General features: G+C 39.6%; 2 protein-coding genes across 2 annotated transcripts; one reads left to right on the forward strand and one right to left on the reverse strand.

The window, feature by feature from the left end:
- The first annotated feature begins 6869 nt into the window (after positions 1-6869).
- On the forward strand, positions 6870-90100 carry SNX25 (sorting nexin 25). The gene is made up of 19 exons (XM_066548332.1): positions 6870-7113; positions 18588-18672; positions 26617-26833; positions 39033-39205; positions 40052-40238; positions 45973-46043; positions 56270-56460; positions 63574-63705; positions 65551-65826; positions 70014-70172; positions 74263-74394; positions 79278-79418; positions 79978-80091; positions 80633-80797; positions 83873-83990; positions 85208-85274; positions 86429-86610; positions 88202-88302; positions 89082-90100. The coding sequence occupies exons 1-19, from the start codon at positions 7042-7044 to the stop codon at positions 89154-89156; spliced, it is 2658 nt and encodes an 885-aa protein (XP_066404429.1). The 5' UTR covers positions 6870-7041; the 3' UTR covers positions 89157-90100.
- A 1096-nt stretch (positions 90101-91196) lies between these two features.
- Positions 91197-102106, reverse strand: LRP2BP (LRP2 binding protein). Its single transcript, XM_066548336.1, has 8 exons — positions 101845-102106; positions 101408-101520; positions 99398-99511; positions 97699-97841; positions 97516-97621; positions 96842-97065; positions 93068-93233; positions 91197-91319 (listed from the first exon to the last, which is right to left on the reverse strand). Exons 1-8 carry the CDS (start codon positions 102104-102106, stop codon positions 91254-91256), a joined length of 1194 nt encoding a protein of 397 aa, XP_066404433.1. The 3' UTR covers positions 91197-91253.
- Positions 102107-102499: the final 393 nt, after the last annotated feature.

Genomic DNA, 102499 nt, shown 5'->3' on the forward strand with positions numbered 1-102499 from the left:
CCAGGGACCGTGGGTCCACCACCTCCCTGAGCAGCCTATTCCAGTGTCTGATCACCCTTTGTGTGAAGAAATTCCTCCTTATGTCCAACCTAAGTGTCCCCTGGCGCAGTTTAAGACTGTGTCCTTCAATCCTGTCACTGGCTGCCTGGGAGAAGAGGCCGATCCCCACCTGGGTACAGCCTCCTTTCAGGTAGTTCTAGAGAGACATAAGGTCTCTCCGGAATCTCCTCTTTTCCAGGCTAAACAACCCCAGCTCCCTCAGCTCTTCCTCCTAAGACCAGTGCTCCAGACCTTTCACCAGCTTCATTTCCCTTCTCTGAACTTGCTCCAGTGGTTCATGTCCTATCTGAATTGAGAGGTCCAGAACTGGACATAGGTAGTGGCCTTACCAGTGCCAAGCACAGGGGAAGAATTCCTTTCCTAGTCCTGGCGGCCAGGATGTCTGTATCAGACATTTCTGATACAGACATCAGTCCCCTCCTGCCCTTATTTGCTCTCTGAGAATGGGGCAGAGAGCTGGGACTCTTACTGAGGCCATGAGGCCCCAAGATGAGGTGACTGTGCCCCAAGTTGGGGTGATGGTCCCCAGGTTGCAGCAAAGTTGCTTCAGGCTGGGGTGATGGATCTGTGTGCTTCAGGTGATTGTGCCTCAAGCTGAGGCAGTGGGGTTCTGGGTTGAGACAATGGTATGCTGAGTGGAAGCAATGGGCCCCCAGGTGATGGTGCTCCTCATTTAAGTCATGGGACTTAAATGACTGAGATGCAGTGGGTCCCCGAGCTGAAGAAATAATGCCCTTAGTTGAGGTGACTGGCCCTAGATTTCGATCATGAGGTTCCAGGGTGACAGGTTGAGGTTATAGTGCCCCAGGTTAAGGCAATGAGGCTCCATGCTGAGGTGATACTTTTCCATGTTATGGTAACAGTACCCCATATCAAGTTGATGGTACCCCAGATTGTGGTGGTGCTGCCTTGGGTTGGGATTATGGCACTCCTGTTTGATTTTCTGGCAGCCCATAAGGACTGGAGGGGGACCCAGCTGAGGGAATGGTGCCCCAGGCAGAGGTGATTGTGAGCCACCTTAAAGTGATGGTGCCACATATTAAGGCAACAGGACCAATGGTTGATGTCATGGGCCCCTACATTATAGTGTCAGGGTTGCAGCACTGGACGATGTATCCTGAGGAAATAGAAAGGGGCAACTTATCTGGAGGACTTCTAGGGAAGCCTCATCCAAGTATTTGAGGTTAGATCTGGACCCTTCCCCAAGCTACCTTGAATTTCAGTATAAAGTGAAACTTCAGGCAGTTCCCTTACTTGTGGCACTGACTAGGTAAGTGGTGATTACCTACTGGTGATCTGCCCTGGAGAAGTGGTAGTTTCCTGTGTAAGGATGGGGAAGCTTACAGTTCTTTCAAAGAGATCAGCTGCAATATCATATCTTAATAATAGCAAAGTTACTTTTTAACAATGAAGGAAAGAATTATGTGAAAATAAAGACTTCCAGATTACTGATCCACATATTCAAAATGCAAAATTCAGCTTTACTTTGGCCCCATTATTCAGCAGGAAAGATATTTAATGACATGATCACATTTTTTGCTGAGCAAACTGATTTTTGAATTAAATCAGGGCTGTGCAGCCAAATCAACTATTGTGTCTATTGTCCTATTTCTTCTATATTTTATTTTCTTTTCACTTGGCACACACACATAGGCACATATGTATGGATATATGTGTGCATACACACACATTTTTATACATACATACAGCAAATGTGTCAGAACACTACAAGAAAAGAAAGAAATCTCTTGAACAATACAACTGAACACGTCTAAGTTAACCAGAGTCAAGTCCTACTTGTGCTACACAGTGTTTAATGGAGGTTCTGCAAATTACATTGACTAATGTTTATACTTGTCATGTGTTTCCCTCTTATTTTTCTGGCACCTCTCTCAGTTCTCTGTTGAAATGTTGAATAATGACAACTGCAACTAAAATCAATGGAAACCATACTTGGAAAACGTGCTACAAAATGCCGAGCCTTTGCTGACCTCGCCATGTGAGGTCTTAGGTTCCTTACATTGGACACTGAATGGGTGCTTTTGTCATTTTTCTCCTGTGTGTCAAGTTCCTGACTTGCAAATATGCAAAATACAACACCACTGTCTTAAAAGGTGTAGCAAAAATTAAAATCAGCTAATATTAGAGCAACTTACATATTTTGTACATTTAAGGTACTGAGAAGTATAACATCCAATATCCATTTCTCTTGCTCTAGGATTCTATGACTTCTTCTAACAGTGTTAGTTATGCAGATTTTTCTGGTTTATCATCAGGTTTACAAGTTCACAAGCAGTTCTGGGTTTTGTGCTCTGAACCTTAGAAATTTCTATAAACTTCTAGTATGACTGTAACTGCAATGCAGCACCACAGCAGTTACAAAAAAAATGTAATTAATTCAAAATTGTAAGTATGCTAAAAATATAAACTACATAAGCACTATCCAGACCTCTTTTTTTGCCTAAAATGTAACTTTTTTATTTGTTTTAATTGAGAAGTCATAACATGTTTTAGTCCTTTTATAGCCATGGGAGAGCTAGAAAGGCTGACAAGACAGAAATCAAATGTGAAAAAGCCTACAGGAAAAGTATTCATTTTAATCTTGCCTAAATGTTTGAAAGTGCAAATTCATTGAAGTTTGCAGTACTGTGAAGGTGGAAGTTGAACAATTGTCACTAAAGGCAGCTGCAAAACTGTTCAAATCAGTGAGGTTTTTTTCTAGGGTATGTTACAAAGATAAATGATACTTCTAGCTCAAAGGAAAATAGTGGAGATGCTGAATCCTCCCCAAAAACAAACATCATTTATCTTTTAAAAGAAGTAATTGTCTTATCTCTGTAGGAAAGATATTTGCTGTAATGCTTGGATAAGAAGAATTTGAAGAATTTGAATCTCTTTTCTCATAAACTAGTTCTATGACTGAGTAAATAGGTACAGAAAGAGCCTATAGTAATCCCCAGTTCAGAAAATTGACCTCATTGAAGTCCTTTTGTACAAAAAAGCAATTTTGAAAGTACAAAAGGGGAAGTTCAAATAACACTGAGGTAAACTTGAAAATTGCTATTAACTTCAGTAGAGCTAGAATATCATCTAAAATATTAGGAATTGTACCTCAGGTTGAAAAGTCATAGAAACTTAATAAGAGCTAAAAGAAAAAGAATCATATCTTCTTCTAGCTCTATGGATATACACTTGAGTTGATTTAGGATATGATGTGTAAATCCTAGCTAAAATAGGTGGGATTACTCATTCAGACAAAAAATGTCTTTGTGCATAAGCACTGCAGGACTAAATTGTTATTGCAGGTAGGTTTGTTTTTTTTTTATCTTCCTCTCCACTTCTGAGAATTAATACTGTAAGAAAATACTCTCTATTTACACAGGACTATCAACACTGCATGCTTTGCTTCAGGTTAATTTAAAAATTCAATTGCCTTAAGTAGCTTTGACAGTGGCCCGGGCAGTTTCCTGAATGCATTTGCAGTAGGTCTCTGTCTGGTTTCTTGTGTGGATCTTTATTAAGATCCCAGAGTAGATCTTGAACTCAGTCCAAAGTCCTGAATATTCTGAAATCTTTGATGGGTAAAGTGTGTGCTGGGAGATGGATATTTGTTTTCTATTTTCTACCTGATGAGAATAAAATACCTTTATAAGAAACCTTCTGGCATGTTGGGCCTTATCCAAAAGCTTTCAGACTCTGCAAAAATCTCTGCTGGTTTTAATGGTCTTATGTATTGAAAAAAAACCCTGGTCCCAAAGCCCTTCAATGCATCATCAGGATGTTTTACCACATAGTAATTCACATGGGAAAAGACTGCCATTGCAATAGTATTTTCACTATTATGATAAGATGTTTTTTACCTTTAATCACATTAGACATGTTACTTAAGTAATCAATTTTGGATACTCTGTGAATTGTCTGAACTAGCATTTAAAAGGATTTTGTGCAATTTAATATCCACTAAATAGAACAAAGGTAAGAGAATGATATATTTTATCTTACTAAGGACCAAGTTACAGTAAGAACTTTAGATCAGATTAAGGATCAGTGTCTTCTCTCTCTCCAACAGGGGCCCTAAAATCACTTTATAACCACTTTTTGTGATTTCAAGAGGAAATACACTGTTATGCAAACCTCTAATACACACAGGCAGGTATATATGGACATCAGCCCATCAGACAGTATGAGTTTGGTTAGAAACAGCTTAGAAAATATTGTGATGGAGTAAAACATTTGTTGTAACCCAGAATCCTGACTAGCTCCATGCTGTTCTGTGCCCATTTCCATTACAGTCCTGCACCATGAGCTGACATGCAATTCCCTATTACAAGTGCTGCTCCAGGGCTATAACAGACATTTGGACACCTGCACTATTCATGCTTAGTGTCCTGCCTTGCTTAGCATTGCAGAAGCTCAGGGAAATTTGCTGTCTGGTTTTATAAATGCTGCTTTATTGCACCGTAGAAGTTATAAGGAAATGTAAAAACTCACAAGATCAGAGCATTGATTGGCTAGTAGAGTTCATTTGACAGAAATAACTTTTTTAGAGAGCACGAATAAATAAATCACTACTACAACCTCTGCAACAATAACTGTGTTTAAAAAGTAAAATTCAGGGCCTTGGTTTTGTTTTTTTTTTTTACACCTCAACTGACAGAACAGTGGCAATATTACCAGCTGCTTACAAGTATACTTCTATCTCTAAACGCTTCTATAGAGTTTACAGCTATCAGTTCTTAAAATGAAGCCCATTAGTAAATGCTTGTAAATTCACTTTGGCATAGTGTGGCTTCTGTAAGGAAAGCATTGCCTTTTACTCCTACTCTTGTAAAATGTGGAATATGTAAAAATTCTCTTAAGAAGGGATGCTCTTTTATGTTTGATCTTTGTATACTTTCAAGACTAATCAAGAAGAAGGGAGATTTAATCCTTGAAACAGATAGCAGCTAAAAAGCAAGCTCGAAGTGATGTCCATGTGTTAGAAAAACAAATTACTTGTTGGTGGAATTGCATTATTAATGTTTAGGGCTTGATATGCTTCAGTGATCTCAGACCTAGCAGGAGGTTAACAAAGCTTGGGGAAAAGGATATACCACTGATAGTGGACACAAAGAATGAAGAATTTATGGAACACATGGACATTTGGCAGAACTCCCAAGGTAAGGAAGAAACCAATAAACCCAAATCAGCAATTGTGCTGAAATCAGTTCCAACTTGATAAAAGGTAATTCCTGAAAAGGGAGATGACAACCACCAACTCAAGGACCACCGACCCAAGAAATCCACCAAATCAAAAGAAGGCTGAGCATACAGACTGATAAGCATGGGAAACAAGAGAATCATTAGCCAATAGAGGATAAAATACTCATTAATAAGAGAACTATTGAACTTGTACACAATGAACACTAATTCCTTTCTTTGCTAAGATATATAAATACTAATAAGTTTTGATATTTGGTGTGCTTGATTTGTTGAATACCACTGAGCACCCAGACTTGCACAACTCTGAAATAAGTAGTCAATGTCTCTCTTGAGTGTGTAATTATTGCCTTGTTGCACACTGGGTAATGAAGCTGATTTTTGCAGACAACACTCTGAAGAGATCAAGGCCTGCCAATTCAGCTGTGCTCAGTAGTTGCTATGAGCTGACAAATTTGGTGGAGCTGTAGCTGTGCTGCACCTATAGCAAGATGAACATGTGTCCCAAGCACAGCTGAAATAGGGCAAGCCTTGTGCCCTTCCAGGAATTTGTTCTCAGATCTACCACAAACAGATATAAAACATACAACAGAGGGAGGGTACTGACTGGAGGGCTGGCATGCTTCTGTTGGGGTGGTGAGGCTGTGTTTCTTTAGCATCGCTGTTCAATCAACTTTTTATTTCTCAATCCAGTTATTTGTGACTTCCTTTGGCTGATCAGAGGGGTGCATACCGCCCACACTCCGGATCTCCGAGATGCCGCTCGCCAAGGCTTTTGTCCCAAGCTCTGGTTAGGGCCTCGATGACCCGGTCTGATCATGCCAGGTCCCTCTGGTCCCAGCCCCCGTCGCGGGGAGGCGTTCCGTGGCTTTCGGCGGAGCCAAGCGCCGCACTGCAGCCCGCGAGGGATCCCCCTCGCTTCGTCCGAGCCTACCCGTTTCCTGGCCAGTGCCCGGGGACGCCTCCAACCCCGCCACGGCGGAGTTCCCTGACTCGCAACACGGTACTAGACGGTCTGGCCGGGCCCTGCCGTGGGGCGGTGCGGCAGGCGCACATGTCCCGGGTCCGCCCGCTCGGCAGGCACCGCCCCCGCCTCCGCCCCCTGCCCGGCCGGACACCGAGCGGCGCGGCGGGGCCTCCACGGCTGCTGCCACGGCGCTCGGCTCCCGCCGCCCAGCGCGGGGCAGCGCTGCCGCCAGAAAGCGGCCCGGCCGCCGCGCACCCTCCTGCCGCTGGGCATGAGCTCCGGCTCCCCCGGCGGCCGCAGCGGTGCCAGTGGCGGCGGCGGGCGGCGAAGGAGGCGGCGGCGGCGGCGGAGGAGGAGAGGGGGGGCCCTGGGAGCGGCGACCTTCGCAGGGGGCTGCCGCGGCGGGAGATGCGCTTGCTCCCAGCGGCGCCAGGAGCAGCATGTTCCCCGGTGCCGACAGCGCTAGCAGCACGGCCGGGCAGCCCGAGGCGGTGGGGGCCGCCGCCCCCGGCCCGCTGGGCTCGCACGGCCCCGGTGGCGAGGCGCGCCGCCGCAGCGCCCCGGCGGCCGCCGCTGTGGTCGGCGGCGGCGAGGAGGAGGCGGCGGAAGACGAGGAGGACGAGGATCCCGGATCATCCCGCTTCGTGCTGGCGGCGGGACTGGGGCTTCTGGCTGTGTCCGTCGTCCACCTGGGGCAGGAGCGGGCCGAGGCGGGGGGCGGCGGGCCGCCGTCCCTGGCGCTGCTGCTGCTCCGCCTCGCCCTCTACGTGGGCTGCGCCGCCGCTGCCGCCGCGCTGGGCACCCTGATCGTCCTGATGTGCCGCGGCCGCCGCCGCCTGCCGCCGCCGGACTTCGCCGCCGTGGCTCCGGTCCGGCCGGTCGCGGGGGTGAGTAGCGGGAGGGGAGCAGGCGGAGCGGGCGGTGGCCGCGGCGCGCCCTCCCTGCCCGGCGGCGGGCGGGGGTGGCGCGGCCCTCGCTCCGCCGTGGAACGGCGCGCCATCCGAACCCCGTGTCCTGCTGTCCTACCGCGGGCGCAGGAGCCTGCCCATGCTCTGCCGCCCGACGGGGCTTTAAATGGCAAAAGTTGTATTGGACGGTAGCAGGCGCACTGGAAAAATCAACACTTTGCTCCGGGAGAGACCTCCGGATTGCGGGAATGCTCGCAAGGTGGTTCACTGTGTTCACTCCACAGTGGCTGTGTCTCAAATCCTTTTCTGCTCCTCCCATTGAAATGTCACTAGTAAAAGAGAGACTTGGTCGAAGAGGCAGCTTAGTGTTCCTTTAATGCGTTCTCTGAAGTCGGACAGCTTCAGATAGTGTTATCATAGTGCTATTTTGTACTCAAGCCGTTGCAGAGCTGTATGCAAAAGGGAAACAATTTCATTTTCTGCACGTATTCCAAAATGTACTAGCGCACAAGCTCTTTGTAGCTCACAGCTTAGTCTTTTTCGGGTTCTTCTGAATGGGACTGATAGCACGAGGTATTTGGAAACTTTTTTCCCATCCACAACCCTGTTCCCCATCATCCAGTGCTTGGGAGCTAATCCTAGATGAGCCTGCAAAAATACTGCTGAAAATTTAGAATCTGCCCACACTTCTGCTTTGCAATGGGTCACAGGGATGTGGTGTTGAATGTTACAGCTGGCAGCTCCAGCCTGGAGCCCTTGGCCCCTCACGGTGGCTCGTAGGTGTGTTAGCACTTGAGCTGCCGCAGCAATAAATAGACTGTACTGTGTAAGTGCTATTTCCCTTCAGTAATGTTAGGATACCTGAGGCGCTCTGAAAAGGAAAAGGGAGGGAATTTGTGTCACCTGGGTGTGCAGCCTGGCTGTTCTGGTAACCCAGTTTGTTACATTTGGTACGCGTACCCTTCTCGGCAGTAAGTAAGTAGCGCTGTCACGTGTGTCTGGGGCTGCAGCCCATGCAGCTGAGCTTGCAGAACACAGCGGGTGCTGGCAGGGCAAGAGCCTAATACAAATCACTGGCTGAAACAGTTGTCTTTCTGTCTTTTCAGTCAAATTGCTAACAACCTGTAGTAGTGGTTTATTCCTTCATTCTTTGACCTAGGGAGAGAAGGAGCCTGTGTTTGGGAGCAATGTGCTTTTCCCGTCTGCATTTAATGGAAGGCGGCAGAGTATTGTTGCCCGTAGGGATCATTTGGCTGGGGGTTGTTGAATTCCCTGAATAGTACAACTTGCAAAGGTGCATTTAGGATATATGTGTGTCTCTGTCTGATAGTCATTTTGTCTTATTGGTAGATTTTTTTTTAAACATCCTCTTTGCTTTGAACACTCAATATCATACTCCACTTTCTGAAGGAAGTGAAGAACAAATAATGTGTATGAGCGTTAAGGTGGGAAGTAAGAAGGTGTAACACACAAGTGGTAAGCAAAAGGTGGGTACAGCTAGGGATTGTTCAGCTGGATTTTGTCAGAGGAGTGCTAGGTAACAAATGTGTGTTGGGTGCATAAGCACCTTCGAGTAAAGGACTATATGCTTTTGTTTTTAGCAATATAGCTGTGTTACACCAAACAGAAAAAATATGTAAGTGGATCAATTGATTATCAAAACAAGAATTCCTGTTCCTTTGAGATTTACAAGAATTTTTCAGTTTCAGTGTCAATGCCATAGCTCCAGTGGCATTTATGTACTTCTATACTTATCTGAGCATCAGGTGAGTTAGCTTACTTTTACATAGTACCAAACATATCTATACATAAACTTAGCAATCGAAATCTCCCTGCTGACACAATGAGGAGCAACTTTCAGGTTTGTGAAACAGCCAATTTAATTTGGGAAGCCAACATTTGAAGGAAAAAAAAAATTAATTTCTTTTCAAAGGTCTCCTCCTTTGTGAAAAATGTAAGCCTACTGAAAAACATAAGCCTACAGAACAGCAGTGAAAGTAGAACTGTCCAGAGACAAATAGCCACTTCTGCTACTGTACCATCTGCACTTTCTCTTTGTGATGTGTTACTGTGCATTTCTCTTGAAGATGTTTTGTTCATCTGTTGGATTTGTATATATAAATAGTGCACACCTGCTGTTGTGTTATCTAATTTATAGTGTTTGCATTTATTGTAGCTCTATGGGATGTGTTTGTTGTTTCAGAAGGGAATTGAAATTTGGTATTTAAAATTCACTGGTAAGGCAGCAGTACCTGCTAGAATCCTTTTCCCAGGATTGTTTTGTTACCCTCTCCCTGACTCCATTCAATTTTTTCTTTCCTCCCTCTTTGCACTGTTCCCAAAAGTTTACTTACATGAAAGGGATGTTGAAAAAAGGAGTGAGTCATTTTACCCTTTCTATTTAGAAGATGTAATGCCAGGCATCTTAATTGGGTTTCTCATACCTTCAATTTATAGTTTTATTGATTTCTTTCTGGTACCAAGTGGCTTCAGGACGGAAAAGCTTCTTGAAGAGTTTTTCTGAACATGATTTTGTGTATGTGTAGCAGACTTTCTAATTGGAGCTTCAGCAAAATGTAGGTGAAGAAAATAAAATTGTCTGGATAGGCAGCCTGGAGAAATGTAGGCCATTCACTAAAACTTCCTAATTTAGTTTGTCTTTTAATTTTACATCCTTTTGCATTTACACTGCTTTTTTGTCATTCAGTTGTTACTCTCATACTTTTCATACAGCCTTATGATCCTTTTGTCTTTTCTGGGAGCCAGTAGTAGTATGACAGTAAAGCTATAATTTTTTTCAGCCTTGTTTTTTCTTTTCCTCAAGAAGAAGGAAGAACTACCTGTTGGCCTAATAATGGAAAAAATGTAAGGTAAAAACCTTATTTTGACTGGCATCTCACTCTTCATGTGTTGTATGTACAAAATTTAGACAATTCACTTTTCATTCTTTGTGTGATTTTTCACATTGGGGTTAACAAATGAGGAAATAGTAAGTATTCAGGAATAAGTGTTTACTCTAGTTGTAGTCAGACTCAGCTCTTGGAAAGCTAGTGGGAGTACTCTTGACCAACTTCAAAGGGGAGTTGAATGGAGTCCCTCATGCTGAGCTGAATAAAGGGAGTTTTTTGTACATTCTCAATTCAGCTACCACTTAGCATGTGAGAGTTCAGTGCTGTTGATTTTCATGGACCTGTTCGTGCAAGTGAGGAATATAAGTGAGGAAGTGCAGTGTTGCAGGTTTGGATTTCAGAAGAGCAAGTTACATATATTTTTCTTTCATTTTGCCTGAAGTTCCAACTAGAGAAGCAATCTTCTCGAACATAAAGCTGTGCTTTGTCCATTTTTTGTGTAACTCCTTTGCGACTTGAAAGGTCAAGTCTTCCTTCTGAAGTCAGGTATCTCAGAAAGAACACTTGAAATCTGCTGAGAATTGCAAAGCAAGCTGTGTGATTTATATCCCTATGATAAATTGTGCTTTCAATGTATTCTTTCTGTAGGTCTGTTCATAAAAACTATCTGGGCAGTCTCCTGGCTTCCACATAAAAATCTCTCTTTTGTTGGAAGAGAGGTGTACAGGCAACTCATAATAAGGTCTTACTTAATACTTTAAGTACTTGCAGGTACTGATAATATTGGTAAATAGTTTCTATTGATATTGAAATAATTGGAATTGAATGAGTCCTTGAAATTGTACATTATATTATTGTCAGGTATTTTTCAGCACTTTGCAGGAGCTGTTTTAGGACAAGATGATTTGTGGTGGTGGAGAACAGCAAAATGCAAGACTGCAGAAAGACATGATGACTCAATTGTACTTTAGTGAGAGTGTCTGTTTTGTCTGTTTTAAAGGGGATTTTCACTTCTCAAGTACCAGTGGACTTGTTCATAGCAAAGATGGCCCTGGGTAAGAACATATGTAACCCTTTAAAATTGGAGTTTGCTTCCAAAACTCCTTTTACCTTGTGTGGTTGTAGAGGGAGATGGCTTTGACTCATGTGAAGAACCATGTTAACCAAGTTAGTGGGAAGGGGAAGGAAAACTTTTCCCACGTTCATGTGAGTTGTTTCTCTGCCAAAAACCTGGCCGAGATGGGGTTTTCTTTTCAGCATAATGTTTTGACTCTGATTCAAAGCAAAAGCTTCAAGTAACAGAGAGCTTGGTTATCAACTTCTTTTAAATAATGCAAAAAACAATTATTAGTTTATTAGATTTAAGTACTGTATTTTAAATTCAGATTAAGTGAATGATACTCTGTATAAAAAAGGATCTACCTAGTCTTTCTGAGACACTAACAGAAGGATAGTGAATGTGCTTTTTTTCCCAGTGAAAAGGGTACATGGATTTTAATGTCCTGTCTTTAGTTTCCTACAATTAACAGTTGTCAATTACTTTAGTATTTCTTTAAAACTCATCTCCTGACATATTTGGTCACTATTGTTTACTACAGTTTAATAGCTCTCAATTTTGCGTGAGTAAAGTAACACTCTCCCTTTCTGGCCCTAAAGCCAAATCACACTACATGTGATCATATTTTATGTTCCTAAAGCCTTGTTCCATCCTTGAACGCGTATTTTTGTGAATTTGCCATTAGTGCAGGGGGCATGGGTAAAGCTTTTTTTCATTGGATCAGGTTGTCTTTGAAGTATCTGGATCCTGGAACATAGTACTGCTTTTTATTCAAGCTGTAGGAGGATGTATAGTGAAATGGAAATGGTCCCAATCTTTCAAATGTGATGGCAGCTTAACTGAGGTTGAGTATTTGTCATAGTAGCCAAGCTGAGTGCTCTGCCCTTTGTGAAGAACATAAGGGAAGCAGAGAGAAAGGACACAGTTTTATTTTCCTTCTCTGTTGGACTTTTGCCATGAGATGAAGCATGTGAAGGTAAGCTTGGAGGAGCCCCAGCACCTGTGGAAAGTGGAAGGGTTGCCATCTGTGGGCATAAATTTCAAGTGGGATGCAAAAGAATTCTTGAGGTAATAAATAGTTTGGAGGAATTGTGAGGGAGAGGAGAAGCTTCCTAAATCCTTCAAATTTTGATCTGTATGCCTTAGTAAGACTTTAAAAGCATTTATGGGTTTTTCTAAATCTAAAGCCAAGCATCTTCTATGGTCTGTCTCATTCTCTGACTGCATAGGGGATATTTAGAGCTCTGATATTGCAGGATTTTTGTAAAAACAACAGCCTCTGGTTGTGGCACTTTTGTCACACTTTAGACTGTTTTGGGCTTGCAAGCAGATATTCTGATCTAGTGCCAGTCTTTTAATTGATGGGCTGTTTCTGGATTGAAAGGAGAAGATATGTTTAGTGCGTTTTTAACAGAACTCAGAGTCTCATGCATTTATTCTTAGTTCTGTCTCATTTATAGGCAGGTCAATAATGAGCCTTTGTTGATATGGTTGAGTTTACTACTAGGAAAGTCATGAAATCAAAATAATAAAAATATATTTCAGCAATTTCTACCAATTCCATGAATATTTTAAAATGTTAAGGGAATGTTGCATGAATTGCAAGTGTTCTGCTATAGTTCAGCAGGGGCCTGTGGTTTGGGCATTTCTGGTACAGTTTATTTTTAGGGATCTGTGGAACATCTGTTATAATTTGGGATTTATAAGCCTTTTCAGAATTGGAACTTTGTTAGGACTGCATATGTTGTTTACCTGCAGGTGTAACTTTGGAGTGATAACTTTATTACAGGAGACTGACCTCAGGAAATTAAATGTTTTTCAGACTCTGATACTCATTTCTTTGTCCCATAACTCCTTAGCAGTGAGCAGACTTAGTTTTCCACACATTTTTCATCATCATGTATATTTAGAGATTTCTTGTCTTGTCATGCAAGAATTTTCTGATTCCTTTCATTGGATCTTTTTTGTCAGCTCTGCATTTTATTGTTCTTGACATTTAATTTTCTCAACTTTGTGTTGGATTGACATCTCATATTTTGCTGTGAATGGGCTGTTTTTACCTTTGTAGGGACTGCTTCTCACATGAACAGTGTTCTATGATTCAAAACATAACTAGGGAGCTAGCTCATTTCTCCTGATAACCAAGCTCTGCTGAGTCAATAAGGATGGATGGTGGGCTCCTAGAGATCTTGCTGTCCAAGTCTCTTGCAGGGAGATCCTAAGGGTGGCTATAAAACCTGTGTAATAAGGTCAAGAGTGAAGACATCCTGCGTTCAAGGTATGCTTTGACATTGAAAATAGTGTAGGCATGTATCAGAAACATTCTGAAAATCACATCAAGTTCTCTTGTATTGCCAAGTCTTGGTTTCTTGCTCTCTGCAAAGCACAGCAGCGGAAGTTACCTAAGGAAAGAGCCAGTTACATAGAACACTGTATCCTCTCCCAAGCTGTTACTTCAAGTGGCTAAAAAGATAAAGAAATCATGTAGTCATGAGGGGAACAGATTTGTGTTGTGTCTATGGGAGGTTTTTGTGACCAGTCATTCTATACCATTTTCCCCTATTAAATATGCACAGTGAAACAGAACAAGGTAATGGTAATAAAATGAATGATGATGGTTCATGTGGCATGCTGTGGTGCTCTTGAAAACAGAACACCCTGTAAAATGTGTGTATGGTAAAAAGTCATGTGCAGGGAGGGTATATCAATAGGCCTCTCAGGAGTTTCTCTCTGGTTGCTAAGCTGAGACTCTGCAACTCAAGCATGATTTTGTGCTGGCTTTTCTGGCTTGCCAGCAATTTAGTTTTCATACCATATGGCTCTTTTGGCCTTGAAGTATAGACCATAGGTTCTTGTCATTTCTTTTTACAGAGGAGGAGAGTGTGGAAATGTTCAGTAAATTGGGGCTATGCCTGTACCTTGAGAATTCATTTAAGGCTTTATTTTGATGGCAATATTAAAAATTCCAGCACAGGATAATGCTGTATTTCTTGCTGAGCAGTGATTTGAATGCTAGCTTACCTATTATTTCTTAGCTGTACTTATGGAATGAAAGTAGTACCCGAGAAATGTTTCATTTTCATATTCTTATTCTTATCTGTCTGATATTCTATGAAATCTCAAGTGAAGAAAGTTCTATCCTGATTACGAAGTTTTTACAGTGCTGCAGTTTTACCAGTTTTAAACAGCTAAGATTGAAGATCCCTATATGATAAACAGAGTTTACATATTCTAGGAGCTACTACATTAGTAGAAATAATGAGATGATATCATAAAATAATTACCAAGATAATGATGCTTAAGATAATAGGATTAACATGCTTTAAGTATGTTGACTTTTAAATTGGTAGTTATGGTATCTGTTAATGCTGACTGTGACACATATATATATGCCTTGTAATCTTAAATAGACTATAAGTAAAGATTAAAAAATATCAACTCTTTTGTACATAAATTTGTTTTTGCATCATTAGTTGAAATAATGTTGGGATAAGAACATCTATATGAAGTAATATGTGGATAAAAACACATCTATCCACGTCTGTTAAATATGAATTTATGAAGAGTTCAGTGAAGTATTGTTTGAGGCTGTGACTCTTTGTTATCAAGGTCCAGTCTGATGTTAATGTATGTTTTACAAAGATAAGAGGAAAGTTAATAGGGCAACAGTGGGAGGAAATAGTAACTATGAGTAACTGGTTGGTTTCTATATGCTGAATTAGATGCAGCCTTTCCCTTTTAGATCAGTGATTAAACTGTCTTATCCACAATGCCCGTTTATATTGTGGCATCTGTTGTGATCTCTGCTCTAGTTTTGTTGCAATTGAGTTAATGTAATAGGAATAATTGTAAATTTTTCTCTGCTTCTGGCTTCAATTCCATGGCAGAGTAAGGCTGCATGTGGTGTGCCTGTAGCAGGTGCCTGGCTTTCTGCTGCTATGTTTTAAAAATTGCATTTGATACAAAGTGTTGCAAATGAATTTCTTGATAGTGGAAAGTACTCCTGTGTTCTCTGTGCTTTGCCATTTGTTGAGTATTGTTGCTGAAATAATTTCTTAATTCTTTTTCATTTAACATTTATTGTTGTCTTCAGAGCTAATTTAAAATCACTTATATAGTTTAAACCAATAAATGACATTTACTTAATTTTTGAATCTGTAGGAGACTGAACCTAGGACAGAATTTCAGGTTCAATGTCAGCCTTTTTGTTTCTTGACCGATTCAGACTGTTTTTTTCTTCATCATAAATAGTTTTCAAAAGTATCAAACGATGAGTGTTGTTCAGAAGTCTACAGGAAATGCACACATCCTTTTTTTTCAGCCTCTAAGCAAAGTCAAAACTGAAGAAAACTTGAAGAGTTCCAGGAAACAGGCCTCCCTGTTTGTTAGCAACTTCATTCTTAGCATGTACATTCAAAATGTTCTCCACCCCTACCCCTTCAAGTCCTTTTGTTAAGTTTTATTTATGTTTCAGTCTGGTTTCTGTCATTACTTACCAATGAAATCTACAGACAGGAACCCAATTGTCTTGACACCAATTAAAAAAAGATACATCATTGAGGGCTATGATAGCGCAAGTCAGGACTTAGAGGAACATGCCAGGTTTTAATCTGCATAAAAGAGCATCTAAACTAGAGCTTTGACTGTGTTAAATCCATTTACAAATGTTTTTGGCTCAGTCAGGGTTATGCCAACTATTTCATGAAGCCTGGCACCATTTTTCTTTAGATGAATGACATGAAGAAAAATGTGAAAACATTCAAATCTAAGCTTTCTAGCTGAAACTGTTTTCTACATATGCCCTGCATCTGACTTGAGTCAGGGGTGGGAAGAAAGTCTTTCAGTGAAATATGCTGTATTTTTCATTCTCTCAGCTGTTAGAGCTGAGCTTGGACTGTGAATTTTCTGAAATCCTTCTGTTATCACAGATGTTGGTTATCAGCATTACCAGGTTGTTACTGTTATTTTTAAGGTGTTTACTGCCATATGTCATCTAACTTGGGAGTGCCTGCTTATTTAATTAATTCATCACTTTTATTGTCACAGAAACAGTACTTTTTGAAAGCAAATCTAAACTAACAAGGCTTAAGTCTTGGTTCTGCTAAATGCAAGTTCATAAAATGGGAAAAAAATGAGTTTGATCACTTGTTTTAGACAAGGCACCTTTAGATCTGATATATTATTAATAATGAAATTAAATTAACAGCTCTCTGAAGGGTCATCAAGGATCATGAATAGTTCAGGTTGGAAGGAATATCTGGGGGACATCTAGTTCACTCTCTTGCTGAGAGTGAGGAAGATTGAGAGATGGAGACCCCACAGCCTGTCAGCACTCCTATTCTGATACTTGAGCAGCCTCGTGATTAAAATAGTTTTGTCTTGTGATGGAAATTTCCTGTGTTGCAATGTTTCCTAATGTCCTGTGCATCTGCAAGAAGAGTCTGGCTCCCTTTTCTCTGTATCCTGTCATTCAGTAGTTGGAGACAGCAGTAAGGTCTCCCTGAAGTTGAGTTCTTAATCCTGAAGGAACCCAACTAGAATCATAAGTTAATAGTGGAACAAGCTACTTCTTGCAACTATAGATCCCCTGATCCCCTCTGAAGGTTGCTTTCCTTTTTTTTTTTTTAACTTGTGTTTAAACTAGTTTTGAAAGGAATAATTTGGTGAGCACTACATTTGAGCACTTACTGATGCTTTAGGCCATAAAAAATGCCTCCTGAAATGTATGTGATGCAACTGTTGATGCCTAAGTTAGCTTGAGGTCACTGATCTCCATGCAGGTAGGACTCAGTTCAGCAGAAGGATTGTAGGGTACCTAAGCTGGCATGAGTGTTAAGGAAAATGGAGTGTGTTGAGCATGGATCTTGAGTCAGGATTGTTGGCTCGTGTTTAGGAGTTCTTTCTTCACAGAAAGACCTGAGTGAGTTTATTTAATTGGGTTTTCCCTTCCCCTAAAGTACTTGGGGTATTTCACGTCTCTGTGAGTCTTCTCTTTTTAATTTTTTAAATAATGCAGCTTCCTGCTGCAGATAAAGCAGAAAAATCCTGAAATAATTTTGTGACTGGCATTAACACAGCTTTGAACAGTGTTGAGGAAGTGTGATTACATTAGCAGCTGGAGATGATGTATTGGAGCCTTACAAATAGTGTTAGGTGACCTTACAAAGAGAAAAAATACTTTTCCTTACTGTTTAGCTGGGTATGGCTGAAGCTTTTAGCAGTGGTCAGATCAAAAAGGGGCTTGGAAATCTAGAGTGGTTCACAAAATACTCTGTTCTCACTCCTCTTTAACTATAGTCTTAATAGTGAGGGGGGACTGCAGATGGAGGCAAATGTGCTGAAGTCTTGCTGCTCCTGCCATTGGTAGTGTTGTGGAGGAGGGAAGAAATCAGCGCAAAGACCACAGTCATGGTCTCAGAATTGTGACTGGAAGAACTCTAGGGAGTGTTGCTGCATTCATCCAAAAGGTGGAACAAATCAGCTGTGGGCAGGGGGGCACTCAAGGCATGGAAAGTACCTTTCCAAGTCACTTTGCTGTGTGATAGGTGTGAGTGAGCCTGAAAAGCTTCATTTTACTGTTAAAAGTAGTGCACAGACTCCTTTATCTAGATTCTATTAGATGAACTTTGTTAGACTCTCCATGCACGCATCTGAAGTAGACAAAAAACATTAAACCAAAATACAGATTATTAGCCTGCAAATTGGCTGAAATAACAGTATATTACCTTTAAGAACATTAAACTGTTTTTTCTTCACGTTTTTGCTGCTTTCCTATTCTCTGTGTGGTGAATGTTGGAGGGATGGGGATGTTTCTGAAGTGCTTTCCCCTTAGGAAGTAGAGTGAGCTCCAAGCAGATTGACAGTGGGAACAGTTTCTATTTCTGTTTTGAATTATACTCCTTTCTATATAAATACATCATGAGTCACTGTTCTTTATCTATACCCTGAAAAATGTTTCTCCATCCGCCCACCTGTTTGGACACTGTGGGAGTGAATACTCCAATAAAGACAAATATTTGTGTAGGACAGCAGCTTAAAATGCAGAGGGCCAGAAGTATCTTTGAAGAAAGAAGCCCAAAAAAATGTGAACCAAATAGGAGATATAAAGGAGATATAAAGGCTTCTCTTTTGTTTTAAAAGTAGTTTACAAGGATAAATGAAGTCCATTGTCACAGCAGGCTATAAAAATGTTCTATTTGCTGTGAAAATACAGAATAAAAGAGTTCTAGTTGTTTTGTTACGTGCATGTCCTATTCTCAGTGCACTGTCTTGCAAATGAATACAGCCCCTTTCTACCCAAAAAACTTCACTTAAGATAATTTTGCAAGTTGAACAATGTGTGATACACAAGTATTAATATGTACTTAATAAACAATGTATAATAACCTCATAGACAATTGACACTCCTCTCTTTTACCATATGAGGTGACAATATTTGCATAAAGACCAAATGATACATTACTATTGCCTAGAATTCCAGTTCTATTCCTTCTGTAACTTTTAGTTTATTTCTTCCTCTTATGATATATATTCTGTTTTAATTTCAGAGTAATTGGTCTGGAAGCTTTCATGATTCAATCCAATCAAGGAGAGTGGTTATTTCTCACAATATGGATAAAGCACTGAAAGAAGGTGAGTCTCAGGAGCGTTAGAGTCTGAATGTCTCTTGTCCTTTTAGCAAACCATAACTGCACAATATTCCAAGACTTTAGAATATGACCCTGGTTTCTTCCATGATATAAAATGTAATGGCAAGGTCTTAGTCTGCTGAAGAAATCCACTGTAGTAGGTAATGTGATGTTGCTTTTGCTATTCAGCTGGTATCTTGTCATTGTAGTGGCTGGTTTTTACAGAAATACATTGAAATATAGTCCTTAATACTTATGCACAAAGCAAAGGGGTAACACTTAAAATATTCTTGACTGGGTTTTCCTGAACTGAGAAATCTTGTAGGTTCTTGCATACAGTCTTCCCATTTAGTGCAATCCTTGCCATTAAAACTGAATCTAAAATCAATATTTGTATTTCTGACTGATAGAGTATATCAACCTTTTGTAAATATTTTATCTAATTTTGAAGACTTTTTCCTTTAGGATTTCTTTGCAGCACTTTTTCCTGTATTTTTCATAAATTAAGACTATCTTTGAAAATTATCATTGCTTTAAATGGGTTGGTTGTCTTATGACACCTTGTTATGTTTTTGAAGTTATTTTTGTGAATAGCTGTTAGCAGGGTATGTAGCAAAATTATAAAATTAGAGCACTACCTACCTATGTCATTGAGATGGATGCATGAGGCCATCCCTACTCAGGCTGAAAGAAAGTTACTAATACTTAAATGATTCATTTTTCAGAGTTAAATACCTTATGCTGTGACAGCTCATGCCTTTCTGCTATTTTTTTTTTTCAGAGTAGCTTTTACCCTCCATTCTCACGCTGAATTTTGGAAAGCAAACTTGTCAGATTTTGTTTTATTTCTTCCAGGCCTAAGTGATGAAGCCAACTTCTCTGTTTTGCAGTTTGACAAAGATGAGGCTGTACTTTTTGCTCTACCATACAAAGTGGTTTTGGTTTGAAAGGTGACTGAGTCATCTTCAGTTTAAGATACTGAATGCAATCATTTTGAAATACTGAATGCAATCCCAAAAGCAATAGTTTATTTTTTATTAGCACAAAATGATCAGTCTCTATGAAAATAGACAGGACTTCTTGCCTGTGACAGTTCTGAAATTTGTAGTTGTCTTGATGTGAATGGTGGGTTTTTTTTTCTTTTTTTGGTTTTTTTTTTCCCCCACAAGTTTGTGGTTAAATAAAACTTTATTACTAGTAATATAAAAAATACCATCTGTATTTGTGTTTCCAATCTTGCAGTGATTAGGATTAAAGCATTTATAAATGTCGTCCCAGGAATTTTTGACAACTTTTTGCTGTCTAGGTGTAATGTGCTACTCAAAAAAATGCTTTAGAAAGCCTTATTCATTTAGCTAGGAGACATTCAGTTGTAATGGGGTTTCAGTCTTGGGGACCAGTTTGGACTCTTAGTGCTTCTTGAGATTTTAGGATGTGGGTTTTTTTGTCTGGGCTTTTTCTTTTTCCCCTTAACAGATTTTACTTCTTTTTACATTACCTTTGAGACGCATGGATGATGTCATCTGATGTCAGAAATGCTGTTGCTGGATGTGAAGAGACAGCCCTTTGGTTAATTCTGATTTCTTCAGCTCTGTTTCATCATTGTGTAATTAAGTTGGCCTTGCCCCCCTCCAGAGCTGCCTGTTAGTCATGCCATGCTTTTGCTGGTGTTATAGCCAGGCTGTGTGGTCTTTTCTCTCTGAGTTTGGTGTGCTTCACCTGAGGGTCTGTGTCACTTCAAGCTGCCCCTTGCTTTACTGCGTTTTTCCTGATGTTCCCATCATGGTCTGTTAATGTAAAGATCTTTGGTTTAACTGAAGGAGTCATCCATGTTTCTGTTCCAACCATCAGTCTTATTTCAATAACTAGTAGATGTTTAGATAGTTTTCCTGTGATAGTCACTGGCTGATAATAGTTGTCTGTGTCTTATACAGCTTGTCTTGCTGTACTAAAATTGTTGGGAATCATCCTTTTACAGTGTGCCTCACACTAAACACCACCAAGAAGGAGCTCTGTATATGTTGGTTCACAGCTCTGCCCTAAATGCCTTTGTTATTTTCCATTAAGAGCAGAGCAGTGTATTAGAGTGCTGCTTCATTATGAATAATAGGATACTTGCCTTAGCTGTAGATTCAAGGTGGGGGGGGGGGAAAGCTGTGAATTAGCCCTGCCACAGTGTGTTGTGGCTTATGAAATCTAAGAGTTCAAAATCAGAACAAGTGCAAGGTTACAAAGATTTTCCTTCTTGAGCATGGCAGAAAGAAAAGGCCTTTAGTTGTCAAGCCTCCTTTTTAGCTGGTAGTACTTGAATAGCTTACATAGAAATATGTACTTTTCATGCTTTCTGTTGAGAGATTGATTTGATTTTTGTTTGACCTTCGTTTACCTTACAAAAAGAGAAGATAAGCCGCTTCTACAAATACTCTTTGGTGCTACCTGCTGCTTGTCTGGATTCCATGCACGCAGTGGTGTGGTAAGAGGTCTCCTGAGAGAGGCTGTGCTCAGTCCCTCTGATGCTGCTGTGCACAGTGTGTACTGCTTGGGTTGAGGCTGCAGCTGCCAGGAGAATGATCTGCTGGGGGGTAGCTGGCCTCCCAGGAACTGAATTTCATTTTCTGCTTTTATTGCTCCAAGTCCTGCGGTCTTTTTGTTGTTTTTCACAGTCAGTCTTTGTCTCTGCAGTTTTAGCAGTGCCAAGAAGAATGGTCTTCATATCACTTAGCTGCTTCACTGGGTCATTTTTGAGTAAGTAGAAAAGTACAGGCCATAGCTCAAATCCTGGCAGAGCTCTACTGCTGAAATTGTTCTGCTGTGAAAATTCACCTGCTTCTTAGATCTTAACATATTTCCTGCTGGAGAGCCATCTCTTCTTTTGGAGTGGGTTGTCTTCCTTCAACCCTGCCTTGAGGTGAACTTTTTGGAAATATTTTGGGTATTTAATTAGATTCTTTCTATGGATTAGATCTTGCCTATCTGTGTTGATCACTTAGGATCTAAATCTGTTGGGGATGTAAGGTTGTACTTCCCTTTATAGAAAGATTGGGAGAAACTATGTCTCATTTCCCAACTTAATATATGCATATTGACATTTAGAAAAAGAGCTCCTGCTGCTCTCTATTTGAAAAGCTGGTAGGTTTTTAAAATTTATTTATTTATTTTTTTTTTTTTTCAATAGAACTTTCAAAACAATTTTTTTTTTGGTTCACAATATCAGCAAACCAACTTGAATTTATGTTCTCTGTGCTATTGGGATTCAAACACTTGAAGCTAAGAACTCTTGGCAAAGGGTCCAGAAATTATTTGGACATAAATTTGTCTGATTTTATTTTACTAAGTTTCTTAGATATTTTTAACACATTTTTATGCATTGTTTATATATTTTCATATTTTTTTTCTGCAGATTAAACCAGTAAAGACACAAATGCCAGGAAAATTTTAATAAAAATGAACTAAAGATTGGGGAATTGGGACACCATCAGGGATTCCTTTTGCACATGACCAATCCATCCATGCACAATGATAGCATCTAGCCTACTAAACCTGTCAGTTTCATAGAATTTGAATATGGAAGTAAGCCAAGAAATGCTTGTGGTTTTCCAAACACAAACTTTAGAAGAGCACTGAAATCTTTAAACCACTATTACTAGTTCATAGTCACTGAAATGTTGGCATTTAGGCATCATTTTGTCAGCCTTTTACACCATGGTCTAAGTAAAGAATTAGCAGTTGTGAGAAACTTCAGTAAAGCTAATAAGCATAAAACCTCATCCTCTTGTATAGCTAAAACTTAATGAAATTTAAAATACAATAATTGAAAAATGGCTTTCATCTCTTTCAATTTTAATGCTTATGTCTTGGAAATTATAAAACTGAATATTCAGAGTATTTATTAGTAATTTTATTAGTAATTGTAAACCCACCTTTAATGTAGGGGTTTTAAATTTTCTTTCAGGTTTTTGTCATTGTTTTTTGTTGTTTGTTTTTGGTTTTTGTTTTTTTTTTGTCTGAATTGGCTTTTGGCCAAAGGGGAAAAGGTAGTGGCTGTAAGAAGTAAATAAGCATTTAGCATTTACTTCTCTAGAACAGTACTTTGACAGGTTTGGCTGTGGTATAGTCTATAATTTTTTCCTATTATTTTTTATTGAAAGAATTTTTCTAAAAGTATAGCTTATTATAACCCCATCATGCATATTAGATCTAGTGTTGTAGTAGCACAGAATTCTGGTAATGATTCTTGGCTTTTTGAAGGTGGTTTCTTCCTACAGGATCCTAACACAATTCACTTTACCCTTGTATTTCTCTTTTATGGGTTGTAATACTTATTGCTCTAGAATAACTCAAGGCAGTGTTGTAGCTGTACCTTTGTTTCATTTGTTCATACAGTCACAGGAGAGTTTTGGATTTAACTATAAATTAATGTAGTGGTTGTGGCTTCTCCAGGGTTTTCAGGAAAGGACTGTTACTTCTTGTTGAAACTTGGAAGTCTGTCTGCATTTGCATAGAATATTTATGCTCTGTTTTTTTAATATTGCTTTGAGAAAAAAGAGTAGGCATTTAATCCTTGTTATTCAGATTTTTGTTATTTTTAATAAAGTTGTATAATGAATCTTAGCAATATAAAAACTGTCTAGTGTGAAGCTCTGCAAATTACAGATTTGAAACCAGTCTGACCTGCAGACCCTGGTGGTGCCACTGAACCTCTCAATGCATGAATGTGGAAAAAGGGATAGCAGTTACTGTAGAACATGTGCAGGAATGAGGGAAGGGTCTAGAGGGGTGTCCTCACTGAACCTCCACATAAGCTTCTGGCTCTCTACTCCCAACACTGTTCCACTTTACAGTGTTTAAAAAGAGTAGTTGAGCAGACTTAACTTCAATTTCAATGGGAATGGCATTTAATCACATTGTAATAACTTGGGAATTGGCTCTTCTGAACTAATTTAGGAAACCCAGTAGAAATTTCTACAGTTTTGCACCAGACTCATTGTGGTCACTGCATTTGATTTGATCAGAAGAGATTTGTTTTATGATTGTAGCGGATGACTTAGCGGTAGCAAGGTTCTGTCCTGAATATGTTCTGCTTCTTTTTTTATTCCTTCCTTGTCGTCTGACTGTTGTTTTCAGTGCTTTAGAGAACATGTAGTATAAAAATAATGAGAATAGATGCATGAGCAGATTTCTTCTCTGAAGGGAGCAAGCTGCTCTCTAAATTTGTTATACTTGTTTTCTGTATTTCCTTAGAGTGCTGAAAAGGCACCAGCTGCATCATTGGGCATGAAATGAAAGCAGCAGCTGCACCCCAAGGCCAGGATGACACAAGGCAGTGTCTTACCCAGTCTTAAACTGGCTGCTGTGTCTGTGGCTGGTGTCCTGCTAAAATTTTATTTGTTTAAAAGCTGTCTCACTGTTCACTTGGACATACATGCTGGGCTCTAAAGAACCCTGAATTTTATAGAGAACAGCACTGTTGTGATGCAGGAAGGGTGACAAGGAAGCTACAGAAGTCATGTAAAGCATGAGAGTTGTAAAGCATGGGGGCAGAAAAATAGGGTTTAAAGCAGTGTAATCCTTTGAAGGTATTGAAGGTATGTAACTGGCAGAGTTAAACACAAATGAAATATTTCATAGTTGCATGGTTGGTTTTTGATGATGATTCATGTTCTTTTGTCTCTAGCTTGATATTGCCAATAGGTTTTGTGGCTCTTTTGTATTGAATATGACAGAATTCATGAGTGGATAAAAGGAACAAAAAGAATGTATTATGTAGTGTGCTGGAAACAGAGCTCATTTTGGAGTGGAGTTGCTTAAAAGTAATAAATTATTTTATTAATTTTATTGAATTATAACAATTATAAAATATAATAGAAATTATATAATATAAATTATATGTTATAGCTTATTTAAAAATTAATAAATTAATGATCATTAGGAATAGATTTTCTCTGAAAGACAATATGTCTGTAAGGGATCAGGATGCACATTCTGCCCTTGTGCTCTTGCTTTGTAGAGCTCTGTTGAATAGACTTCACCACTCCATACCATGGCTTGTCCTCTTGGGCAAAAGATGCTGAAGAAAGAGCTGCTTTGCACCCTTGCAAAGGATAGAGAGGGTGTCTGTAAGAAAATCTGGATAGTCACTACCTGCCAGTGATGCTGATGAAAAAATGCCACAGTGCAGTGTGCTGCAAGCATGCTTGAGAAATTACTGGTCTCTTATGGATTAAATGAAAAGGAAGAATCTGTGCTGTGGTCAGCTTTCCACAGCGTTTCGGACCTTGCAACAGAAGAGAGTAACTAAGCTATAACAAAAAAGGTGGCTGCAGAAGGACATGGGGACAGCTGTGGAAAAATAGATTCTTAAAGTGTATGTTGTCAGAAGACTTGAGATAAGCAATAGAACTTCAGATTTTAAAATGCTGTTTCCTCTGTTCTGTGGTGTCTTAACAGATTATTCCTCTGCTTGCTTATCAGAAGACAACTATTTTTATAACTGTTTTTATCACTCTGTAGTATTTGTGGGTAAGAGTTTTCAGTGAAATATTTAATCTATTTTAGAAAGGGATTTTGGAAGTTCCTATCCTGCTATTTGGCTCTGCATACTTTTTTCTCTCCTGGATTAGGAAAAAAAATCATCAAACCTGTTATATATTTGTTTACTGAACTGCGGAATTTTTTCTGAATTATTAATTAGAAAGTCTTGAAGTGACTTAGCATAAAGCTTTTAATATTTCAACATACTCATTGAAGTGATTCAGTTTCTTTATAAACTTGAGGAAGCTAGTTTGTGAAGCACTTGACTAGAAACCTTAATCAGTTTTAGCCATTTCTCTGGAAATGTTTTCATCAAGGTTGTGTTAGTTGAGGTTTGCTAGTTTGGCCTGAAAAGGCAGGTGAAAATATTTAAGCTGTTGCCTATTAATATGCTATTAGTTCACTGTTGCCAGTTCCAGGGAGATTTTCATAATTTATATAATTTACCAAACAAACAGCTTCTATCAAAGTGGAAGGTAAGAAATTCTGGAGTCTTTTGATTACTTTGCACTGTGGGTTTACACTGACAAAAGAGATGGGATTTTGATATGAAAGTTTGAATCCAGATTCTTTAGTAAATAAGTTGCTCAAATTACCAGGCACATGACTTTATTCCCTCCTTTTTATTATCTGGTAGACGCAAATTGACTCTTACAACCCCAACTTTTCCCCCATCTTGTTGCAACTGCTAAATAGTTCATGTGTTCTCCCTGAACAGCTCCTGCTCTCTTAGACTTCTAGGGACATTTGCTGGAGTGAAACATCAGTAAAACTGGTGACACACAAATGCCAAAAAGCAAAGTCAGAATGGTAGAAGACAGTGTTGCCATGGGATTTGCAATGACAGTAATATTGTTATTGCTTGTCGGTATGGTTTGGAATGCTTCGTCATTTTTAAGTTCATGTGGTCTCACTAATCCACTTGTTCTCCCTTAGCTCTCTGATCCTATAATGTACTTTCTGTGGTGGTGTTCTGTGTTGTATATATCTTTGGAAATCCAAAAACATTACCATCTCCCTGTTCTAGCCATGACTTTGGAATGGAGACTATTCAGTTCCTATGTAAAGAAAGCTGGCTTCAGTCTGCACCATTTTAGACACAGCCAAATTATATGATAGTTCATCTAACCAAAGGCACTGCTGAGAGACAGGTATTAGTCTGAGGTTTGTGTGTAGCTGGTAACCTGATTGTCTGAGTAAATCCACTTAAAGGCTTTGCTTTGCAAAGTGACCTGCAGTAACCTGTTAGGTGCAGATTGCTGTAACCTTGCCAGCCTGACTTTCTGCAGTAAGAGGTAGATGTGAAGCCTATTGCCCATCCAGTGTTTGAGATGGGTTAAGGGTTACATTTTTCCTATCTTGGTGTGCTTTGTCCTTTTGCAGTTTTTGCAATTTATTGTTTTGTTTCTCCTTTCAGTGTTTGACTACAGCTATAGAGATTACATCCTGTCCTGGTATGGGCAACTGAGCAGAGATGAGGGGCAGCTGTACCAGCTGCTCTCTGAAGACTTTTGGGAGATTGCCAAGCAGCTGCGACAGAGGCTGAGTCACATTGATGTAGTTAAAGTTGTCTGCAACGATGTAGTGAAAGCTTTACTCTCACACTTCTGTGACCTTAAAGGAGCCAATGCCAGGTAAAAACAAAACTGCAGTTCTTTGGAATTTTCTGCTTCTCTCTTCACTTACAGATGTGCTAAATCAAAGTAATGAAGACTGTATAAAACTGATAAAATAGTTCAAGCTTATTACCAGTTTTAGAGATCAAGCAGGCTTCAGGATGTCTGTAAGGAAACACTTGGACTCCTTTTTCTAAGAGTTTGGATTCACTACTCTTTTCAGTTTAATTCATGAATCCTTTGTTCACAGTAGGAGGTGGGCTGTGTGAGCAGTTCCTGCAAAGTACTGTGAACATGCAATGGGAAGAAGGGCCACTGTTAGTGCAGTCAACAGACGAGAAGATAGTTATTTGCACCTTTCCCAGAATGGCACCAGGAATAATTCCATTCAGTTTTCCATTTCTTCTAGCCCTGGGAGCCAAAGCTTCATGATTTCTGTAGGTGGCCTGTCCTGCAGTAACAAGATTTTGCTAGTGGAAAAATTGTTGGCTGTATTTTCTTTCTCTGCTTAAGTAATCTTGCTAATTTCATAAATTTCCTCTTTGGCAAGGATCTCTTTGTCCACTTGAAAAAGCCCTGAACACTAGAGTTCCACCCAAATTGTAATTGCAAATAGGAAATCTTAGCCTATGCAGCTCCCACATCTGAATGCACAATTTGTCTAATTGTGCATGGAACCTGGTTTTGTACCTGCACTTACCTGCATTTTGGTTATCCTAACTGGAATATGCTTTGGCCATTCAGATTTAGACTGTACATTTTATTCTGTGAAGTTGTTTTACTGTTAGATCCATGAATTTTTGACACCCCCTCAGACAAAAAGAACAATTGTGTTCTGTCAGTGATCAATCTATTACCACTGGCACTTCTTTCTCTTCTGTATTAGAAGACAGTTAATGTATTTGTGGTAGATCCTAGGTAATTTTATGTAAGCTAATGCACAGAAAAAGAAAAGACACCAAAGGTTGGTTACATTCAAGAAAACAAGAAATCAAGGGGTATGTACATTGCAGTAGATCTTGTAGTGGGTTCTAGGTACTACTTTCTTTCAGCTCTGCAATGAGGTAAAAATCTCTTAGATAAAACTCCTAAGTGTGCTCCTTGATTTTTTAAGTGTCATGCTTGCACTTGTCCTTGATCAGAATAAAGTGCTTGCTTTTGGGAAGAATTTGATTTGAACAGTTAAAGAATGAGGAAGTTGAATTTTTTTTGTTGTTTGCGTTTTGCTTTTTTAAAATCTAAATGTTTTTCTATTTGAAGCTGGGGATGTAGGACCTAGAATTGCAGAATTATTAAGTATTATTAATGCTGATTGTTGGTGAGGCTTCTTATCTGCTGAGAATTATGACCACTTCATCTGGTCTTTGTTGGATTGTTATTTCCACCATGTAGAACTAAAATTCTTTTGATTATTTTCCTGTTAACTTTTCACTTGGAAGTAGTAAATGCACTTTAACTCTGGATAAAACTGCATTAGTATGGGAATGAAAAAAAAGTCCTATCAAGATTTAGTGTAATAGCAGGTTAGAAAAAAGCCAAACAAACCAACCCAACAGCTCTAACTGAACAATTTATAGAGGCTGGAACTGGGCTTAGTGACTGTTTTTTGCAGACTGCAAGGCTGTGAATTCACAAGGAGAAAGTCTGGTTTTAATGTGCTTGACAGATTAGCAACATGATGCTGCATGATGCCAGTTGTAAAGCACTAGAATTTCCTCATGCTGCTCATCCAAACTTGTTCAGAAAGTCCAGGGAGCTGCATGGATATTGCACAGGGCTCACCATTTCTTAGCAGATGGAGAGACAGCTTAAACACTATGTACAGGCCAAGTCAGCAGAAAGGTGACATTGTGTTCATACACTACAGGTGGAATTTGTGCTGCTGAGTGATGTGAGCATGCATATAATAAACCTGAAAGCACAGCAATATTCGGATAGTGTTTTCTATTTGAGAATTTGTAGTTTTAACAAGAATTTGAATTTTGTACAAATTGCCTACTGCTGTGGAGTTTACTGTGCTAGAACCTGCTGACATTTTAAGCTATAGACTCAGAACTAAAAAGTATGCTACTTCAAGCTTGGAAGCCTTTAATTATTTTCTGTATTGTCCTGATTTTCAACTGGGATAGAGTTAATTTTCGTCCTAGTAGCTGATATGGTGCTGTATTATGGACTTAGGTTGAGAATAACGTTGATAACACTGGTGTTCTAGTTGTTCCTAAGCAGTGTTGTGCTATGTCAAGGACTTTAGCTTCTCATACTGCCCTGCCAGTGAGGAAGCTGAGGGGGTGGGTAACAGAAGAAGCTGGGCAGTGACATAGTCAGGACAGCAGACCCCAACTGGCCGAAGGGATGGATATTCCATACCATATAGTGTCATGTTGAGTATATAAATTAGGTGAAAAGCTGTCTGGGAGATATTGCTTGGGAACTGGCTGGGCATCAGCCAGCAGGTGTTGAGCATTTGCATTGTACATCACTTGGTTGATATATTCTAATTCTATTATTATTATCATCATTATTATTAATTTCCCTGCCTTTTCTGTTCTATTAAACTCTCTTAGTCTCAAGTCAGAGAATGGTTTGGATTGGAAGAGACGTTAAAGGTCATCTAGTTCCAAACCCCTGCTGTGGGAAGGGGCACCTTTCATTAGACCAGATTGCTCAATGCCCCATCCAACCTGGCCTTAAGCAGTTCCAGGGATGGGACATTGTCTCTGAAACCTGTTCCAGTGCCTCAGCACCCTCACTGGGAAGGATTTCTACCTAATATCTAATCTAAGCCTCCTCTCAGTTTGGAGCCATTGCCCCTTGTCCTGTCACTACAGGCTCTTGTAAGCGATCTCTCTTCACCTTTCTTTTTGGCTACCTTCAGGTACCTGAAGGCTGCAATTAGGTCACCCCAAAGTCAGGAATTTTACCTTTTTTTCCTATTCTCTCCCTCATCTCACTGTGGGAGGGTGAGGGAGTGAGTGAAAATCTGTGTGGTGTTCAACTGTCTACTGGGTTGAATCACAGTTGAATTGCCACAGTTCAAACACAAAAATTTGTCTTCCTAAGGTAGGGAACGCAGATCTTCTTGATCTGCTTTGCTTTCTGTTAATGTTTTGAAGACAGTAATAAATGTAAATTGGCATTCACATTTCCTTCTGTATCTCATAATGAATCCAGTTTTGGATGATAAATATAGTGGAACAGAGGCTGTAATTAGAGAGAGGTATCTTTCCTGTTGTGATACCTCTTGGTGTGCTCCATCATTTCTTGCCACTGAGTTTATACTGCAGCATGATGGCAAAGTGCATTTTGTCCATTGTGTGGCAGCTTATGAAGTTTTAAATACCTCTAATACTGTCTATGGAGGGGGTGCCACCTGAGCCACTTTGTCTTGGTTTTCCTATATAAGAGATAATCCACTAGCACAGCAGAATGGAGTCATCCATGCCCAGGAGGACAGATGTCTTGTTTTTTCAGAATGAAGTTCATGTGTTTTGTGACTAGGTGCATGTTGGACACAAAAATTCTTTACTTTTCTTCTTTCACTGATGAACTTCAATCTGTGATTAACCAGGATGTCTGAGGGGATGAAAATAGGCTGAGGCCCTTCAGAATGATGAAGGGTGCTACAGTCTTTTTTTTTGCTCCTGCTTTTCATCTGGCTTATCTTAAACCATCTCAAAAATTCACTTAGTTATAAACAGCTCAAGGTAAATAGCCAGCAGAGGCCAGAAATGAAGAAAAGTGCTGGCAGACCTTGTCTCCCTTCAAAGCATGGGTCAAGGCCAGTTTGGATGGGACTTTGGAGCAACTTGGTCTTGTGGAAGGTGTCCCTGTCCATGGCCTAGGGTTGGCCTAGATGAACTTTAAGCCTCTTCCAACCCAAACCATTTTATGACTCTTTGATAAGAGGAGAGGCCATTTCCATGGTGACTGGTTGGAGACAGGGCACTGGGAGAAAGGAACCTTGTAGTGTTAGGTCTGTTTCCATTTCTTTATTCTATTCCCTGGCTTTCCCTAACAGCAGCTGTCTTTCCTGTGTATGCCACATGCATCTTCATAGTGAAATAAGGGCAGAGACACTTCTAGCCATGGGCAGAACTGTCTGGAGTGACACAGAGCAATGCAAGCTGTAGGCAAGACAGTTCCCAAATTTTTTATCCTGTATGTGTCAGTGGGGTGTACTTTGAGGTTCAGTTGGGATTTCAAAGGAAACTGTCACTTTTCACTGAGGAAATTTGTGGCATTTTGAATAATTTAGATAGGAAACCATTTAATTTCTAGTATTGGCTTGGTGTATAGAAATGGAATATGATAGTTTCCTGTGTCCAGCATTAGCTAGCTTATGAGTTTGAGATATGGAGAAAAAGTCAGACCTGGATTTATTTTTAGAAGCCACTGCTCTTTTCCCATATGTGCAGGATCAGGAGCACATTTATAACAGGATTAGCCAAGTGCATCCTGCAAGGGTAAAGAGGTTAGTGTTCAGCCATTCATGTTTCATAGCACCTTTTATTCCTTCATTCCTCATATCTTGTTAAGAAGTCTTTCTTGGTTACTTTAACTAGAATATAAGTAAGCTGAATACTGGCAATACCATTTTATGCAATCAAGGATGGACTGTGAGCTCAGTAAGGTGGTGTATAATGATGGAAATGGTCATGTTGGTATGTGGGTGCAGTGTTGTCTGTGGTGGCAGTGTGTTTTTCAGGGGCTGAAATTATCTGCCCCCAGGAATTTAGTCTCCCTCTGGTAGCATGATATATTTGTTGAAAGCTAGAAGCAGCTATTCTTCTGGATGAAATGCTCAGTCAGTACCAGAAGGACTTAAGCAAGATGCAGAGAAGTAGTGTCTTTCTGTGAAGCTGTCCACGTGAAAGGGAGTTCCCTTGCCCTTTCTTTGGGCTGAGAATACCTGCTCTAAATAGTTACAGAACTATTAACATTTGATAAGTAAACCCCTATTTTTTGCTGGGTGCAGCATAGGTAAAATAAGATTTGCCTGCATTATATAAGTAGGTATCCTGGTTTAACCTCAGCCAGCAATAGTCCCACACAAGCCACTCACTCACTGCCTCACCAGCATGCTCAGAGAGATTTGGAAAAGTGCCGGAACTTATGGGTTAAAATTGAGAAAACTTGTGGGTTGAGATAAAGACAGTTTAATGGGTAAAACAAAAGCTGCACACAGAGCAAAACAAGTAATTCATTCACCACTTTCCATGGGCAGGCAGGTGTTCAGCCATCTCCAGGAGAGTGGGGCCTCATCACATGTAATAGTGACTTGGGGAGGCCAACACCATCACTCCAAACATCCCCCCTTTCCTCCTTTTTCCCCAGCTTTACACACTGAGCATGATGCCACAGGGCCTGGAATATCCCTTTGGTCAGCTGGAGTCACCTGTCCTGGCTGTCTCTTTCCAACTCCTTGTGCACCCCCAGCAGTGGGGTGATTCAAGAAGCAGAAAAGGGCCTTGATGCTGTCCAAGTGCTGCTCAGCAATAGCAAAGCCATCTTTGTATTATTAACCTATGTTCAGCACCAATCAAAAAATATTTGGTCCAATGGTCCAATACCATCCATTAGGAAGAAAATAACCTAAGAAAAAACAGCAGAGTAGGCAAGTGGGATTGGAAGGTAGTTAATCCTTCCTGACAAGCAGTGATTTTTGAACAAACAACAGCAAGAAGAGGTCAGATGACACTGGTTTTATTTTTATTACTATTATTATTTTATTTTTTTTCCCCTATATATTTTGGTTTTGAGTGTTCTCAGTCTTTAACATACAGCTGGGGCACTTTTGACCCCAGAGATAGAGGAAAAATTGGTTTCTGCAAACATGAATATGGGGTATCACAGGCTGCTTCTGACCAGTTGTCTACTACACAGCATCTGTTGATATATGCTGAAGTGTTTTTGTTTTTGTGCCCAGACTTGCAGCTTAAGTTATGACTTAGCAAAATGAATGCTTGGGGTCTGCAGGCTGCTACCAGTGCTGATTCAGAACATATAGTTAAGAGCTCAATGCTCTTGGAAACTGTGGGGAAATCGCTGCTTAAGTGATCAGTATGGTAAGCTGTTTTGGGATTAAAGATTGTATCATACACATTTTGATAATATTCCTTTTGTTTTCTGTTATTACAGACAGGGTAAGGGGAGAAAATAACTCTTAATTTTCTGTGCCCAGGTGAATACCTTGGCATGTATAGGGTATATAACTTCAATATTTTTGTGATTGCAATGTGTATTGTGATAAGATAGTGAAAAAGAAAAAGAAGGCGATGTCACCACAAACTGATTAAGAGCAGACTGATACAAAGGGACTTATAACACTTGAGATTTAACTTGGTTAATTCTATAGATCCAAGTTATCTGGCAACTAAATGCCTCCCACAAGTCTTGTTTTTCTTTGATAATTCCATTTGCCAGAAACTAGAAATGCTAAGAGCTGGTTACCACAGTCAGCCTCTGGAAAGGTGTATCGAGGGGATTAGTATGAAGCTGTAGAGATTTGTTGCAATGGGAACAGCGGTGTATGAAAGTGCTGAGAGCAAATTAGTCATGAAAAACCAAGGCCTGAGCATATTATTAAATTCAGCCCATAGCTAGCACCAGGTCTAAAGCTCACCATTTGTTTTCATGCTTCAGTGTGGGAAGTTAGGTTTCCTGTTAATGCTTGAGTATAACCTTGATACTGTAATAAGCATTAAGACATCCTAGTGCTGATGTGGTCATACCACAATTTGTAAGCCATTCATAAGTTCTTTGCCTCTGTTACTAATATGGCTTTTTCCTGAAAGAGGTAACTGTGGCATGTATAAATGAGAGGTTTTATGTGCCATAAACATTAGTTGAAATGATTTATGAGAATTGCTGATTTATCTTGATAAAATAGCAGCTCTGGAAATTTTGGGTTTGGTTTTGTCTGCTGTTTCTATTTTTTGTGCTTTCTGAGGTTTATGTGATATTCTTTTCATTGCTTTTTTTTTTTAAGTACATACTTTTTTCTAGTATGTTGTACTGGCTTGTAAAGGTCTAAAGTTTTGTTTGTTTTATGTCTTAGAAAACTTGTATAGATCAAGCAGTTTTTACTTTGCTGCATTGTCAAGAAGCTTACAGCTCTGAGGGTGATACAGGTGAAGAGATGCAGCCTGCTTGTGGCTCTGGTGGTTCTCAGAGTCTGTTTAATGAAAATGCATGGTGAATGTTGAAAATACTGATGACACTTATTTAGAGTTGCACGTGCTTTCTGCTCACAATTGTACTGATTGAGACTTAAATAGAGCTCTGCAAGGCTATCTCTTGAAAAACTAAATAAAGAAATATCAAGGCTGAAGGAAACACTCTGTTATCCATCTATCCCTTAAGTAATTTCCTGTAGAGGAAATGTTAGTTTTTTTCATGGTTTTGTTGTTTGAGGGGTTTTTTTTTGTTTGGTGTTTTTCTTTGGGGTTTTTTTTTGGGTTGGTTGGCTGTTTTTTTGGGTGCATGGGTTTTTTTTAGGGGGGAGGGTATGTGTGTGTGTAAATTTGCTTCCTGCCTTAATTTCAAAGCAAACTGACTTACGTTTGTCAAAGATGCTTTGTGTCAGGTTCATGCATCCAACTACAAATACCAGGTTTTAATACTCCTGAGTCAGACGGTTACCAGATGGTCCTTGTCAAAAATATGGATATCTAGAGTAGATTCTTGGGGAAAAAAGATTTCCATGAGGTTGCTGTATTGGGAAACCTGGAATTCCAGCTGATAGTCTGGTCTTATGAAGTGGCCGTAGGTCCTGCATTCCTGAGAAATGAGGTATTGTTGTTAAAAAGGTGTTGATATTGGCTCAGAGTTGCTTACTTATAGTATGGGCAGGAAATGATGATACTTCTATAACCCTGGTAATGTTTTAAGTGCTTCTCTTCAGGAATACTGCAGCAAATCTGGTCTTCTGCTTTCCTTTATAAAGTGCTGGATGAACTGTAGGCTCACAGCAGTAAGGAGCAAAGTCTTAACCCTGCTGACAGTCAGTGGGATACACAGGCAGTAAATGTACAAAGCCACCTCCGAGCAGAGGATGGTTACAGTAGGTGCCACTTTGTTCCCAAAGAAAAGTACAGCTTGGAACAGACCTGGTACAAAGGAATTCACTTTGGCAGGTCCTATCTATTCATCTGTATTTGTACTCTGCTGCTGATCTTCCAGTGCTTTGAGGTGCAACTGAAGGAAATCCCTTTGCTTTCTGGCACTATATAAAAGTATTGGATAGTGTTGAAAATTCAGGGAAGGCTTTTCATAAAATTATAGAAAAGGAATTTGGGCAAGGTTAAGGCTGGCTTTGTAGCTCATAGGGGAGAAAAATGGGTATGATCTGTAAGAATGCTGTATAGAGCATATGTTCTGTCGACTGTTTTAAAAAAGTCACCTGCATCTTGACAGATGACTATTGTCACTATTGCTTCAGTCTTAATTGTTCAAGAAGACACAAATGAATTAAGTTGCCACTTGCCATTATTCGAATATTGTCTAAAGAAGATTAATGAAGCCTGGTTTACAGAGCTTGTATCATGCCTGTTTTGGAACTATTTTCTAGAGTGTCACATTTATATTAGTTCACTGCACACAGTTGTGCTCAGAATTTATGGCTAATTGACTGGGCTTTTAAAGCTCTGTCTAAAAATATCTGCATACAGTTTTTGTTCAGTTTTCTGTGATTACTAAGGGACTGTTTGTTTGGAAAATCCAACCACACAGTGCTAGTAATACATGTTCAGAATTAGGAAAAGAAATAATGTCTCTGTTACTATTTGGTTTATTTAATAGTGCTTAATAGCTTTATTGACACTGGAGAGATGTAGCAGCACTCTGCTTTGTGTACATGTATACGGATTGCACTTACATTTGTGCTTTTCCTGTTGGTCTCTGCAAAATGAACAGTGCCACATTCTCACAGAATTGAAGATCTAGGTTTTACATCAAGCCTTAAGAATATGCCTGATCAGGACATCTTAGCTCATGCTCCAAGGTAGTAAACAGACATGGTTTGGTAGCTGAGCAGTGGTGTGTTAACACTTCTCTGATTGCTCACTGCTCTCTTTTTAAATGTGTCTCAGTGACGGGGAAGCCTGGGTTAAAAGGGCAGCTGTTTACTGGCCAGACCTTTAGTTGACACACAGTATTTCCCTGAAGCTCATCAATGGTAATATTGAGACAAATAGAACTGTAATGCTTCCTGTATACATACAAAGGAGGATATAAACCAGTATGTTTTGTCTTGTCTGATTTATCACTGTCATATTGATTTATTCTGTAGCTGTTCAGCTTCCCCCCAAGCTTCCTCTCCTGCTTTCAGTCTTCCTTTTATTTCTCTTGCCCAACAGTGATGAATGCTGCAGGATTGGTTGACCGAACTGTTTGGCACTGACAGGCAAGGCTTGTTTAGAGTTGAATTTCCTGAAGACTTTGTTTCTCTATTTTCATAAATATCTTCCCTTTTGCTTTTTAGATCACATGTATGTACAGTTTGGCTAGGAAAACCTGTTCTAGAGAGTCATATCTTCTTAGGTAATGGAGACAATGCCAGGAAAAAATGAAGATATTCTTAAGCAGCCTGTAAACTAGAGAGTAGGCAACTCTGCTCCCCCCTTGCATTCCTGTAGGCAGGAACACATTAGACAAATTAGAAGGGTAAGAACCAAATATTTGCCTAAGTGCTTGTTTATTCTGTTCCATTTTCCATTTGTGTTCTCCTGACTGTGTGGCAGAAAAATCCTGGCATGGGTCCAGCTCAGCAAAGCTGTATGTGTTGGCTCTTGACTGGGAATAAATTTTTGCAGTAGGGAGACAGTTCTCTTGCATGGGTCATACTATAGGTACAGTTAATGCTCCAGTGTGTTTGCAGTCCTAAACAGACTGGCATTCCTCAAGGGACTTGTAGATAGATATTGAAGACAAAGAAGACTAATCTCAGTTCAATGAAACTTTCTGTGCATTACGGCTCTGTTTTATGCTTTTCACGTGCTATGAAAGTATCTCTTGATCTAATCACTGTGCAAGATGTCTCAGAAATAAGGTGTCCAAAATAGATGGGGTTTGTTCACAGGCCAAAAAGCAGTCACCATTTGCATTTAGTTTTACCTCTGTATTGTGGCTGTTAATACACAGGAATCATTTCCAGGGATAGTTCTTGTACTTGGCACTGGTGAGGCTGTATCTTGAATCCTGGGTTTAGTTTTGGGTCCTTCACTGCAAGAAAGGCATGGAAGCGCTGGAGCATGTCCAGAGGAGGGCAACAAAGCTGGAGAAAGGGTCTAGAGGACCAGCCTTATGAGGAGTGGCCAAGGGAGCTGGGGGTGTTTAGTGAGAGTCCTCTGGAGAAGAGGAGGCTCTTATTGCTCCCTACTGAGAGAACTGCCTTAAAGCAGGTTGTAGCCACGTGGGGGTCTGTGTCCTTTCCCAGGTAACAAGCAACAGGGTAAGAGGTAATGGTCTCAAGCTGTGCCAGGGGAAGTTAACATTATTAGGAAAAATTTATTCACTGAAAAGATGGTCAAGCATTGAAACAGGCTGTCCAGGGAAGTGATAAAATTACTGTCCTGGGAAGTGTTAAAAATCCATGTAGGTGTGATACTTAAGGACATGGTTTAATGGTGGACTTGATGATCTAGAAGGGCTTTTTTAACCTTAACTATTCTATGTTCCCTGTGAGTCACCTGTTTGCCAGCATTTTGCATACGCTCCTGGCTGTGTTTCTAAATGGCTGACTTTAGGTGCACTGTCTGGAAGACTTTACTTCCACAGTAAGAGATGGCTGTAGGTAAATGACCCAGACTTTCTGTCAGTAATCTGCCTGGGACTTGTCTGGGTTTGGATAAATAATGAGTGCCTTTAAGGGAGAACATGACAGGGGATGTTTGATGTGGTGTAGAGGAGACTTCAGGATATGTCTGGAGTAGGAAAGAAAAGTAGAAATGCACTGAGGAAAATAGCTATGCATTCAGCTGCCACTGAGAAAAGATCCTACCAGAGCAAGATAAACAGCTTTGAGCTCAGTCAGCTGCACCACCTGGACTGGTTGATAATGAAGATTACACATCATCTTCATAAACCACTACTCCTCAGAAAAGAGTATTTATATCCAAGATGTTCCAAGGGACTTGTTTTGAAATTTGTCTTACCTATAACAATTGAAACACCTTTCATGATCTGTGTTTGCAAACAAAGCATTTGATTTGTGATTCAGTTAAAGGCATTAGTCAAATCAAACCCAAATGTCATCTTTACATTTGTTTTTCTGAAAATTATTTGTAAAACTATTTTTAGTCTTCTTAAGACAAATTATTGTATTACTAGAAGAAAATCAGAGTTATTGTTACTATTCCAACATATTTTCATACTCCTGCACTGACTAGCAAAAATTAGTTATTTTATAATCCTGCCTGTCACTATTGGCCTTATAGTGGTGTCTGACTGAAAACATTTGGTTTGACTGTATACAGTTCTTGGTCACTTTTTCCACAAACACAGCCAATAGAGCAGCTCTGTGATTAGCAGTCAGTTGACTAGGACAGCAACCTAACCTAGCCAGGTTGGCAGCCTCCAGCTCTGGGAAGAAAGCAGATGTTATGGAAAATAGGAGCAGGTACTGATATGAGACATGATAGATACAAGCCTTTGTAGCACCTTAGAGCCTTCTACTGATAATCAGTCTAGGGTGCCTTTGTAGGTTACTGTGGTGCCTCTCCAGTGACACTGTGTCTGTCTGTCTGGAACCACTGGTCACATTGTTGTTAAAATGGATTGGAGCATATGAGGCACGTGGCCATAAATGAACTGCTAGGATACCTTGTCTCTGCTTCTGCAGCTGTTTTTGTATAAAGAAAAGGTACAGCTGTGACCTGCACTAAGGAGTTCAGTCAAACATATTCTGAAAAGTCCAGAAAACCGTTGGCACCTGCAAGGAGATAAACTAGATAGTATTTGGGCAAAGAATCCAGGTGAGGGAGATTTGCTCCCTGTTTCTTTCAGAGCTGTCATCCAAAAACTTGTTTGTGAGAAGTCTGCAAACAGCACAGTGTGCATCATGGGCTTACTCACCCAGCAGCATGTTGCTGTGCATGTTCAGCACAGCTCCCACCTAGTGTTCATGCTGCAGCATTTTATCAATTAGCAACTGATGATCTTAGGTGACTTCTGATACAAGTGTATGTAAGCTTTCTCCTCTTTATTATTCTCTCTCTAGGCAGGAAGATCCACCAAGACCTTTTTTGCTGCACTCATGCTTGAGGAGCTCTGATGAAGAAGTAAGATATCTGCAAAAATGTTCTCAAGTTCTGGTGTATTGTCTCCTACCCTCAAAGGATGTCCAGTCTGTCAGCTTGCGCATAGTCCTTGCAGAAATACTTGCAACAAAAGGTAGATCAAAGATAAGAGATGATTAACCATTTGTACATGTACCATAGTAGCAATTACAAAGTTTATCATGTATAAGTATTGATGCTCTGCTTTTACATTCTGGAGTTTAATTTCTGTGATAGGCAGTAAGACACTATATTCATGAAATCAAGTATATACTTACTTACCTCTCATGATCTGATGCCAGGCTGTTTATCACATTTCGGGATGAAATGCAATTTGTCCTTTCTCATTCTGTTTTTTTCATAGAGGAATACCTTTGAAGCTTTTCTTGACATTATTTATAGGGATTATATGAATATTTCTGACTTTTTATATTACATTCAGATGAATAAACACATCCTTGAATCTGTGGATCCTATAACTGAATCATTATATTATATTTATATACTTTGATTTATGCAGTGTGTTTTTTTAAATTGAGGGATTTCTACTTTGTTTTTTCAGCTACACTTTATGAATACAGTATGAATTTTTTATGTCACTGTCAAACTCAGAAATTATGAAGTCCCAAGTATATTACACAATTCAGTTTACTTTCATTTATACTGGCTATAATGTCGTAGCCTTCAGAACACACAGCATAAAGAATGAAAACACTTGGAATTTTCCAAATAGAGCTCAGCTTTGTCAACGTTCATCAATTTCTCTAATAAAATAACCAGTTTTATCAAGAAAGTATATGCAATCTCAAATGCACTGTGTTGTCCAGAAGGCTGGTTTTGGATTTTTTGATGTCTATAAACTTGGATATTTATTTCTGCCTTTTATCTGCAGTTTTCATTTGCAATACAGCAGTTATTTTTCAACATAAGGATTTTGTTTTAAAATATTTTTTCTCTCCAGTACTGAAACCAGTGGTGGAACTGCTGAGTGATCCAGATTACATTAACCGGATGCTACTCAGCCAGCTGGAGTACAGAGAACAGATGAATGAGCATCAGAAGAAAGACTACACATATGCTCCTTCTTATGAGGAGTTCATCAAGCTCATTAACAGCAGCTCCGATGTTGAGTTCCTGAAACAACTGAGGTATTTAACATTTCACTGTAGCTCATTCAAAACTAAACATGCTTCTTTTCCAGCCCATTACTAAGATTTGAATGAATTGTGATTTTTCTTTTTAAATTTAATTTTAGATTTCATTTTGTTTGGAGAAGCAGAGATAGTAAGGATGATAAGCTACAACATTTGTTAGATCTCTAATGTAATCAGCATTTTAGCTCAGTGGCAGAAAATGCATAAAAATTCTGCTTAGTAGTATACTGGAGATTTACTGTTGAAAGGGATAAATGCTTGAAATGTATGAAAGGCATACTAAACTCTTCTTTGCAACTTGCCTCTGTGGAGTTAGATGAAATATGTTGAATTTCCATTATGGTGTGTGGATGGTTTTCTCCTCATTATCTTAATGAATTATGACTGGCTGTGGTGGTCTGGTGACTGTGAACTATAGTGATCTTAGGGACACTGAGCATTCAGCTGTGGTGTGGAAAGAAGGGGTTTGAATTCTAGGACATTACACCACTGGATGAGAGGTTTTCCTGGACTATTGCAGAGAGGTGTTCCCCAATTGCATTCTTCTTAACTGTGTTAATGAACTCTACAGAGCTCGTTAAAAACATCACTGAGCTCCTACATATCACGACTTTGTTTGGTGTTTGTTTACCTGTTTTCTAATGCAAATGGCACCTGCTCACTTTCATACTAATTTCACTCCCTGTCTCATCTTTCTCCTTATATCTTTCCTCTTAATATGAGATATTGCCTGTACCTCAAGCCTACTTGCCCAAGAACTGGTTGTTTATGCTTGTCTTTTCTTTGCAGCTGTTTCTCCTCTGATTTCTGATTTATGTGAAAGGATAAGGAACAGCTGACTGGGAAGTGGGGAAGTGAGAAGGTTATGCTGTTATAAAACCTCCCTAGATGTCCTTGAGTTGGTTTTGTTGAGCAGAGCAAAGCTTTGGAGGACTCCTGAAACCATGTCTGGAGTGTTTGTCCTAAGCTCTCACCACCAGCCAGAACTGGCAGGTTTTCCTCTTCCCAGCTCCCCTCTGTTGCTGCTGCAGGCCAGCTTTTTCTCTTCTCAAATGGCTGCAGAAACATCTGAAATTCAAAACATGCATATTGATTGCATTTGGTGCATTCTGTGCCTTCTCTTGTGACCCTGAACTTCTGTTAGGCTTGGCCTGATCAGGCCAAGAGCTGGCTTATTGGGATGGAGTGTGCGGGCTGTGCAAATAACGTCATCCTTTCTCTGCTCTTCTCTTTGATTCTGAAACCACTTGCATTTCTGGGATAGGAAAATACATTTAGGTGATGGTGAAATGATTCTGTTGCTTGGCTACTTATTGTTCATCTGCTGCAAAATTTGCTCTTTTCTCTAGGACAGCGTGCCTTTCCTGAGAGCAGAAATTAGTCTATATTAGACTCTGCCTAAAACCTAATTGATGTATTTATTAGCATAATCACACTAATGGATCTGTTTGTTTCAAAAGCAGCCCAACTCTTATGTTGTTGTTGTTGTTCAAGCACATTAATGCTCAGTGTGTTCTCTTTTTAGCTGATAGGTCACTTTAAATTGCGTTCTCTAATACCAGAGAGCAGATCTGCTTTTTGAAATAATGTAGTTTTGGCTGCACCTAGGTTTTTCCTTTCAAGTCTGTGAATTCCAACTGCCATCATTTTGAAATGTGTTCCTCTACACCCTATGAAATGTTGGTCAGTCTAACCTGATCAGTATTTTAATAGAAAATGTCTGAGAAAATGGATCTTCTTTTAAAGAGAAATAGTATTTGATTTTGGAGGCAGTGTTCTTCCTTCCTCTGGTATAGTGGTTAAAGAGCATTTCCTGTGAGAGGAGGCATTCCCATTCTCTTTGTCCTCCAACACTTTGGGAGCACCCAGAGAGAGATGGGCCAACCTGCAGTCATCTCAAATTTGTGTGGTCTATTTGGCAAAGCTTTCGTGATTAACCAGTGAAAGCTTGCAGATTTGCATTAACAAACCAAACAGTGTCCCTATATGTATTGAAAAACAAAACCAGGTGGTACTTAGCTGTAATTCACAACAGTGAACCACAGGGCAAATCTACAGAGAAGGAGTTAAATGGGAAGAAACAAATAAGCTGTTGTGCACTTATCCCTGAGAAGCACAGTGAGCGTCTGCTGGAGTGATGGGAGTGGGGCAAATGCTTCCCGTTCTCTTACAACAAATAAATTACTGGCATGTTTTACTTAAACAGAGTTTTCCAGTTCGATGCTATTCTGGGTAATTATGCTCATCAAGAATTCCTGCTCTTGGTTTTATTTGGAAATAATTTTTCAGTGTCTGTTCTAAGCCAGTGCACGGCATTCATGAAGTCTAAGCCCCCTCCTGTTACTTATAATGTTGCCACATAACATCTTGGTAAAGAACATGTACAGGCAGTAGCAATTTTCATGGTAGGCTTAGCTTTGAGGGAAATTTATCTTAAGGTACTGCAGTTGCTGGGAGCTCATTATTTTGTATTAAACATTCCCGTCATGCTTATCTTTGCAGATTGATTATTATCTGTTTAATAAAATAAAGATTAAATACCTTGCCAAGTTCAAGAGGCTGTGGGACACTGATAAACATTTCCTCAGACTCCTGCCTGAGCACAGCCTAGCAGGCAGGGGCTCCTGGGTGCTCCTTGATGTATGCACGTGACAGCACAGGAGGGAGAGCTGCTGAGGCATCCTTCCAGACTGGTTTCATTTACAGAGTTGTGCTGGGCTTCCTTGTGGGTATAGCCAGAGATTCGTGGTGGGGAAGGCAGGGAAAACCCCTGGCTGGTTCAGTGGAAACCTGTGGGTGAAAGGTGTGTGTTGCTCTCACCCAGGAATTCAGAAAATAGAGGGGGAGGCTATGTGGGTCTCCTTGTAAGCAAGTGTAAAGCTCTCTGCTGTGCAAATAGCTCTCCCTGAAAGGATAATAATGGTGTTAGGATTTTCTAAATCTTGTTTCTCTCCTAGATTAGAAACACTGCCTTAAGAAGAAGTATTGTATTGATTTTCTGCATTGCTTTAATGGATTTTACTTTTCGAATGTCTTTGAATGGTGCAGTAACTACTTAATATTAATTTTGGAGAACTTTAGGATTCATAGTTTGTTTGTATCTATAGTGAATCTCTAACATTTAGTCACTTAATCTCTTGGGACATAACTATTGTTTTTGTGGAAATATTCCTTTAATTTTTGTAGGGAAATCAGGGGGGCTGATATTTTCATAAAAAGGAATTTGCTGATTTCTGGGGAGCTATTTTGGGTTTGTTTGTTTTCCTATCGTACCTTTACCATCTGAAACGTTGAATTTGCTGGGGGGAATGGGGTGAGAAAAACAAACCAGCAAAGCTTTCACAGAAGGGACCATTGTATGGTTATACACTAATGTCCTTCAAACTCGCTTTTCTAATGTTTCATTTCTTTGATGTTTGTCATGAAGGGAGCAGACTTTTATACCTGTATTACCAAGTTTTCACAAAGAGTGTTGTCCCTGCCTTTCAAGAGAAACAGTGAAATTTCCCCTTCATTTCCCCTCAGACTGAAGTTAGCATGGATTAACTGGAATTCTGCTACAAATAAGGAAGAAAAGTTGAGTTCTTTCACATCAGCTGTAGAACATGTACCTTCTCTATCAGGAGAAGACTAAAGATAAAAGACCTGCTGGGTTAAAAACATAGTTGAGAACAAATAATAAGGAAATAAGCCGGTGGATAGGTTTAATTCTGCTCTCAGGTTCAGCATTGTATTTATTCTGATATTTATCGTTACAGCAGCAAAAAGTCTCAACAGAGTTCACTGTAAGAAAGACCATTACTATTGGCTCTGTATCATCTTTTACCTAAGAAATGAGAGAAGTGCATAAATAGAACAGAGAATAGGGAAGAAGGAAGTAAAAAGGATGTGAAGCCATGAAGGGTCCAGTTTATCAAGTACAGTCACTTCTTCAAAGTTAAATTAATACATCACATTTGAAATGTCCTTAGATGTTTAATCACCAGCACCACAGAATATCTATTAGCTGGAATATTTGGAACAGGGAGAAAAGGGTCATAGCGTGGCAGTGTAGCAAGGGGGTGTTTCTGGTGCAGTGTTGTACAGCACTCCCACTGAATAGTTGCAGCAGGAGCCCAATTCTTGGGAGGAACAGACTAAATAGCATCTTTGGGCATGTAACTCCAAGCATCTCCCATATTAAAGTAACACAAAGAACACGAAAAAAGAGATGCCAAGTATTGGTAATAAAAACACGTGAAACTGTGAAAGTGAACAAATGGGAGGGAATCTAGAAGGAAAAAAATGGCAAGATAAGTGGGAACTACCTTTCATGTGCAGTTGGTTGTCTGTATTTTGTTTGATAAATTCATTATTTCACAGTTAGCCTGCAACACCCGAGTGAGGTGAATGAGTGTCATTGCAGTGCATTTACAGATCACATAATCAATGCATCAAAAGTCTAACTTAGTTGCTCTGAATAATTTGGGAAGTCTTTGTCTGAGTGGGGAGTTAACTGTGGGACTTCCTATGCACCACAGCACCACCCTTACTATGGGGCTGTTCTTCCTCTGATGGACTGGGCAAGAACTCTGCTGGTGGGTGGAAACAATCAAAATACAGTAATGGCAGAAGGAAGTAATGTTACAAAAATTACAGGTTTTCAAACAGATTATCAGGTTTCAATTTGATAACTGAAGAATCTGCTGCAGAAAAAAATCTGGAAATGTAGTTGTGAGTGTATGCTGTGTGTATAAAACTGTGTATACAAAGAGGCAGAGACAATCAAAATCCTAAAAGAATTTTAGGAGGCAAGAGAAATGGGGGAATTGAATGATGTAGGTGAAAAAAGTTGACATGAAGAAAGAGAAATATGTTTTAAGGACCACATGTTCTTTCTTAAATGGAGAATAAGTCATCACAGAAATAGCAGCCTTTCCAGGAGGCTTCAGCTTTCATCTAAGAGATAACCTGCTAGATAGCAAATTCACTGGAATACTTGCTTTCTTACCAGTATCAATTGCTACCAAAGTAAGTGCATTGAAAGGAATTGGAGTGTTATGACCTGGACTTTGACATTTATGAGACTTAACTGACAGTGATTTTCTTTGCTGAGTGCATGGTATTTGTTAGTTTATATAAATAATTTCTTTGCAAAATCAGTTTCACTTAAAATTCAGTTTGCTAGCTGCATTAACTGACTGCTATTGTTTAGTGTAGTTTTAGGTGATAAACATGTTTTATTCCTGGAGTGTAATACTTTGAGGTTTTACATATTTTAGTGTAATTTGTTTCTTCTATAGATTTATATATGCTCCATTTTGAGTGGATTGGCTGGAAGAACCTTACAGATGGCTCTTTTCTTTTAAACTGAACTACCATGCTGGTTTCCTATGAAAACTTATATTTAATGTTTAGAGTGTGACTTTATATTGTGACTTAATATAGTCTTATGAATATTACCTGTCTGTGCAATGCCATCAGTTGAGAGAAGAGTGCAGTGTTATTGCTAGTTGAATGTCTCATTTTCAAGATAATGTGTTTTCCCTGCTCCATGTACACACTGCTCCTTAGGTTTCAGGTATACTGTGAGATTATTCTGTTTCTATGTGAGGAGGAATTAGAAGTATTTTGATTTTTATTAATTCTTAAGCGTGCTGTATGAAGAACACATTGTAAAAATTTAATACCATGTTTTTTTCTTCTCCTCCCTCTCTTCACCCCTACTCCCTACTGTTTTTAAAATTAGGTATCAAATTGTAGTGGAAATAGTTCAGGCAACCACAATCAGCAATATTCCCCAAGTGAAGAGACAGAAAGGTAAGATTCCAACATCTGTTGTTTTCATTTTGAAAAGCTGTTTGAACTCCTGCCATACATATGCAATCAGTGTGTGTGGGTTTTTTAGACAGATTTTAGGAATGCTATGCCTTTAGTATTTTGGTTCTGTTTCATTTGTCTGAATCTTCCAGAAGCTCACATGGTATGATTATCCCCCCTACCCTGTCTTCATCTAAGCTGATGGATCATGAGAAAGGTCATATTATGATACATTTATTTTCAGAACTTGCTGCAACTGGGAATTCTGACATTACAAATTCATATGCTGAGAATCATATTCCACTTTCTTGTTCATACAATCTGTTCCTCAAAATCTCAGTCTGTCCTCTTTTCAAAACACTGAAGAAGGAATGATACAGCATAATTTGTCAGTCAATTATTTTGACTTTTTAATGTATTATGTTTTTGAGTTGCAATAAAGAGTTATCTTCATTTTCTGCAATGATTTGGCAATGGCTGCCTTTTTAAAAGCAGTGCAGATTATAGTCACACTTGTATTTATTACATATACTACTTTTTATGGCTCTCAAAATATGTAAAAACTGAGGTATATCATCAGGAGATGATCTTAATGGCAAAATTACTGACTAAATCATTGCTTAGGGAGGTATACTTGTATCAATGCATAATAAAAAGGCATCAGATAGTAAAATTAATTTCTTTGTAAATAAATACAAAAGATTTTAGGTTCTTATGTGATCTGAATCTCTCTCTAGGTTAAAAAAATCCTTTTCTAGTTCCTTATATCAGAAAGGAAAACTTTAAAAAGTATATTCAAGTGTAGTGAAAAATGCAGAAACAGAAAATGAACATGCTGTGGGGTGGGGAAGTTTTTGACAATCTGAAGAGTTTGAGGTCCATGCTCAAGTTTTGGAAAGTATAAGGTTGTCAATACCAATTATACTTTTTGTTTACTCTCTAAAATAGAGCTAAATGTGTATTCCAGTAGGCTATCCTGCTTGTATTAAACCAAGATAAAAGGAAAAGTAGGCATTGGTTTTTATTCAAGTGTACATTATAGAAAGTTATTAATATTTTTCAGATAAAAGATAATTGAATGGAAAGTCTGTTTCATAAAGTAATAAAATGAGAATTGGGAATTTAACTCTGAGAGCATTATGAAAAATCAAATCTTGCTAAGCCTGTATTTCCATTTGTGCTACCATTGGTCTTTTTGAGACAATAATTGATTTGGGAAATATTTTGATACAGTTCATGTTCCTACAATGAATTATTTATTAATTAATTCTCCTCTATCTCACTTGACTTTATCTGTTTAAATATCTACTGTTCTAAATCATGAATAGAAGATTTTTTTTTTGAAGCTACAATTGTCTGTTGCTGCAGAACAGATACAAAAATATAGAGTTGGTGGTATGTGGTAAAGTTGATTCTGCATTTTATGGGCTCTTGATTTCTACCTGTACTAAAAAAAAAACCAGCCTAACAAATTTCACTAGGTGGTGCATTGACTTTTATTATTATGATATGGACTTTTATTTTTTTGTTTATTCCTATGGTAACATTATAAATAATTTAAGGGTTGATGACCACTGCTGGCTCTGTTAGCTATTGGGGCTAACCCTTTTGTTTATTAAATAGCCAGTGGTCATGCACATTGTCTGGAAAAGGTGATTTTTTTTTTTTTTGCTTGACACATATGAAACAGTGTTCCCAACAAAAGTATGCCAATACAGTCTTTTTATAGTTCACACAAATTTAGGGTAGATTTTTAATTTCAGTTATTCTACTCAGGTTTTCATCTACCAAAATTTTTCAGGCTCTCTGTATGCACAATAAATTCTTAAGAGGAATATCAGAATTGTAGAGGGGTAAAATTAGTTCTGAAGACCGTTTTGTGCCATATTTTTCCTAAAGGAGGTGGAGGCATTTTACCTAATGTGGTAATTAATATAATATGTTCCTGAATTTTAAAAACAAAAGGAAAAACTGTGATATCCTTCTTAAAATAAATGAAACCCAACAAGAAAACCCAGCACAGCTCACTGCTAACATAAAGATTGTTGAAATCTTGTAGAACAGACTGCCATGTTACTTAGCATCATGTTTTGATGTTTCCTTTTCTGGATGCTACATCGTAATGCTACCCCTGGATTTAATGGTGAATAACTAAATGTAAGCTTTATGCAAAATCAAAGTGTATCTGCACAATCTCATTCTGTCTTTCTCTTTTTAACCTTCTCCCCCAGCATGTGGTGCACACCTGCAGTGATGTGTAAGCATGGCAGCTGGATGAATATGACAGTTCCTTCTTTGCTGCTAAATGAGCTCTTGCCTTTTGTGTCAAGGGCATCTCTTAGCTTTGACCCCAACCTGGCAAGAGAGAGTCTTACTGATAGCTACTTCCTTCTTCCTGTGGCAAAGTTGGGTCCTGCTAATGTAACTGCTTCTTTAGTGCCTGGGTGTTGAACTAGAGCAGCTGAGCTCTGGCTGGCCAGCATTCTGCTCTCAAAGTGTAAGAGTAGAGCAAGTGTAGATAGTACGTATGTGGATGTAGAATCATAGAGTGGTTTGGGTTGGAAAGGGCCTTTAAAAATCCTCTACTCCAGCCCCTGTGCAATGAGCAGGTACATCTTCAACTGGACTGCTCAGAGTCCCATCCACCTCACCTTGAATGTTTCCAGGGGTGGGACCACCTCTCTAGGCAGCCTGTTCCAGTGTTTTGACATCCTCATTGTAAAAGACACTCCTTTTATGTAATCCAAATTGTCCCACTTTTGGTGTAAAACCATTGCCCCTTTGTCCTGTTGCAACAGGCCCTGCCAAAAAGTCTGTCCCCATCTTTCTTACAGACCTCTTTTAAGTACTGAAGGGCTGCAGTTGGGTGTCCCCAAAGCCTTCTCATCTCTGGGCTGAGCAATCCCAGCTCTGTCAACCTTTCTTCTTGGGAGAGGTATTCCATCCCTCTGATGGTCTTCATGGCCCTCCTCTGTCTTTCATGTGCTGAGGTCCCCAGAACTGGATGCAGTACTCAGCTGGGGTTCCACACAAGAGTGGTCTCAGCCTCCATCATTTGGAAATATGGGAGCTCCCTGAGGCAGTGTTTTCAATGGAAGAAGGAATAAGCAAAAACCTGAGGAGCAGTTAGTGTAGCAGAGTGGCCAAAACTCTGCAGTAGTGAGCACTTAACCACTATTTATTCTTTTAGCAAAAGAAGCATTGCACAGCCACATGACTAGCAATCAGTATTCCTGAGCAGGACTGTGGGCTTTTTACTATTGGTTAAGAAGACATAATTAAGTCTCTAAAACTGACCAAAAATACTTACTTTTTTCCAAATAGATTAGGTGTCTATTATTAAAGGATGAATAGCCTGAGGACTAGATTTCAGACTGACTTCTCATAGGGGCTACAGTTACCTGACCTTTTTACTATTTTATTTGGTGATGCCAAAGTATGCATTTAATGTTGGTGCCCAGTAAGGTGGGAGAGGAAGGCTTGTTGCTCAGTAAGGACAGGGTTCTTTACACTTTTTAACTAGTGCTGGTGCCACCTATTGGCAAAATATTTAGCTGTTAGGACACTAATAAAACCAGAGAGTATTTTAATGTACTTCTACACATGATTTTATTAAACTCTCTGTAGTTAAACAATGGCATGTTGTAGGATTTATTCCTTATCAGATTTCTATCACTTGAATCTGCTGGTATGTGAGCATAAGAGAGCAAACAAAAATGTACAGAAGCATCTGATTCATGTTAAGCAGTAAGTTTTGCATTTGGCTCCCTGAGAGAGTCAAAGGTCTAAAATGTTGGGACACAAAGTAATGTGAGAAGTTTGCAGTCTGATGCCAGCTGTGGGTGGATGATAGAATTTCTGTGGCCAGGAGAATTGCTTTTGGCTGTTGCACAAGTTGAATAAGAAACATAACACAGCATTATTGTTTCTAGAGGGGTAGATAGTTTATTTTGGAGCAGTGCAGGCCACTGTAAATAGAAGCTGTTTCCTTGCATTCTGACACTGCACTTCCCTCTTTTACACTGGCACAAAAGGGCAGAATCTGGTGTGTACATGTTCACTTTTCCAACAGTGTCTTCCTCTGTATCTTCTTCCAAAATGGTCATGATCACTCAAGCAGTGAGTGTAGGAGACAGCTTGGTTTTGGGGTAGTTTTGTTGTTGTTTTTCTTTGTTTGTTTAATTTGTTTGGTTTTTCTTCCTGTTGGTATTTTCAGATGGTACCTCTCTCTACAGTCACATGTGCTATGGTTCAAAGAGTCACATGCTTCTACACCTTTAATTATAAACAACTCTCCTCATCTTACCTTTTGGTTCGGATTCATTCTAAATACTGAACTAATTAAAACTGAAGCTAAATTTTAAGTATTTCAGTTGTTTGTTGGTTTGCTTTTATTTATTTTACAAAACCTATCTTATCTGCTGAAGATTTTGAAGGACTCTAAATGCTTATCTGAAAATGTTTACTGCATTTTGATCTATTAAAGCAGTTTGTAAGAGGACAAATACCTGGATTAGGCATTATAGCATGAATGACAGATGATATGCAAGTTTCTAGAAGCAAGAATCTTAAATTTTTGTAAAGAAAAGGTATCGAAAACACCAAATGGGAAATAGCGACAAAAGTAAATTGTTATAATAACTTGATATTTGCTGTAACATGAATAGGAAGCTGCTTAAATACACTGGTGCTAATTTTAACAGACACACAGACACATTTTTGTTTCTTCTCATACTGATAATTGTATTACAGGATCTTAGCAGAATTTTAGCAAGGTTCTTTTACTAGCTGCTTTTTAAAACAAACCCCAAAAATACACGTACCTTGTCTTAGGGCAACACAGAGCAGGTCTCTCAATAGATTTCTTTGTAAAGGGATTTGTTTGATTTGCCTTTTAATTTTCTATGCCCTCCACCTTACACATGACTTTACAGTATGAATGGAAACCACCCTTGGATGTGACTGGATGGGGCTGTTTTTCAGACACTGCAGTGTAATCAACCCCAGGGCATCCCTGTTGAGAAAACTGCTCGTTTTCAAGCAGGGATTGTGAGACAGATCAAATAAGCAGCCATTTCTGTGTGGAGAAATCTGCTGCCTTGCAGCAGAAGATTTCTCCTGCTGAGCCTTCCCACTGTGTGTCTAGATATTTGCTTTTATAAGCAAAGCTGACAAGTGGCACAGGAACAGGCCTGGCTCTGGGCAGGCCTCTCAGGTGCTGTGGTTCTCAGAGGCTTGAATGTTCAGCTGTAAAAAGGGACTTTAAAAAAAAAAAGACTGTGGGCTAGCTTAGTTATGTGGGTTGTGATGTGTGGGTTTTGTCAAGATGATAATATAAAGTGAAGTAAAATGGGTACTGGTTCCAGAAGATTACAGATGCCATGTAACTTAATTATGTCAAAACTCTATTATGATTCCTCCCCCTGACCTGCATCCTCCACACAGGAATAAACATTCACACACAATTATTTTTGCACAGTTTTCTGGCAAGGCTTAAAGAGCTGACATTGTGCCTGCACGTCATGCTCAAGCAGTAAGTGTGCAGGGAATCCATGTGCATGAGGGTAAAGGTTACAGAGTCTGTGGTACATTTATTTGCTTTTAGTTGTGATTTGCAAATCAGCTTTGTAGGGGAAGTTTTTCTTTCTGTTCCTGAGATCCTTTGTGTCTGCTAGTGATGGTAATGCATCTCTCAGTTGGGGATGCTGTGCAGTGGAAGAGGGAGGGCAGAGGCTGACTGGTCAGATAGATGTGACCAAAGGGGTTGCAAGGACCTGCAGACAGAGGCTCTCTGTGGTGGATTTTATTTTACTCTATGGTACATCCTGACTCCCAGGCTCAGCTTTGCCTTACTGCTGCTGGAGTTTTTATTTTTCTCAGCTGTGGCTGTGAGTGGGAGGCTGTGTTGTATGACACACTGCTAATGATCAGAGCCTAACTTGTCCATGGTCTCCTGTAAGCCCCTTTTCCCAGACCTGTCTGTGGAAGTGGTTGGGATTTAACACTTCTTTTTCTCAGTCTTTTGTCAGACCAGAGGAGAGCTGCCCAAGGTCCTTTCCTTGGACCTTGGGCAGTAGAAGGACAGTGTCTGCTATTCTTAAAGGTCATCCTGCTCTCACAGAATTGAACAAATGCTTTTCCAGGCCTATGTAGGCTTTTAAAACTTGTAATTCAAGGTTTCTACGATTGGAGGAGGTCTATAAAGACTTGTAAGTTATATATAAGGTTCCAGTTACTGCTTACACAAAAATATTAAATTGATCTTCACTACTTAAATACTAAGCATGGCATTTAGGAGGCCCTGTATGTGCTTAACCTGGCTCTTGGAAAAAATCTTGCAAAAAACCTTGTGATGGGGAGTATGTGTGTTGCTCCTTCAGTGACAGGTAGGGCTGATCAGTGCTGTTGCATGTGCTGCCAGGTGTCATGGATTTGTAGTTACTGAAACTATAAAGGAACAAGAACTTGTGTTTTCAGTTTTATTCATGCTTTTGCCATATATAACTTTGTAGGTAAAATGAGAAATCTCTGCCTTCTGCTGGTACTACTAAGAGGTCATGCATGTCTAAAATACAGTTAAGTTTCTGCTTTAAGCAAATTTGCATTATTTTTGTTTATCCTCCAGTGTGCTTAAGGATAATAAAGGTTGTGTGACATTTTGTGGCATGACAATTTGGAAGGCCCCATATTCTGACTTAAAAATAGATGATGTGAATATGTACTTCAGTTTGATCTATTTAATAGATATAAACCTCCTCAAGTACCAAGGCCACCATAGGGGGGAAAAAAGAAGAGGAAAGAAAATTAGGTATGAGAAATCACTTTGCAGAAATCGTTTTGGTGGATTAGGATATGCTTCTGGGGATGTACTTCTAGCTTAGCTCAAGTCAAGATAGGAGTGATTTAGAAGACAGTGTGGAAGCTTTGTCAGAAATTACTGCAGATGTGCTAAAATGCATAGAATAAGACAATTTGCACAGGTAGCATAGCTTTGATTGCTTGGTAAGTTTGAGCTCATTTCAACTATTTATATTTTAATGTTGTTTGGTGCAAATTGAATTGTCTACAACTGCGGATTGATAAGCAGAGTTTGAAATTCAGCTTTTGGTACTAATTGCTTTGGGTTGCCTTTGGGAGAAGTGCACAGGACCCTTCTGGGATTTGAAATTCCTCCATGGCAGTGCATGTCCTGTCAAAATTTCCCCAGATAAGGAGAATTATTTTGGAGGAAGTTAGTAAAACACTTTGCTCCTTTGAAGGTGGAGGCTCTGCTCAGTTGCTGTTGGTAAAGTGTATGCAGCTTGTGGGCAGGAAATCCCAAAGTAGCATCTTTCTTGTCTTGCTGATAAGGAGTGATTTTTGTTTGTTTTTAATAATATTTTTTTAAAGAAATACCCAAAATGCAAAGTTGCTACTCTTTAAAAAAATATTACTCAAAGGATGCTTTTTTCCTCCTTGCATTGTGGTGAAACAGTCTCTTAGTAGCAGAAATCTACTTCTTTTCTATTTATTGGAGCTTGCTGGAGGGTATATGAATACATGCAAGCCTTTCCTTTTGTGCCTTTCTGGTTTTATTTGGTTTATGCAGTGATACCTGAATGTAAGGAACATCATCTTTCCTGATGCTCAGAAATGGGGAAAATCACTCTTAATTCTGTCTCGGTATTTTGGTGATTATGGAATCAGACAAGAATATATTCAAAAGAGAAGTCTTCATAACTTAAAATATTGTTTTGATAGTGCTTAATAGGACAAAAGCAGAGCAGTTTAGGTCTGAAAATCTCTAAAATCTCAAAACACATTAAGGTTTGGAGAAAACCAGTGATCCACCTAACCTTCTCCAGCTGAGCTGAAAATGCTTCTCCTGATTTGCTAGCTTATCTTTCATCATTTGGAAGAGGGAAGTGTTAGTCCCCAGTTCCATGCTGTCTTTCCTGCCCTGTAGCACATCAGCCCCATTGTGTGCTGCTCTGCTTTTCAGCAGCCTCTTGTTTATGTGTGAAGGATGTCACTGGCCCTTTCACAGTGCCTAGTCCTGTTTATCCATGGAGCAGAAACAGGCTGGCAGCGTCAGCTTTCGAACTGCCCTGAGTGATGCTTGGCTGGAGCGGCTCCTTTTGGATATGAAGAGCTGAGGTAAATGTTTTTGAAGGGTCTCTGTTAAGACAGGAAATAATCACTGGAAATGGTGGGCTCATTAATCTCTCCTGGGGGCCTGCTGCAGTCGCAGGATGATAAGATTTCAAGTGAAGTAGACATGCATACTTTGAAAACCCTTCAAGAATGCCTTGCTCCCATCAAGAAGGGTACTTTTGTTTTAAGAAGGCTGAGTGATCATTGCATTGTACTGTTTGTGGGTTTTCAAGTATGCATTATGAGCCCAAAGCATTTAAACTATTGAAAGAATTGATAACTTGTAAAAATCATCTCAGAGTCAACTGCAGCAAGGAGAAGGTCGGGGTTTTAATCTTAAAGTTCTGTTCCTGTATTTGTAATAGCTGTAAATGTTTTGATTTGGGGGAGAGCATTGTTCTGTCCTTAAGGTATTTTCCTTTCCTTTTCTCTCATTAATACTGGTACTTCTGTTTAGGGAACTGAAAGACTAAATTAAATGCTCTGTTGACTTCCCTGTGGAGATAACATGCCAGGAAAACAGATGGCTTTTTTTTTGGGTAATTTTATCATTTGCTTCAGTGAGTATCATCTCTTTAGTTTCTTTAGTTCACTATTATATGGCAGCTCAGATGCAAATGATACTCATCCATTAAAATACTAAGAGTATTTGTATCAGGTACCATCCCTACCAACATAAATACATAAAGGAAATCAAGTGAGATTAAAGATATGGGCGAAGATAATGGGAGAATATCTGGACTCAGTTATGTGTAGAACTTCAGGGAGCTCCATGTACCTTGAGTTGTCCTTCAGTATGCAAAAGACAACTTAGAGTTGCATCCAATACTTACATGTGGCTTTAAGTTGGAAATATAAGGATAAAAACAGTTATAAAAGGAGAAGTCGCCATAATGTATTAGAAACTTGCTTAAAATAGGGATTTAAAATAATTTCTGAGAGACTTCCTTTTTGCTGTGTTTGCAGTCACAAACCTAACTATGTAGTTGTTTATTAACAGCAACTCATGTGAAAATCAAATGCTGTTTTTATCTACATGATTTTGCTAGCATTTAATGGTTTGAAAACATAGTAGAATAGATCCTTACTATTTATCCCTGGGCAGTCAGATAATCCAGAGCCAAGTAAAAGCCAAGTACTTTGCTACTGAATAATAGCCCCAGCCCAAAAAAGCATGAATGTTATCATTGAGCAAGAGGAAAATAAAACCAGTGTATAAATGTAAATCAGTTGCATCCTGCAGATATTAAACATGATTTCTGCACAATAAGGTTTTATATCTGCTTTATCTGCTGCTCTTTTTTTTAAACCCTGGTAATTAGCTGAAGGGGATGGAATGTAGAATGCACAACCATTGCACTGGCTATAACTAAGTCTTATTCAGCTGACTGTCATCTTCACATTACTTTACTTTCTAACAGTACTGTGCAGTGTTGGTGTGGCATTATAAGATTTTTTTCTTAGTCATCTGACCATTTTGAGTGAACTTTGGTCAGTTGTCTGGAGGGGATATTGTATGATACGCTGTTCACATCAGGCACAAGAGGTTTGGGTTTGCAAATAAGATGTGTGGGAATGTGTCATGCTGGGCTGGGGGGAAGAGAGCTCAGTCCCTCGTGACTCCAGGCAGTCAATGCTATGTTCAGTGAGGTATACTGGCCATCAGCTCCATGTGTTATCATTTGCCATGGCTGTAGGTAATTTCCTTAATGCCATCTGATAAATGTACATCCTGTATAGAGATCTTGGGCTGTGTCCTCCAACAAACTATAAAAAGAGCTGGGGGGGTTGGGTTTTGCTATGCATTTGAATAAGGATTTTTTTTCTCAACTTTTTTTGTGTAAACCCTTGAGTTATCATTGCAGAATGTTTCAAAATCATCATTCTGTTTCAAATGCAAACTTGCCAGTATCTGTACTGATGAGCATAGCTGATTCATGGATGACAGATGCTTTGATCAGACAGGTCACAGAAGCAGTGCTACAATATTTTCATGTCGTAAAATACTGCCTCTGATTTGCTTTTCACAGAAGCAATGGTACAAGGATGTTTTCCTGTTGTAAAATACTCTCTCTGATTTGCTTTATTCTTAGATTCAAAAGGAAAAGAAACTGCAGCAATGAAAGCTGACCTCCTAAGGGCTCGCAATGTGAAGAGGTATATTAATCAGCTGACAGTGGCAAAGAAGCAATGTGAGAAGAGAATAAGGCTCCTGGGAGGCCCTGCTTATGATCAGCAGGAAGATGGCATTTCTGATGAAGGTGATGGCCCTCCAAGTCAGAAGGTATAAATGGCATTGTCTGAAGGTCCTTCTAAGTGTTACCACTGGATCATGTTGCCTCACTGTCGTTAATCCCTCCCTTCCCCCAGGAGTTCAAGTACAATTTAATTGCTGCTTGGTTTATTTACCCTGGGAAAAGGTTACTGAAGTACCTGAAAAGACACATTAGTTGCTCAGCTTGGAATACTGTGCAATGTGAAACTTCACAGAGGGCTGAGTGGCTTGTAAGCACGTGTGATTTTTCAGACCTACCACCTGTAGGGAGTTAATAAGGACATGCAGCTTAGCAGCTTTTGTGAAAGTAGCAACTTGCCTTCAAATAAAAGACTGCCAACATATGTGCAATATGTCTTTGGCCCTCGTTATACTTACTTTAGGAGATATGTGTGGGTTTTGAAGATACTGAATTATTCAAAAGTAAACACTTACGGAAGGCAATTGACAAAACTCTGAGCAGTTGTTGCAGAAAATCTTTGGCAAAGCTGCTGTGACTGAATGGTGGTTTTCAGTATCACTGTAGTCTGGAATTAGAAGTAACTATTGTGTTGGCCAGCATCTACAAAAATAAAATAACTACTTAGCCTTGCAAATCTTTAAAAATTTTACTGACTTCTTTTGTAATCTGCTCTGTTCCCTTTGGGCAAAGCATAGTAGCTGATGTATTCAAATGTGAAAAGATTTTATGTTTTTCATGTAGGTAGGAAATAGCTTTTCTTTTCCTGCAGGGATCTTTATTTTCATTATGGCCTTATAATAATTGTAACTTAGTAGCATATTAGAAGAAGTAGAATAATGGAGAAATAGTTCCTACTTTTTGTATTTTGTTTTTTCTTGAGTAAGGTCTGAAACATAATGATTCCTTACTCCCCACTTGTCCCTAGAGCATGATTTCAGGTGGTGTGTCATAGATTGTGCCAAGACAGTCCTGATCTCTTTCCTGAAGTTGAATGCAGCAAGTGGTGCCAAGAGGAAAAGAGAGCTGGGAGCATGTGGCAGCCCTGCATGAGCCAATGATGCCACTTTTGATGCCTGCTGAGATGTTATCAGCTTTTCTGGATAGATACATGGGACATAAGATTGTTCAATACTGCAGTCCAGCAGTGAAGATGCACTTGATAGGGGCAGGGATTGGTCAGGAATATAATAAAATATAATATTGTAATTAAAATTAAAGGAATTCCTGAAGTTGATGTTGCATGTTTCATGAACCAATAGGGTTTTTTAGTGGGAGTTGCTGGCCTGGGGTTATATCCTGCAAATATACCAATGAGCAGCTCAATATTGAGTTAATGGTACTATTAATAGCAGTAATGACTTCTTGCAGAAGCATTTGTTGTGGTGATGGTGTAAACAGTGGGATCTGAGGCAGTTTTGCTTCTAAACTGTTGGTGTTTCTGTGATGAAGCCCTAGAACTCCTCTAATGTCATGTCAGTAGAGAAAATAGGAAAAGTGCTTCTCCCTTCTCTTGTCCCTGATTCTCCATTGCCAGGAAAGAAGCTGTGGGAGGCTGTTTGAGAGGGGGAGGCCATGCTGTCCCCTTTTGAGCACAGAAAAATGCTTAGCTGAGGAATCAGTCTTTCTTCACTGCTGCTCCTTCTTATCCTCCTCTAGCTCTGTTGTAGCTGCAGTCTGGGTACTTATTTCAGGGCAGCTGGTGTTATTTTGGATGTTGGCCCCTCCTATTTGGACAGTATTGACTGAACACTCAGGCTCTTTTCTAAGCAAAAGAGAGGCATTGTTTGGGATTTAGTAGGTAAGATACATTAGCAGGTTGCAGCTTGTGGCCCTTAGATATTAGAGTATGGTTGTGCTAACATTTCTATTAAGGTAGCATCTGAATTGCAGAACTAGCTTTTGCAGAAGAAACTGCATGTTTGCCTTCCTTTCTTCAACTTGCATGAAATAGGTCAGAAATGATATTTACTGATGGTGTTTTGAATTAATATTTTAGGTAAGTGTAGTGTAGAATCTTGAATACATTATTAACTTTGGGGAATTTTTGGTACTAGTTGAACAAAGAGTTGACTAGTGAATTAAACGTGTATTTTGATTTCACTTATGCATCCTATAGAAAGCTTTTTCTTGACTGCAGTAGTAGGGGAGTAATGGCATTGCTGGTAAAAAGTCTTTTATGCATGTTCTGATTATGGGCTTATATATGGAGATGGATTATTTGGAGCTGTCAGTGTTCTGTTTGACTATGTAGTCTTGTGATTTTTTAGTCATTTGATTTTGTACATGCTTCACTTACCTAATTTTCCTGAATCCAGGTTTTCTAGGGAAATCCTAAATATGTGAATTCTAATCAAATCCTTATAAGCAAACAAACAAACAGACAAACAAGCCACAGCTATTCTCTGAATCTGAGTTATGTCATTACCTCTGATCCTGATTTAAACTCTGCCCACAGTGTTAGATTTGTTTTTGGAGAAAACGCAGTTTGAGTAAGTGTAATATATAAAGCATGTCTTTATAGTCAGTGCTGTTTTAGTCCTTTTTCCTAGGAACTGTGCCTGCACAGCACACAAAAAATTAGTTGCATTTTTTGTCTGTGTTTATCCAGTGAATGGTTTTTTTCCCCTCTGTTGTGCTGAGCACAACAGCCACCACACCTTGTCTGTGAGATTTGACATATGGAGTCACAGCATCTTAGTGGAGCTGTTTTGTGGATCATGGGTTCTAGGAGGGGGTCTGGGGATCTGACCCTGAACTAGCTGTGAGATAGCAAGGAAACCATCTGAGTGTATTTTGAGATGGAATGAGCTCATGTTCACAATCCAGCTGATGAAAACGAAGATGAAACTGCTGCAGAACATCTTACTTCCCCTGCATCTGTGGATAGATGTTGATTTAACTGGTGACTTAGCAGATTTTCATAGTGATTTCTGAGCTTCAGATTGTAAGTACATATTATGTCAGGATACATCATGGTACAGAATTTGGGAAATGTTAAGAAACCAAGCTTCAATTGTTGTTGCCCGTTTGCCTGGTAATGGGTTTTCTTATGACAGAAGTATATTTGTGAACATGTGAGTCTCAAGGCAGGGACTTTTACATTAGTGTATGTGCAGTAAAATAGTCAGGTACCTTATGTGGTTAGTATATACTTTCTGATACTTATATAATCATTGCACTTAGTTCACATTGCTGTGACAGAGAGACTTCTGATGACTTGTTTCTTTTCAAAGCATAACGAGATAAATATAGGCTTTAATTTTGGTCAGTATATGGAAAAAACATTAGTTAAGGGTTTTTTAAAATACAACTTGGAAAAAGATATTTATCAGTAATGGTTTTTACATTTCACTTATTCCTGGCTTCTACCAAAAAAAAAAAAAAAGGAAAAAATCCAAAGCAGGAACCAGTTCTGCAGTCTCACTGTATGCTGTTATCCCAGCAGAAAATTAAATTTCCTTTAGTGACCCAAATGCTGTTCATCCCAACCATCTGCAGTGCTGTTACCAGCTTTATTTGGGCTATTCATTATAGGTCAGTGTGGTTGTAGTGAATGGGAATCTGGTGTGTTGCAAAGAAATACAATACCGTGCATCTAATCTGTGCCTAGTGCCTGTGCAGTCCTAAGTTACCTAGTTGCTCTATGTTCCTGTCCAGAGAGAGGTTGTGACTGTCCTTAGGGATTTAACAAGACAAGTCTCTGCTCTGTAAGGCCAGGGACAAGTCTCCTCTGTGGGCACATGCTAGGGATACTGGTTAAAGCATCCCACTTATGGAAAAAAATAGAAGAACCTAACCCTTTCCCAGTCTTAGGCACAGCCTGTGACCAGCTGTGATATATAAGTTACATTCCTGTTAAAGCAGGGAATTGATGTGGCAACACTAAAGCTTCTGGTTTTTCCAAACCCAGAAGCTGCTCTTGAGTTAACAGGATTTGAAGGGTTGCTGTGGAGGCTGATAATTCTGAGATTATATCTGCTAACTGGATATTAGATTTGAGGGTGTACAAATGCCCTAATGCCTGCCTATGTGCCAACATAGCTTAGAGTTTTGTGCTCTAATCCATGGTGATACTGAATCATAAAATGATCTTTTGCTGAGGATTACAAATTACTGCAGAACTTCTTTAAATCATGAAAGGAAGTAAGATCCACAGAACAGTTGGGTGCCAAAAAGGACTGTTGTGGTTTCTCCCCCAGGAGCAGCCAAGCCCCATGCAGCCCCTAGCTCACTCCCCCACCAGCAGGACTGGGGAGAGAATCAGAAGGGTAAAACCTAGAAAACTCATGGGCTGAGATAAAGACAGTTTAACAGGGAAAGCAAAAGCCACACACACAAAGCAAAACAAGGAATGAATTCACAGCTTCCCGTGGGCAGGCAGGTGTTCAGCCATCCCCAGGAGAGCAGGGCCCCATCACTTGTAACAGTGACTTGGGAGGACAAAGCCGTCACTCCAAACATCCCTCAAATGTCCCTCCCTTTACATACTGAGCATGCTGTCACATGGTCTGGAACATCCCTTTGGTCAGCTGGGGTCACCTGTCCTGGCTGTGTCTGCTCCCAGTCTCCTACACACCCCCAGTCTGCTCTGCAGTGTGGCAGTACCAAAAGCACAAAAGGCTTTGTGTAAGCTCTGCTTAGCATCAAAAAAGCATCTCTATGTTATCAGCCTTGTGTTTAGAACAAATCTAAAACATAGCCCCTGCCAGTCTCTTAAGAATGTTAACTTTACCCCAGCTGAAACCAGCACACATGCATTTATGATTTTTCACCTCAAAACTGAAACCCTCTTGTGTCTATCAGTGTTGGTGTTGGGGCTGTAACATAACACTTTTAGTACAGGACTGGTAACATTTAATGATTCCAGAATACTCCAGACTTAAAGAAAAATCAAGAAGACATTTGAGAGGTCTCATTTCTGCAAGGGAGTAAGCTTTTCTGCCATTAACTTATTTGTTTTAGCTTGCAAGGCTATCTATTAGGAGATTTGTGTAACCCTGTTGCTAGGCACCACTGCTTTGGTTACCATGGGGCACTGGTGCAATGGGTCCTTTGTTAGGTGGGAGAGGTGTTTGCACTTGCCTTGCTCCCTGCAGCAGCACTTAGCCCCAGTTACTTCTGAGAAGGCTTTGTTTGTTTGTTGGTTACCCTCCTTGTGGCAGCCAGAGTGGGTCTAGCTTGGGTCATGGAAGCATGGAGACCAGGGTGACCTCTCACTCAAGAAGTGACAGCACATGCTCCTTGTGATTTATTAACTGTGCTATTCACAGAGCTGACAGTCCCTGAGATTGGGAAAACATCTGTTTGAGGGGCTGGAAGACCCTCTTACACTTGTATTTTAAATCATTGTCCCTGGTAGAATGATTGAATAGAAAATATGATAGTGCACAGTAATGCGGCTAAATCACAGACTGGCCTTTAAATTGCCATGTCTGTGTTGTTCTTTTTGACAGCCTGATCACCATTTCTGTATTAAGCTTAGCTTGAGCAAGGTACTCTCTGCTTTTCAGTGAGGTTTATAGAATGAGCTTTTAAAGGCAGATATTCATATATCTGAATAGTTTTAAAGCTAAGAACAAAGTCATGTCCAGAAGATATTGGTATGGTAAAGGATAAAGGGAAGAATGGCAATGATTGTCACAGGGGAAATTTAAACATGTAAATGAGCATTTCATATAAGAAAAATATAATTTACTTAAACACTGCACAAAATTTGGGGGAGCTGTTTCAGACAAAACATAGGGGACTGCAGCTGTTAAAGAACCACATTTAGCTTGGCTTTTAAAGGCACTGATTTTATGCCAATAGTTGTGTATGTGCCCATGTAGGTGGTTTCCTCATGTGTAGCTTGAGACAATGAAACTGTTTTTCCTACATAATAACTTGGTTGCAGAGTTTCACAGGTGCTAGATTTAGGAAAATGAGCAATCATCCCAGAGAGGGAGGTATCCTGATGATGACCAGAATTGTATTATTATTGTTAGGTATCAGAAAACCCATATTAGAGAAATTATTAATGCCTCCATCTCAGAGTTCACGTCTTGCTCCAAACCAAATAAACTTTGCTATAAAATGCAAAGTCATAGGAAGACTCATTAGCCCCAGTGCCTGAGGACCTTCTTTCTTTTCAAAGGAAAAAGTGTGATTTGGTTGGTGCCTGTGAGAAACAAAGAAATTCAGACTACTTTAAGCAGTGTGTTTGGGTTCCTGGTGATAAAAGTAATGGCACTAAATAAGTGATATGAAAACTGGTTCAACTGCAAGACTGGAGGGTTGGAGGGAAAAGGTTGCTTGGTTTTGATGAGGAAACATCAAAAAATGGTCCTGTTTTTGGAAAATAGCAAAAACTTGGTCCTATTTTTCAGAGAAAGACAAGGTTATTAATTTTGTTCAGTATGGGAAGTTTTGATCATTTTGTCAGAGAAGTGTTTTGATTTCAGGTGTTTGTCTCAAAGAAAAGGCCTGGATTCACAAAAATAGTAGAGGATAAGGAAGTGATAATGGCTTTTTAATGCTACTTCTTAATGGCTGCAGCTTCTGCATGGGTACAGGAAGCCTGTGTTTCATTTCCTTTACTGCCTGATGTACACCCTCCTCACTCAGGAAAAGTCCTGAGCATTAGATCACAGAACATACTAGTTCCTGACTGTGTTTCTGATAGATGTTTTTCAATAACAGTGGGAACTGGGCACCAAATGCCCTGGCAGACAAGGTATTACATCTTTCTCTGTGTCTCTGGGAATAACTGAGATACATCTCAAAGCTCTGTGGGCTGTGGTATGGAAACTGTTGGTGTTTGAAACAAGAACAGATTATTTAGCTTTCAGGCTCCTCTGCTTTGCAGGAACATTGGAAGTTAAATTTTTGACAATAGCATTTCATGAGTGACTTGAAAGGCCATCTTAGTCCTTTGAAATGTATCCTGATTAGAAAGATGTGGAGGTATTTACTATCTGATAGAAGCATAGATGAATTTATCTTCTGAGTACTTAAAACTCTTTTTTTTTTTTTTAATGAAGCAAAACTATTACCGTAGGAGGTCTGTGTAGTTGAATCTAGGACACATTTGTGGGATGCATGGTGAAAAGATTTTCCCTATAAGGAAAGGAGTTAGAATTAGGCACTTTTCCAGTTTTTATTCTTAGTTTTCCCTTCTTCAGATTCTTCAGTTTGAAGAAATTTTGGCCAACCCTTCATACCGAGAGCACTTCCGGATCTACATGGAGAGGATGGACAAGATGGCTTTGATTGGCTTCTGGGAGTCTGTGGAAAATCTGAAGAATGCTAACAAGGTGGAAGAAGTTGCAAGCCTTTGTACATTGATGACACTGTGTGTTGTGGTATTGATGATAGGAAATGTCTTCATATTTCTGAAGTATCAATAGCATAGGATGGGTTCTAACCAATTTGGGGTTTTTTTTAGCTGCTTCATGTCAATATTTGAAGTTAATATTGCAATTAAAATTTGTGGGCGGTTGTGATGGTGATTTATTGTTGGTTGGTGTAACAACATCTGTTAAAAGGAATACTTGATATGCAAAAGGAGTAGCCCCCTCCACCAGAGAAAAAGCATGCAGTAAAGCATGCAGGCTTATTTGTATTAATTCACATGAAATCTAGAGGAACATTCCACTTGGATAAGTCTGTACATAACTGTCTCATCTTGCCAATTACAAATAGCCTTTTCCATCCAAAATAATGAAATTGTGTGTATATACATTCTTAAAATCTTTTTGGAAGAGAGGTGTTGCTTTAAAAGACCTCCCCCTAATCTGTAGCAGCTAAGTTTCTCCAGGAATGCCACACTACTGATAGAGAGAAGAAACAATGCTATATTGTAATTTTGGCTAAAATAAAGTAGGAGTTAGAACCCTGAAACAAAGATAGGGAATATCACTAAAAGTTGCAACAAGCAATGGTGCAGAGGAAGAATTTGTAGAATAAAAATTTGCTATTTGTGACCAGTGTGGTGGATTTCTGGGGGAAGCAATTAAACTTTCAGGATTCACTCTAGTACGAAATACAGATTTTATTATTGATTATCAGTTAACTTTTTGTTCACTGTAATTTTATTGCTCTTATTCCAATCAATTGGAAAACATAAAGCATCCTGTAAAGAGAGAGACAAATTGTAGAGTATGAGTAGTGAGCCATTAATACAGACTGAAAAAATGACTACCAACCAACTCAAGCTAGAGAGTGTTGATAAAAATGGTTTGTCAGGCACTGTGAAGAGAGTTCTGTAAATCAGTGTTGACTTGCAAACTGCTCATGATTGGAAAAGGTACTGTAAATCATTTTATGACTGCTCAGTTGTGATTTTTTGCCCTCCTGTTCAAAACAATATGCATGTACATATGGACATGGATATATCTGCCACTACAGGGCAGCTTACACAAAGGTAGTGTCCTGCAGCCATGTATGTGGCTGTGGTATTGTCAGATGAGGCAGGTAAGGACATTGTGCCATTCTGAGGGAGTGGATAAACCCTTTTTAATTCTCTCCAGTTTAGGTAGGTGGTAATTCAGGGAACTGATAATGGGCTCTGCTGCATTACTTTCACTCTTTCCTGTTCATTAATGCAAAGTTCAATCCTGTGCACTTTACTGTGCTCAGTAAAAATACCCAGCCTCCTGTACTGGTAAATGTCTCTTCCAATTGTGCTTTTTTTCCTCTTGCATTTTTTTCCCTTTTCCTCTGCAAATGAATTATAATGATGTGTAAAGTGAATTGATTCTATTCAGCAGAAGACAGGAGAGCTGATCCAGCTGAGCTTTCCCATCTGAATTTAAAATGGTGACGATACTGTTGCTCTAGCACTTTTCTTCCTTTTAATGCCAGCTTTTGGAACATGGATTTAAAAGAGTGGGTGTGGAAGCTCTGGCAATTGTAGGGCACAGCTGTTCCTTCACTTACCAAATATCCATACTTAACTTGTAAAATGGATTGCTTAGCAGAGGTGCACAGGCAGGCAGCATGCTTGGTCTCAGTGAGAGGTTTACAGATGTCTTCTCATACATTTGGATAGGAAATTAGCTTGATTATCCTTCAAATTGTGCACCTGGGTCCTGAGTCATCTTGATATTTTCAGTATCTTTTCATTATTCTTTTCTCCCTCCCTCTCCCTTGCTTCCTAGGCTGAAATACCTCAACTGGTGAGTGACATTTACCAGAACTTTTTTGTGGAAAGCAGAGAAATACCTGTGGAAAAATCCCTTTATAAGGAAATACAGCAAAGTCTTGTGGGAAATAAAGGCATTGAAGTATTCTACAGAATTCAGGCAGATGTTTATGAAACTCTAAAGGACAGATACTACCCCTCATTCATTGTCAGTGATTTATATGAGAGATCAGTCAAGCAGGAGGAAGAAAGAAGTTCTGCTCAGCTAACTCCTGAGGACAAAGATGAAGTGGTGAGTCACACAGATAATTTCTTTCACTGTTATTTAAAGTGATCTGAGAGACTGTCCTGAGAAAAGAATGTAGTAGCATCTTCTGTCCTTCAGCTTTCGACTACCCTTCTTTATTTTTCTCATTTATTTATAAATATCATCACTCGTGTAGTTTCATCTGGTAAAACTTTTTGCTTACATGCTCTTTCAAATAAAATGGTACAAAATGACAGACTACTTAAATTTTAATTTAGTTGGAGTAGATAGTTCAGATTCCTAAGCCTTCTCTATTTCACATCTTTTATTATGCTCCTTAGAAACAGAGAATGCAAAACATACTTTGTCTAGGCTCAGCTGCTCTGCTTTTGAGTGGGAAAATTCTCACTGAAACATCAGTTGGTTTCTGCCCAGGCACTGTCCCTGTCTCCCATGCATTTCCTAGGTACTAAATAGGTATTAAAATTGCACAAAAGAGAAGAAAAAGTAATGTAAAATATAACCTTAGTGGTTTTTATTGATTAATTGAATAAATTATTAGACCATGTTGGAAGATAAATCTGGCACAAGAACTCTAAGTACTAAAACAGAGCATTCAAAATGTCATAAGCAATAAGCCAATGGCAACTCTTTTTGGGGCAGGTTTTTTCCTTGGGCTGTCTCAATCAGTCTTGTCAGGGCAACTTGTGTGTTGTGTTTATACAAGAACATTTTGACAAGAGCATGTCTCAGAATGTTGAGTGCCTCTTTCAGTCAGGCTGCTGCTTCAGATCAGCATGGATGTCTTCAATTTACAGTGAACTTGCTCAGAACTCAATGAAATGTAACAGTTTGTCTAAAACCAGATTTAAATAAACAAATAAGCAGAATCCAGAAGTGCTGATGTACATTCTGCAATTTAGAAACTATTTTTCCAGAACCTAAGGCTTTTATATTTACTCCTTAAATGACTTTAATTTCTGTAGGTGAGGTGCTCTAGTCTTTGTAGTTTGTGTATCAGCAAATCTGCAGAGATGAATAGTTGTAAGTAAATTACTTGCAATATGTGCTTTTATAGCTTGATGAATCTTTTCAATGCTTGTTTTCCCCTGTATTCTTTTCCTGGATAAAATATTCAAGATGTGTTTTTTAGTTTTCTCACTGCTAACTCAGCTCTCTGTTGAGAGTGGTAGGTACTTCAAAGGCTTTGTGTTCTTGTGCTTGCAGTCACTGAGGCTTTGCACAATGGCTCTGAACAGTTTTGTCCAGAACTTCTTGAAGCATTAAATGCGGTGCTTTCTAATTTCTTCATATGATTTATTCAAAGTCTAACACAGATAATGATTTCTCTGAGGAAACTGACACAATACTTTAGGGCTAGCTGTACTGATAACATCTACTTTAGCTGCCAAAAAGTCAGATTTTTCACATCAGCATCATCCGTCCTTCCTTTGAGTCCTTGGATATGTGTGGACCAGATATGAAGTCTATGTAAGCTGTGAAGCCTTAAAGACTAATATATTGCCAAGTCTGCCCATAACATTCAAAACAGTTAAAAAAAAAATCTAACAACTAATTAAGTATGAAGTTGTATATACAGCTTGAGTATCTCTTGAATAGAGCAGTTCTTATGGTGCTGTGCCATGCTTCAGGGTTTTTGAGGTGAAAACAAATTATAAGAGTCTTTCTGAAACTTCCCATGTTCTTTCAAATTTTGGTGAAAATGCAGTACTGGCTAATAAGTTTGTGGGGTTTTTTCTCCCCATATATTGGAAATGACAGCTGAGAATTGGATGTCTCTGAAGGGATACATATTGTTAGGAAGTACAGATTGTTTTTTGTTTAGTTTGGGTCTATGTCCTCACTTCCTGGGGCACTGTGAGCATCATCTGTGTTCATTTTCTATAAATTTCACTGCTATAGCTGAATAGATAAAAGCCATCTCATGCATCTCATGCACTGCTGTAGCTGAATAGATAAAAGCCATCTCATGCACTCAAGGAGATGAGGACAAAAGGATGAGTCCTGATTAAATGTGAGAACATCAAGTCACAAGATAGGAATCTGGGAAGGGCCAGAGAGCTGGTTCTGCTCCAGGTGGAACAACTCTTTCTTCTTCCCAGCCTGGTACCACTTTCTGGGACAAACCTCCACAAACCTCCAAGTATTTCTACTTGGACAAATATCACAGGTAGAAATATAGAAGCAGGCAGTGCTGGCATCCAGCAGTTTGAGAAGAGGATCTGGTGATGGCATTGGTGCTGCATGTGTCAGATCACTAAAACAAGGCAGACATCTGTGTTCTATGTCACTCACAGAAATGGAAGCCATTGTCAGCTTACCAATGAAGGGAAGACAGTGCAATCCATTATGATCTCAGCTTTGAGTGAACTGGTTGGTTGTTAAATTTGATATTTTGAATATAGGTTATTTGATCTTGTAATTCTGGCTTTTTTTTTTTTTGTGATAAACCTAGTGATTCAGTAGTGTTTTTTGCTTTAAGTATCTGGAAAGTTAATGACAGAGAAATCATGCAGCCTGCTTCTGGGAGCACAGCCTCACTGATTTGTAATTAATTGCAATTCTTTGATTGCTAGCATGGAACTTCCTATGAAAAGTCATCTAATTGTTCTGTGTTGAAAATAGCATTTTTGATTCATTCTTTACCTCTGTGCTTCCCCACAAGTGTAAGGTTTGGGGTTTTTTAGTGGTTCTTTACATTAGCATTTTAAATAACACCCAATATTGTTCATTATTATTATTTGTGTTATTGTAGTGCCAGAAGACAACATTGTGAGCTGAGGTCTATACTCATGCTTGGAGGCAAGTTTCTGACCCTAGGAGTTCATAGTCCGTGCAAAATAGAAGAAAGGACAGGGCATGGAGCTAATGGGTTTTTACTCAGCCACAGAGCAGGCAAATGCAGAGCTAGAAAAGGGCATGGATTTCTCAACCTAGAACTCCTGACTTCTGCATTATGTTTGAGGATCATGCTAAGGAGATTAGTTATTGTTGCTACTGTTATCTCTTCTCAGACTTTCTTAAATAAGATATAAGATGGAATTTACAACAGGATTGTCTCCTCTAAAACTCACAGAATTTACAAGAGAATGAGAGTTCCTTCTATAAACTTTCTTTATGATACAAGGATACAGTTTATTTAGTTGGAATATCATTAAATAACCTAGAACCCCTCTTCATGAGAATAGACTCAGCTTCCCACAGATAAATTTAGATATACTCAGTCACAAACAGGCCTCAAAGATCTTTGAACATAGCAGCAGTAAAAGCTGAGTGCTGTTTGCTAGATCTCAAGGTCTTCATGTCTATTTGGGGAAGTACAGTAAGAAGGGGGATGTTGAGCTATATGTCAGAAGATATTAAGGAAAATGTCACTGAAAGGTGTGAAGTTTTCTATTTTTTTGCAGCCTGTAGTACACAAGATGGAAAAAGCTATTGGTTTGTCTGAATGCATATATGAAAATGATTTATGAATTTAGGGTAAGGCATATGTGCTTTTAACACATTTTTATTAACACTTCTAAAAACAGCAGTAAAATCTGTGTAGAAAGCTAAAGGACTTGGTTTAGATTGTTCTGCAGGATGACAAATCTGTTTTGTGAAGGTTTGTGGGAGGCAGGTCTGTTTGTTAGAAATATGGAATTTTTTTGGTTTTATTCGCTGCTGCCCCATCCTCATTATCTTTCAGCTCAGTGCAAAGTATTTACTTTTCTATCTGGCTCTGAATATTCATCATGACTACTAAGCTGTTTTTGCTTTTAAAACAAACTTTAACTCTACCTCTCGTTAACACTAAAGCCTTAGCTGGAAGGACATTTTTACCCTGTTGCTGTGAGTTGACAAGGAACCGTACTAGAAGTGGTAATGAGGCTTTGTCTGTTGGGGTTTTTGGTTTTGGTTTGGCTTTTTACAACAGACTGACATTTGATGTTGGATCTGAAGGCTGGAATATCTGTTATTACCTACATTTTCATCTATATCAAGAAGCAAATGATAACTCACCTCCTGCCCCATCCCTGGCAGTGTTCAAGGCCAGGCTGGATGGGGCTCTGACCAGTCTGGTCTGGTGGGAAGTGTCTATGCCAATGGCAGTGAGATCAGAACTGTGTGATCTTTAAGGTCCCTTCCAGCTGAAACCATTCTGTCATTCTGTGAATAACTGTCTCTTTTCTCATATTAATGTAGCAATTACCCCCACCCTCTGTTCCTAGAGCCAAGGTTGTTGTGAAGAAGCTACTGAAGAATGCAGCACAAGAATTAATGAACAGGCCAGTTATGCTGTAAATAAACTTCGCCAGCTAAATGACAAGCTTGAGTATAAGAAACAGGCTCTAAATTCCATTTGTAATTCACCAAAACCCGACAAAAAGGTACAAAACTTTAGTATCTTCAGTTCTTTTATTTGAATTTATTGTTTTATTTTTGGGTAAGTGTATGTTTGTGTCATATCCAGTTGTCACATTTTGGATGGGTCAGATGGTTATTTCACTCAATTTGTTAAACAGAAGGTGAAATCAGAACTTAGTTTTAATTGTTTAGTTACAATAGCTTTTAGATATGGTGAATAAACTTGTGAATGTGATGTATATTGCTCTGTTGGCCATGGAATAAGGATCACTCTCCTGTGCTGCCTTGTCGGTGGCAAGGGCTGTTTCTCCCTTGCCTCCCTTCCCTGCCCTGCTGTGCCTCGGGCATCCGGCACCGCCGCTGCTGCCCGGGTGCTGCGCTGCTCAGCTCCTGTGCCCTGTGCTGCCAGGGATGTGCTGCTCAGCTCCTGTGCCCTGTGCTGCCAGGGATGTGCTGCTCAGCTCCTGTGCCCTGTGCTGCCAGGGATGCGCTGCTCAGCTCCTGTGCCCTGTGCTGCCAGGGATGTGCTGCTCAGCTCCTGTGCCCTGTGCTGCCCAGGGATGCACTGCTCAGCTCCTGTGCCCTGTGCTGCCCAGGGATGCACTGCTCAGCTCCTGTGCCCTCTGCTGCCTGGGTGCTGCACTGCTCAGCTCCTGTGCCCTGTGCTGCCCGGGGATGCACTGCTCAGCTCCTGTGCCCTGTGCTGCCCAGGGATGCACTGCTCAGCTCCTGTGCCCTCTGCTGCCTGGGTGCTGCACTGCTCAGCTCCTGTGCCCTGTGCTGCCCGGGGATGCACTGCTCAGCTCCTGTGCCCTGTGCTGCCCGGGGATGCACTGCTCAGCTCCTGTGCCCTGTGCTGCCAGGGATGTGCTGCTCAGCTCCTGTGCCCTCTGCTGCCAGGGATGCGCTGCTCAGCTCCTGTGCCCTCTGCTGCCAGGGATGCACTGATCAGCTCCTGTGCCCTCTGCTGCCAGGGATGCGCTGCTCAGCTCCTGTGCCCTCTGCTGCCAGGGATGTGCTGCTCAGCTCCTGTGCCCTCTGCTGCCAGGAATGCACTGATCAGCTCCTGTGCCCTGTGCTGCCAGGGATGCACTGATCAGCTCCTGTGCCCTGTGCTGCCAGGGATGCACTGCTCAGCTCCTGTGCCCTGTGCTGCCTGGGGATGCACTGCTCAGCTCCTGTGCCCTGTGCTGCCAGGGATGCACTGATCAGCTCCTGTGCCCTGTGCTGCCAGGGATGCACTGATCAGCTCCTGTGCCCTGTGCTGCCAGGGATGCACTGATCAGCTACTGTGCCCTGTGCTGCCAGGGATGCACTGATCAGCTCCTGTGCCCTGTGCTGCCAGGAATGCGCTGCTCAGCTCCTGTGCCCTCTGCTGCCCAGGGATGCACTGATCAGCTCCTGTGCTCTGTGCTGCCGGGGATGCGCTGCTCGGCTCCTGTGCCCTCTGCTGCCCAGGGATGCGCTGCTCGTCTCCTGTGCCCTGTGCTGCCCAGGAATGCACTGCTCAGCTCCTGTGCCCTCTGCTGCCCAGGGATGCACTGATCAGCTCCTGTGCCCTCTGCTGCCAGGAATGCGCTGCTCAGCTCCTGTGCCCTCTGCTGCCAGGAATGTGCTGCTCAGCTCCTGTGCCCTCTGCTGCCCAGGGATGCACTGATCAGCTCCTGTGCCCTGTGCTGCCAGGGATGCACTGATCAGCTCCTGTGCCCTCTGCTGCCAGGAATGTGCTGCTCAGCTCCTGTGCCCTCTGCTGCCCAGGGATGCACTGCTCAGCTCCTGTGCCTGTGCTGCCCAGGGATGCACTGATCAGCTACTGTGCCCTGTGCTGCCTGGGTGCTGCGCTGCTCGGCTCCTGTGCCCTGTGCTGCCTGGGGATGCACTGATCAGCTCCTGTGCCCTCTGCTGCCCAGGGATGCACTGCTCAGCTCCTGTGCCCTGTGCTGCCAGGGATGCGCTGCTCAGCTCCTGTGCCCTCTGCTGCCAGGGATGCACTGATCAGCTCCTGTGCCCTGTGCTGCCAGGGATGTGCTGCTCAGCTCCTGTGCCCTGTGCTGCCAGGGATGCACTGATCAGCTCCTGTGCCCTCTGCTGCCCAGGGATGCGCTGCTCGGCTCCTGTGCCCTGTGCTGCCCAGGGATGCACTGATCAGCTCCTGTGCCCTGTGCTGCCAGGGATGCGCTGCTCAGCTCCTGTGCCCTGTGCTGCTGCTCCGGGGCACAGCACAGCACCCTCGGCTGCAGTGCCAGCTCAGATGGACTTCCTCCAGCTAAAGGATAAAAAACCCCAGACCTTTAGGAGTGACTGATTCCTTTATTAGGAGATAGGAGAAAGCATGCTGTCCTCAAAGGGAGAATTCGGAGTGATATGAAACTTTAACCTCTGGACTAGGGCAAACAAAAAACATCCTTTTGTCTTTGCAAAGTGAAACAGGTAACTAATCTGAGAATATACTCAGGAGAAGCAAGGGGCTTGCACATGGCTTGGGCAAACTTAGTTGTGTTGATTTTACAACAGGCCTGTTGTTCAGATGCAGTTGGGCCTGTCTTGTCAGCTGTAATGGGATTTGGTTGCAGATGGTAGATGGTGGGTAAGATGAACAAGGAGCCAAGGTGTTTTCCTAAAATCCTGCTGCTAGCAATGACAAAAATGTACCTGGGTATTAGTCATTGCTCAGAACCTGGCTGGCTTCTTTATACATTTTTCCTTCACTCAGGGTGAGTGTAAGACGCTTGTCTGAATAGGAGTTGACACCCCAGCTCTGGGCAGAGCCACCTCCAGGAGAAAGGTGTGGGCACTAGAGTTTGCGCCACCCTGGCTGGCTTCATTCCCTCTGTCCCTTCCACATCTTCCTTCTGCCAGAGGGTACTGCAGACAACTGAAAATGTTTGCAGCTGTTCTGGAGCGTCCCCCTTCCAACCCAAGCCCTTCTATGATTCTCTATAACTAAACCTTTATATTTTGTTCCATTCACATGAATGTTCTATGTTCCTTTTGTATTCTTGAAACCATAACAGCTATATTCTTTCTGTACTTAGGCTCTTGAGGAGGCAGGGATTGTACCCCTACTGAAGATGTGGGTTTTTCCCTTTATGTTTTGTTTCTAAAATGGTCTTGGAAAATAGCTACATCTCTGAAACAGAATAGTAAAATGGATCCAGTATTATTGTAAAGTCTCAGTATTCAGTTTGTAAATGTAACACCTGTTTACTTATGATAAAATCTTACCAGTTGTTCTGTATTTATTGAATGTTCTGGATGCTGCTGGAGTGAATGTAAGGTGATTGTAGAGAAGGCTCAGCATTGATAGCACATAAAATACAAAATTATTCTGAAGGCGAGGTATTTGCTAGAAAATTGTTATATAGCTGTCACATATATATTTTACATCTGACATGAGACAAAAATTCTGAACAAGATAGAATTCCTGTAGCTCTGTAGAATGCACCACTTGTGGTGTAAGTGATAGAACTGATAAATTTGGCTAAGTGGTGTATCATACTTAAAAATGGAAAAGTGTCATCTGCTTTTGCTGTGTTTCTAATGTCACATCTTATGTATATTTCCACCTTCTCTTGTCATACTATCTCCTGGCAGGATGTTTGGCTATTTTTTGTGCTTTTCACAATAACAAATCCTTGCCTTTCCAAAACTAGAATGAAGTAAGTGATGATTTTGAGTGATTTCTAACATAGATAATTTCCTAGAAATGAAATCTATTCCCAGGTTCTTCAGTCACATGATGTGTACCTGAAAATTATAGAGATGCCTTCAGTAAGGTATATTTCATTAATTTCAAATTTTTATAAAAAATACTGTGTGTAATATATAATCCTATCTCAAGTGTCTTATATGCAGGTAGTGTGATAGTAGTTGTACTTCTAAATTGTTGGGTTTTTTTGAATGTAAGGGTTGACCTTTAAGATTGCTGTGTGCTCTACAAGTTTGAGACATTGATTTTCTCACTTGTAATTTATTTTTTTTAATCCACAGAAATTGTTCTCCCTCTGCTTTTGTACCTTTTCTTCTTTCAGAACAGTGTCCCTAAAGACATAAATCTTGTGTGCTGCACAAGCTTTTCCCTACCAATTGTAATGAATAAACTTTTCTCTGCAGATTGTTTCTAAGCTGAAGGATGAAATTACTCTGATGGAGAGAGAGCACAGTGACCTTCAGCTGCACATTGCAAGAACAGACTGGTGGTGTGAGAATCTTGGCATGTGGAAAGCCTTCATTGTCTCAGGAGAGGTAGGGGATGTTTTTCTGCCTTTTGACCTGCTGGGTCTATTCAAACTTGCATGAAAAGCAGAAGAAAAATATGTAGATACTTTCCTTATACCTGTTTATACTTAAAATTTACTTGTGGGGGAAAGAACCCTAACTTCCTCTGAGCTCCTCTTCTGTCTCCCCACTGGCTTCTATGATGCATACACAGAGTTTCTGTTCCTTAAACACTGATGTAATGTTATAAAAATTACCTGCATGTACATAAACAAATTTTGGCACTGGGTAAAGTAATTTGCTATCTTAGGGGCACTGTTTTTCATGAGAACTTTGTCTTCCTGTATTACCATGCTATTGCACTTGGGTGCAGTTGTGTCTCTGCTGTGTCTCAAAGATGCAGTGCTTATACTTTTTGGGTTTTGTATTTAATGGCTGTACTGTTTCAAGGGGCTTGAATGCCTGGAAAGAAAGTGCTTTATATCTCTAAGTTGTAGAGGTTGTTACTTTTTTTTGGTCTTGTTTTGCTGTTCCATTTGAGCATAGGCAGAAGTTGTAGAATGCATGCAGAAAAATGTGATGAAAACAGAAAGTATTATCATCTTCTGGCTCTCTAGTAACACTTACCATGAAAGGAACTCAGTGAATGCTTGCTATTTAGTAAGTGTAGGCTGACATACATAAGTAGTCTTCTTGACAGTATCACTATGAAGATCTAAAGATTAATTGGGTCTCTACTCCCTTGCCTTTGTGTGCCACTAAGAAAATGTTCCTGAAAAGAATACAAATAGTTTTCTTGAGGTAACTCTTTGTTGAAGCAAAAAAGTATGTGCTGTGGAGTTTATTTGGTTGTGTCTTAAGCTCTTGCAAGCCAGGTCTTTCAACAGTTAAAGTCACTGTAAAAGAAATAAATCCAACAGGTCAAAAAATTTAAGGTGCCAGTTTTAAAACCAAATTCTCTATGTGGAAACATCTGGATTTTTTTTGTTGTAATGCTGTTTGCAGGTGGCACTATTGAGAACTGAAAAGTTCTTAAGTTATCTTCTTAAGAGTTATTTGTAGCTTTTGAAACCTGGTCTTAAAATCTGGTAAACTCTGGGTGCAGAATGGCAGCTTTCTGCACAAACATACATATTTATTTAACATAGTATACACATATTTATATATCATGTTTATATACATATTTTTATCACATATTTATATTTATGTAACCATATCCACCTGTCCAGTGTCTCTCTACCAGAGGAGAAGGTGCTTTGGCTAAATTGGAGAGATATTGGAAGAGGCTTTTAATTGCTTGCTGCCTTAGCTATGACTCATAAGTAGTACTGGATTAGGAAATTAAATATAGGCTTGCACTATAAATTGTGCTGTTTGCAGCTCCATGCTTCAAAGGGTAGGCTGGAGAAAACATGGGTGTTGTAGTTATCTATGGTAATTAATTGCTTGAGAATATTCTAGCTGCAGTTGATGATTTCAGGGGGCATGAGTAAATGACCTAGTCTTTCTATCTGCAAAATACATTGTTGCCAATCCCAGAATATAGCTCTGTGATTTTTAGAGAGAGAAAATCTTGGCCCTGTTGTTAAGCAGAAAAGTTTAGTAAAAGTAATTTTTGCTATTGATCTTGAGCTGAAAGTGTAATAGCCAGTCATTGAGCTTTTAAACTGATCTGCTAAATCAGTAAACAGAGAATGCACAAAAGAAAAAAATTACTTAAGTCTTGGGGAAAAAACATGTCCAAACTCTTGTTTGTAATCTCTTAGCTTGAATATTTCAGTCTTTATACTTTTGAGTAATTTAAATATACTAAGCCTATGTGTGTGAACTATATATATATTTTTTTTTCTTTTTTTTTTTTTTAAAAATCAGTGTAAATCATATAATCTCTAGGTGTCTTTTGGTAGCTTTTTATTTTTAATAAAACTTACTTTGGAGACTCAGTGTTTTGGCTGACTGATAGAGGTTGAAAAATACAGTAGGAACATGCAGAGTGAGGGGGCCTATGATAACAACTTGTGTAATTCTGAGTGTCTCTTCCCCATAACAGGTATGTAATTTAGAGCTAACTAAATGTACTAATCTAACTAGATGTACTTGCTTCAATTGTTTTGGCCTTGTATCATTTAATGTTTTAACAGACATTCTGTCTTCCTTGTACAAAGAATGACTGTTTCAGAGCATAACGTCTTTTAAAAAGTCTATTGCTTTCAGAAGGAATTGAATTTGTAGATCTGAATAAGGTGAAAAATTTGCATGTTTCTTGTGGTTACCACACTACACACCTGGACTAGAGGTGGCTGAAAAGCTGCTCAGTGGACAGGAACTTGGGGCTGCTGGTTGACAGCTGACTGCACATGAGCCAGGAGCGTGCCCAGGTGGTCAAGGAGACCAAATGCATCCTGGCCTGTATCAGAAATAGTGTGGCCAGCAGGAGCAGGGAAGTGATTTTCCCCCACTACTTGGCAGCACCTGAAAACAGGGCTAGAGAAGGGTTAGGAAGGTTGGGAAAAAGCTGGATGTTTTTTTGGGCAGGAGCATTAGAAGCTCAGTCTCACAATGTGGCATGTGAGGTTTGTGTTCAGCAGGATCTCTGGGCTTTAGCTCTGACCCCTGGAGCACCTCTTGGCTGGAAACAGTAGAAATGCTGGTGGCTTGGCAGATGTGCAGCTCATCTTGAGCAGGCTGCAGGTCTGTCAAGGGTAAATGCAACCCTTGAACACATTAGGAGGGAGTTTCCACTCAGGATGAGGAAGTGTTACAGTCCATTGCAGGTGCTGGGCCGTGTCCCTTGAGAAAGGGGGATTTGAATGAGGTACTTCTCCCATGAGAAGTGGTTCTGAAAGCACTTTCAAATTTCATTTGCTTAACTTAGCAAAAGGGAGAACCAGAGGAATATGGCTCTATAGTTTGAACTAATGCATGATAGCAATTGTATGAGGTGGTGCCTGCTAACAGCAGAGAACTAGATCTCCTGGTTTAGAAGACCTCCTAACATTCAATTTTTCTCTTTTCCAGTTTATTCATTAATTTGGAAAAACAAATTCACAAGCACCTAAGTTGATAAAAAAATTTGCATTCCTAAGAAGATCCTGAAAGTTTTCAGTATTTATTTGAGGGAACTTGGAAAAAAAAAAAAAGCTGTAACATGTCTACATCTGGTAATTGGAATTTGGAGGATTCTGCACACAGCTTGAAGCAGGAGTACGAAGTCCTCCCATTTTGAAAATGTGCTTTCAGAGGGTCTGTGCTCTCTCCTGACAATTACAGTTCAGCAGACCTTACACATGCAAACCCCTGCCCTGGGAACAAATTTAGCATGGAAAATCATAGACATGACTCAAATCAGCAATTTCAGCACTCATCTCCCAGTGTTGAAAAGTGACAGCCAGGAGGTGTTTGTGGGTCACCTACAAACACAGATCCAATGTAGCTCAGGGTAGACAGGGCAGGGACTGTCCCAGACAATCCCAGTTGTTCTGCACCATGTCTCTCTGACCTGCACCTTGGAGGCTGTTCAAGCATCTATTTCTGCAGTAGTCTGGCAGGAGATAGGCACTTCTCCAAATAGCTGCACTGAGAACCAGGCACATTTGCAGGCATTCAGGCTGGTGCTTTGTATTCTGTCTGAGTGCTGCTGCAGCTTTTTGACAGAGATTTGTGAAATCTGGGCCTCAGACTTGGCTTCCCAGTGGTCCTTGTGCAGCTTTATGAGGACTGCATCACAGGGAATATTATCAATGTACAGCTCTGAATAGCTTAAAAATATGCAGGTACATTTCAGCCACATGGCTTTTACAAGGGTGATGTAGGTGCTTGTCAAATTATTCATCCACAGCATTGTGTTGTCTCTACAGGCTTCTCAGAAAAGGTGTCATAATTATATGAATTTTAACATTTATTCTTATCCTCATTAGATTCATTAAATATTCTTTTTATTTTTTTTAAGCTTTAAGGTTATAACTTTGCTCAAAAAGACTGGGAGTGGTATTTTATAACTACCTTATCATTATTTGCATGTATATAAAGACACAAGCATTGTAGAGTGAAATATTTTATGCATTTCTGTTATTTGTTTTTCATAATCAATCTGGGTGTCTCCTCAAAATAAGTAAAATATTTGCTGCCAATAGGACATAAGGATGAAATTCTTACGCCAATTCTTATATCAAATTAAGAAACAGTGTGGTCACACTGCTGCTGTCATCTCAAGAAAAATTGTTTAACTTTGCTGTAGTTTTCCCATTTGCACAGTGTGGTTAATTGCTTCTGTTTCCTCTGGCTGAGGATTGTAGTTGGATTTATCAGTATTTTTGTAAAATTGTGAGTTCCTCAGAAACAGTGCATGGATACCACAAACTGTGCAAGGAGAACAGCTCAAGTGAGCAGAGAAATCACTCCCTAACAGCAGCAGCTGTTGCTAGACCCAGCTGCAGAGCTGCTGTGCCTGGTGTGTGGGTGAGCCTCAGCAGAAGCACTGGGAAGGGAGGGTGGAAATGAAGGAAGAACACTCAGGTAAATACAGATAGGAGAGATGGAGCATTGATCAGCAATCACAAAGCTACATGGTAGGTACCTTAAAAACCAAAATAATACACTCAGCTGTTTGAAGAGGACATGTCAGGGAGATGTGGTTGCTGGTGGACAGCATTGCAAACTGTAGGTAAGGTGTAATAGTGGTTAGCTGTAGGACTGGTTCAGGACTGGTACAGCACTTTGGGTGATGGTTACTTCATTAAGGGAATTGCTCCATATGTAGCCTTCAAATCTTAAGAGAAGTGTGGGACTGATGACTGAGTTTGCAAGCCAGTCACCTGTTCACTGTTCAGATGTTCCTGTGTTCACAGTTAAATGTTCCACCGTTTACTTTCAGCAGATATTACCTTATCTGTTTTTATTTCCCCCACAAGGTTTTAGAAGAGAATGGAGAACAAGTGCCCTGTTACTCTGTCATGGTGAGTTTACAAGAAGTTGGTGGAGCTGAAACTAAGAACTGGACTGTTCCCAGGAAGCTCAATGAGTTTCAGAACCTACACCGCAAACTCAGCGAGGTACGAATCCTGGTTATGGGAGGGAAAAGATACAAACTGCCAAAATTTTCCAGAATAATAACAATTTAATGCTTCCATTTTAATGCCAGCCTTTTGGCTTTTAGTCCTTTAGAGCTGGATTGCCTTCTGCATATTTCTGGTCTCTGACAGATGATTATAAAATTTGTTTATAATTTTTTTCCCCTTAATAATGTTTTACTGGACTAACCCCATTTCAAAATGGTATATACTCTGCACTGTCATACAAGAGTCTGCTATAAGAATGAGGTTTTATGTCTGGCTCCTAGGGAAGTATTAAAAATGACAGCTTTTGCAGAGAGAGAAGGTTGGGATTTTTTTTCCCAGTGCTTTAACCTTTCTGTCTGATAAGGAATAGATAATGGTGCTGTGAAGGGCAAGAGTTTAGATGTGTCAGCCCATAATGGTAAGGGGAAGGTGTTTTCTTGAGAGGGGTGAGGAAGTGAGATGAGAGCAAAAAGGAGTCTCTTCATTTCCATCCTGAACCACCTGGCTTTTTCTCTGCATACATCTTAGCTGAGCTCTCCTTTCTCCTACACAGTGTTTTCCATCATTAAAGAAAGTTCAGTTGCCTTCTCTCAGCAAGCTGCCCTTCAAATCCATAGACCAGAAATTCATGGAGAAATCCAAGAACCAGCTTAATAACTTTCTGCAGGTAAGAAAATAAAGACAAAACCAACAGATATCTAAACAGGAGAATTGAGAGGCTGCTGCCTCTCTATTCCCTAAAGAAAGAGCCTAGAACAAATAGGTCAAATGTAAAATTTGACACTATAAATGTCAAAGTTGTCCAAAATGCCTGAAGTTGAGATGAGTTTGACTGATAGTAACCATTCCTCTAGTAGTAAGTTAATTTAAACGTCAATTAATTAAAGAACCATAAATAATGAATCCTTTAATTGCCACTTTCAGCTAAAACTCCTTCATTCACAACATTCACAACAAATTCCTTACACATGAGAAATTGTTATAAAACAAGAAAGTTGTAAGACTAAAAGCTTTATTCTTATTAGTTTCAGTACTTCAGAAATAGTTTCTTAAAGTATCTTTGTGAGATAGGGATTTTTTTCTCACACTAGCTCTGAGCTGTGATTTAATCAGTTTTATTGGATGCCTCAATACATCTTATTCCTTAACAAGAAATATTTAATTGATGTGTTGCTGTGTTGTGATGTGTCATTATTTTTGTTTCATAGAAATTACTCTCTGATGAAAGACTCTGCCAGAGTGAAGCACTTTATGCCTTCTTGAGCCCCTCCCCAGAGCACCTCAAAGTTATTGATGTGCAAGGCAAGAAGTCATCGTTTTCACTCTCCTCATTTCTAGAACGACTTCCTGGTGATTTGTTTTCTCATCAGGAGGTAAGTGGTAGAAAAGCAATCTTCCAAATTTAATTACCTATCCTAAGTAAGCAGGGAGAGTCATTAGTATTTGACTGGCAGGCAATATTTCCAAAGGTCATTTGTAATTTACTGTAAGTGAACAAAGAAAACAAAGACCCACCTATGAATTTAAAAGATGTTTATTAATAAAACAGATTTCCTGCCTTTTGGTACATGCATATAGGCAAACGTGTAAGCTATCACAAATAAACAAATTGCAGTTCATGTGGGATTGTTTATTTTTTTACAGCAGAGTTTTCCACTTTTTGAGTTCTGGCCATGCATATTTCAGAGAGGTTTTGGCAGGTGAAAATACTCTCACTTGGGAATATTCTCTTGGCAAGAAAGAACAGCTGTGTATCCCTAATTTCAGGACAACTTCATAAGCAGAGCTAGTTTTGACAAAAAACTGTTGGCAAATAGTACAGGCTTACTGAGGGCATTTGCAAGTGCAGGCAGGAGTCTATGTAGGCAAACCAGATGGAGAATTTGTTATTAAGCCATAAAACCCCATTGTTTATCAAAATGCAATGAATAATAGATTAGTGACCAAAATAGCTCATTGACTAAATTGACCATAATTCCATGGCACTCTGTTCTGTGTTGTTCATATTCAGATAATGCAACATTCAAGGAGATGTTTCTATTCCCCCTTTTAGTTACATGTTATACAAAATTCATTTGAAACAGTTAATTTCTGACATGCTGTAGTTGTCTAGAGCGGATGGGTTTTATGCAGGATAATTTGAGATTGGGGAGCATGTATACTTCTAGGCTTTTATAGGGAGAAAGGTGGTCTTGCATCTCATAAATAAGAAAATCCTATATATGTACCTTCCAAAAGAATGCTGTGTTTGCATCTAGATGCTGAATGCATGTGCCTCATTTCAGAGTAATAAACTAGTTTCTCAAATTTCCTTTATATTTTACTTTGATAGAAGTACTGCAGTTATAAAATCCCAAGTGCTTTCACTAAAATGACTAATGATAGGTAGAAGTAACATAAAAGTATTGAAGTGTGAAGCTATTTATATTTTGCTATTTAATTGAAAAGCATCCTCAAGACATTGTATTATGGGAGTGTGTAGGAGGAAATAGTTGGGAAATACAGAAGGAAAGAGAATTTTTGATACCAGTGTGTGAGAGGAGAAAACAAATAAACAAAGCAGAAATTATGCAACTGTTACTACTTCACATTTCTCTTCTCTCTCTTCTCCCTTCTTTCCTTAAGCTTACACATAACAGAATACAGATGGTGGGAACTCTTAGATCCTATGAATGAGTATGTCAAACAATTGCCCTAAAGTGAAGGTAATAAAATGAAGTGGAGGAAGACAGATTGGGAGGCAGTCTGGGACTAGCTCTGCTGTTTCCTGGATTCCCATGTCTTTCAGAAAGAGCTTTGGATCAGCTAAGTCTTGCCCCACTGATAGCATCTTGGATACTTTCCTAAAGCAGTTAAACTGGGCTTAAATCATTTGGTACAAGGTCATAAATGAAGTTGGTTGTGTTTAAACCACATATATATATATAATCGTGTTTTTGTAACTGAGACTTCCTGGTTTAGTTTGTGTTTTGAACTTTGTAGTATAGAATGCTCTCATTCAGCTCTCTTTGCCCTTAATCTCATCTCACATTTTTCAAATATATGCCAGAGCAATAATATTACCTCTTGAGTGTTGTGTTCAGGATTAGATACTGCAGCAATTTCTTTATATATAAAGAACTCCTTGGACAGGGTTAGCTTAAGAATGTATTTTTTAGCTCTCTAGACCAAAACCATATCAGAGCAAAAATGCAGTTGATATCATCTAGAAAGAAGGGCTTTTAGATTTATAAATCTACTGAACAGAAAATGCACTGTAGTGTAAGAACTTACAGTTCTTGTTGCATTTTCTAAATGACAGGAGATTCACTGAATAGCAGAAAAATAAACCAATTTTAGATGATCGAATGATGAGGATGAAAGGAAGAGATGATTGATATCTTTGAAAACTGGGCTGGAGAAGAAAATTTGCACATCATTGTGACCATTCCTGATCCAGAGACTGGGACATTGCACCAGCCTCAGTGGAGGTCAGGTCTGCCTGTCTTTAGCTTTGCTGGAAGCAAAGGCAGGCAGGGCAAGATCCAGGAAAGCAAAGGGATGTGTTGGCTGCCATGAGTAGTGACAGGAGTTGTAGTCCTGATCCTGAAACAATCTTCATGATAGTGAGAAACAACCTGCTGTCTGCCCTTCACTCTGAAATAGATGGTACTGCCAGAATGGAGGTGGTTCAGCCCAGTTATCTTCTGGGAGTCTATGTGAATAGCTCTTCTCCCTTTGCTGCCCTGAGCTGGGGTATCCTCAGGCTCAGGTCACTAAGTATCACAATTTGTGTTTCTGGCTAGTTCCCTTTCCACTGCTGGGTTTGGCTCCCAGCTTACTTCAAGGACAACTGGTTAGGGCCTAATCCCACTGAGGGGCTTCAGCTGTGAAGGCACTGTCTGTTCTCCTGGGGAACCAGCTACCTGCTTTTCCTGGTGTAATAACCAGATTTTCCCCCTTTCTTCCCAGCTGTTTGCGTGGCAAAGAGCTCCAGCTGTCTAGCTTCCCATCCTGAATGTTTTTTATGGGTGTTGTGTCAGAGGGAGCTTTGCAATCACAAACACTGCTGAGTGCCATCTCCTGCTTACAGCTCTCACCTGTTTCCTAGCAGTACACGACTCCCACATCTTTCTTTCATCCAGCTGGTGTTGATGGGGCAATAGAGGCAGTTGATTCTGAAAATCTGGGCAGCATTGAGGTGCTTACTGGGGCAAGGCTGCAAGCAGAAGATACAGCAGTGATGATAATCCCAGCAGTGCAGTGTCCTCATCACTTTAGTCCAATGGGAAGTTTTCAAGATCCCTAGTGAGATTCCTGTTTGCTAGATCCTGCCAGCAGCAGTTTTTGCCTCTGTTTTTTGAGAGGACTGGCTGTGCTCCTTCTGCAGAGCATGGCAGTAACTAAATCCATTCTGGAAGAAGGCTGGGGAACTGCAGCACACACCCATGTTGTCCCTCTCTTCCTAGGAAGAAACAGAAGAGGACAGTGACCTGTCAGACTACGGAGAGGAGGTGGATGGGAAGAAGGACTCTCTTGCTGAGCCGTGTTTCATGCTGATTGGAGAGATTTTTGAACTGCGAGGAAGTAAGATGTAAACCTGCTCAGTTGCTAATGGAATCTCTTGGCTCTGTAGGACATTTCAGAATTCAATTTTTTTCCTGTTTCAATAAGTGCACTCTATATTGCACCTATTCTTTATTCTTCAATCTATACAGCCAGTTTGGGACCAAGCTATTCTTCAGTAGTTCATAACTTTGGAGCTTTCAAGCTTTCATTCAAAAGTGAAATTACAACATAAAATGGCAATAAAAATGTAACTGGTAGGGGAGAGCATTTACACTTAATAATATTAAATTTTTCATGAAAAGATTAGAAAAAAGGGACAGTAGTATTCTTTTTGTAAATAGGCTCTTCATTAGATTGTAGGAATTCTTGAGTAAGGAAAGATGGCTTTATTATAGAACATGTCTCTGACAAAGAAATATAATTTTAATATCAATTTAAAGTAAATTATAGATGCATTTTAGTTCTGCAACTTCTATGATGAAAATTATACTAGAATTGTGCTATATTTAAATACTGGATTTCCCCCCCCTCCCCTTATGTAACTGAATGATGATAATAAAGTTATTTTTGTTTCTGTTTCAATGTGCAGCCACACATGATGCTCTATAAAATTATTTACGGGGTAACTATTGCAAAATGCGTCACCTTCCAAAAATGGTAGATGTATCTCCCAAATATAAACTTTATTGTGATGTTGAACAGTAGGAAAGGAAGGTTTGCCAGTAATTACTAGGAAGCACTCACTTTTGTTTCATTTATTTGTAATGGAAAGCTGACTGCTTGGTTTGAGTGAAAATGTTTTCAGAATTTTAATGGTGCTGCTGTGTGTACTTTATACTAATAGTTATGAAAAAGGTGAGAAGTTTGAAAATATTTGGGGTTTTTTTATAGTAGAAAAAGGGTTTTGAGTAGTTGTATTGCTCAATAAGCTTGAAATATTCTTGAAACATAAAAATTTACGGTATATCCTAGAATGCATTTTATATGCATGTTATATAATCTGCAGGACTTAAAAACCATACAGCAAACAGTACAAGGAATGTGATCAAGAAAGATGAAACCGCTGTACAATTAATGGAATCTTAGAAAGGGTTATAACAATGTGTTTACTGTAGGGGTGGATTGTTTGGGTTTGGTTTGGTGGGAGGTAGGGGGAAGTTTTTGCACATGGTCATGGGTTCTGTAATGTTATTAACTTCTTGGTCATTATTTTTAATAATTTTTTGTTGTTCTAGTGTTCAAGTGGGTCAGAAAAACATTAATTGCACTAGTACAAGTCACTTTTGGAAGAACCATCAACAAGTAAGTAGCTGTTGCTTTAACTGAACTTTCATCATTATTCTGTTAGAAAAAAGGCTGACAGAAGAACTGTTAAAAATAATCTGGACATCCTGTTGGATATGGTAATTGCATTTGTTTTCCACAGCTCAATTTACAGCTATGTTATATTTATTAGAGAAAACACAGATATGTGAATTATCTTCATGCTGCCAGGTGAGGCCTGCCTGAGGCTATGAGCATACCTGTCTGTAAACACCTTCATATGGAAAGCTGTATCCCTGGTCAGAAACAAATTTTAGAAGTATTCTATCAGCACAGCAGGCTGTTCTTTGTCCAATCAGTGACTAAATTTTGCACTTGCCAGCATGGCTTTTAAAGCCTCTGATGTGTATTATGTAGCAGTAAATTGCACTGGTCTCAGACAGTATCCACTCACTGAGTTTTAAATTGATTGGTTCATTTGTTCATACCCTGCTGATAACTGGAAAATGCCTGAAGGAGGACAGAGAGGCAGAGAATTTCTGAGCATAGCTTGCATGCAAAGTTCCTGTGTAGCTTTTACATGTAGGTTGACTTTATTGATTTTAAGGGATTTGGCTGTATGGCAGCAGCACTGACTGGAGCCTGCTCTACCTTAGACTCCTGGTGCTGAAGGCTACAGTGAGTGGTGCAGCCACAGGAAGAGGCTGCTATCTCTGTCTGTAATCTCTTCAGTAATGTGCTTTGCTATCTGTGAAGGAACTTACTGTGCTTCTATCAAAACTGTCTATTTTTATCCTAGCAGGCACATCTCCACAGGCAACTAGTTTGGAGTTTGCTACTATTAGTGACCTGATTTTCCTGACTTTTCCTGGTGGAGCATTTGTAGTGCCTGTCCTTGAAATGTAGCTTTGATGTATATTTCAATGTAGTACTTGTAATTTGAAATGGATGTTTGTGGATTACCTTGAAAAGCTGCCTTCTCCAGATCTAAGTGATGTATCAGGAGTGACCTAGATCCTAGAGCACCCAGACCTGAATATGACCTGCTGTTATGCCAATGAAATCAACTCAGGCATACTGGCAAAATTACATAACAAAGAACATCTCTTCCACTACTTTGAGGAGTAAGAAGAATAAATATGGATAAAACATGAGACTAGCTCTGATGGGCTCCCTTCTCCACTTCTTTACAGGCAAATCCGTGACACTGTACACTGGATGTTCAGTGAGCCAATGCTTGTTTACTACATTGGGGTGTTTCGAGATGCTTTCTGGCCAAATGGAAAGTTAGCTCCAGCACCAAGAGCCAAGAGCGATGAACAAAAGCAGGAGACAAAACAGAGAGCACAGCAAAAACTACTTGAAAACATTCCAGGTGAGTTCACTTTGATTCTGCTTAATCACAGATCTAATAACTAATAAGGAAACTGGTTAATCAAATTATTTTCATGTAGACTTTTAAGTTATGATTATTTATGATTATTTGCATAAACAACGATTATTTTGGTCTTAGTCTTTGCCTCCCCTGCCTGTCTGCTAAAAGGTATAGATTCAGATATTACTGGTGGATGCAAAATCAGAATTGCTGTATTTTTGTGCATAATGTTCGTCAAGGAATCTCAGTCAATTCTCTCTCTGCTGGTTCTCTGTGAGCAATTATGTGGCTCTGCTACTTGGAATTACTTGCCAAATAGGGACAGTGGCACCACCCCAATTGCTCTTATATTTTGAAGTTGGAGAGCAAGTGATCTATGCATGCCATCAGTGTTGTGTGTTGTCTGTTTCTGATAAGAGGTCTCAGGGCACTGAACATTAGAGTGACCTGCAGCCTGGGCAGAAGAAGTTCCTAGATGGAGTGGTTTTATCCGTACTTTCCTTCACCTGCCCTTATCTCCCAAGCCTGGGCAGCTGCTTTTTCAGCCAGAATGTTTTTGGGGCACTATTCTGAGATGCTCCATGCTGTCCCACTCACAGGACAGGAAATGCAGTTACATATTTCTGACTCCTCAGAGATCATGTAAACCCAAAGGCACCTAACTGAAAAGAATCAAAATCATTACCGTTAGCACTTGGAAATGCACTTCAGCATAGCTTGAATGCTTTTTCTCTGCTCTGTGTGAAGAGAATGAGCTATTTTATGGCTTCACTTAGATATCTTGTATACCCCCATGCATTAGGCAGTTTAATCAACTTTTGCAGCACAAAAGGAGTAAGTATGCATGGAAAATATTTGTCTTTTGATGTGTAAACTACCCTTCCATTTACTGCCTGTGTTATATACTCATCTACTTACCTAAATAGCCTTCCATAGTTGGTTTATGGTATTGTTTGATTTCCTGTTTGTTTCTGAGCTTGGAGCCATATGTCAAGACATAGCTGAATGCACCTTAGATTAATGATGGAACACTGAATCACTATTTATTCTCTAATTTAATCCAAAGTGTAAATAATTGACTTAGAATTCTCTTAACTGCCTTCTTGTGGGAAGTATTCTCTGTGACAATTGAGTAGCAATTAAAGTGCTAAATTTATTTTAAATGCTGTAGAAGTTGTGCCTTTGGCTTAAGGTGTATTTAAGTGAGAGGTTTAATGATGTGTGAGATGAGACTTGACTCAGTGAGGTGAACTACTGAAAAAGGTATGTGATGCATCATGTTAGAACACTTAAAATGTTCTGAGATGCACACACTATTATCTATTGGGTAACTGGAGAATAAGGATATCTTTTCAAGCTGTGTTTTTAAAAGGTTGGTGAGTAGGGACTCTGTGTATCTTGTAGTCAAGGGCCAATTAAGTGCAGTGGCTTTTTCCCCCTCCTTTTTGGGTCTTTATGGTTGAACTAGATGATCTTGAAGGTCTCTTCCAACCTTTATGATTGTGATTATGGGTAGCAGAATGATGATTCTGGCTGGAGGTTTTGCCTAGCATGAGTGAAACAACATAAACTGAAGTAATGTTTGTTGCAGATACTCTGCAGAATCTCGTTGGACAACAAAATGCCCGTCATGGTGTAGTGAAAGTGTTCAATGCATTGCAAGAGAGAAAGGCTAATAAGCATCTACTTTATGTGAGTAACCAGAAAAGTACCTTTTTAACTTCATAATCCTGTAAGTTACTGAGCTCCACTCACTCAGTATTGAAGCCTAGGGAGTGTGGTTTTGCAGAGATTTATTTATTATTAAAATAAGTCAGTTGCTCTATGTTTGATCACTTGACTAAGTTTGAATAACAAAAGACTGTTTAACAGCAGCGTTGTTTTTGTCTAAAAGAGATCTGCCAACACATACAATGTGCCTGACTTCCTAAGGTACAAACTAATTTCTTCATACAGCTTAGAAAAAGAAACATTCCTTGGAGAATCCTAGAGAAGAACTCCAGAACTGGTTCATAGTTAGGACATGACAGCCTTCCAGAAGTTCCACTCCTCAACTGTTGGGAATAGTTGGAACATGCAGCTGGATCTAAGTATGACACCTTCACAGTCAGTCAGTCTCTTCTGGCACATTCCAGACCGCAGCCTGTGACTCAATGCTGCCCCAGTACCAGAGAGAAGGTGCATGCCCTGCTGCTTGCCTAGGGTGCTGTGGAGTCTTTGACACAACAGCACCAGTTTATACTGGGTGGGAAATCCCCATCTGAATGGAGCTGCCCTCAACACTTGCCTCCCTTCAGTCTTAAGACATTTCCCATGTTATCTGTAGGGCATGTGCTAACATCTGGATGAAAGAAAAGTATGAATGTAATCAAACCTATGTGTTTCTGTTATTTATGGTTACCTAAAAATGACAGAAAGGAAGAGAAATTTTGTTGGCACCTGCATCATTTAAACTCATTTCTGTTTTTCAGGTTTTGCTGGAACTGCTGCTAACTGAACTGTGTCCTGAGCTGAGAGCTCATTTAGAGCAGCTTAATGCCACTTAGGTTTGAATCTGCACAATTGGACCACTAGAGAAATGTCTATGTTCAAGAATAGACATGAAACTTATTTTCCTCTTTTCCATAGAGGGCTGAGGACTATGATGATTTTTAGCATTTTTCTTTCCTCTAGAGTTTTTTGTGAAGTACAGACTTGAAAAGATCTGATGCTGTTGTAGGGTAGACAAAAAAATGCTGTATAGCTGCCAATTTTTATTTAAATTGTTCTATTTGACTACTCCTCTGTTTCAAATATAGATTGAAAAATAAATGTTCATATATGCTGAAAGAAACCAGAAGATATTTTAAACATTTATGGATAGAAATTTTGCTTATAGTGGTAAACTAATGAATGTTGTACAGTTCTAATCTCCTCACTGAGGATCTGAGCATTCCTTTTTTTTTTCTTGTGTATTGAAAAAGCCTTGTCGTGCAATACTACATGTAAAGCTATTGTGAAAATTTTATCAATTTTGGTTTTACCAAAGATTTCCTGTAGTTTGAAGCATTTGTAAGCAATAAATATCACAACTGGATTGCAGCACTTGATATGAGGCTGTACTGACAACGGATCAATGGGTTTGACAGCACTAGTTTCATAAGAAGTATCTACATTGCTTTGAAGTCTGTGTCAAAATTATGTATTGTAAACTGGTATGTCCTAACAGAATGCCTGTGTTTAATGTTAGTTCAAAGATTAGTGCTTATGAATTGCTTCTATGAATGATCAAGTAGACATTTAATTAAACCATTCTGATAACTTCCCTGATATTACTCAGGGCTGTTTTATTCAAATGCCCCAATTTCAAATAACCTTCAAATCTTTCTCTTATTTTATACAAGGAAAGAAAACTGTCTTCAGTGGTTGGGTTTTTTTTAAATTTATGTAAAAATATGTAAATATGATGTTAATGCACATCTAAATAATTAAACATCATCAAAAATCCCTAGCTGACACTCATTACTGTCTTCTCAATTCAGTACAGTTGTGCTCTTAGAAAAACTACTTGCAGTTATGACTGGCTGTATTGTAAGGTACATACAATCTGCATGATCTATATAAATCAACATTTTTAGTAACATCTAACCTTCTATTCTAACAGTTTCAGAAGAGTTTGCAAGTCGTGGCACAGTACTAAGAAGCAAGGCAAATTCTACACTTACAAAGCTTCATAAGTAAACAGGCATTTAGAAATGTGCAAGCTGACCACAGCAATCAGTAAGTTTTCCTAGTGGCTAATCAAAGTGTCTTTTAATAAAAGATCCAGCTTGACATTGCTCAGACATAAATACTCCTAGCCAAAAGATTTCCAACTATTTCTAATACAGAGGCAGTGTGAATGCAATATGGAGAATTGAGAAAAACAGGCCTTGTCTTGGGGATGTATATTCAATATTTCCATACTAATGTTTGGGGCTTTTTTCCCACAGTTCTGTAAGTAGTGTTTATTAGTTTTAGAAGCTGGTATGGTTTGAATTGTAAAGCTTAGGGTTCTACTGGACAGTTTCCAACTTTGAGTCTCTGCAATCCTAAAGAAATATGTATAAAGACTTTTAAGTAAATCTAGATGCTTTAGAAAGTGTGTGGAAGAAAGTATAAGCACCACTACATTAAAAGCATAAGTATAAGCACCAATAACATTAAAAACTGCCATGGCCTGTAAGTGGCCTGTGTGTGAAAATAAGACAAGTTTGGGTTCAAACTCTTCAGAATATTAAAATTTAAATACTATATATGCAGAAAGGAAACAAGCATCTTTCTTTTGCTTTGTTTTGATTCACGTGCTATGTAGCAATATGACATGAAGAAAATACATCTGTCCCAATGAAATGTCCTAAATAAACCTTAAAGTCTTTAATATTATTTTTTAAAAATCTGTCTCGGCTTATCTGAGTTAGAGAGCATGAGCTTTTTTGCAAGAGCACTTTCTCTTCTAGATAAAATGAATCAGTGAATTGCTTTAAATAATAATTTGAATGAAAAGCAAGATGAAAAAAATGAAAAAGCAAGCAGTAAGTGATGAACAGTCTATAATTGCTGGAGATTAATGATGGTTTATTGTAGGAAATATATTTATATACCAGTTACAGTTATAAGAAACACTAAATTCTCCCAAGATTAGCTGCCAATTCAAGGTGAGAAGCAACAACAGGATCCAGATGGCATGCCTTTAAAAACAAAGAATATCAGAGTTCTAGTTTATAGCTACAATAAAATTGTATGTTATCAATATGACAAAATCTGTAAGTATCAAAAAAAGGGAGACAGTCAACTTGCTAAAGTATTGAAGAGTTAACATATTTGGATTTGAATCCTTTTTCTGATGCCACATTAAAAAAATTAGTATTTAAAATTAGCATACAGGACTATAGTATTAGTCTTGGCTTTATTTTTTAAAAATTCTGTATGTTGGCATGGCAGATGCAGCACCACAGTCGGAAAAATAAATCTGCTTACAGACTGGATGAGTTTCACTCACATCCATCATCTATTGCAGGACCATTAGGGATGCCCATATTCTCTTTCTCATCTCTTAAAAAACTGACTTGGTCTAAGAATGGTAGGCCAAAACAGAGCTGAGCAGTCAATTAAAACAAATATGACTTCAGGTAAGTGTAATTGTAAAGTTAACATGAGAATTTTGCAGGTACAAAAAAAACTGGACACCCCCATAACTCTTTCGAAGTGACTGTTTCAGGGAGTTTTCTTGTTTATTTTATGTTGCTTCTCTTGTGCTATTGATTTAGAGACACATGACACCAGTCATAGGAACCACCTCTTTATACTGAGACATCAGTGACATTCCTAGACCAGTCTCAGGTGTACAGCAGGTGAATAATGAGTGAAAGCCGTGGTCTTCTTTCAGCTGTGGCAGTTTTACTACATTTTAGAAGACCGTGGGAAGGGCTACACTCCTGCAATGCCATGCAACAATTTAATCCTGATGGACCTCTTCAATGCCTTAACTAGGAATGGTCATAATACCTCAGCTTATGTTCCTTTCCTGATTGCCTGCTCATCCTATCCTCTATTACATTTTTACAGTGAGAGAACAAAATAGTTAGTGTCTGCTCTGCTAAGCCTTCTCTATCAGTGACTTCCCTGAGTAAAGAGCTACAAAATTTGCTTGCTAATTTATCATTTCCATAACACTCAATTCATTTAGATTACTGTGGTGTCCATCTTGGTGCATTCTACCTGCAGAAACAAATGGCCACTACATGCTCAGAAACCATAGAGTCTCTGAAGCACAGATGCCAACTTGCTACATTCTCTTCAGCTGGTAAAGCTACCTTGCCTTGATGCCTTTAGGCATCACTGATATTACTCAACAGATTAATCTTCCAGAGGCCATTATTAGTATTTTTCCGCCAGCTTATTTTTCATTAGTCTTACTCCAAATTTAGAACTTTGGAAAAAATGTAACTGATTTTTTCCCCTCTGTATATATTGAACAGAAAAAGCAGTAGATCCTCAGCTATCATGGATAATGTAAATATAAAAATAAGCATGAGAACCCGTTATGGCCAATTTAATAAAGGTTGTAATTGTTACAGGCTCCAAAGTATAAGGAAAACAATTTTTCAGTTATGAGAGAATGACAGAAAGCAAATTAATTTGGGGTAAAATTATTCAAATTGTTTAGCTAATTTATCTTGGAAGTTACCAAGCTCTTTGCTGTGGTGACTGCATAGATTTTTTGTTGTTGCTGTTGGTTATATTGCTTAAGCAAGTGGGCAGAGAGCATCCTTTCAAGGCTATTTTCAGTAGTTTTCAGTACATTTCTATCAGTCTACATGCAAATATTTTTTTAACATAGTGCTGGAGTCCTTAATGAAATAACAAGTTTAGACTTAATCCAAGGTATCACTCCATTTCACAAGATAAAAACCAGTCTAAGACTTTCCCCACTTACTTTAGAATAGTACTTCTCAGCAGCCTTCTTGTTTTTCTCGGTGCCTCGGCCAAGCTGGAGGCATCTAGCCAAGTAGAAAGCAGCCATAGCAGCCCCCTTGGCTAAATATGTTGGATGACAATCAGTCATCTTGGCTAGCATGTTGATGTCATCATTTGCTGTAGCCCTGTCGTGGAATTTAGAGCATTATGTTAGATAATGATAGTTCAAGGAATAATTAAAGTTGACCATATATGACTTTGACAATGCCTCCTTTCTGTTTACATTATTATCCAAAATAAGCTGAAATTTACATGTATTCGGCATCTTATGAGGATTCTTCTATTTTATATTTGATTTTAAGTTAGTCTTATTTGAACATTGTGGTATTGAACAGCAAACAAGTATACAACTTTTGAAATCACTTTAACTATAGTTATATTAGTTATAAAAGGCAACATATTTTATGCTAATTGTTCCCTTTAAATTATTTTATGCAAATTGTATGTGGAAGAAAGGCAAAGCTCTTATTTCCTCTTATTTCACTACATGAGCAACCTCATGTACTGGAAAATGTCCCTGCCCACAGCACAGGGGCTGGAACTAGAAGATCTTTAAAGAGCCAACCCAAACCATTCAGTGATTCTATGATTCTAAAATTTCCAGTTCTTACTAGGATGTTGGCAAATCATAGTAATCTGAAAATCTTGGACATATTGAGAGCCTCTGGTTATAAAACTCTGTTAGGAAAACCACTTATCACTATCTCAGCTCAATTATTTCCTTTCTTCTGCATGCTTGCTGTCATCTTAGTTTCAACATGTTTTTACTAAAAACCATTTTAAGAATCAGAGGGACAAAGTGAATGTTGTTTTAACTATCAAGCTATGATTATCTAGTATAATCACTGTAATATTAGAAAATGCTATACCTAAGTGGGATTTTTTTTTCTGTTGTCTTAAAACAGATACCGCCAAGCCCCATACCCTTTCCAGGTACCAAACAGTAATAATATGCTTCTTTACACATCATTTTAGCTATGTCAAAGTCACAGACTTGACAGAAGAAGGAAAAGTGCAAGTAATTTCAGTTTATAGGTACTTCCTATAAATCAGTGTTTATGAAAGATTGTTCTCAAATAATCCTCTGCATGTCAGTGCCTGCTAGATCACCTGGAAGTGTTGGGAATCATGTTCTTCCACCTAATTTGGTCCCATTAACAAATACAGTAACACAACTGTTCTTATTTAGCAAGAACATTAAAATAAAACAACAGTAACATATTACCTCTAGTTATTCCTGATACGTAACATTTTCCCCTTCCTTTCTGAAAGATAATCTACAGAATGCTGATGCAAATAATGATATCCAATCAATTCAGGCAAAAATTCTATTTCAGCACAGCTGACTTCAAGAATATACCACAGCAATTGGTAAGTACAACTGTGTGGGATAACTGAATTTGAAGTGAAGTATCAGTAGGTAATGTAGACTCAAAATATTAAACAAGGTTATACCGTACGTAGTCACATAATGTTTTATGCTTGTATCTAATGTAACAAATGTAGTTCCTATGAACACAGAAGGACAAATTTTAGCATAAAAGGTATCAGTGCTTGATATTACTGGCTGAACTGCTAAGATTTTTGCCTCAAGGCTATCTTCAATTCTAATTAAGTGTAACTGTTTCAAGTATAGTTTCAGTATTTTATTTCAGAAATGGTCACCTCTGACAGTACTGTGGGATTTCATTGCTATTTTCTGCAATTGCAATTGCAGCTGATGAGGTGCACTGTATTTGTCTGGATAATCTACCATGCAGCATTGACTGGAGGGGATTCATTCCCAGTGAGACAGGCTAGACCAGACTGAACAGTCAGTGCTCCAGTTTGACAGTGCAAAAGAAAAAAAAAGCAACTCAGAGAGAAACAGTCCTTCTTAGCATGGAGTAGAACAAACAGCATCCATAGCTGAGCTACTGAATTAACCAAGCTCCTGCTACTCAGTGGCATACAGTGCAGCTTCTGTAAGATGGTAAGGTGTGACATGTTTGCTGCTGTGCAGCAGCAGCTATGTAGACATACCCCAAAAAGCACACACGTGATCATGTGCCACTTGTGCAAGTAGTCAATCTATCTGCATCTTATTTCCAGCAAGTCAATAATCTGATTGACAGATGGAACTTTTATCAATACACTGGTAAATGGAGGTTTGTCACAGAAATGTGCTGTTTATCAGCCATAGAACATTGTGCCAACACTGCTCTTGAACCTGAAGGGGTTGCACTTGTGCCATGTTCCAACCAACTGGGGGATAAGCCAGGCCAACCAGAGCAGCAACAAATGTTCCTTAGCTGATTCCCAGGTGAGGACCAGAAAACAACCACCCAAGTGTTGGTGTACAGTGCACATAGCTTGGGGACCAAACAGCAGGAAGTGGAGCTCTGTACCCACTCAAAGTCACACAACCATAGGAATAACTGAAGCAAGGTGGAACAACTCACATGACAGGAGGATTGTGAGGGATGGCTATAGGCTGTTTTGTCAAGACAGAAAAAGAAGAGGAGTCATGCACTGAATTAAGGAGAACCTTGAATGTGGAGAAACAAACTATGGCAGCCTTACTGAATGCCTCTAGGTCAGCAACAGAGGGATCATCTCAAGAGGGATCTTACACTAAACATCTGTTATTGACCTCTGAATCAAGATAGTAAGACCAATGAGATAATACTTGGGTCACTTAAATAAGCTTTGGGTAACAAAATCTGGATCTTATGGGTGACTTGAACTACCCAGGCATTAGATGTAATAAGAATACAGCAACTCCCAGGACATTCATGAAGTTCCTGGAATGGAGCAGTGGAGTACTGCTGCCTCAACCAAATGTCAGATGTGCCAATCAGGAATGAGGCACTGCTTGACTTGCTACTCCCAAATCAAGAAAATCTACTTTGTAGGACCTCAGTGATAGCCTTGGGTGCAGTGATCACAGTATTGAGGATCTGGGATCCCGTTGAGCACTCTGAGGGTTAGTACTAACACAAAGGTTTCAGATTTCAGAATAGTAAACTTCAGCTCACAGGACAGTTGGGAGGGTCTCCATAGGAAGCTTCCATGGAGAATAAAGGAGCTAGTGAGTGCTGGGAATTTTTCAAGAATGCTTTTCTGGAAGCACAATGAACTGTTTGTTCATTCCCTTTAAAGGTCATGAAAGTAGGTAGCAAGAGACCCCCTTGACTTAATTCCAAGTCAATTTCTGAGCCTGCTCAAAACCAAAGGTGATGCACACCAAAGATGGAAAAGCAGGTTAAAGGAAGTGGTGGATTCACACACCTTGTACACTTTTAAGATTCAGTGGGACAGGGTGCTGGGCCATTGTGTCTAGACTGTGCTTTTGCCAAGAAAGGTTGGACCAGATGATCACTGAGATGCCTTCCAACCTGGGGGGTCTTTGGCACTATGACTGTAGGGGTTAAAGGGAATGCTGAAGGCAGGAATCTAGAGGAGATAGTGCACAAGGAAGGCAGGATTCCATCTGGGCATCTGCTTTGGTTTCTCGTTCAAGGCTGTTTTGCTTCATTGGATCACAAGGAAAAGTTCAATCATACTGAGGAATTGAGAACCTTATAGTATTAATTTTTTAATTGGCTATTCTGTTGTTAAAGATGTTTTGCAATTCATTATCTCTAACATTTCTTGAGTTTGAAAGACACAGGACCATTATCTAATAATAATTTAAATCCGTTTTATGTGGTCTTGCATGAAGAACCTTAATGAAACATAGAACAAAAATTACCTTTTGGCTAGTGCAGCAGCTTTTGAGTAAAATTTTCCAGTGTAGTAATATTCCACAAGGTGGCCTTGAGCATAGATATTTCCAAGTTCTGTTGCTTTCCTCAACCACTCCAAAGCAGCTTGGCTGTTTTGACATGTACCTTGTCCGTAGAGATACATAATGCCAAGTGCTCCCTTTGATTCCAGATTTCCATTGTGACATGCTTTTGAATGCCAGAAAAAGGCCTGAACAAGAGGCACAAAGTTAGGGTATGTATTTACTTAGCTGATTTTCTTGTATACTGTTTCCATAAAAGCTTTTACACCAACCATCCTGTAAGAAGTGCTTATACATAAAAGAAAGAAGAATCCTTGTAAGGCTTTTAAACCTGCTTCATTTACAGTCAGAGCTGTCAATCAGTGTTACCTGCTTGAATTATGAAGGTTACTAAAGCTGACAAAGCTTTAATCCATTCTATCATTCTTTCTGATACTCTCACCAAAAAAAAAATCTTAGCTAGCAGTGTCAAGTGAGTCAAAATGAGGAATTCTGACTATCTGTTCACATTGGCTTAAATGGATGATAATGTCTAACTACTCGAAATACAACTTTCAGAGTCAAATATACCACTGTATTATTTATCTGAAACTAAAAATTAGTCATGACTATTTTTATTTCAAAAGGTAGGGCTTTACCTTCTTCATATCTTTTAGAATTGGCAAAGAATAAAGCATTCCTAAAGTACTCTGGGCCTTTACACTTGCTTTTGGATTTCCATTGTCTGCAGCAGTAAGCCACAACCTAAGAAAACGGGGACAACAAAGTTTAAGAAACACACAATCTTATAATTTTTCAGGAAAATCACAGACTGCCCTTACCTTTCAGCCTCTTCAACTGAATGTTTAACACCACATCCTTCATAATATGCCCTGCCAAGATTGTATGCAGCTGCAAACTTCAAGTGACTTGCTTCTGGGGAATCAGAGTTGAGTATTTTATTCATGTATTCCACTCCCCTTTCCTAAAATTGTAGGAAATATAAGTTATATAAGTTCTATATAAGTTATTATGTTCAGACTGTGAAGAGGATGAAATATATAACCTGAGAATGCACTAACTTCTGCCAGACAGGTAATTTTTTCCCCTTTGAAGAAAGGCTGAGGCATACTGGCAGGACAGCTTGGAGAACAGTGTCATACCAAAGCAGAACTGACCTTTGGTTACTAGAAAGCCCCTAAATTTTTGACCCCAGCATATTTTTAGTGTGGATATTTTTATATTTCCTCATAAATGTTCATTTGATAATATATTACTCTTCTTCACTGACAAAATTTTTCCCAAAAATATTATTGTGCTTACGTAAATGAACGTCACATCCTATACTTGTAACATTTTCAATTTCAGAATTCTGAGAACTTTTTAATATTGCATATTGTATTTGAAATCATAAAACAATCTTAACAAGAAGGCAAAGTGATACATAGTACAATTTGAAGTCCCTGCAATTAAAATATTTTAGACTCATAGAGGACAAAATCTGATCATGTTAAATAAGCAGATGGATAACATTGCATATGAGCAACTGGGCCTCAGAATTACTTTAGAAATAAGATTTACACTGTTAGGATTTAGCATGGACACCCTGTATAAATACACTAGAAGCAGTCCTTCATAAAAAGTTTTGCTTTTATTTAGCTTCCATATTGTGATACACAAGAAAGAAAGAAACTTTGTTAAAATGTTTATTTGCAAGCAAACAAATGTGGTAATTATGCAGACCTACAGAAAAAATAAACCACCCCCAAGCCCCAATCAGAATGTTTTCAGTTCTGCTGACAGTGCTGTAAGCCCCAGACAGGAGTCCCAGTTGTTAATATACTCTGGTTCATTTTTTTTGGCCTTCTGTCTTATAATTGACCCTTCTATTCCTAATGCTTGTGTTCTTTCCTTATGCCACTTTTTAAGATCATCTTCACCAACAAATTAACTCTCCTTATTGTAGTAAAGCATTCCTTTGTCTTCCTTTTTTGCAATAGAATTCTTCAGTTTGAATTCTTCAAATGCTTGCAAATGTAATTTTTCATGTGTCTAACTTAAGAATAATACTGTCAACCATTGGCAGAAGCACAATCATCTCTGGCATCTGTGCTAAAAGAATAAAAAATACCTTAAAAAATCTTTGTGCCAGAGATCTTATACTTTGAAATATAATTGTTTGATTTCCATTTTGACTCACTTTATTTTCATGTACATAATATGCTTATTAAAAAGTAAAAAAATTAAAGCAATTTTAAATGTAGCTTCCACATGAAGTCCAACCAAGCCCTTGAAAGTTAATTTTAAAATAGAAATTACTGTATTCTTTTATTCCTATTTTATTATAACCATTTTTGAGAACCTCCTCAACCCAGAGGCTTCATTCTTTAATGATGCTCTGTAAACATCTGCACTTTATGAAACTAACTAAATGAAAAGGCTGTTAATTTTAAACTAAGTAATCATGCTTACAAAGAAGCTCCTAGTAATTAGCAGCTGATATTAGAGGAAAAATAAAAAGCGTGCAGCTAAATAACTCACAGGGTCTTTTTTAGTGCCAAGTCCATCATAATACATTACACCAAGCTGATACATTGCTTGAAAATCTGTATCCTTGATTTTTTCAAATTGCTTTAATGCTTCTTTGTACAACCCCTGGGAAAGAGAAAACAAACAATAGCTCTCTGATATATACACCCTTACTATTTTTCAACCTGGTGTATTTCTCTCATGAACGAAGAACAAGAAATTGCAACCACAGAACTGGCTGAAAACAGAGTAAATTAAGAACCAAGAAAGTTGGCTAACCAAAAGCCATTCTGACAAACTTTCTCCCCTCCCACAAACTGCCACAAATCTTTTTAATTTGAGCAGATAAAGTCTAGTTCAGAGTCCCTGCCCCCTCGATCTGACATCCTTTAACTTAGATCAGCTGTTCTTACACCTCGAGGGTTTAACAGTCTGCTTTTACATCTCTGCTAAGGGCTGGTTTCACAAAGGCTAATCAACCAGATGTCTGAAGACTTTCATGGACCCAGATGTCTGCCACACATTCCTTATGGAGGTATCACCGGCAACAACAGAGGTACTTTCATTCCTAAGAATGAATCTCTGAGAGTATTTGCTTCTGCATTAAGTCTGAGAAGAAACCACACTTATAAATACACTTAAACAACTGCAATACAACAGTTAACTGAGCCTGGTGTCCTCAGTTAACTGAAATACTTTTACACATAAACACTAAGTAAAAACAATAGAGAAATTAAAATATTCTTATCTATATTTTTACTTCAAATTTTCTGCGTGTTTTGATAAAAAAAAAGAAGACTGCAAAATCTTAGAACTGAGCAACAGTTCATCAGTCAGTCAAATGTCCTCACAATGACCAATCAACCCCTATTAATACTGACCAAGCTATTATCTAATTGTCTTGGGAACTTATCCATTTTGATTGTGGGGCTTTGTATTTTCTAAGAACTCTGGAAAAAAAAAAGCCAGTTTCTTTTTGCAACTAGCTGTCATGAATATCAGAAAAAGAAGGACAGGAGGCACATTTAATCTCACCTTTCCTGAGAATTTTGTGCTATGTGAAGGAGACAAAGGGCTGTGATTAGGAAGTGTTTTTTTTTTCCCAGTATCTAAAAGTACAGTGCTAAGAGCATGTGCATTTTTAGGCACTACAGACATACATTAAAAAATCTGAAAAGTAAAACCTGCTCAAAGAATAAATTTAGGGAGGTACAGCAATATCTATCATGGACATCCAAGCCAGCGTGTGAAGAAACAGAGAGGAGTCTGTTCATTCAGCTCCAAGGAATTGTCTCAGGTAATTCATTAACGAAATCATTAAGGACAGGCCCCAGATGCAGAAAGCCTGAGTGAGTTAATTCTGTTCCTGCTGCAAACTGTGAGACTGATTTACACTGTGCAACTGCTGCACTGTAAACAGTACTGAATCTGTGCATGTCACATCAGAAAATATCTGACTCATCATTTGTACTACATTCTTTTCTATCTTCTTGAACTAGGTTCTAATTTTCACAGGAAGCTGAGGTTTACATTCACCTGCCAGCCAGTCTTACCCTGTTCCCTGAGGATTTACTTTCCAAGACTTGGATGACCAATTTTAGCCAAACTGGGCAGGGACAGAGATCTTGAAGATAATACATTTCAACAAGTTCTAGTTCCCAGGTGGGGAACAAAGATTGAAAGCTGTGTCTTGGTCAGGGCTCACTCTCACTAGAAGTGAAAACAAAGTGCGTTGTATTTGGGCAGTCAGCTGCCCAAAAACCCAACCTGGCTTGGAAGTTAGCTATAAGGATAGGCTGCTACTTACTTATCTGGTCCTGAGGAGACCTCTGAGGGAACTGGAAGATCTCACTAGATGTCTGGGCAAAGTGTAGCTTATTTAGGGGGAACACCAGGTGATTTTAATAGGAAGAAAACAGGCATAGGGGACCTCTTTTAGGTTTTTTAAGGAGTCTCTTTTTTCACGGAAAAGGTGTTGAAAACTGTCTGCTTTATAGTATTTACTTAAAAGAGGGAAAGCACCTGTTGATAGTATTGTTGTCCATTCAGAAAAGGTGATGGAGGATCTCCACGTGCCTCACTCCTCACTGGCGACTCCTTCGATTTTGCCAAGAGTGCATCCCGGGAGTGGTTCTCTGATTAAAAACAGACACACGTTTGGGTTTGTCCTCTAAGAGGTGAAACCTGCCTTAATACAGTAGAAGTCTGAAGCTGGCCGGGTCCCCTTTCTAACATGGTCTTCAAGAGACTAAGATGAAAGAGAAGGCTCTGTTATAAAACCGGAAAGCTGAGCGAAGACAGCCCGAAGGAAACGTTCAGTGAATGCAGCCTGACCCTCGTGTACGTGAATTCCGCCGTGAAGAGCTCAAACCCGCGCCTGCCCCCAGCCGCCGGCCGGGCCGGGCCGAGCCGAGCCGGGCCGGGCCGGGCGGTACCTGGCGGGCCGGGCCGGGCGGTACCTGGCGGGCGGGGCTCCTGCGGCAGCCGCTCGCAGCGCAGCGCCAGCCAGCACCGCCGGCCCAGCTCCCCCGGCAGCCCCGCGCCCGACGGCGGCTCGGGCTGGGCCTGCCCGGATGGGCAGTCCCGGGACCGGCCCGAGCGGGGAGGGCCAGAAGGGAGCGCGGCCGCGGCCCTCGCTGGTGCCGAGCTCCTGGCGCTGCCGGCCGTGGATCGGCCCTTGGTGCTGTGCCGGGCCCGTGCCGGCTCCCGGCGCCGCTCCATAGCCGGGCCTGGGGCGGCACGGCCTCCGGCAGGGCAGGAGATGGATGGATGGTGGATGGGGATGTAACGATGGCGTTTCCGTTCGGGCTCGGCCCCGCCGACGGCCGTTGTCCGGAGCGAGCTGTCAACAAGCGACAGGCCGGGCGGCGGTATGGGCACACGCCGGATGTTCCCTGCTGCCGCCCGTTCTGTCGGAAATTAAGAGCAGAAACCCAAAATGCTCTGCACAACACTACAGGCAAAAGGAGCAGAAACTCTGAATGCAATTCAGAGAAAAAGGCACCAGGCCATAACACTTCAGTCCAGCAGGCGGGACTTCACGCCGCTGCCAGTGATCAGAAACTGTTGTAATGTGGTTTGTTTTGCCCATATAAATATTAAAAAACTTGAAAA

The sequence above is a fragment of the Molothrus aeneus genome, chromosome 4 (assembly GCF_037042795.1).
Source record: "Molothrus aeneus isolate 106 chromosome 4, BPBGC_Maene_1.0, whole genome shotgun sequence".
Lineage (NCBI taxonomy): Eukaryota > Metazoa > Chordata > Aves > Passeriformes > Icteridae > Molothrus > Molothrus aeneus.

Excerpts from the sequence above, each read along its gene's own strand:
- SNX25 (XM_066548332.1), top strand. The coding sequence starts at position 7,042 with ATGTGCCGCGGCCGCCGCCGCCTGCCGCCGCCGGACTTCGCCGCCGTG. Across the intron at positions 85,275-86,428 it reads TTTGGAAGAACCATCAACAA|GCAAATCCGTGACACTGTAC; the intron begins GTAAGTAGCTGT and ends ACTTCTTTACAG. Across the intron at positions 88,303-89,081 it reads CTAATAAGCATCTACTTTAT|GTTTTGCTGGAACTGCTGCT; the intron begins GTGAGTAACCAG and ends TCTGTTTTTCAG.
- LRP2BP (XM_066548336.1), bottom strand. The coding sequence starts at position 102,106 with ATGGAGCGGCGCCGGGAGCCGGCACGGGCCCGGCACAGCACCAAGGGC. Across the intron at positions 101,521-101,844 it reads GCAGGAGCCCCGCCCGCCAG|AGAACCACTCCCGGGATGCA; the intron begins GTACCGCCCGGC and ends GTTTTTAATCAG. Across the intron at positions 97,622-97,698 it reads TCAGTTGAAGAGGCTGAAAG|GTTGTGGCTTACTGCTGCAG; the intron begins GTAAGGGCAGTC and ends CCGTTTTCTTAG.